At 35.5% G+C, this 122,878-nt stretch overlaps 5 protein-coding genes across 11 annotated transcripts; 2 read left to right on the forward strand and 3 right to left on the reverse strand.

Moving 5' to 3' along the window:
- Positions 1-14,406: 14,406 nt before the first annotated feature.
- On the reverse strand, positions 14,407-45,435 carry LOC123544106 (uncharacterized). The gene is made up of 15 exons (XM_045330171.2): positions 45,306-45,435; positions 43,146-43,253; positions 39,809-40,936; positions 39,239-39,384; positions 37,174-37,304; positions 32,087-32,213; positions 27,675-27,923; positions 26,961-27,222; positions 25,596-25,703; positions 23,519-23,597; positions 22,769-22,879; positions 19,553-19,684; positions 19,141-19,230; positions 15,195-15,367; positions 14,407-14,550 (listed from the first exon to the last, which is right to left on the reverse strand). Exons 1-15 carry the CDS (start codon positions 45,387-45,389, stop codon positions 14,407-14,409), a joined length of 3,072 nt encoding a protein of 1,023 aa, XP_045186106.2. The 5' UTR covers positions 45,390-45,435.
- Positions 45,436-45,590: 155 nt separating this feature from the next.
- On the forward strand, positions 45,591-67,436 carry LOC123524081 (dihydroxyacetone phosphate acyltransferase-like). Of its 2 annotated transcripts, XR_008370751.1 has the most exons (15): positions 45,591-45,825; positions 48,985-49,181; positions 52,983-53,159; positions 53,658-53,787; positions 55,509-55,712; positions 56,048-56,199; positions 57,033-57,163; positions 57,677-57,897; positions 58,356-58,613; positions 60,252-60,331; positions 60,981-61,121; positions 62,509-62,720; positions 63,772-63,833; positions 64,328-65,820; positions 67,383-67,436. XR_008370751.1 is itself a non-coding variant. In XM_053541979.1 (14 exons), the coding sequence occupies exons 1-14, from the start codon at positions 45,591-45,593 to the stop codon at positions 64,408-64,410; spliced, it is 2,283 nt and encodes a 760-aa protein (XP_053397954.1). In that variant the 3' UTR covers positions 64,411-67,436. The 2 variants fall into 2 exon arrangements, 1 of the variants encoding a protein (XP_053397954.1); XM_053541979.1 differs by having other exon boundaries at positions 64,328-67,436.
- Positions 67,437-69,307: 1,871 nt separating this feature from the next.
- Positions 69,308-105,117, reverse strand: LOC123524074 (uncharacterized). Its single transcript, XM_053532897.1, has 15 exons — positions 104,719-105,117; positions 104,418-104,451; positions 102,963-103,106; positions 102,211-102,353; positions 101,786-101,885; positions 96,168-96,184; positions 94,849-94,879; positions 93,961-94,104; positions 91,382-91,624; positions 76,883-76,908; positions 73,897-73,963; positions 72,074-72,217; positions 71,448-71,545; positions 70,511-70,658; positions 69,308-69,705 (listed from the first exon to the last, which is right to left on the reverse strand). Exons 1-15 carry the CDS (start codon positions 104,719-104,721, stop codon positions 69,683-69,685), a joined length of 1,365 nt encoding a protein of 454 aa, XP_053388872.1. The 5' UTR covers positions 104,722-105,117; the 3' UTR covers positions 69,308-69,682.
- LOC123544056 (uncharacterized) lies at positions 79,557-89,070 on the forward strand. 5 transcript variants are annotated; one of them, XM_045330135.2, is made up of 7 exons: positions 79,557-79,804; positions 80,336-80,356; positions 85,014-85,044; positions 85,623-85,766; positions 87,327-87,443; positions 87,898-88,023; positions 88,489-89,070. In XM_045330135.2, exons 1-7 carry the CDS (start codon positions 79,802-79,804, stop codon positions 88,515-88,517), a joined length of 471 nt encoding a protein of 156 aa, XP_045186070.1. In that variant the 5' UTR covers positions 79,557-79,801; the 3' UTR covers positions 88,518-89,070. The 5 variants fall into 5 exon arrangements, with proteins under 5 accessions (XP_045186070.1, XP_045186074.1, XP_045186050.1 ...); XM_045330115.2 differs by lacking the exon at positions 79,557-79,804 and adding an exon at positions 79,859-80,091; XM_045330139.2 differs by lacking the exon at positions 80,336-80,356 and having other exon boundaries at positions 79,567-79,804.
- Positions 105,118-109,374: 4,257 nt separating the features above from the next.
- On the reverse strand, positions 109,375-115,838 carry LOC123544083 (calmodulin-A-like). Of its 2 annotated transcripts, none has more exons than XM_045330146.2 (5): positions 115,470-115,838; positions 113,890-114,033; positions 112,955-113,049; positions 111,840-111,991; positions 109,375-111,510 (listed from the first exon to the last, which is right to left on the reverse strand). In XM_045330146.2, the coding sequence occupies exons 1-5, from the start codon at positions 115,510-115,512 to the stop codon at positions 111,459-111,461; spliced, it is 486 nt and encodes a 161-aa protein (XP_045186081.2). In that variant the 5' UTR covers positions 115,513-115,838; the 3' UTR covers positions 109,375-111,458. The 2 variants fall into 2 exon arrangements, with proteins under 2 accessions (XP_045186081.2, XP_045186088.2); XM_045330153.2 differs by having other exon boundaries at positions 111,850-111,991; positions 115,470-115,824.
- Positions 115,839-122,878: the final 7,040 nt, after the last annotated feature.

Below are 122,878 nucleotides of genomic sequence, written 5' to 3' on the forward strand. Positions count from 1 at the left end.
TTCAACACACTTGAATCAATATACCTGACACATTCATCTTCAATCAAAATATCTCTGAGCCTGTCTCCTATTTCTTTTTTTTTTTAATTTTCAATGAAACATTACAATCATAAGACAGTAGAATAAGCAATATATCACTAAAAAAAAAACAAAAACAACATAATATTGTCACATAATTCACTTGCTTTCAATTTTAGATGAGACACCCGTTTCTCACTTATCGGACAGAAAAATCTCTATTTTTAGAAATGCTGGAAAAATCTTATCTCACATGGGTTATCCCACACTCCTGTGACGGACTACTTCATGCACTGAATATACATATTATTTATGTAAAATAATTAAAAATCAGGTACCTTTATATTTTCTCTCCGTTCCCTATAGTGTATTTCTCGATTCAAAATTCATTACTTTATGATAAGAACGTACCGTTACGCTACAAACGATAAAACTAAAGCGGAACTTTGTTATTGTGCGTCACTGAAATGTCACGACGTCACTTCTGCTTACGGACGTCAATTTCCCGCGTTTTAAATAGTTTCATATTTTCATGCTTGTTTTTATTGTTTCTGTTTTGGTAAGTGAGAAATAGAATCCATCATTGGTGTTCGGTAAAGATCCGAAAATCCCAACCCTCGGGCGCACCGCTCAAGTCTTAAACTCGGCACAGCCTCGTTTAAGACTTGAGCTGTACGCCCTCGGGTTGGAATTTTCTGATCTTAACCGAAGACCAAAGATAGATTCTCTATTTCACAATGCTGTTACCTTTCTTTATGAAAGACATGGTCACATTTTCAGACTTTCATATCCTTTTGTGCAATTACCTTCTTCCTTAATGCTTAAGCCTTCTCCTTTTCACAAATCTTAAGTAATCCTTTCTAATCTGGGAGAAAAGTACTGTAATAAAGTTTCCCAATTGCTTCATATAACTTCCAGTATATGTCTGCATACTTTTACTGAAGAACATTACTGTCGTTTTATGCCCCTGGCATCTACTGATGCGGGAGGCATATATAGTGATCATCCTGTCCATCCGTTCGTACGAGGTTTAAACCAAATGGGACCGTTCTGTCTAGCATCAATACCCCTTACTTAGAATGACTTGATACTAATGCAGATGTAACCTGTGACCATTCCTCATCTTCAGACATCACCTGACCTCAGTTCGACCTTGACCTCATTTTGGACTTAGGTTGCTTTATATGGGCCATCTCTTGGTTAACCAAATGGGACCATTTCGTCTAGCATCAATACCCCTTACTAGAATGACTTTATACTAATGGAGACATAACCTGTGACCATTCCTCATCTTCAGACATCACCTGACCTCAGTTCGACCTTGACCTCATTTTGGACTTAGGTTGCTTTATATGGGCCATCTCTTGGTTAACCAAATGGGACCATTTCGTCTAGCATCAATACCCCTTACTAGAATTACTTTATACTAATGCAGATGTAACCTCTGACCATTCCTCATCTTCAGACATCACCTGACCTCAGTTTGACCTTGAACTTGACCTCATTTTGGACTTAGGTTGCTTTGTATTGACAAGGATGCCACCGGGGGCATCAAGCGTTTATTGAACGCAGCTTCTAGTTAATTTTTGAAACTGATAGAGAAATTTTTTAATGAAGCATTCCAGTAACTCCGAATTGCCAATAAGATCCTTCAATACATATCTATATAAATACTTACTTTCTTTGATCAGCGTCTCATGTCGTAAACTTTACAGCAGTATCTTGTAATATACAAAAATAATTTCCAAAGCTTCATTCATAATATTTGTTAATCCTTCATGCATATTCTGCTTTCTTTCTGTTTCTTTAAATTTGGCTTTATACTTTGACTGGTTTATTGTTTCTACTGAAGAAATAATAAAACCATCCGGGAAGAGAAAAATTGCAAATAAAAGTATAGTCTGTGCATATTCAAGGAACATGTCTTAAAATCATGATTTATATATATATATATACTCAATCTATTAATACTTTAATTCAAATTGTAAACTACATTACAAATAAATACAACACGGAATTTTAATACCCATACGTAATCCACACGTGGAGCTCTACATTAGTAGTGTAACATGCACACTTAAAAATTAAACGTACTTTGATGAACGCACTTAATATGTGTATATTACAAATTTTTGTCAACTGCTTCATTCGGACTCCACCGATTCACTCGGATAATACAATCCTGTATACTCCACATGTATTTGGGGTATCCAGTGTCATTTGATAGGTGAATGCCTTCACTACAAAACATAAAATCCTGGCAATTCCACATGCCTCTATGTACTCCTTGTAAGTTACACAGTTTCTGTGTACCACTTGTAAAATAACTACTTTCTTGACATTTAAACCAATGACCAAACAAGATGCATAGATCATAATGTCTAAACCGAGTTGTTCTGGTGAATAAAACAGTCTAGTTACATACTAGACCCAATATCAATCAAAACCATGTTGGAGCCTGAGATAAATCACTGTCTTTGGAATAGAGTTGCCTACACTGATAAGGGTAAATCAGCCCAATCTGCAATTACATTGCTGTAGCCTGCCTATGTTTTTAGCAATTGATTAACAAGTTTGAATGGTAAATAATGCTGTTATTGCTAATCTAGCCTATTATGTAGAATTATAATTGTCCTTTTTAGCTCACCTGTCACATAGTGACAAGGTGAGCTTTTGTGATCACCCTTCGTCCGTCGTCCGTCGTCAGTCCGTGCGTCTCGTGCGTCCGTGCGTCCGTCAACAATTTCTTGTCTGCACGATAGTGGTTTCATTTATGATTTTATTTTAACCAAACTTGCACACAACTTGTATCACCATAAGATCACGGTTCCTTTCTTGAACTGGCCAGATCCCATTATGGGTTCCAGAGTTATGGCCCCTGAAAGGGCCAAAATTAGCTATTTTGACCTTGTCTGCACAATAGCAGCTTTATTTATGATTTGAATTTTACCAAACTGGCACACAACTTGTATCACCATAAGATCTTGGTTCCTTTCTTGAACTGGCCAGATTCCATTATGGGTTCCAGAGTTATGGCCCCTGAAAGGGCCAGAATTAGCTATTTTGACCTTGTCTGCACAATAGCAGCTTCATTTATGATTTGATTTTAACCAAACTTGCACACAACTTGTATCACCATAAGATCTCGGCTCCTTTCTTGAACTGGCGAGATTCCTTTGTGGGTTCCAGAGTTATGGCCCCTGAAAGGGCCAGAATTAGCTATTTTGACCTTGTCTGCACAATAGCAGCTTCATTTATGATTTGAATTTAATCAAACTTGCACAAAACTTGTGTCACCATAAGATCTCGGTTTCCTTTCTTGAACCGGCCAGAGCCCATAATGGGTCCTAGAGTTATGGCCCCTGAAAGGGCCAAAATTAGCTATTTTGACCTTGTCTGCACAATAGCAGCTTCATTTATGATTTGATTTTAACCAAACTTGCACACAACTTGTATCACCACTAGATCTTGCTCCCTTTCTTCAACTGGCCAGATTCCATCTTTGGTTCCAGAGTTATGGCCCCTTAAATGTCCAAAATTGGCTATTTTGGCTTTTGCAGCCATGTAGAGACTTCATTTATGGTTTTATTTGATACAAACTTCCAAAATATCTTCAGCAACAATAAATCTTGGATTCCATGACAAATCAGATCCAATCATATGTTCCAGAGTTATTTTATATCTGATTACCTCCCCTGATTGTAATCGAAATGGATTTATATCAGTAAGTACTTACAGGACTTATTTGAAATTTCATTATTGTAATTAGTTGGACTGAGACAATCAGGGTAGATAACTATGGACTGATTTTATGTCAAATTACCTCCCTTTATTTCAAATTTAAATTGTTATATCTCCATAACTTATGAAGATACTGATCTGAAATTTCATTTATGTCAACAGATATATTTGGCAGATCCTTCTTTTGTCCACTTACAATATTTTTTTTTTTGATTACTTCCCTTTTACGTTACTATAAATAGCTTATTTTTAGTAACTTTTTTATTATTGGCCGTAGGGAAAACACTAGACCAGTTTTCTGTGGTACAACATGGATGGTACCTCCAATTTTTAGGTGTATTTTAACATATCTATACCTTGTAAGATTTTTTTTTCTTTTTGGTTAAATTCCTTCCCTTTGTTGCTCCTGTCCTTTGGACTTAGATATTGTTTCTGAGGACCTTCTTGTCCTCAAGTGCAATGATAACAGGTGAGCGATATAGGGCCATCATGGCCCTCTTGTTAGCTCACCTGAGCACGAAGTGCTCAAAGGTGAGCTTTTGTGATCGCCCTGTGCCTGCCGTCCGTCGTCGTCCGTCCGTCCGTTGTCAACAGTTTGACTGTTAACACTCTAGAGGTCACATTTTTGGCCCAATCTTAATGAAACTTGGTCAGAATGTTACCCTCAATAAAATCTTGGAGGAGATCAATATTAGGTCATCTGGAGTCACAAACTAGGTCACCAGGTCAAATCAAAGGAAAAGCTTGTTAACACTCTAGAGGTCACAAGTTTGGCCCAATCTTAATGAAACTTGATCAGAGTGTTATCTTCAATAAAGTCTTGGACAAGTTCGATATTGGGTCATCTGGGGTCAAAAACTAGGTCACCAGGTCAGATCAAAGGAAAAGCATGTTAACACTGTAGAGGCCGCATTTATGAATGTATCTTCATGAATCTTGGTCAGAATGTTAATATTGATGATCTCAAGGTCCAGTTTTAATCTGGGTCATGTAGGATAAAAAACTAGGTCACCTGGTAAAATCAAAGGAAAAGTTAGTTTACACTGTAGAGGCCACGTTTATGACCATATCTTAATGAAACTTGGTCAGAATGTTAATCTTGATAATCTGTAGATCAAGTGCAAATCTGGGTTATGTGGGGTCAAAATCTAGATCATCATGTCAAATCAAAGGAAAAGCTTGTCTGGGTCAGTTGGAGTCAAAAACTAGGTCACTAGGTCATATCAAAGGAAAAACTAGTTAACACTGTAGAGGCCGCATTCATGACTGTATCTTCATAAAACTTGGTCAGAATGTTAATATTGATGATCTTAAGGTCCAGTTCAAATCTGGGTCATGTTGGATCAAAAACTAGGTCACCAGGTTAAATCACAGGAGGAGCTAGTTAACACTTTACATGCCACATTTATGACCATATCTTAATGAAACTTGGTCAGTGTTAATCTTGATGATCTTTAGGTCAAGTTTAAATCTGGGTCAAGTGGGGTCAAAAACTAGGGAACTAGGTCATATCAAAGGAAAAGCTTGATCACACTCTAGAGGCCACATTTATTACTGTATCTTCATGAAACTTTGTCAGAATATTAATCTTGATGATCTTTAGGTCAGGTTCGAATCTGGGTCATGTCGGGGCAAAAACTAGGTCATCGGGTGAAATCAAAGGAAAAGCTAGTTAACACTTGAGGCCACATTTATAACCATATCTTAATGAAGCTTGTTCAGAATGTTGATCTTGATGATCTATAGGTCAAGTTCAGATCTGGATCAGGTGGGGTCCAAAACTAGGTCAGTAAGTCAAATCAAAGGAAAAGCTTGTTAAGACTCTAGAGGCCACATTTATTACTGTATCTAATGAAACTTAGTCAGAGTGTTAATCTTGATGATCTTTAGTTCAAGTTCGAATCTGGGTCACGTCGGGTCAAAAACTAGGCCAAGGGGTCAAATTAAAGGAAAAGCTAGTTAACATTTTAGAGGCCACATTTATGATCATATTTAATGAAACTTGGTCAGAATGTTAATCTTGATGATCTTTAGGTCAATAGGTCAGGTGAGCGATACAGGGCCTTCATGTCCCTCTTGTTTAAGATACAGCCTTGAAATTTTGATGACATAAACAGTTTTGCACATAAAGCGTAAAACTGAATTTCATTGGCCATGAATGTGACCTACTGACTTTCTTAATATTTTATCATCAGTTTGACATTTGAAACATGTGGCTCATATTACTAGGGTCATCATGACCCTCTTGTTACAGAATATCATGTTTAAAACTTAGTAGACACCGAGTAGAGTGGCCCTGTCGAGGTCCACTTAGCTTAGTAGGGTAGAGTGTTGGTCTACGGATTACAGGGTAGCGAGTTCGATCCCCAGGTGGGGGTGTATATTTTCCGTGACTATTTGATAAAAAGACGTTATGTCTGAAATCATTCGTCCTCCACTTATAATAATTTATGTGATGACGTTGACAGTTACTTGCGGAGAACAGGTTTGTATTGGTACAGAATCCAGGAACACTGGTTAGGTTAACTGCCTGCCGTTATATTACTGAAATACTGTTGAAAAATGGCGTTAAACCAAAAACAAACAAACTGTCGAATAAAAAAATCCAATAAGTGAGACAAATATTGAAAATCTCAAGATGGTGATTGAGCAGTAAAACTGTAAAATAGAGTATTTTTACATCAAAAGCTTTTCTTTTCATGTTAGGCTCTGTCTCTCTTCTCCATATAATAATTCATATTTCTTTACCTATTATTAATATATATATATATATATATATATATATATATATATATATATATATATATATATATATATATAAAAGGGCATTACAGTAGTCAGATATCAGGTTTAAAAGCTCTCAATTTTATACCAATATATTATTTCCGTTTTCAGCTTTTTGTTAAGTGCTAATTGTATAACATGTACATTTTTTTATAGAATAATTGTACTGCTATATTTGTCACACTTGCTAGTTTTGAATTACTTTGATTTTATAATATTTACATTTTAATATAAATTTTAATAAATCACAATTATTAAAAATCCCTATTTTGAACTATAATGAAAATAGAATGATTGGAGTTTGCACAAATGAACTTTATACTTGGGCTTGCATATCAATGTAAATTTACTTGTAGTTTCAATATATTGGACAACAATTGTTCAATTATTTTATTCGGTGACATAAAATTTTGTGGTTTCCACTAAAAATAACATCTTCAGTTCTTACATTTGTTATTTATATAGGAATTTTACTTGTTCGTTGGAATTAAAGTTTTTAGAAAGAATGCAACCAATAAATTCAAGAATAATAGTTCACCATAAATCTTCATGATTTTACTGTAAAGAAATTTTTAATACATATGAAATCTCTAACTCCTATATGTTGATGAAATCTAGTTGAAATATGTGCTTGACAATATAATGTATTTCTTATTAAAATACAGTTCAAAATTGATATTTCAAATTCCAAGCGTTTTACTTCAAGATAACTGAAATTAAACTTTAAATATGTTGTGCACTTGTTCTCGGGATGTGACATTTAAATGTTTTATAGATAGCTAGAATTTTGAGATTAAAGTGAGAGATACTGAGTTTCAATGGTATATGAATTTGATTGATGTACATTTGTATTTATTTGTAAGAAGGACACCAATAAAAATGTGATACTGAAAATATACGTTTGTAATTTTATTGAACCAGTATTTTTACTTAAATGCAACAGACTAGCCCTAAAATAACACCAGAGTTACATTACAACATGAGAGCCATGTTACAGTTAGAGCATCTGGACAGTTGTTGCAGTGTTTCTTCATCTGACCTCGTGACCCTCTGTTAAGTTTACGTCATACTGACAATTATAGGTCATATGGCAACTTTTCCAGTTTGACAGACCCCAGTCATTTATTTCACCATGTGTGGGCACCCAGGTGGAAACCACCAAGCTTCTGTACCATCACCCTGGTGGCCATGTTTTTTAACAAATCAAAATTAATTGAACAATCTTGGTAGAGGGTCACACAAGGACCATTTGACAAATGTGTAAAATTATTCTAAAATCGGGCCTGCAGGTTCTTACGAGAAAATTTTAACTCTTGCAGCCATATTTTATGACAAATCAATTTAAATAATCTTGGTAGTGGGTCACACAAGGACCAGCTGTGTGATATTATTTTAAAATCGGGCCAGCATTTTGATACAAGTAAATTTTTAAAGTTTCCACAATATCCTTTCAGGCAAAATGACCCCACCCCCAGGTGGCCATGTATTTTGACGAATCGGAATGATTTGAACAACCTTGTGAAATTATTTTAAAGGCAGTGGCTACGATTACGGTACCGTTATCCTAGCCTCCGGTTCTAGGATTACCGGAGTTCCGTATTCCTAGACAACCCTATGAGGATAGGCTAGGATTATGGGAGTATTTTAAGAGGCATAAAGTATATGTTAGGACATGCATAAATGATGTTGTAAACTAACTTATTTCACGCACCATTTCGTGCCTGCCTTATTATTTCATGTTTTGTTTCCGCCGTTTTGGGTTAGTATAATCTTAATGGCAGTGCACGGAAATATATTAGAAATATGAGTGTCAAAGTTAGATTTTAAAAAAAATCTATACTTTGAATTTTATGATTTATAACCATATTGTATGTTATTAAAGACCATTTGTGATGGCTTGATGAAAAAAAAAAATGCAGGTATATTATATACGAAACATAGATAATTCTATATTTCCGCCCACCGCCATTAAGATCATTATACTAACCCAAAACAGTCGATCGATAGCATGAAACATTTAGTGAAATGAGTAATTTTACAATGTCATTTATGCATTTTCTAACATAAATTTGATGCCTCTTAAATACTTCTGTAATCCTAGCCTATTGTCATAGGGTTGTCTAGGAATACGGAACTTCCGTAATCCTAAACCGGATGCTAGGATTATGGTACCGTAATCGTAGCCACTGCCTATTTTAGAATCAGGCTATTAGTTTCATACAAGACGATATTTATAAGCCTGTCTTTGCAAGAGCGGGGGTATTACGAGAACACACGTGGTGGCAGCGGCAGGAGGGCACCCGGAGCCCAAGACATTGTCCGCTCTGAAATCGAACTGTTTTTATACGATCATCACAAAACTTGCTGACAATGTTTGTGGGCATAATATCTCGGCCAAGTTCTATAATCAGCCAAATGGTCCCAGGCACTCTTAGATTATGGCCCTTACATTAGGCAAAGTTAAATGACGGGCGTATTTGTGGCAGTCTGGCACTCTTTGTTTCAAGTTTTCACAATATACATATAGGGAAAAGTGACAATGCTCCCTGGCAGCCATGTTTTTTTGAATCAGAATAATTTGCAGTCTTGGTAGAGAGTGACATAAGGATCATTTGTGTGAAATCATTTCTAAATTGGATTAGCAGTTTAGATGTTGTTTGAAGATTTTTTGCTGAGGCGGCCCCTATGTGCAAGTGGATGAAATTGTTTGGAACTTTGGAGGAGGACCATTTAAGAAATATCCAAGCTAAGTCTCATTAACTTTCATTATATGGTTTCAGAGAAGATTTGTTTGAAGAAATGTGCGGACAGCTGGATGGACAGTGAGCGATCACAATAGCTCATCCTCAGCACTTTGTGCTCAGGCAAGTATAAATGTTCCTTAGGTCACCTACATTCAAGATTATCAAATTATTTCAATTTACATGGAATGGGGTGTTGTGACATTTCCTTAAATGGTAACCTTTCCCTTCACATATAAATAAAGACTTTCCACCAAGGGTATTCAAATTTTTCATAAAACATTGGCGAAAAATAGAAAAATCTTCAAACAACATGTCCTCTACACTCAGTCTTGAAGTTTCACATACATGTAGTTTCTTTGGAGACCCTCGTGGATTGACCAAATTCTTTAGATACACTGAAAAATATGGCTGCCAAAGCTAAAAATAAGTTTCCATATGTCAGTGTCTTGTAAACTGCCAATTCTATTCCGAGATAATTTTACAGAAATGTTCCTTTTATTTACTTTAAATCATCTTGGTTCATCAAAACCATGGCTACCAGAGGGCATAGTCACTATTACCTACATATATTGTTTATGTATAGTTGTTCCTGATTTATGTATATAATGGAAAAAATATTCTTATCAGAAATCATTTGCCAAATTTCAAGATGATTTCACTAGTATTTCCTTGCATGATCCTCCATAAAAACAAGAGGACCATGATGGTCCTGAATCGCTCACCTCTTCCCACATGACCCAGTTTTGAGTATGACGTCATTATTTGACATAGTGACCTAGTTTTTGAGCTCATGTGACCCAGTTTTGAACTTGACCTAGATATTATCAAGATAAAAATTCTGACCAATTTTCATAAAGATCCATTGAAAAATATGGTCTCTACAGAGGTCACAAGGTTTTTCTATTATTTGACCTATTGACCTAGTTTTCGAAGGTACGTGACCCTGTTTTGAACTTTACCTAGACATCATCAAGGTGAACATTCTCACTAATTTTCATGAAGATCTCATGAAAAATATGGCCTCTAGAGAGGTCACAAGGTTTTTCTATTTTTATACCTACTGGCCTAGTTTTTGACCGCATGTGACCCAGTTTCGAAACTGACCTAGATATCATCAAGGTGAATATTCGGATCAATTTTCATGAAGATCCATTGAAAAATATGGCCTCTAGAGAGGTCAAAAGATTTTAATAATTTTAGACCTACTGACCTAGTTTTTGACCGCAGTTGACCCAGTTTCAAACCTGACCTAGATATCATCAAGATGAACATTCAGACCAACTTTCATACAGATCCCATGAAAAGTATGGCCTCTAGAGAGGTCACAAGGTTTTTTTATTATTTAACCTACTGACCTAGTTTTTTAAGGCACGTGACCCAGTTTCAAACTTGACCTAGATATCATCAAGGTGAACATTCTGACCAATTTTAATGGAAATCCATTCACAAGTATGGCCTCTAGAGAGGTCACAAGGTTTTTCTATTTTTAGACCTGCTGACCTAGTTTTTGTCCGCACATGACCCTGTTTCGAACTTGATCTAGATATCATCAAGGTGAACATTCTGACCAATTGTCATGAAGATCTTTGAAATATATGGCCTCTAGAGAGGTCACAAGGTTTTTCTATTTTTAGACCTACTGACCTAGTTTTTGAAGGCACGTGACCCAGTTTCGAACTTGACCTAGATATCATCAAGATGAACATTCTGACCAATTTTCATAAAGATCCAATGAAAAATGTGACCTCTAGAGTGGTCACAAGCAAAAGTTTACGGACGCACGCACGGACGACGGACACCGCGCGATCACAAAAGCTCACCTTGTCACTTTGTGACAGGTGAGCTAAAAAAGCCAGCTGTGAAATTCTGGAGAATAATCCTTAAGGTCTCTATGGCCGTTTTGTTTGGTTTAGAGTCATACTGGGAAATGGTGGTGTAAAAATATATTGATCATACAACCCTCCATGAGATTTGTATATAGGAAATATGGTTAACTAGACCCTCATTTCTTTTTAAACCATTTTTTTGTGGAAGGTGATTTCATCTGTGAATAAAAAAAGTAAACTTCAATTCAATAAATAAATTTATTAATAAACAAGAGGACCATGATGGTCCTGAATCGCTCACCTCTTCCCACATGACCCAGTTTTGAGTATGACGTCGTTTTTTCTATTATTTGATATAGTGACCTAGTTTTTGAGCTCATGTGACCCAGTTTTGAACTTGATATTATCAAGATAAAAATTCTGACCAATTTTCATGAAGATCCATTGAAAAATATGGTCTCTAGAGAGGCACAAGGTTTTTCTATTATTTGACCTATTGACCTAGTTTTCGAAGGTACATGATCCTATTATGAACTTTACCTAGATATCATCAAGGTGAACATTCTCACTAATTTTCATGAAGATCTCATGAAAAATATGGCCTCTAGAGAGGTCACAAGGTTTTTCTATTTTTATACCTACTGGCCTAGTTTTTGACCGCACGTGACCCAGTTTTGAAACTGGCCTAGATATCATCAAGGTGAACATTCAGATCAATTTTCATGAAGATCCATTGAAAAATATGGCCTCTAGAGAGGTCAAAAGATTTTAATAATTTTAGACCTACTGACCTAGTTTTTGACTGCAATTGACCCAGTTTCAAACTTGACCTAGATATCATCAAGATGAACATTCAGACCAACTTTCATACAGATCCCATGAAAAGTATGGCCTCTAGAGAGGTCACAAGGTTTTTTTTATTATTTGACCCAGTTTCAAACTTGACCTAGATATGATCAAGGTGAACATTCTGACCAATTTTTATGGAGATCCATTCACAAGTATGGCCTCTAGAGAGGTCACAAGGTTTTTCTATTTTTAGACCTACTGACCTAGTTTTTGACCGCACATGACCCTGTTTCGAACTTGACCTAGATATCATCAAGATGAACATTCAGACCAATTTTCATACAGATCCCATGAAAAATATGGCCTTAAGAGAGGTCACAAGGTTTTTCTATTATTTGACCTACTGACCTAGTTTTGAGGGCACGTGACCCACTTTCGAACTTGACCTAGATATCATCAAGATGAACATTCAGACCAACTTTCATACAGATCCCATGAAAAATATGGCCTCTAGAGAGGTCACAAGGTTTTTCTATTATTTGACCTACTGACCTAGTTTTTGATGGCATGTGACCCACTTTCAAACTTGACCTAGATATCATTAAGGTGAACATTCTGACCAATTTTCATGAAGGTCTCGTGAAATATATGGCCTCTAGAGAGGTCACAAGGTTTTTCTATTTTTAGACCTACTGACCTAGTTTTTGACCGCACGTGACCCACTTTCGAACTTGACCTAGATATCATCAAGATGAACATTCAGACCAACTTTCATACAGATCCCATGAAAAATATGGCCTCTAGAGAGGTCACAAGGTTTTTCTATTATTTGACCTACTGACCTAGTTTTTGAAGGCACGTGACCCAGTTTCAAACTTGACCTAGATATCATCAAGGTGAATGTTCTGACCAATTTTCATGAAGATCTTGTGAAATATATGGCCTCTAGAGAGGTCACAAGGTTTTTCTATTTTTATACCTACTGACCTAGTTTTTGACGGCACGTGACCCAGTTTCGAACTTGACCTAGATATCATCAAGGTGAACATTCTGACCAATTTTCATGAAGATCTTGTGAAATATATGGCCTCTAGAGAGGTCACAAGGTTTTTCTATTTTTAGACCTACTGACCTAGTTTTTGACGGCACATGACCCAGTTTCGAACTTGACCTAGATATCATCTAAATGAACATTCTGACCAACTTTCATAAAGATCCCATGAAAAATGTGACCTCTAGAGTGGTCACAAGCAAAAGTTTACGGACGGACGCACGCACGCACGCACGGACGGACGGACGGACGACGGACACCGCACGATCACAAAAGCTCACCTTGTCACTTTGTGACAGGTGAGCTAAAAAATAATCACTTTAAAAATCCTGATACCAGATAAAAACACAAATGGTCTTCACAATCAAAAACACTTGCTGTAACACAGGATGAAATTACTACTCAATTTAAATTCAAAAACAATATACATTGTAAGACACAAAACACAAGCAAAAACAACATCTTACAATAGCTAAAACGTGTACCGGTACTCCCTATAATGATCTGTCTGCTGTAACTCGGTATGCACTTTTGTATACTATGACGAAAGACCTTTGACCAACTGAACTCTAAAAGAACTTGTTATCTCCTGGCTACAGGCAGCATCCTAAGAAGACTGACATCCATAGGTTCAAGCTTTCTGCAGTAATTTGTCAACTATTTTCAACCTCATGGTTACTGTGACCTTAACACTTGAGGTACTGATGCCAAAACACTAGGAATCATCTTCTGATGTCAACCATTCTATGAAATCTAGAAGCCAAAATGTGCATTAGATATTGATCGGAAACCATTCTGAGTTTCACTGTCACTCTAGCTTTGACCTATCGACCCCTAAACATTGCAGTGATCTGCTGACCACAGGCAATACATGTACCTCCATCACATTTAAAAGAATTGGGCACAAGACTTAGCTCAAATTGTTTTCATTCTCAAGGTCACTGTGACCTTGACCACAGCTGACCTATTGACCCTTCTATTAATGGTCATCTACTGATCACTGGCCATCATCCTATCAATTTCCACTAATGTAAGCAAGAGTTTTATTTGTTACTGAGTAGAACCTGTTTTCAGTATCAGTCACTGTGCCCTGACTTAACCTACTGACCTCCAGACAATAGGGGTCAGCTTCTGACAACAGACGATCATCCTATGAAATTTGATGACTAGGCCAGTGCTCTTTAGTTATTTCAGTCTCAAGGTCACTGTTCTTGACCTTTGCCCTACTGACCCACGAAACAATAATGGTCACCTACTGACAAAAGGCAATCATCGTATGTAGTGTGAAACCAAGGGCTCTCCAGTTATTGATCCAAAACTAAATGTGCTACTCACGGACAGACAGACCAACCAACCGACAATGAGCAACACAGTATACACTCTTCTTTGCAGGAGAGAATACAATGATACATTTTGATCAACACAGAGAATTAGAAATATCACAGTTTCACATTCAACAAACACATGTTACACAAGATGATATATCAGTTCTATATTCCCAATTGTTGCCATAGAAACCGGCACAAAGATATCCTCCTGGACCCTTTCTACCAAAATCTGGACCCGTGATCACATAGTCTGGAACTAAATTTGAAAACTGAAAAGTAAAAAGAAAGTGTTGAAAAACTCCACCAACAGAAAACAGAATTATGATTATATAGTTGGAATCCTTAAAACATCATCTCGTTTATTTACAATGCTGAAAAAACATCATCTCCAGAATATACAGAAAAAGAGATGAAAACAGAACTTTTTGGTTTAGTTTTAGGTCAAAGCATCACAATTTGTGTCATACAGCAACTTTTCACCAGGTGAAAGAAGAATTGGGCTTTATTTCAGGCACAACAGGTACACTAACAGGCATCAGGATAGAAGCCAGCTGGTGAAAGACCTAGTATGCATTATTTCAAGCACAGATAGACAAAAAGGAAACCTAGGAATTCTGTATGGCACATCTGACACTCTGTAGGGTACCTGGGTAGAACCACTGACCTTATGCAATCCAATTGGTGAAAGAAGGCTTAAGCATTATTTTATGCATAGGTAGACACCTGGATAGAATCAATGAACCATGCCAGCCAGCTTGTTTGCATCTTCATTTGAAAGTATTCTATACACCATAAGGCTGCAGTAAGAGCTACCAAGACTTGTAAGTTTTAGTAACAGTATGTTTCAGCAATGGGCTATTGTGACAAATTTAACAACCTACAGAAGTAACCTTCACTTCAAGAAAATACTTACTGGAGATCTTGTCATTGGAGGCATAGTTGGGGCTGCAAGGGAAATAACATCTTCCAACCCGGCCCTGTCCAAGCCAAATATCACAAGTGCTAAGTGAGTAGCTCCATTTGGGGTCAAAGTAAGAACACCCGTACGAGAGTAAGAATATTTACATCCAGCAAGTGAAACTTCACCTAAAGAAAAGTAATGCTTGATTAATGTTCATGTTAAACGGCTTTTACCCTGGAAATAGCAAACAGACTTATATTGTCCAAAATTAAGTACAGCTCAACTTTACTCAAACTCATTGTAATGTCCTTGCATAAAGGTTTGTTCTATCTCTGATGGCTTGAACATAGATGACAGGAACTTTTAAACTGTACCTCAAGCCCTGAGGACTATACTGTAGTATAGATAACTTCTCCCTGAAACAACTAAATTTGCAAGGCAAAACTCAATAAATGACAACTTAACACAATGTGTTTTTAGAATGGTGTGCGCTACTGACTTGGATCTAACAAAAATCTTGCTCTACCAGTGTGTTATAGCATGGCTGTTTATATATATATTAATAAGATAAAACCTAAAATCAATACAGTGTTTTCCTACATTCCTTAATTAATATAAAATAAAATGCAATACATGTAAAATGTAATATTTGTTTGTTTGTATGTTGGGTTTAACGCCATTTTTTCAACAGTATTTCAGTCATGTAACTGCGGGCAGTTAACCTAACCAGTGTTCCTGGATTCTGTACCAGTACAAACCTGTTCTCCGCAAGTAACTGCCAACTTCCCCACATGAACCAGAGGTGGAGGACTAATGATTTCAGACACAATGTCATTTATCAAATAGTCAGGGAGAACATACGCCCCACCCGCGGATCAAACTTGCGACCCCGCGATCCATAGACCGACGCTCTACCTACTGAGCTAAGCGGGCGGGTTAAAATGTAATATATTTACATGTTTCTCTAGTAAGTCTGACCTATATATATATATATATATATATAGAATACATTTGGTTGGCTGGAACTACCCATGATCAAATTTCAACATGCCCAATGAGTCTTATTGAACAAAGCTGGGCTGTAAATTTATTATGATATTAAAATTGGTTTTTAAGCTCCTATGTCTCCTATAATAATAGAAGTTTGGATTATATTTTTTTTTATTAAGTCCAGAAAAACAAGAGGGCCATGATGGCTCTATATATCGCTCACCAGAGTTGATCTGGCCTACTGACCTAGTTTTTTTACCCCACATGAGCCAGTTTGCGAATTTAACCTAGAGATCATCAAGACAAACATTCTGACCAAGTTTCATAAAGACTGAGTCACAACTGTAGCCTTTAGAGTGTTCACAAACTTTTCCTTTGATTTGACCATGTGCCCTACATGATCTCTAGGTCAAATTCGAAACTGGGTCATGTGGGGTCAAAAACTAGGTCAGTAGACCAGATCAAAGGAAAATCTTGTGAACACTCGGGAGGCCACATTTGTGACCCAATCTTTATGAAACTTGGTCAGAATGTTAGTCTTGATGATCTCTAGGTCAAGTTCAAAACTAGGTCAATTGGGGTCAAAAACTCGGTCAGTAGGCCAGATCAAAGGAAAAGCTTGTAAACACTCTATAGAGGCCACATTTTTGACCTAATCTTTATGAAACTTGATCAGAATTAGTCTTGATGATCTCTAGGTCAAGTCTGAAACTGGCCCAGATTAAAGCTTGACCTAGAGATCATCAAGACAAACATTCTGACCAAGTTTCATAAAGATTGAGTCACAACTGTGGCCTAAAGAGTGTTCACAAACTTTTCCTTTGATCTGGCCTATTGACCTACTTTTTGACCCTGCATGACCCAGTTTCAAAATTGATCTAGAGATCATCAAGGCAAACATTCTGACAAAGTTTCATAAAGATTGGGTCTCAACTGTGACCTCTAGAGTGTTCACAAGCTTTTCCTTTGATCTGGCCTACAGACCTAGTTTTTGATCTTACATGACCCAAATTCAAACTTGACCTAAAGGTCATCAAGACTAACATTCTGACCAAATTTCAAAAAGATTGAGTCAAAACATTGGCCTCTAGAGTGTTCACAAGCTTTTCCTTTGATCTGGCCTACTGACCTTGTTTTTGACCCTAAATGACCCTGATTGAAACTTGGCCTAGAGATCATCAAGACTAACATTCTGACCAAATTCATAAGGATTGGGTCACAACTGTGGCCTTTAGAGTGTTCACAAGCTTTTCCTTTGATTTGACCAGGTGACCTAGTTTTTGACTTTTGATTCAACATGACCCAGATTCAAACTTGACCTAGAGATCATCAAGACTATCATTCTGACCAAGTTTCATAAAGATGTGGTCACAAATGTGGCCTCTTGAGTGTTCACAAGCTTTTCCTTTGATCTGGCCTACTGACCTAGTTTTTGACCCCACATGATCCTGTTTCAAACCTGGCCTAGAGATCATAAAGACAAACATTCTGACCAAGTTTCATAAAGATTGGGTCACAAATGTGGCCTCTAGAGTGTTCACAAGCTTTTCCTTTGATCTGGCCTACTGACCTAGTTTTTGATCCCACATGATCCAGTTTCAAACTTATCCTACAGGTCATCAAGACAAACATTCTGACCAAGTTGCATAAAGATTGGGACACAAATGTGGCCTTTAGAGTGTTCACAAGCTTTTCCTTTGATCTGGCCTACTGACCTAGTTTCTGACCCCACATGACCTAGTTTCGAAACTGACCTAGAGATCATCAAGACATGGATTCTGACCAAGTTTCATAAAGATTGGGTCACAAATGTGGCCTCTTGAGTGTTCACAAGCTTTTCCTTTGATCTGGCCTACTGACCTAGTTTTGGGTCCAACATGACCCAGTTTCAAACCTGACCTAGAGATCATCAAGACTTACATTCTAATCAAGTTTCATAAAGATTGGGTCAAAAATGTGGTCTCTAAGAGTGTTCACAAACTTTTCCTTTGATCTGGCCTACTGACCTAGTTTTTGATCCCAAATGACCCAAGTTTTGAACTTGACCTAGAGATCATCAAGACAAACATTCTAACCAAGTTTCATAAAGATTGGGTCACAAATGTGGCCTCTAGAGTGTTCACAAGGCAAATGTTGACGGACGACGCACGCTGGACAACGACTAGTCACAATAGCTCTCCTTGAGCACTTTGTGCTCTGGTAAGCTAAAAAGAGCAAGTCTGCATGACTATTTTACCTTTATTGCATTTGAATGATCTTAAAAGTAGGATTTCAACAGAATAGACAACAAACTCTTCTTCTTTTCCTGTGTTTGATCATGAAATCAGTTTTAACAAGTGAACACCTGCAGTGGCAAAATAGAAGTCCCCTACCGGTGGAAATCTTTCTTGTGGTTGTTGGTAATAGTGTTAGGACTAAAAATGACCTTGACCTACAATCATAGATCATGTACGCGACATAATCATGGGGAACATGTGTGTGCAGAACTTGTATAATTCATCAATGCACATAAAAGTTATGCAGCAGAAACAATTTTACTTGACCATCAATTGTGACCTTGACCTTCCACCAACAACCATGGGTCATGTGTGTCTAATCTTGGGGAACATTTCTTGATAGTAATAAAAAAATACTTTTATGCAATAAAGTTACGGAGCTGAAATAAATTTTTACTTGACCTTAAACAGTGACCTTGACCTTTAACCGATAAGCATAGATCATGTATTGACACAATGTCTCATCATGGCAAATGTTTGTGTGTAGCACTAAGATAATCCACCAATGAATATAAAAGTTATGGAGCGAAAACTATTTTTACTTGACCTACAATAGTAACCTTGACCTATGACCTACAAGCATAAGTCATGTACAAGTATAATCTACATATTGCCCTCTATTCACATATTAAGTTTAAGGAATCTAGCTTCTATACTTTTGAGTAATTGCAAGATCTAACTCAAAAACATACCTTCATTCACATGTAATGGAGTATGCTCCAGCAGAGTACCAGTGTGAAGATTTTCAGCCACACTCCCAAGGATAATCAAGTTAGATAACCCTAAAATACAAAATTAAATTTATAATCATTCAAGGTTAAAAGGAGCAAACTGTCAAGATTCTTTTTTCATTTTGTATTTTTGTTTTCATTTTGTAAATGTTTGGAGATAAAAAGTAACAACTGTTTGATCAAACAAAACGTATCAGGTTTTGTTCGTGAACCACAGCTTAGAAACATTTTGCAATATCCAGATGTAAATTACACTTTATCTAAAGGTCTCCTGGAAAGGTAGGAGATCCATTTTAATTTGCAAGATAATGATATCTTTAATAATGTTAATGTTATGATGAAAAAAATGTATTTTTTCGGTGTCATTTTTTACCTAGTTCAGCTGGTTGAATATCTACATCTTTCACTATGTCAGTCCTTGTATCAGAGGTAAGAAAGAAAAGGTTACTGATATATACAGCTGCCTGTAGTAAGTACAACTGGGAGTCTTCAGAGCCTTGTGTACCTACACAACATACATAAAGTTTGTTTTATTACATATCCTCTAAGCCCTGTGCACCTGCATAACATACTGTAGTGCCCCCGCCCTGGGTCACTTTTACTTTAATTGGGTTAGGGTAAAAAATAATGTTAAATGTAAACAGGCCAAGGGCAAGGAGACTACAGTCAGGGGACTGAGTCCACCAATTTAAATACTACAAGGTTATTCATTGTTCAGGGATAAGCAATATGTTGACTAAACTAGGGTCTGGTCGCAACCCTATAGGCTGGTAGCGCCCAAGACAAGGCTGGTAGCGCCCAAGTTAAAAGGCTGGTAGCGCCCGAGTTCAAATTTGTTTCAAAGTTTAAAATAAACTAATGACAACGTTCCTTTCGGCTTCAAACAACTTTTATTTATGGGAAGCCTTAACAATAACTATTAATTATAACTGAATAAAATAATCAGTAATGAAAATATCAGGCAAAAGTCGTGTAGCAGGCGGACCGAGAACCAACTCTAAAATTACAGAGTTTTCTAAGAGAAAAACAGCCAAATACTGCTAATAAATATATCTGTATAATTTAATGATAATAAGTACCGTGCAGTTTCAAAGTTTGAATAATTCATATAGGTTTTAGAAGCGTAAATAAAAAAATGTCTAAGAACAAACTGACAAACAGCCTTTCTATACGAGAGACGGAGGCAAAGTGATGATTTTAGCGTTCTACTAATTAACCTTTGTGGTATGCATGGTATGCAAATGAGGATGAATACCAGAATCTAAATTAGTCTGAATAAGGTCAAAGTCGGAAATACCCGGACAGATCCGTAACCGAGTTGATGCTACGAACTTACTTCGGCCGACCATGACGTCATTCGGGATACGAACGTTTCCTTATATGCAAATAAGGCGGAGCTTAACCTCTAAACTAGTGTAAACAAACAAAGTCGGACAGAAATAAATAATAAAACAATATAGAACGCTACGAATCAACACTACATGCCAAGTATTAAATATCAAATACTTGACAATAAAAGTTAACTATTTCTGCAGAATATGAAGCGATTTCAGTCCGCTTGTACGAGATTTTAGTCACCCGGTGCATACGTACAAAAATCCAAGATGGTTGACAACTGTCAAAATTTCAACTGACATAAACTTTTATGAAGTTTTACAAAGGCAACAATGGACATTACATGAAAACCTCGATTTAATTTAATACAGCAGGTGATTGTTGATTGAACTGTTGAATAACTCAGGCTGACATTGCGTACTTTTATAGAAAATCCCTGTGAAAGCTAGAATTACAGTTTCACTAACTGACACAAGCATGACATCAGTAGAGTTCTAACATTTTGAAATGTAATTTAGTAAACAACAATTTAACAATGTGACTGGTTATCAGTCAATGTCTGGAAATGTTACAGAACAATGAACTGTGATTAAAAAGTAGCTGAAAGATAGCCTAACAATTTTAACATCAAAAATAAAAACTACTGATAGGCCGTAAAACAATGCAAAACAACTGCATAAAAACAAGGTCGTGAGGCATCCTGCCTCACAATACATAAAGTTTGTTTTATTACATATCCTCAGAGCCCTGTGTACCTGCACAACATACATAAAGTTTGTTTTATTACATGTCCTCTAAGCCCTGTGCACCTGCATAACATACATAAAGTTTGTTTTATTACATGTCCTCAGAGCCCTGTGTACCTGCACAACATACATAGTTTGTTTTATTACATGTCCTCAGAGCCCTGTGTACCTGCACAACATATATAAAGTTTGTTTTATTACATGTCCTAAGCACCCTATGTACCTGCACAACATATATGAAGTTTGTTTTATTACATGTCCTCAGAGCCCTGTGTTCCTGCACAACATACATAAAGTTAGTTTTATTACATGTCCTCAGAGCCCTGTGTACCTGCACAACATACATAAAGGTTGTTTTATTACATGTCCTCAGAGCCCTGTGTACCTGCACAACATACATAAAGTTAGTTTTATTACATGTCCTCTAAGCCCTTTGCACCTGCATAACATACATAAAGTTTGTTTCATTACATGTCCTCAGAGCCCTGTGTACCTGCACAACATACATAATGTTTGTTTTATTAAATGTCCTCAGAGCCCTGTATACCTGCACAACATATATAAAGTTGTTTTATTACATGTCCTAAGCACCCTATGTACCTGCACAACATATATGAAGTTTGTTTTATTACATGTCCTCAGAGCCCTGTGCACCTGCACAACATATATAAAGTTTGTTTTATTACATGTCGTCAGAGCCCTGTGTACCTGCACAACATACATAAAGTTTGTTTCATTACATGTCCTCTGAGCCCTGTGCACCAGCACAACATACATAAAGTTTGTTTTATTACATATCCTCAGAGCCCTGTGTATCTGCACAACATACATAAAGTTTGTTTCATTACATGTCCTCTGAGCCCTGTGCACCAGCGCAACATATATAAAGTTTGTTTTATTACATATCCTCTGAGCCCTGTGTACCTGCACAACATACATAAAGTTTGTTTCATTACATGTCCTCAGAGCCCTGTGCACCTGCACATCAAATATAAAGTTTGTTTCATTACATATCCTCTGAGCCCAATTTACCTGCACAACATACATAAAGTTTGTTTCATTACATGTCCTCTGAGCCCTGTGCACCAGCATAACATATATAAAGTTTGTTTTATTACATATCCTCTGAGCCCAATTTACCTGCACAACATACATAAAGTTTGTTTTATTACATGTCCTCTGAGCCCTTTGTACCTGCACAACACATATAAAGTTTGTTTTATTCCATGTCCTAAGAGTCTTGTGTTCCTGAACAACATCTATAAAGTTTGTTTTATTACATGCACATTGTAGATTTCCATGTACTTCCAACAGGGCTTGAACATTAATAGTTTGTCATAATGATTTGTAGATTTGATATCCTTATCTATAACAATTTTGATGTGGTTTTCAGAGATTCGCCTAGCTGGACCTACAGTAAAAGTAGATGAGTACCCTTACCTATAACGATTTTGAAACAATTCTCAACCATTCTCATAGGTGGTCCAAGAGTATGAGAGTATCCTTACCTATGACGATTTTGAAGTGATTCTCAGCGATTCTCCTAGCTGGTCCTTGCGTAAGAGGTCCTCTATTTGTTGTGCTGTGTACTTCTTTGTTTTCACAAACACTCCAAATTCCTAAAATTATTTTTTTATGAATACATGTATGTGTTTATATTTGGTTTTGTTGGGTTTTAAGCCATTCCATCAACTAAGACTTTAAATTGCAAAGGAGTACCAAAAATGCACTTTTGGGCATTATTTCAGGCTTCAGATGGCACCAGGATAAACCACTGACAGTCTGTAAGCCAGCTGGATGACTTCAAAGAATTCAAATGCAGTGAGGCATAAATCCAAAATGGTGACAGGGAATGCAGTTTGATCTCTGACAGCAGACTTGATGGCTTCCTATGACAAAAATTTATTGGCACATAATTCCTGCTTCAATGTGAAGAAGGCTCATGCCTTATTGAACCACTACAGTTTCAGGTTTGCTTCTTGGAGAAAATACCAAATCTTGTAAGGTGTGTTCATAGCCTTTGCATGGTTTATGTCCATCTTCAAAGGTTGGCCTTACTAGACCTTGATATCTTATGGACTTTTTTTTCTTATCTTGAATTCTCTGTAGCATTATTTTTAAAGAGAGAAAATTTAATATGTTTTTAGGCTTATGTAATATTTTAATCCTTAAAAAGTAATCTTTAATTTTGTATATAAATCTCAGGTGCTAACCTGTTGCATTCTATCCCAAAATGTGAGGCAGGAGAAACATAATACCTGACTTAGAGCAAAGGTCTACACGTTCACCATCTTTAACTGGTAACATATCTTTTGAAGAAATCTGTGTCCCATCAACCTTAAAAAATTGTAGAAAAAACATCCTGACCAAAGAATGATTTTAAAGTATCAAGAAGTGGTTTCTAACATTTATTCACAAAAAGTATAGCATAATTGTTCATTTTTTTTTCTCTCTTGTTAAGTAAATAGTATTTTCGAAGTTTTCATCAAGAGTTAATGGAGGCCACAGCTAATGCTGGTGTAAACTAGAAAATGCTTTTGTAAAAAAGCGCATGTCTCCCCCAATGCAAAGTCCTATAGGCAAGAAGTCAATAGGGGTCAGGAGCGAAAGTCAAAGAGACACTGATGGTTGGCTGCAATAGGGATCATCTACTTGGCATGTCCAGTCATCCCGCTAAATTTCAACACTCGTGGCCTAGTGGTTCTCAAGTCACTGTTCAGGCTCCTGTGACCTTGACCTTTGATCAAGTGACCTCAAAATAAATAGCGGTCATCTACTCTGCATGTCCAATCATCCTATTAAGTTTCAACATTGTAGGTCAAGTGGTTCTCAAGTTATTTCCAAAAAATGATTTTACATGAACAGGCCACTGTGACCTTGACCTTTAATAGACTGAATCAAAAATCAATAGGGGTCATCTACTCTGCATGTTCAATCATCCTATGAAGTTTCAACATTCTGGGTCAAGTGGTTCTCAAGTTATTAATCTGAACTGGTTATCAATGTTCAGGCCCCTGTGACCTTGACCTTTAATGGAGTGACCCCAAAAACAATAAGGGTCATTTACTCTGCACGAACAATCATCCTATGAAGTTTCAACATTCTGGGTCAAGAGGTTCTCAAGTTATTGATTGGAAATGGTTTTCCATGTTCAGGCCCCTGTGGCCTTGACCTTTAACAGAGTGACCCTAAAATCGTTAGGGTTCATCTACTCTGCATGACCAATCATCCTACGAAGTTTCATCATTCTGAGTCAAGTGGTTCTCAAGTTACTGACCGGAAATGGTTTTCAATGTTCGGGCCCCTGTGACCTTGACCTTTCACAGAGTGACCCCAAAATCGTTAGGGGTCATCTACTCAGCATGACCAATCATCCTATTAAGTTTCAACATTCTGGGTCAAGTGGTTCTCAAGTTACTGACCGGAAATGGTTTTCCATGTTCAGGCCCCTGTGACCTTGACCTTTAATGGAGTGACCCCAAAATCGATAGGGGTCATCTACTTTGCATGTACAATCATCCTATGAAGTTTCAACATTCTGGGTCAAGTGGTTCTCTAGTTATTGATCAGAAATGGTTTTCAATATTCAGGCCCCTGTGACCTTGACCTTTGACGGAGTGATCCCATAATCAATAAGGGTCATCTACTCTTTATGACCAATCATCCTATCAAGTTTCAACATTCTGGGTCAGGTGGTTCTCTAGTTATTGATTGGAAATGGTTTTCAATGTTCAGGCCCCTGTGACCTTGACCTTTGACGGAGTGACCCCAAAATCAATAGGGGTCATCTACTCTTCATGACCAATCATCCTATGAAGTTTCAACATTCGGGGTCAAGTGGTTCTCTAGTTATTGATCGGAAATGGTTTTCAATGTTCAGGCCCCTGTGACCTTGACCTTTGACGGAGTGACCCCCAAAATCAATAGGGGTCATCTACTCTTCATGACCAATCATCCTATGAAGTTTCAACATTCTGGGTCAAGTGGTTCTCTAGTTATTGATCGGAAATGGTTTTCAATGTTCAGGCCCCTGTGACCTTGACCTTTGACGGAGTGACCCCAAAAACAAAAGGGGTCGTGTACTCCAGCAGCCCTACAACCCTATGAAGTTTGAAGGTTCTAGGTCAAATGGTTCTCCAGTTATTGCTCGGAAATGAAGTGTGACGTACGGACGGACGGATGGACGGAAGGACGGACGGACGGACGGACAGGGCAAAAACAATATGTCTCCTGGGGGAGACATAATAACATACACAAAATAAAGGTTGCTTTAAGAAATGTTTCAGTTAGGAAGAAATAAGTACTTTAATCAAGTAATATAAACTTTGGACTTACCCTAACATCGGACTCAAACCATGGAACGTTTCTGTTAGGAGACAGGGAGACACTCAGCTTTAAAACATTCCTTGTGACCATAAGTACTTCAATGTCCGAGACTGTCACCTGAAATAAGCAGAAAGAGAAACAAGTTTCTTATGAGCATTACAACTTCATTTTTTTTTTTTGGTTTAACCTCACATGGACACAGTTATAGGTCATGTGGCAACTTTCCAGCTTTTAATAGTGGAGGAAGACTCCAGGTGCCCCTCCAAGCATTAATCTATCATGGGTGGGCACCTGGGTAGAACCGCCAACATTCTGTATGCCAACTACATGACTTCCTCACCTGAAGAATTCAATGCCCAAAACGAGGCTTCACCCAAATTGATGAGGGATGATTTAAAGTCAGCAATCTTAACCACTCGGCCCCAGCGGCCCCACTTACTGTCCGAGACTGTCACCTGAATTAAGAAGAAGCCTTAAAAACTCCTCGTGACAGTAAGGTTTCACATCCTGAGATTGTCACCTGAAATAAGGAGATAGGAAGCCACTATGCCTTACAATATTCTTGGTGACTATCAGTACTTCACTAAGACAATTACATGTAAGAAATGACACTAAAGTCTACTCTAAGCTACATGATGCAGATATACCAAGGTGTACTAAACTTTTTCTTTAGAAGGAATAATGATTAATCCTCACTTCATTACAGAACATTCTAATATGACTAGCAATGCTTAAATCATCACAACGATATTATGTTGATATCATGTCAACAGGATATTTAGCAACATGTATGCATATAGAAATAGCGCTTTCAAATTTGATCAAACATTCTACTTAATAGCACGTTTAAAACAAAATGCCACATAGCACAACTGTCTTGATTAATTTACACACACATGGAGTTATTCACTTTGCAGAATAATTCGCCTTCATTTGTGCCCTAATGAAACTCTTCCGCAAAACGTATTACCATTTCCAGTGCCGGTGTGTACAAGCAAAGGAGCATGACAACCTACCACTTGGCGCAATACATGCATGAAGAAACAGTTCTGTCATATTTGCCCTCGTAAAACTATTATGCCAAATGTATAACCACCCATTGTGTATAAGAAGTGCTAAAACACGGCTTTGCTATAAATTATTTCTTAATTAAACCACATTCAAAATGAATGGGTAAGACAATTTACAGCTGATTATACCTAATAAAATTATCATTACTCAGATCTTCTTCATGCCACACACAGTCATTCTGGATGATCTCTGATGTGGTAATTGCAGTCACTGGCAAACTTTCAAAGTTTTTACCTCTAAAATGGTATTTAAAGCTCAACACTTGAAAATCTTTTCTGCATAGTAAATACAGAAACAACAAACCTGTATTTCTGACCTTCTGTATGGAGTTATCTGCTGAATGACCCTCAGTCCATACATGCCCTCTCCCAGGGCTGGATTATAACAGACCAGTTTGAATGACAGAGATTTGTCACTGTATCTGTCACTTGGTGATGACGTACCACTGCATGTCTCTGATGTACATGACCCAGACTCCTCAATGTGGCGTAAGTACTGGTCTATGTGAGTGTTGGTGAAATCTCTCAGGTATTTGTCATTTACAGCACCCCCATCATTGGTATCTCTGGAAGGTTTCAAATCAATATAGTGAACATTACTTTATATGGAGCATCAGTTTCTTACATTGTGAAGTTAGGCTTGAAACTTAATTGAATCCATCTCAAATCCACTTCCTGTCAATACCAAGTTCTTGTATGGTGAAGTGCAATCACAACCCAAAAAGAACACTGAATACCTTATCCACTTGATAAATACTTCTATTTAATTGAAAATTAAGATAATTTATGCAAGTCTATTTGTAATCTATTTAATCCAGATTCACTAAAAAGTAATAAATTATTATTTTAGTCTAAATATACTATACAGGTACATTGTATATAAAATTTGAACATGTACACCAAATCCCGATGACCAAGCCTTAGTACTTAACCATAATAGACATGATTGCATTTCTTTAAATTCAAATCAGACTATAGATTAGAGCATGACATCAGGATATATAACAGGAAAACTTACACAGTGTCCCACCACCAGTGTTCTTTGTCTTTCACCTCTGTGTAGTTCACCATCATCCCCTCCTCGCTCAGTAGCCGGTACATCCTCCGAATAAACCAGGGATGGACTGTGCGATCAGCTGCCCCAATGCGGAGAACAACGGGGACTCCATGTAGGTTTGTACTGTGCTGATCGGCATCGTTTTCAACTATACATGACTCCAGTACTGACTTCACTACTGGCTCTACATGACTGGTAGCTATATCATGTCTGTAAAAATGTTATAAAATTGTATTACTTTAATTAATCCTTACCCTGCTAAATTTCTATAACGAACTTGTCTATCTTTAAATTTGGACAATACCATCAACTGTTAAAAGGGGTGCTTACCAAAAAGATACTGACTGAATGGCGAACAGTGCAGATCTTGATCAGACTACAAGGACGTGCAGGCTGATTATGATCTACACTGGTTACAAAGGCAGAATCAATCGTGTCTAGCATAATAAGGGTTCATCTTTCTTTTACTGGGTTTAGAGTTGCACTGACATCTTAGATAATTGGCGACTTTTTCAGCTTTTGATGGTGCTGATGGCCAGTTGGAAGACTTCTCACATGAAGAATTCTACACCCTTAGTAAGGTTTCCAATCCACAATGGTCAAGGGGAAGTGACAAAACAACTGAAATTGTATTACTGTGCATGTATTACTCTATACTGGATGTCATTTTTTGCACACTGTGAAATCATTATCAATCATAGGAAACTAGAGAAACATAGAGACCTAATCCCATGATTATCAAAAGATTGAAAGAGTTTCGATTAATTCAATACAGAGGGACTCGAGGTGGGAAAAACCAGATTAGACGAGCATGGGACACTAACAATGGGGTAAATAATAACAACTTGATACGGATAAAACCTGAAAACTGTACATTAGTTCAGGGGCAGAAAAACATCAAAATTTGCTCCGTCAATACACGATCAGTGAAAAATAAAACACTCTCCATATGTGACTTCATCCTTACAAATGAATTCGACATTTGTGCCATAACTGAAACATGGCTCGGTAGCTCTGTTGACAAAGCGTGCATCGGCGAACTCGTGCCCGACTGTTTCAAAATGAAACATGTCCCTCGTAGTGGTAGGCGCGGCGGGGGCGTAGCAATTATTCACAAGAGAGCCATACAAGTGAACATTGTCACATCAAGCAAAGACAACGAATTTTCCCAATTTGAGTATATGGATTGCAATGTAGTTACAGGCGGACACTCCATAGGCCTACGGCTTGCCATTATATACCGGCCACCCCTTCCAAAGAAAACGGTTTAAACACAATATATTTTCCTGGAGCAAGAATGGCCCAATTTTTTAAAACTAAATATGCTACAATTGACAAGACCACCATCATTGTAGGGGACCTTAACTTCATCTTGATTTACCGGAAAATAGTGACACAAAAAAGTTTACAAGCAGTCTAGATGCATGTGTCATGCGTCAACATGTACAAGAACCAACACATGTAGCTGGGCATACGTTGGATGTAGTAACAACCAGAGATAATGATGTCACAGTTTCAAATATCGAGGTCATAGATCCTGGACTTTCTGATTCAAATGGAAAGATGTCACGTGATCACTTTTCTGTGATATTTGACGCTAAAGCATCCAAACCATCCCCAGTACGAAAATCTGTGTCGTACAGGAACTCGCGTTCCATCGACAATGACTCATTGGGAGAAGATATACGAAGAATAGATTTCTTTAACACACAATGCACTCCATCTGATACTGATATCGATGAATTTGTGGAGGAATATTCAAATCAGTTAATTTCTATAGTAGAAAAACACGCCCCTTTGACTACCAAGACTATTGTGTTAAGACCTCATGTCCTTGGTATCCCGAGCAACTCCACAAAGCAAAACATCAGAAACGAAAATTAGAACGGAAATGGCGTGAAGTAAGCTCACAATCGATCACCAAATTACCGAACACAGTGTGCTAAAGTGAATAAGATGCTAAAACAAGCTCGTGTTGAATACTATACAGGCAAAATTGACTCATGTGGCAGTGATCATAAGAGTTTATCAAAGATTACCAAAAATCTTCTTGGCGATACAAATCAGGTGATTTTACCATCACAATCATCTCCACATCATCTCGCACAAGATTTCAGTGACTTCTTTATTGGAAAGATCGAAACAATCAGAAACGATATAGCATCGCAAACACAATCTGTATCTGATTTAGATGACATAGAAACTGAATACACTGGTGTAAATTTTAGTAGAGTTTACTCAAGCCTCAGAAGACGAAGTGAAACCAATTATCAAAAAGTCAGCGAACAAATCATGCGAACTAGATCCATCCCAACATGGTTATTAAAAGAATGTCTTGACGAACTAACACCAGTGATAACAACAATTATGAATGATCTCTAGATGCTGCGTATGTGCCCAAAGCGTTCAAACATTCACGAATAAGACCTCTTCTGAAAAAGCCATGCATAGATTCTAATGTCCTAAAAAACTATAGACCTGTGTCAAACTTGCCGTTTCTGTCAAAAATCTTAGAAAAAAGTGGTAGATGTTCGAATTGAAAATCATCTGAGGAACAACGAACTTCATGAAGTTAATCAATCTGCTTATAAAAATTCCACTCAACCGAAACCGCCCTATTAAAAGTTCAAAATGACATTCTTCAATCGTTGGAGAAGAACAATGTGACTATTCTTGTGATGCTTGATCTCTCTGCAGCATTTGACACTACTGCCCACGGGACGTTGATTCATCGCTTGAACGTCACTTTGGTGTTACAGGCAAGCCACTCGCATGGATGATGGTCATACCTTAGTGACCGCTACCAGACCATATGCATAGATGGCGAGCTATCACAACCAGTGCTAATGAAGTACAGTGTACCCCAAGGGTCTGTCCTGGGGCCAAAGAACTACACAATGTACACAAAACCAGTCGGAGCTATCTGCAGAAAGCACGGATGAACAATCATTTCTATGCGGACGATTCGCAGTTATATCAATCCTTCAAACCAATAAATAAAATGTCTATTGAAGAGACCATTCATCGCGTTGAAAGTTGTTTAAAGGATATAGTAAGTTGGATGAATACTAACATGTTGAAACTCAATGCTGAAAAAACAGAATTAATCATATTTTCATCTGAACACAACACACCAATCTGTTTCAAAACATATCTGTGAAAGGGGAAACGGCTCTGAAATCAAACAATCAGGCAGTGTCAGGACCTCGGTGCTTTCCTGGATTCGAAACATGAGGATGGAGCAACATGTGAATAGTGTGTGTAGAAATTCCTATGCACAGTTGTGGCAAATTAGTCAATCAGACAATATATAACCGCAAACGCAACCAAATCTCTAATCAACTCTCTTGTTACATCACGTTTGGATTATTGCAACTCTCTTCTATATGGAATTCCAAAACGGTCAATGAACAAACTGCAATATGTCCAAAACACGGCAGCTAGAATCGTAACTAGAACATCCAGATACGACCATATAACGCCTGTTCTGCGTAAAACTCCATTGGCTTCCTGTGCAATGTAGGGTAGAATACAAAATTATAACACATACATATAAGGCACTCAAAGATCAATCACAGCTTATGTAGCGAACATGCTAGAAATATATACACATCCAGAAATCTGAGATCGCAGATAATGCATTAAAACTAGTGGTGCCCAAATGTCGAACAATACGATTTGGTGACAGGAGCTTTCAGACGCTGCTGCGAGGTTATGGAATGCCCTCCATCTGGCATAAGAGAGTGCAAGACCGTGCAAAGTTTCAAAAAAACGCTAAAGACGCATTATTTATACAATTCTTTGGCAACTAACATCTCACTGATTACCTGATTTATAATGTAGGTACTTGCCGGCCAATTAATTACTTTAATTAGAACTCCAGTGTGACAGAATAATATTGGCGGTGTTTTTTTCTGTGGGATGTATCGTGGATGTTTCTCCGGACGTTTAGGTGGGGATTGGCCCACTCATCCGGGACGGTTTGCATGCTGTGATGCATTTCGCAGACATCATACGGTTTAATTCTGTCTGTTCAAAATGTAAGATATCTTCTGTTCTATTCTGCTCTGACCTGTGTCTTTGATAGGTCAGTTAATGTTTTATGATATTGTATTTTGTTTTATGTTTTGATCTGCCTACCTTCCAATTTAAAATGCTTGGTATCTTATTACCGTAATGTAATTTTAATTTCTTCTATAATAGTTCAATTCCCATTTTTTATTGAACATTATATAAATGTTTTTATGTAAAGCACTTTTGAACGTATTTTTATATGAAAAGAGTGCTATATAAATGTGGTATATAATAATAATAATAATAATAACTCACGTATTTTGTTCCATGGACTTTCATATTTTAGCTAAACAACAAACCTAAAGAAGAGATTACTGTCTCCATATTCTTCCTTTTTGATCCATCCAGCTAGAGAAACCAGTGCTAGGGCTCTGTCGGGATAATGTGTTGCTATGTGCCATGCTCCATGACCTCCCATAGAGTGACCTTTATACAGTAGTAAGAATAAAACGAAAACTTTTAATTATTCTCTTACACTGCCTGCATTCATCTAATTCTAACCATAGTTTAAATAAGAATTACATGTACAGTGGCCAGATATATTATGTTATTAGGTTAATGTAAGAAAAACTTTGAGATGCAAGCTTTAGCAAGCCTTCTAATTTATTCATCACAACCCTACTTACCTAATATTGCCATGTTGGCAATATATACCATTCTGTGATGATTCACCGTAAAACCAAACTCACTCACTAATACTGCCAGGTACTATACAGGTGGTTCTTTTACAATTTCTTTCATATGCAAAACACCTTTTCTTCTGCCAATTTTATCAAATTAAAACAAGGTGAGGGAAATTGAGATCCATAAACAGGCATGATGACATGGCGCTTTAAAGACAAATAACAACATAGTGTTTCGGTTAGTTCCATTAATGTAATGTACTGTTTTGTATTTTTCTTAGAACATCTTTTTTAACAAGAGCTGTCTCCATAGGATGACACATGCCCCCGATGGCACTTTGAATGAATAGTTATGCCGATGTTAGAGTTTAGGACCTTTGACCTACGACCTGGTGCTTGCGCGCGACACGTCGTCTTACTTGTGGTACACATTCATGGCCCAATAATTTAAAATCCATGCATGAATGACAAAGAATGGACCGGACACGCCCATCAATGGGACTATCATGAAATATGACTTTACCGTCTAAGTGTGACCTTGACCTTTGAGCTACGGACCTGGTCTTGCTTTTGAGACAGTCGTCTTACTGTGGTACACATTCATGCCAAGTTATTTGAAAATCCTATCCATGGATACAAAGATATGGACCGGACACGAATGCACTATCATGAAAATGACCTTTAAGTCTAAGTGTAACCTTGACCTTTGAGCTACGGACTGGGTCTTGCGCGCGGACAAATCGTCTTACTTGGTACACATTCATTCCAAGTTATTTGAAAAAAACCAATCATCAATGACAAGATATTGACCGGACACGAATGAAGTATCATGAAAAATGACCTTTACGTCTAAGTGTGACCTTGACCTTTGAGCTACAGACCTTTGGTTTGCGCAGACATGTCGTCTTTCTGTGGTACACATTTTATGCCAAGTATTTGAAATCATCCATCGATGACAAAGAAAATGGACCGCACGAATGCAGTATCATGAAAAATTGACCTTTAACGTCTAAGTGTGACTTGACCTTTGAGCTACGGACCTGGGTCTTGCCAACGCGACACGTCTTCTTACTGTGGTACACATTTATGCCAAGGGTTTTTTGAAAATCCATCTATCGATGACAAAGATATGGACCGGACACGAAAACTGTGGACCGACAGACTGACAGACGGTTGAAAAACTATATGCCTCCCTTTGGGGGCATAATAAAAAGATATACTACCAAGAACAGAGAATGGTTATAATAAAGATATTTTTATACCTTTCATTTAAAAAATGAAAAATTACTGTGTAAATTTACTAGCTTGACACAACTTGAAATTTGCTGGGCTAACAGACAGAGACTGTATCAAGCTTATAGATATGAAAACTGCATAATGGATAGTCAGATACATGTACAAATATCTTTGTAGTGTAGGTAAGAACAGTATTCCTGCAGAATGTTGTTTCTGATAGACCACTGATCCTCATACTAAGTTTGTAAACATATTTTTTAAGATATTTATTAATTACTGCCTATCAATAATACATTAAAACAGTGTGCAAAATACTCAAGTTATCAATACTTTTGACTGATTCAAACTTGTAAAATATGAGAGAAAATGTCCGTGGATCACCTGATTTATTCAAGTGTTCCCTGGTGCTCTAGCCATGTATCCTCCGGAGATGTTCCACTATACAAACAACTTGTTTCTATTGGGTTTAACACTGTTTTTCAACAGTATTTCTGTTATATAATGGTGGGCAGTTAACCTTTCCAGTGTTCCTGGATTCTTTACTAGTACAAACCTTTTCTCAGCAAGTTACTGCCAACTTCACCAGAGGAATCAGAGGTGAAAGACAAATGATTTCAGACACAATGTCTTTTATCAAATCATTATGGAGAACATACACCTCGTGCTGGGATTAAACTCACGACCAAGCGATCCTTAGATCTGCACTTTCTCTATTGAGCTAAGCAGGCAGGCTCAGAAACAATATGGATAATAAATTACAATGAAAACTATTATTTAAACAAGAGGGCCATGATGGCCCTATACATCGCTCACCAGAGTTGATCTGGCCTACTGACCTAATTTTTTGACCCCACATGACCAAGGGTTGAACTTGACCTAAAGATCATCAATACAAACATTCTGACTAAATTTCATAAAGATTTGGTTACAACTGTGGCCTCTAGAGTGTTCACAAGCTTTTCCTTTGATTTGACTGGTGACCTAGTTTTTGACCCCACATGACCCAGATTCGAATTTGACCTATACATTATCAAAACAAACATTCTGACTAATTCCCATGAGTTTCAAACTTAAATTGTGGTCTCTAGAGTGTTGAAAAGAATTTCCTTTGATATGGCCTAGTGACCTAGTTTTTGACCCCCCATGACCCAGATTCATACTTGACCTAGAAATGATTAAGACAAACATTCTGACCAAGTTTCATAAAGATTGAGTCACAAATGTGGCCTCTAAAGTGTTCACAAGCTTTTCCTTTGATTTGACCAGGTGACCTAGTTTTTGACCCCACATGGCCCAGATTGAAACTTGACCTAGAAATCATCAAGCCAAACTTTCTAAGATTCATAAATGTTGGGTCACAACTGTGGCCTCTAGAGTGTTAACAAGCTTTTCCACTGATCTGACCTAATGACCTAGTTTTTGATCCAACATGACCCAGATTCAAATATGACCTAGAGATTATCAATACTAACATACTGATCAAGTGTCATAAAGATTGGGTCACAAATGTGGTCTCTAGAGTGTTCACAAGCTATTACTTTGATCTGATGTACTGACCTAGTTTTTGATCCCACATAATCCAGTTTCAAACTTGACCTAGAGATCATCAAGACAAACGTTCTGACAAAGTTTCATAAAGATTGGGTCAAAAATGTGGTCTCTAGAGTGTTCACAAGCTTTTCCTTTGATCTGACCTACTGACCTAGTTTTTGACCTTACATGACCCAGTTTTGAATCTGACCTAGAAAACATCAAGACTAACATTCTGACCAAGTTTCATAAAGATTAGGTCATAAATGTGGTCTCTAGAGTGTTCACAAGCTTTTTCATTGATCTGACCTACTGACCTAGTTTTTGACCCCACATGACCCAGTTTCGAATTTAACCTAGAGATCATCAAGACAAACATTCTGACCAGGTTTCATAAAGATTGGGTCAAAAATGTGGTCTCTAGAGTGTTCACAAGCTTTTCCTTTGATCTGACCCACTGACCTAGTTTTTGACCCCATATGACCCAGTTTCGAACTTGACCTAGAGATCATCATGACTAACATACTGACTAAGTTTCATAAAGGTTCACAAGCTTTTCCTTTGATCTGACCTACTGACCTAGTTTTTGACCCCACATGACCCAGTTTCAAATTTGACCTAGAAATCATCAAGACAAACATTCTGACCAAGTTTCATAAAGATTGGGTCAAAAATGTGGTCTCTAGAGTGTTCACAAGGCAAACGTTGACGGACGATGGACGCCAGACACTGGACAATGTCTGGTCACAATAGCTCACCTTGAGCACTTTGTGCTCTGGTGAGCTAAAAAAAAAAACTCTGTGTGTGTGTGTTCAGGTTTAACGTCTTTTTCAACAATTTTTCAGTCATATAAACGATGGTGTAAAAAAACAAAAAAAAACAAAAACAACAAGAGCACCGCCTTGCGGGTGCTGACGCTCATCTGATTTTTTTTGTATAATAGAAATATTGTCCTACCCATGATTTTCTAAGTCTAAAAAGGGCCATCACTCTTGCAAAAAGCAGGAAAGAGTTATGTTTCTTGATGTACAGTGTCCACTTATGATGGTGAAAAACTGTTGCAAGTTTTAAAGCAATAGCTTTGATAGTTTATGAGAAAAGTTGACTTAAACATAATATTCAACCAAGAAAATGATTTTTCTAAGTCCAAAAGGGGCAATAATTATTGCAAAAAGCAGGATGGAGTTATGTTGCTTGCTGTACAGGGTCAGCTTATGATGGTGAACAAGAGTTGCAAGTTTTAAAGCAATAGCTTTGATAGTTTAAGAGAAAAAGTTGACCTAAACATAAAACTTAACCAAGAAATCTGATATTTTCTAAGTCCAAAAGGGGCCATAAATCTTGCAAAAAGCAGGTTGGAGTTATGTTTCTTGCTGTACAGGGTCAACTTATGATGGTGAACAAGTGTTGCAAGTTTTAAAAGCAATAGCTTTGATAGTTTAGGATAAAAGCTGACCTAAACATAAAACTTAACCAAGAAAACTGATTTTCTAAGTCCAAAAGGGGCAATAATTCTTGCAAAAAGCAAGATGGAGTTATGTTTCTTGATGTACAGGGTCTGCTTATGATGGTGAACAAGTATTCCAAGTTTCAAAGCAAAAGCTTTGATAGTTTAGGAGAAAAGTTGACCTAAACATAAAACTTAACCAAGAAATCTGATATTTTCTAAGTACAAAAGGGTCCATAAATCTTGCAAAAAGCAAGATGGAGTTATGTTTCTTGCTATACAGGGTCAGCTTATGATGGTGAACAAGTATTCCAAGTTTCAAAGCAATAGCTTTGATAGTTTAGGAGAAAAGCTGACCTAAACATAAAACTTAACCAGGCAACGCCGACGCAGACGCCGACGCCGACGCCGACAACCGCTCAAGTGATGACAATAACTCATTTTTTTTTAAAAAATCAGATGAGCTAAAAATGATCCCATGGTCCTGTTTACAAGCTGACAAACATACAGTTACTGTGCAATAAAGTAACAAAAAGCCTTTTCTCAATACCTGCAAATACAACATGTTTGCTGTCTGCTTTATTGACAATCCAACTGTAGGCTGCTGTCATCTCTTCTAGCCTTTCCAAAGCTGTAATAGCCGTCAGCAATCCTGGACCTTCCCAGTTGTGAGCACCATGCCTTAAATATATAGGGAATGTTTTGTTTGGTAGAACAATTCACTTCACATGAAGTGACATAAAGGTAATACAAGGTAATTTCCAGTGAACAAATTGCTTTGTTTAATACAATCTTCAGATATCCATGAGTATTCCGTATTAGTACATACAATGTGTTTATGTGTTCTACCATCCTCTTTATGTATGAAGCTATGGGCATGTCAAAAGACATACAATGGAACACCACTCTGGATTTCTGTATTTCATTTTTCACTGAATTTGGAAAAACAGTTGCATTGTTTATTATACTGAAACACAAATAATGACAGCAAATTAATTTAGAAATTTGCAATGTGGCTAACTACTGATCTAACGGAACACCATTTAAGTTCAAAACCACTCAAATTTATACCTGCACTGGCTGGCGACCACCAAATTCAGACAACCACCAAACTGGACAGCCTGTAAACGCTTTATTTTGGTCTTTAACCTTGCTTATCTCATTACGATCAAAATTTAATGGACGCTTGATTTTCAATAACACAGCAAAGTTACAACAATTGAATTTAAGTATTTTACTAGAAATGCTACATTTCATTTTGACTGCACTTACGAAGCATGTTAACATGTCGGGGGAAGTCGGAAATGGTGCAATGCGCATGCGCAGTATTTCCGTGAGGTTCTGCCATTAAATCTAAAGGCCCCATGCAAATTTGAGGTAAGTAGATGAGACGTTTAGTAAATACTTAAACCAGGGAAATACAGCTTTGATAATTTAGTGCATGATTTTAATACATCCATAAACACATTTTCATATCAAAATATCCACTTCGAAAAGTGAGATTTTAAAAGATTTAATCGGGAGAGATACGATCAAATTATCAATTCAAGAGAGGTAACACTGTATGACTACTTTCCCTTGGTTGAAAATAAAGTTTAATTCAATGTTGAAGGTAAACTGAAAATCAATAAAATGACAACTTGCTGTCTGGAAACATGGCACTGTTTGACCTTAAAACAGTGTGATTCGGTGGCCCTTCGTTCGGGCCTCGAAAAAGTACTTGACCTAATTTTAAAAGTAAACAAATTAGATCTTAAGTTGGGAGAAGAACCTAGCTTTGTTCACGTGAAATTTCAACCACTACATATATCTATTTCCCAAGTTAACGTGAAAAATATTCTAGAAGTGTCCAGTTGAAGGACGCTAGCCAGTACAAGAAAATTATAAATGCAACATCAACAAAAAATATTCAAAAGATGTATAATATCATAGGTTAACTAATACATCTAAAATGATTGGTCAATTAGTGACAACACTTTGGTGGCTTAAACATAACTACTGTTAAAGTTACTGATTAAATCAAAATGGTATATAAAACCTAAAATATTTCAGACGAATGACTATCCTGATGCCTGTTGAGAAATGATTATGGCTTGGGTAGCATAAAACTAAATCTGAAAGAGCCTGTGAGGTTATTAAGAACCTTCTGGCTAACGGAAAAGTCAGTCATGATAGGGCTTCAGATATATGATATATGCCATGCCATGGGAAAACCAACATAACGGTTTCTCTAATTGCAATAGGCTTTGAAAGCGAACAGCATGGATCCTGACCAGACTGTGCGGATGCGCAGGCTGGTCTGGATCCATGCTGGTCGCAAAGCCACTATGTTGGTTTTCTAATGGCACGGCTCAAATTATCTCAAGAGAACATTACCATATTCATTCTGTCGGGATCAAACTCATGAGCTCTTGACAATGCTTCTACCTATTCAGCTAACCTGGCACATAATGTATGAAATACCAGTACTGATAGGAAACTTCCAAACTATTGAACTATTTGGATTTTTTGCATCTAGTTAGTCACAGATTATATCACTATTAGCAGCAGATTAGATATAAACCTGAATTAAATCATTTAGTATCAAGACACCCATTCTTTTCAAATGTTCCCACCTGGTAGGAGCCAGTGTCCAAGCATGTGGAAAGCCAAACAAGAATTCTCCATCTACCATATGTTTATAGCTGTCTGCCTGGTTCTGGGGTGGTATTGTTGTTCCATGCAGTGATAACATTGTGGGACAAACACCTCCAGTACAGTCCTGTAAAGTTTGTGAATCAAGTGAGATATTTATCATATTTAATTATTTCACATTAAAAGGAACTTATTCTTAAAACATTTTTTTTTTTTTGAATTTCAAAATTCCAAATATATATATACTGTGGCATATTATCATACTTGGAGAAAATATATAAGAAATGAAAAATGGTATTAAATATATTTATACAACCCACACAAATGCAAAATGCAGATTTTATGGAGTTATCCTCTTTGTAAGTTTGTAAAAAGCCTAAAACAAAATGTGAAATTAGGCAATTTTCTGTGTAGCCTGATTTTATTTATAATTTAAATAAATTATGATTTTACATTGCGGTACAAATACTTTTCTATCACTTCATTATTACTTTGATATATGTACAACTCGGCTAATATACTGTATTACTTAAAAAAAGTTATAAACATGCCTGTATAGGTTGAATGGCCGCCGCATGTTGGACAGATCCATCATGATCGATAAAAGTAAACAAAAATGACTGCCTCCCTGTTCGACATCTCAGCTGTACTGGCAATCCAACAGTGCCAGCGCCTGTTGTAAACTTTAAGTTGAATTCTATGTCCCAGGGCAATTCAGGTGAAGAGCACTTGGAAATGACCTTGGAGCTACTGTCCTTGATATTTAACTTTAAAATGATTGGATAAATCTGACCTGGTGCTATGGTTACACTAGAATCTTTCAGTCGGATTTCCAGCTTATTTTGGACTGCTTCTTGTTTGGAATTCAAATCAGTGAGGGTAACCTTGGAGATCTTAAGAAATTTAGAACTATGGTAATTTACAACAGGGAATGTAATATAGGAACTAAACAGTTTTCCTTCATGTAAATCTGGAAGAAAATTTGGTGCTAACACTTCAAAACTGTTTTTGGGGACTTTCAGTTTACACAAAAACTGGGCATTTACTTTAGTTCGAAGTCTGATATAAATTGTATGGAGTCCTTGGCCAAGTCTGACTCCATACCAGTACTTTTCTCTATGGTACACATCGCCAGTGACCGGAATATTATCAATATATACAGTATGAACTCCGGCACATTGTACGAGAATGTTAAGATCATTGTCATTCACAGCAAACTCACCGACCACCCATCCCTGCCATTCTGTAATCCCCATAGACCCTAGCGAATTAACTAAATCATTCCAATTAACACCAGGACGTATCTGAACCACTTTGTCAGGAGATGCCTGTTTCACATGTGACCACTGAATTTCACCTTCAGGCAGCAGTTCAGAATATAGTTTTACATTTTTCTTGAATCGGGTTTTAGAGACATTTCTAATGCCTCCAAATGCTTCAGTAGGGTCCCCATCAACTTCTGTTTTCCCAATGACAAATGGTCCTATAAAAGACCATTCCTTTACAAAGGGAGTAATCTTTCCAGAGAGTTTGGCTGCTTGTTTGAAACAGACTGTAGCCTTTGACTTCTGACCAAGATCCTGGAACAATGTTCCAAGTATGTTCCACAATATTCCCGAGCTCTGAAGTTCCTTTTCTTTCATGCCTTCTAATACACATATCAAGGTGTTTGTTGGACTCTGCAGTATAGAATTTATTTTCATATCAAACAAAAGCTAAAACTCAGCAAAAGGCTAGAAAATGGCAGGTATAAAGATACAGCTGTAGGTAATCTTTTCAAATAGAGATCGCAGGTTTCAGAGCAACAGATAAGCTTTCAAAATGAAATGGGTATTACCCATCATTTTGGTTTGAATTGGGCATTGGATAAACTGAATTCATTACCCCATGATGCAATTAAACTGATTATCAATACATTTCAGTGGGAGCCAATTAATTTTTCATGCATGCAACAAGGATGAAACTGTAGCACAAGGAAATAAACAAAACAAAGGTTACTTGATATGTATTTAGTTGAACTAATCACATGTCTTGTACACAGTTTTTGTGCCGCCACAGATATCTACTTGTCCATTCCATTAAAAGTGTTTTATTGACACCATTGCCGGAATGCGCTAATTTCTTGTCAAAAATTCTTATTTACTGCAAATAATACATTGGACAACTCAATATAATGTCATTCAAAATACTTTTTACATCCTGTTTTCCAACTGAAGCTGACTACAATGAAATTAGTAAGTAATGACAGTGTTAACTTCTTGTTCTTTTTCTTTTCTTTAAATCTTCAAGAATGTGCCTTCTTCCCTCCTCATATCGAAACCATACTGCATGAAGACACTTTATTTTAAATGCATTATTGACACAGATCAATCAGTTTGGATATTGGACTGCATCATGGTTAGTGAGGTGTGTCCAAGACTAGGAGTGACAACTTAAAATCTGCAGGACATGTAGGCCTATGATGATACACATGCATCGGGATGAGAACCGAGTATTTTGATTCTACATATGAGTTTTGAAATGCATTAATTTAAAAAAAGATAATTCTATTGCATATTTTAGAAATTTTATTTGCTATTTACACTTTTGCTATGACTGGTTTAGATGACATGTAAGGAATGAAATCTTATTCTATTTCATATACATGTATTACATGTCAATAATTACCAGTCATTATATATAAGTTAACCACAAGTTATACATTTTGTAACTAATATTCTAAAACCTGTAAAAAATAAACTAATCTATATAATGAAAGATTGCACAAAAGGTCAAGATGCAGGTAGCAATATCGCTAAGCTGGAAGCAAATATAAGTTTATATAAAAATACTATATATGTATAAGTTAGATAATACATAAAAGTGTGTTACCGGCTGGTATCATCATGCGCGGGGGAATCTCAGGGAACGTAATTTGGGTAGCAAACGAGCCTCATAGAGGCGAGTTTGCTATCAAATTACGTTCCCCGAGATTCTCCCAAGCATGATGATACTCGCTGGTAACACACGCGTATGTATTGTCTAACTGATTTATTGCATGATTAAAAACAGTAAACTGAACACATTTTTCAAATATCTTAAATTTAAAATATTTAAAAATATTTCCCCTCTTGAGCCTCCCTTAGAAACATTTCATGGTAAACCCCCAACTACCATATAAAAGCCAGAAGATGGCGCTGGGTAGGTTTTATATAAATTATGCATGCTTCACATCAGATCCCTTTTTCAAAATTTTAAATAAACTACTGAAAAAAAGTTATAAAAAAGTGCATAAATACGCATTGAAACATTCTTTATCAGTTGGTGTAATTGTTTTTCAAAACAAAAAGTTGTGAAATAGAGTTTCAAAGATAATTTAAACTAACTGCTCAAAATTTGAATTTGCTGTGGGGGGGGGGGGGAGGCGCTAATGAGGTCATGAACCCTGGAGAAATAGGGAATGTAAACAAACCCCACGTGGCTAATTTTATCAACAAATGTTTCATATATGGATGAAATGAACACCTAAAGCTTTGCCAGAAACGTAATTTGAATTTTTAAACTGAATAGAATATCATAATCATTTTTGCAGTTATATTTTTATGTTATTTAAAATGTCAAGTTTTAAATCAAGATGTAGGGAACTAAACTACAGAAATACAGTAATAAATTATTTCAAATAGCTTATCATTTTCAATACCTTATCACAGCAACACTTGCTAATTTGTGTGTATTGTTCTACATCCCAGACAGAGAAAACTGTGAGCGATACCTGTGTGCAACGGAATTTAGAGCACGGCTAACCGTGGCGATACCAGAATTTAGAAAACACAAAACTTCAAAGGAAAATGCCGCAGTCATGCAATAATTTGAAATAAATGATTTATGTATACAGGTATTTTTTATTACCTTTGCTGTAAGCCTTAGATGATCAAGATTTCTCTGAGTGATTTTCTTCATTGTACATTGTGCACCTTTATCTTGTAAGGTCTTCCTTTGTTTTTCTAAAAAGTTTATCTGAAATTGAAAATACATTTTATCCTTTAGCCGAGTTAGCCTTTGCAACCAGGGCAGACCAAGATAAGCCTGCACATCCATGCAGACTGATCATGGTCTGCACTGTTCGCTATTCAGTCAATAAATTTGACTGAACACCCCTTAGTTTCGTGATCCTAGGCTCAAATGTTCTCAATAAAATCCATAAGAAGAATCTTTGAAATCAAAGAATGCGACCAAGCAAAATAATAGCGACTCGGTTTGATTGAGTCTGTTCATGAGAGGTAATGGAAAGTGCAACACCCCTCACACACCCTAGCAAGCTGCACCAGCTTAAGCGGAATTCTATTACAAAAGTGGAACTCTATTACAAAGATATTGAATGGACTCCATGATCGCCAAAGGACCAGAAAATATAACAACACTAAATCCATGTAAAAGGAGACTTTTTATAGCCGCCACATGGCAATTAAAATTGCTGTTGTGATAGTTAATAAAATCTGTAAGAAGCCTTTGGAAGCACAGAATGCAACCAAGCAAAATAATAGCAGACTTGGTCTGACTGAATCTGTTCATGTTATAATCCAACAAGAGCTGTCTCCATAGGATGACACATGCCCCCGATAGCACTTCGAATGAATAGTTATGGCCTATGTTAGAGTTTAGGACCTTTGACCTATGGAGCTGGGTCTTGCGCGCAACACGTCGTCTTACTGTGTCACACATTCATGCGTAGTTATTTTAAAATCCATGCATGAATGACAATGATATGGACCGGACACCCCATCAATGCACTACCATGAAAAATGACCTTTAATGTCTAAGTGTGACCTTGACCTTTGAGCTACGGATCGGGGTCTTGCGCACTGCACGTCGTCTTACTGTGGTACACATTCATGCCAAGTTATTTGAAAATCCATCCATCGATGACAAAGATATGGACCGGACATGCCCATCAATGCACTATCCTTTGACGTCTAAGTGTGACCTTGACCTTTGAGCTACGGACCTTGGTCTTGCGCGCGACACCTTGTCTTATTGTGGTACACATCCATGCCAAGTTATTTGAAAATCCATCCAGCGATGACAAAGATATGGACCGGACACGCCCATCAATGCACTATCCTTTAACGTCTAAGTGTGACCTTGACCTCTGAGCTACGGACCTGGGTCTTGCGCGCGACATGTCGTCTTACTGTGGTACACATTCATGCCAAGTTATTTGAAAATCCATCCATCGATGACAAAGATATGGACCGGACACGCCCATCAATGCACTATCCTTTAATGTCTAAGTGTGACCTTGACCTTTGAGCTATGGGCCTGGGTCTTGCGCGCGACACGTCGTCTTACTGTGGTACACATTCATGCCAAGTTATTTGAAAATCCATTCATCGATGACAAAGATATGGACCGGACACGAAAATTGCGGACAGACTGACAGACCGACAGACGGTTCAAAAACTATATGCCTCCCTTCGGGGGCATAAAAACTTGATCTTTGAAAATCAATAGGGGGTCATCTGCTGGTCATGATCAACCTCTCTATTAAACTTAGTAATTTGGGGTCGGTCTCATTTTGTAGCTAAATGTATACAGGGAAAAATGATAGGTAGTTTGTTTAATTGTCTAAAGAATTTATTTCACAACAGCTCGGGAAGTGAACCCATTGCTCGCAGGCTCGATTCTCGAGATTCTGGCCTTCAGTAGACATATGTATCATTTGTAGGGGGGTCATATTTCATTACATATTTTTCATTTTGAACTCATTTAGGATGAAAACAAGGCTATATTCTTTGTCCCAGGTCCGATACTGGTGCCTGTGGTCATGACCATCCCCACTATTACCTTTCATCAGCCTAAGCTTAAGCATTCTCGAGATATAATCTGAAAACTGTTTAACTGTTCAGGGTCACTGTAACCTTGACCTTTGACCTATATAAATGAATATAAAATCATTGATGCATTGACAAATAATTCTGTTTCGTGGTCTACATCGCGAAAATATATGACAGCCAGTAAATTCGAAGCACTTACAAAATGTGCTACAAAAAATTGAAATAAGATGCTTACATCTATGTCAGAAGTTTTCATTTCAATAAGAATTAAATGACTGCATGCTACAATGAAAGCTGTCAGCAGCTGATTCTTCCGCATTTTTGAAAAATCATACGTGTCAAATTTTCCGCGAAAGGTGCCTTCCTCAACAGTGAAGAGCAGCTTGACCTTGAAATATAAAAATTGATTAATTTCCGTGGTCAAGGACGCCAAATGATATTCGCCTGTTAGACATTTTCCTTTTTTTTGTACATAAAAGATATAATTCAAACAAAATGTGAGGGAAAATGTTAAATTGGAATGTCGTATTTCCGATTTACGGCAGCGGTCTTGCGACTTTGTCCAGCCAATCAGCGTCCACTATTGTGTTGTCTCAAAACAAATGCACATGTATACAGAACTGGGTCTTGTACTTTGGAATGTGACAATCTAATTACTCGGTTGATCTTGATACCATTCTGTCGGCAGGTCCATTTGTCGCATATACCTTTGAACAGAATGACGGATCAGTCAAGAAACTCCTGGATTTTAAAAGGTTAGTTGCTTGACAAGTCTCATGAAAAAGTTGAAGTGACATGCAGGCTGCAGCCACACCTCACTTACTGACTTAGTTCCAGACAGATTTGAAACGCTACTGATAAATTTTTTATTGGCATCAGTTTCAAAAATGATAGAGCAAGGTGTCTGCCTGGTACTTGGTAGGTGGACAAGTCTAAATTTAAGCCTACTGGCTGGCGACCACCAAATCCGGACAACCACCAAACTGGACAGTCCCGTAAATGCTTTTTTTCGGTCTTTAACCTTATCTATTTACCATCAAATGGACGCTTGATTTTCAACAACACAGCAGAGTTACAACGGTTAAATTTAAGTACAGTGCTTTAGGGTATAGCGGATAGCTAACTAAGTTTTCCTGCATTCCAATTCAGAGAAATGACAATAATAGTTTTTTTTTAGTATATCAGACAGAAAACATCTATTCTTCTTAAAACAGTCAGCTTTTCATAGAAATTCATGTGTTTTTTCTCTCCACGCCATTGTTTACATATGAGCTGATTTAGGGTGTACAGGATAGCTTTGGTCATTTTTTACATTATTAGTTTAAAATCCACATCTTAACAAACTTTCCAAGACTGCAGCTCAGTGTGGAGTCCACATACACAGCTCAACATAAATAAAATCGAGATGGTCCAACGCAGGGCCGCTCGATGGGTCACCAGTGACTATTCAAATTACAGCAGTGTCACACACATGTTAAAGCAATTGGGGTGGCGCTCCCTTGCAAACAGAAGAAATGATGCCAGGCTACTGATGTTTTACAAGATTGTCCATGGACTGGTTGCAGTGCAAATGCCATCTTATATTTTACCTCCTACCCGGCTCACTAGACACATGCATTCCCAATCTTTCCGGCAAATTCAAACACCCTGTAATTATTACAAGTTCTCTTTCTACCCGGCTACCATCATTCTCTGGAATTCTTTGCCGGCTGACATTGCTCAAGCACCTACCCTGGACCAGTTTAGGCAAGGGGTAACCAAACTGGGCCAGGACTTCTGAGTGACCAGGCTGTTTTTAATCCTTTTACTGTACATTTCGCCTTTTTATTAGCACTATCAGCTTTTTCTCAAATTCTCACAAATACTTTATGTATTACTTTAATTCTCCTGTACATTCCTGCTTTTAAACTCTTATGCACTGACGCGCACCTGCATAAAATACTCGCAAGGGTGTCATGCAGTATTTATAGGTAGATAGATAGACTTCTTTACTATAAATCAGAATAATAATGTATTCTCTTTTCAAAAACATTCAGCTTTTTAAATTTCTATCAAATACTTTTCATTCACTGACGTGTTTTACATATGCACTGATTTAGTCTATAGGGGATAGCTTTATTTTACATTTGATGACATATGAAAAATAACACAACGAGCAAATATTTAAAATGTATGTCAGAATGTCTGTTTGCATGCCAGTAAAAGAATGATATGAAAATTTATACAATAATTCAAGTCTAAATATAAAATTTATCAACCTATCCTCTATACCCTAAAATCCGCTATACCCTAAAGCACTGTATTTTACAAGAAATGCTACATTTCATTTCATCTGCACTCAAGAAGCGTGTTTAAATGTTGGGGAAAGTCGGAAATGGCGCGGTGCGCATGCGCAGTATTTCCATAGGGTCCCGTCATTAAATCTAAATGCCCCATGCAAATTTGAGGTAAGCAGACGAGACGTTTAGTAAACACTTAAACCGGTGAAATACAGCTTTGATAGTTTAGTGCATGATTTTAATACACCCTAAAACGCATGCATTTACATATCAACTATCCACTTTTTAAAAGATTTTGTCGGGAGAGATACGATCAAATTATTGATTCAAGAGAAGTAATTCTATGACTCAGACACTACGACTACTTTCCCTTGGTTGAAAATAAAGTTTATTTCAATGTTGAACGTAAATTGAAAAGCAGTAAAGTGACAACTCGCTGTCTGTAAATATGGTACTGTTTGACCTTAAAACAACCTGATTTGGTGGCCCTTCGTTCGGGCCTCAAAAAAGTACTTGACCTAATTTTAGAAGTTAACACATTAGCTCTTTAGTTGGGAGGAGAACCTAGCTTTGTTCACGTAAAATTTCAACCACTAGATATATCTATCTCCCAATTTATAGTGAAAATTATGCCAAAAGTTTCTGATTGTAGGACGCTAGCCAGTACATTTATTGATACTGTAGACATGGTAGATTTACAGATCCAAATAAATTTGCCGACGCTATCTGTATCGATATAATATGCCATACAACGATCATGCCAATTAACAGGCATGCTGATTATTTTTCATTATCTGCTTTAAGTCGATCAAGCTGGTTTTATTCCGTATTTGCACATCAGCTGAGTTGTCCAACTAATTAATAAAAAAGTAATTTGAAGCGATGTTAGGAAATATTGAGATAATTTTTTCATATGTGCAATATCCCCACTTGCGTCAAACACTTGAAAGACCAAAATAGTGGAAGCAATTTCTGATGAAATTTTCATCGCTGCCGACGCTTTACATGCTATAGGTTAGTCTGTGTTCAGATCGTATGTTTTGTTCATAGGAGGTAACTCCTGAGGCTATTCAAATTTTGTATAATTATGTCCCTTCTCTTCTCAAAACATACGATAATCAGAGCCAAGACTGATGAAGTCAGAATATATAACAGAATTATTTTTTTCTAAAAAAAGGATTATCTAGTCGGTAGCCAGACTAGCTATAGGTTTTAATGCTGATTTTTTCACGAATTGGCCATAAATTCAAATAAAACTTACATGAATCGAAAGGAGATTCAATTCCTCATTGATTAGTATAAAAATTATCAAATAGGCCTAATATCCAAAATTACGAATTTTCTGGTGATTTAAACCTATATATATACTGTACACGATTAACCTGTACAGATGCAGGGCATCTGTGTCTTATGGACACAATTCTAGTTAGAAACTGGGTTTGACCCATACAACAGAGCTTCTGATACAGTTGCAAAAAGGATACACATAGAAGGCAGACTTTAAAAGTCCAGTATTTGGAACACTGATTAGTTGTTTCTCACATCTTGCTACAGGTTTATAATGTTTGTTCACCAGCTTGAACTGTAGGTAAAATTTATCATTTTTCATAATTAGTTTATTTTGTTTTTATTTAGATGATCCCCGATTGGTTTCGGCACGGCAGAAGGATTTTTTTGTTGACATCCTTGATGAAAGGCGACATACAAGTGACATAAACTGGGCACTTCGACAGAGAGAAGTTCCTGAATACAAGTATAATAAACCCAGATCCCCAGCACAGGTCAAACAAGATGTCTTAAACAGTGACAGAGTCAAATATGCTGTAGAAAAGGTGAAACATCTGCTTGTCAAGTTTTTAGCTCACCTGAGCAATGCTCAGGTGAGTTTTTCTGATTACTGGATGTCCGGCGTCTGTCTGTCTGTCTGTCTGTCGTCTGTCAACATTTAGCTTGTGTATGCGATAGAGGCTGTATTTTTCAACTGATCTTCATGAAATTTGGTCAGAATTATTACCTTGATGAAATCTAGGCCGAGTTTGAAAATGGGTCATCTGGGATCAAAAACTAGGTCACTAGGTCAAATCAAAGAAAAACTTTGTGTATGTAATAGAGGCTGTAGTTTTCAATTAATCTTCATGAATTTTGGTCAGAATGAATACCTTCATGAAATATAGGCTGAGTTTGAGAATGGGTCATCTGGGGTCAAAAACTAGGTCACTTGGTCAATTCAAAGAAAAACCTTGTGTATGCGATAGAGGCTGTATTTTTCAATTGATCTTCAGGAATTTTGGTCAGAATAAATACCTTGATGAAATCTAGGCCGAGTTCGAAAATGGGTCATCTGGGATCAAAAAACTAGGTCATAGGTCAAATCAAAGAAAAACCTTGTGTGTGCGATAGAGGCTGTATTTTTCAATTAATCTTCATGAATTTTGGTCAGAATGATTACCTTGATGAAATCAAGGCCAAGTTTGAAAAAGGGTCATCTGAGGTCAAAAACTAGGTCATTAGGTCAAATCAAAGAAAAACCTTGTGTATGCGACAGAGGCTGTATTTTTAGCTCGACTATTCAAAGAATAGTCTAGCTATTCTACTCACCCTGGCGTCGGTGTCGGCGTCACACCTTGGTTAAGTTTTTGCATGCAAGTACATACAGCTATCATTTATAGGCATATAGCTTTGAAACTTATTTATTCTTTTTCTAGGTCAATTACCAACCTCACTGGGTCAAGTTCCATAACTCTAACATGTATTTTGAGCAAATTATGCCCCCTTTTGTACTTAGAAAATTCTGGTTAAAGTTTTACATGCAAGTTACTATCTCCAAAACTAATGCAGATATTGAATTGAAACTTCACATGTGTCTTTGGGGTTATAAAACTAGTTGATAGCACCAAGTCCCATAACTCTGACCTTTATTTTGGCCAAATTATGCCCCCTTTTGTACTAAGAAAATTTTTGTTAAAGTTTTGCGTGCAAGTACATACAGCTATTACTAAAAGGCATATTGATTTGAAACTTATTTTTTCTTTTTCAAGATCAATTACCTACCTCACTGGGTCAAGTCCCATAACTCTGACATGTATTTTGGCCAAATTATGCCCCCTTTTGGACTTAGAAAATTCTGGTTAAAGTTTTGCGTGCAAGTACATACAGCTATTACTAAAAGGCATATTGATTTGAAACTTATTTTTTCTTTTTCTAGATCAATTACCTACCTCACTGGGCCAAGTCCCATAACTCTGACATGTATTTTGAGCAAATTATGCCCCCTTTTGGACTTAGAAAATCCTGGTTAAAGTTTTACATGCAAGTTACTATCTCCAAAACTAATGCAGATATTAAATTGAAACTTCACATGTGTCTACGGGGTTATAAAACTAGTTGATAGAATCAAGTCCCATAACTCTGACATGTATTTTGGGCAAATTATGCCCCCTTTTGGACTTAGAAAATCCTAGTTAAAGTTTTGCGTGCAAGTACATACAGCTATTACCAAAAGGCATATAGCTTTGAAACTTATTTATTCTTTTTCTAGGTCAGTTACCAACCTCACTGGGTCAAGTTCCATAACTCTTAACATGTATTTTGAGCAAATTATGCCCCCTTTTGGACTTAGAAAATTCTGGTTAAAGTTTTACATGCAAGTTACTATCTCCAAAACTAATGCAGATATGGAATTTAAACTTAACATGTTTCTTCGGGGTTATTAACCTAGTTGATAGCATCAAGTCCCATAACTCTGATATGCATTTTGGTCAAATTATGTCCCGTTTCGAACTTAAAACTCTTTTGATATTTAACATTTTGGGTAATAATTTCCTGCTTCTGTGACAATATTTCGAATAGTCGAGCTTGGCTGTCTTACGGACAGCTCTTGTTCAATTAATCTTCATGAATTTTGGTCAGAATGATTGCATTGATGAAATCTAGGTCAAGTTCGAAAAGGGGTCATCTGGGGTCAAAAAGTAGGTCACTAGATCAGATCATAGGAAAAGCTTGTATATGCCATAGAGGCTGTATTTTTCCATTGATCTTCATGAAATTTGGTCAGAATGATTGCATTGATGAAATCGAGGTCAAATTTGAATATGGATGATCTGGGGTCAGAAACTAGGTCACTAGGTCAAATCAAAGAAAAACCTTGTGTGTGCAATAGAGGCTGTATTTTTCAATTAATCTTCATAAATTTTGGTCAGAATGATTACCTTCATGAAATCTAGGCTGAGTTTGAAAAGGGGTCATCTGAGGTCAAAAACTAGGTCATTAGGTCAAATCAAAGAAAAACCTTGTGTATGCAATAGAGGCTGTATTTTTCAATTGATCTTCATGAAATTTGGTCAGAATGATAGCCTTGATGAAATCTAGGTCAAGTTTGAATATGGGTCATCTGGGATCAAAAACTAGGTCACTAGGTCAAATCAAAGAAAATACTTATTTATACTCAAGATATTTTGCTCCAATTTTAATAATAACAGGTCAGAATATTTTTTTCCATGAAATCACTAGGTCAAACATGTTAACGCTGTTATGGTGTGTTATGGTGCGTTTCTCAGGTGAGCGACCTAGGGCCATCTTGGCCCTCTTGTTTTTTTATTGTAAACCATTTTAAATTATTGATTATAAAATTAATTAAAATTTGTGTTATCATACATATATTTAAATAAAATTAATGATTCAGTTATATCCGTGATTCTTTTTTTAAACAAATAGGTATTTAGGTCACTAGACTAACTGGACCAGTATTGATTATCAGCAAATTATGTATTCTGTGTATGCAGTTTTAGTATTCACTCATTTCAATGGAAAGCCATGTGCACTTTGAGCAACATTTATTTCTGAAGAATGCAAAATTGCTACATTTATTTTCAACAAAATTAATGTCTAATTGCTACATTTTATATCCAAAGAATGCCCACTAATAATTGCTACATTTGTTTCCAAAGAATGCCCAATAATAATTGCAACATTTATTTCCAAAGAATGCCCTATAATAATTGCAACATTTATTTCCAAAGAATGCCGAATTGCTATATTTATTTCCAACGAATGCAGAATTGCTACATTTATTTCCAAAGAATGCCAAATTGCTACTAAATTTATTTCCAAAGTATGCCAAATTGCTACATTTATTTCCAAAGAATGTCAGATTGCTACATTTATTTCCAACAAATGATGAATTACCTAACAAAAATACAAACTCCAGTGAAAATCGCAGTGTTGTTACAGTTTGACTACGCTATTAAAGACAGCAGTCATTTTAAGGTGGATCGGACAAGATACAAAACTTTATTACTGTATTAGATGTCTAATGATGGTCTAGGCTGGCTTGAAAATATACAGTAAATAAAGTGATGGTAAATTTTGCATGTAGTATTATTTCCTGATACACTATAATCCATTCACTTTTCTTGGGAGGCAGTGATATGCTTTATTTTTTTATCCACAATAATGCAGTTATATACAGAGGTCAGTTTACCTAGATACAGTGTTCCTGGATTTTGCTGCAGTACTAACCAAATCTCCACAAGTAATATCAACTTTACATGATATACTAGAAGAGAAGGACAGGTGACTTCTGACACCTATTCTAGAATATTGACTAATAGGAATGTTATAATTGGTTCTTACAGGTATGTGAAGAAACGGGAACACCAATTGATGATGTAATGAAAGAGGCAGAGGCAGTTGTCGATGAAATGTCCCACAACTTGCGCGTAGGCGTTATAAGAGGATTTGCAATCTTTCTCGTAAAAGTCATGAAGAGTCTTTTTGAGAGAATTTATGTTAATGAAGAAGCAATCCAAAAGGTAAGGAAAGTGATTAATGTTGTTGCAATATGTAACTAGATGTTTGGTCAGTTTAATGGATTTTTAAATCTGAAATACATTTCTATGATTATCAGCTTTTTAATCTTTGCCCACTCTTTCATATTTTTACATTAAGAGGTATAACTAATATTGCTGATTAATACTTCTTTTGAAAATTTGTACAGATTTTTATCTTAGAACTTTCAGCCACATTTATCATTTTAGACACTATTATTACAGACTGGTGTAGTACCTCATTTTTGCAGAAATATGTCATGTCTATTCATTTCATGTAGCACATACAGGTACAATCTTTCGAGGATTTGCAATTTCAGTCAGAACTCAGTCTTTCTGGTTGGTCCGGTAATTGTAATATGCAAACCTTGACATTTAAATCGTTGACAAGAAGACCTGTATAGAGCTGTATTCTTTATTCTATTACAAACTTTATCAGAAAAGATTTCAAACTGTTTAAAATATTTATATCTTGAATTTCAGGTTAGAGCAATGATGAAGGAGTATCCAATATTATTGATGCCTAGTCATCGTAGTTACCTGGACTTTTTACTCATGTCCTATGTATTCTTCCACTATGATCTACCCCTGCCTGTTATTGCTGCAGCAATGGGTATGTTGTATTGATTTTGAACTATTTGTTCTCAGTTTGTCTGACCATTTACTGGTCATTCATGATACTATATCCTTGTGCAGGAGGAGTAACAGTTAAACTTACTGTAGTGTTTTCCTTACATCCAGCTCAAGTAAATACCCCAGCTCTTCTTTGCCAGGACAGTCATTAATGATCAGGAACTACTGGTCAACATTTTCATGAAAAAATAGTCATGATGTGTTAAAGATGTATCTAAATAGTATAAGGTTAAGGAGCAGTAAACATTGGAGATTACTTCCCTTACTGATTTCAGTGTGGAAATCCAGTAGTGATTTTTCATATATTCACTGAATAATTATGTAGGGCTTGCATGTAAAACCTGGCCAGATCACACAAGGTGCACAACCTCCATCTTTTTGTTTGTTGTTTCGTTATCAAAAAATGTTCAATGTTTATTGATGTTAAAATAGAACTGAGTATATGGATAGTTTTTGTGTGCAATATTTATAGAACTATGTCAGGTCAGTGATTTTTTTCAGTTTTGGGGGAAGGGGGTCGGTGCCCTTTGGAGGGGGAAAAATTCGATGTAAAACTAAGAAAAGGGGAATTTTCATTTGTGTTGAAATAAACTACAGTTTCAAGTTTATTGATAAATTCAGGGCCCATAAGAGCATAGATCTGACATGACATATAACACAATGAAGCATATCAATACCAGATAACCAAATAAATTTTTCAAATGTGGAGGATAAGACATCCATTAGACTACCAAAATTTACAACAGACATTAGGTCCCTTCTTAAACAAATCGGTGAGTGGCTGTTTTTTTTTTATTTCTGTCAAAGTCTGACATTTGCAGTCACTGTTACATTTGACCTGTCACAATAAAAACAAACTGTAAAAACCAACGTATGCATTGGACTAGTCCCTTCCCAAAGCATAAAATCAAACCCGACTGACTAGAAGATGGAAAACTCAACACTACCCGGCCAAACAAATAGAATGCAAATCATTTACAGACTAACATTCAACAGCTTTGTTGCGCAGAATAGTAAAGCGCTTCGATGATTCTGATTTATCAAGGGAAGTTACTCCAACCGGTGTCGATGTAAACAAAACGCGAGATACCGCGGTGAACTGTTTTCTATATGAAAATAAATAAAATAAACTAGTGAATTGTGATTTAATTGATTGGATTTTTTTTTATTTTCAGAGGGGAATTTTAGGCATCGGAAAGGGGAAAAAAATATACTATTTTGAGGGGGGAATGGGGCCGAATTTCGCCGAATATTTTGGTGAAAAAAACGCTGCAGGTCATGCATATTAAATGAAATAGTCCAGCCACATACAATGCGTCATGCTTCTGTCAATGAAAGGAAATAGCAAAAACAGTTGTTGTGCTCTGTCATGGATAGTTGCTGGACTGTGTGGCGGGGTGTCATTTGCACTGCAATGCATCAAGACACTCTGCCAGTGTTATTATTGTATAGTTACAGTGTGATATGATATATGTATAATCTCTAATAATTCATCCATATGAATGGTCATTTACATGTAGTTTTATTGTCTTTTATATGTATATTTATGTATATATGTAAATGGAAGAGACTTAAATAAACTAATAAATATACAATGCAAAGGGTACAGTATGGATTTTTTTTTTAAATTTACTTGTGAAATACAAGATGTATGTTTCACAGAGTTTATATAGGTATATAATAAAATGAATTTGATTTCAGATTTCATGGGTATGAAATTTTTTGGTTGGTTATTGCGTAACTCTGGAGCATTCTACATCCGTCGTAGTTTTGGTGATGACCAGTTGTACTGGGCTGTGTTCACAGAATATGTACAAACACACATATGTAATGGTGATTCACCTGTGGAATTCTATGTGGAAGGAACGAGGAGTAGAACACAAAAATCTCTGAGTCCAAAATTTGGTAATTAAATTAAGCATTTTGTGAATTGCTTTTTGTGTCTTTGTTTGTTGTAACATTGAACCAATAGGGCAAGGACATTTGGGGACTATCTGGGTGAAGCAGTAGCAAAAAGACTTGCCAGTGTCACTATAAAAAGTACAATATGGCATTTAGTTGTGAATGCAGCACTACATGTACAGTTAATATAGGTAGCCAAGTAATATACGTTTTGTGAGCATTGTCTACATTTAAAATTATCTTTTGATGAAATATTTTAGTGAATTCTCCTTCAGTAAAATTACTTGCTATTTGGTATGGTTAACTGATTTTATTGTTTTGTTTATTTATTTGGTTAGGTATGCTGTCAGCATCTTTAGAACCCTATTTCAAGGCACAGATCCCTGATATCATGGTTGTGCCAGTAAGTGTGTCCTACGACAGAGTTCTTGAGGAGAAGTTGTATGCTTATGAACTGCTTGGTGTTCCCAAACCTAAAGAATCAGCATCAGTAAGTAATTCCCTTTAAAGCTTGTCATGTTGAAGAGTTGTGTGATTTCAGTTTTCTTCAGATTTTATGTTAATAAGAAATTTTACCTTTTGTATTTTTGTAGATGTGTTTCTTTGCAAAGTGGCTCAGATTTAGAGAGTTTAGGTCTAGAGTTTAGTATAGATGTGATAATTTACCAAAGACATTTTACATTGTACCTTTTGACAGTGATTATCCGCTGTTTTACATAAAGATGCCATTTTAGTAAGTGTTTTTCGGTGAGATGTTGATATATTTTAGTGAAATACGAGGGTTGGTCCTGAAGGTCACTTCGTTCATTGCAAATTTATTCATTATTATATTATTAAGGAAAAGTTCTTTTTATAAACAGAAAAATAACTCATCCAACAAAGACAAACACCAGTTGACATCAAAATAGCACACCTAATCATATGAAATTATAATGATGTGAAGTTACATCTTTCAGCAATGAATAAATCCCTGGCATCAGTGATGTGCAGTGATCATCATTACCATGCTTTCTGTAAATGTCAATTTCTTAGTAGAATTTCTGCTTAAGCCGGTGTTTAGGAGCATGAGGGGTACATTTCATTACCTCTCATGAAGAACTAAGCTGCTTGGTTGTGTTCTATGTTTCCAAAGGATCTTTTCACAGATTTTATGAGCCAGACTGTGACATTTTATTGATTTTTCAGGCAATTATAGCAACTTATTACTGTATAGGGATAGTCTTTATGCATATTTGGCAAACATATTAACATCCCTTCTGTTAACAAACTTTAATATTAAATGAAATGAATAGCTTATTTGTTAATTGTTTTTCTTATCTACAGGGTGTGTTCAGAGCTAGAAGTATATTATCAGAAGATTATGGGAATGTTCATATATTTATTGGTGAGCCAGTATCAATAAGAAACTACTCTGTTAAGTCTGTGGACAGAACATCACACAGTTTATCTCCAAGGTATATAATTATGTTTATTTTCCTATAGCACAGTTTATCACCAATGTACATATGTTTATTTTCTTATCACACAGTTTATCACCAAGGTATATATGTTTATTTTCCTGTCACATAGTTTGTCACCAAGGTATATATGTTTATTTTCCTGTCACATAGTTTGTCACCAAGGTATATATGTTTATTTTCCTGTCACATAGTTTGTCACCAAGGTATATATGAGCCGTGCCATGAGAAAATCAACATAGTGGGTTTGCGACCAGCATGGACCCAGACCAGCCTGCGCATCCGCGCAGTCTGGTCAGGCTCCATGCTGTTCGCTTTTAAAGCCTATTGGAATTGAAGAAACTGTTAGCGAACAGCATGGATCCTGACCAGACTGCGCGGATGCGCAGGCTGGTCTGGATCCATGCTGGTCGCACACCCACTATGTTGGTTTTAATACTCATGGCACGGCTCATATGTTTATTTTCCTGTCACATAGTTTGTTCTGAATAACATGTTACTTTGTTTCAGGTATATAGCTAGTCTCTCATTTCAAGAACAAGCATTGATACAGAAGCTAAGCTATGACATAACATTACAACAACTGAGAAATATGGCCATAGCTCCATGGTCCATGATAGCAGCAGTATTGTTACAAAATATGGAAGGCATTCCCATGAAACAGTTAATCAAGGAAGTAGAGTGGTTAAAACGGCAAGCATCGAATCTTGGTGCTTACATAGACTGGCCTGGTATGTTCCATTTTATAACATAACTATTTTATACAATGTAGCTAACATAGTTGAGCCTATGAAACCTTTGATAGATATGTTAATATATGTTACATTTTCATAATCTGTTTCATATCATTCTTATAATTCATCATCTCAGTTTACTTAAATGAATAATATGTTTATCGCGATAAACCGATAAAAAGTGTACCCAGCTATAATTCCGCAGAGCCTGGCTATAACAGAACCCTGGGGAGAACCCTGAGTATATCAACAATTTTACAAAGAAAGTCAAATTTTAAGTTAAAACTTTTTTTAGTTTCCAACATGACTGAAATTATCTATTTCTGCTATCATGTTTATGTTATGTTTATTATTTATTTCTTTTGCTTTTGTAAATCGTTATACCTTTAACTGTACCAAACACTCCAGTATTTAAATATTATCATCTGCAGTGGATGTTTCGTATTTTATTTCAGTAAATGAAACACCAGAAGCTGTCATTATACATAATATATTCATTCATAAGAACATTGCGCATGTAACAGCAGACGATATTGTTGAACTTGTGGCAATAGATGATACATTAGCCAATCAGAATGGAGATAATTTGATGACGTCTGCTGCACAGGAGATGATGGTCTGTCTCTATAGGAACCAGCTTCTAAATGTGTTCGTCCGAGTTGCACTGATAGCCATTCCAATAAATACATGTGTTCAGGATACTATGTCAATATGTAAGTTATTTTAGTACAAACCGTGACATTATGACATTATTCAAACTGATTTTCCCATTGAAGGCTTCTTAGACAATGGTACTATCATCCTGTTTTCAGGCAGTTAATTAGATGCAAGATGGGAAGTCTGTGCTTTGCTGTTTAAAGATTTTTAGCTCGACTTTACGAAGAAAAAGTAGAGCTATTGCACTCACCCCTGCGTCGCCGTTGCCATTGGTTAAAGTTTTTGATAAAGTCAAATATCTCTGTTACTATCAAAGCTATTGACTTGAAACTTAAAATAATTATTTACTATCAAAGCCTACACCAGGAGAAACAATCCCCATAACTCTGATTTGAATTTTGATGGAGTTATGCCCCTTTTTGACTTAAAATTTTTGGTTAGTTTTTGATAAAGTCAAATATCTCTGTTACTATCAAAGCTTTTGACTTGAAACTTAAACTGGTTATTTACTATCAAAGTCTACAACAGGAGTAACAATCCCCATAACTCTGATTGAAATTTGACAGAGTTATGCCCCTTTTTAACTTAGAATTTTGTGGTTAAAGTTTTATAAAGTTTTTACTGGCAGTGCTCTAATTCAGAGTCAAGCACTGAGAAAAGTCAAGCGCGCTGTCTTACGAACAGCTTTTTTTTTAAGGTAAATTCTTCCATTTTTAGGAAGCAGTTTAAGAGTCTGCAGATGATTGATTATATTCACAAGGTGCTTGCAGATAATTCTCTGTGATGCACCTATTGTTTGAGCCACCTATACCATAACAGTGTTGTCCTAAATTGCTGCTTTATGTTACGAGATTCTTATATAAGCTATACATTTTTATGAAGATCTGCAGAGGCTGTATTGTCTAAAAAGTTAAGATATCTTTTATAATGCTAATTTTATCACCAAAAATAATTTCAGTGCTTACCAAGATACTCTGAAAGTTTTATCAAAGATCCATAAAATATAAGTAGTATTGTAACTATATTTAAAGGGAAATCAAAAGAAATTTCCATGTTGTAAAAAAGGTGGATCAAACAGTAGGATTTACCTCCAGTGTGAAATCTTGAGATTTATCATATGTTCTCAGCTGTCACACTTGCATTTAATATGTATAAAGTGTATAAAAATGCCTTACATAAGTCTAGATTTTCCTCTCTCAGGCCTGGATCCAGGGCTGGGCAAAGGGGGCTCATGCCCCGCATCCCCCACCCCAAGTTGGCTGAGAAGTGACCTATACTCATCAAAGATGCACCCTACTATTTTGGCAAAGGAATAAAATTTTATCAAAATTTAGAAATTTAGACACCATTTCATGCCTGTATTTCAAAATTTGTCAGGAAACATCCCCTGATCCCCTCCACATCAAGAGATGAGTAACCACTCCATTACCTCAAAATTTAGACCTAAAAATGCACCAAAGGCCACCATTTCATGCCTGTTTTTAAAATATTTCCATGGGGAGAGCCCCCTTACTGCCCTAAAAGGAGGGAGTACCCCCACCAGTAAATGCATCAGAGGCCACCATTTCATACCTGTGTTTCAAAAACTCCCACTCCTAGTCAAATATTTCTGGATCCAGGCCTGCTACTGTTTGATTTAGAATATATAAATTGTCAAGATAACCCATTGACATGCATGAAAATGTCATTTTCAGCGGAACTGAAATCCAAGTACAATTTGTTAGAGAAGCTGTTAAACAGAGAATTCATATTTATGCCAGGACAAACTGACCAGGTAACATGTTATAATTTACTTGTGCTGAAAAAATTTAAAATATATTATTGTAAAATAATTTTCACTCTGAGCTGCTTTTTCAAGAAGAGTTTTAAATTTCTTCCCTGTAGTCTGTATAGTGTTCGTGTGTTCAAAGTCTGCTTAGCATTCATGTGCTCAAAATTGTCAGTAAGTTATACTTTTATATGGCATCTGCCTTAGGTAGACAAGTTAAGATGGCAACATAGTTATTTTTAGCTCACCAGTCACAAAGTGACAAGGTGAGCTTTTGTGATCGCGCAGGGCCTTCGTCCATCCGTTCGTGCGTCCGTAAACTTTTGCTTGTGACCACTCTAGAGGTCACATTTTTCATGGGATCTTTATGAAAGTTGGTCAGAATGTTCATCTTGGTGATATCTAGGTCAGGTTCAAAACTGGGTCACATATATTCATTGTTAGACATAAAATGAGAAATACAGAGTAGTGAAGACTTCTTTTCAACATCAGTAACACCCATGCATAATATTTATTTTGCTCATAGTTTTAAAGATTTATTTATATTTGTTGTACCAGGATAATACCAAAGCTTGTTTCTTTCCTGCTGTGCCATAACACAATTTTTTGAGAGAAAAAAAACTTTCAAAACTTACAGATATATTTTGTATTGCAGGATTTTGAGTTAGCACTAGCAACATTGACACACGGATGTGGTGTTGTTGTAGAAGATGGACATGTTCAGATCAAGAAATCCACTAACAAATATACAACATTTTTCAGTCAGATGTTTGAGCCATTCCTCCTTGGATACTGGGTACTTGAACATTTATTATACTTGGATACAAAGTTTAACCAGGGTACAGTTGGAGACATCATTGGTTCCAGAGTTATGGCCCCTTAAAGGGTCAAAATTTGCTATTTTGGCTTTTGCAGCCATATAGAGACTTCATTTATGGTTTGATTTGATACAAACTTGCAAAATATCCTCACAGCAATAAATCTTGGATTCCATGATGTATCTGCCAGATCCAGTAATAGGTTCCAAAGTTACGGTCCCTGATTGACCAAAGAATTTGTTAATTTTTACCTTGTGAACACGATAGAAGTGATGTTTTATATTTGATTTTATCTACACTTACACACAACTTAAGTCACAATAAGATCTCAGTTCTTTTCGAAAACTGGCTAGATTCCATGATGGGTTCTAGAGTTACTGCCCCTGAAAGGGGCAAAATTTTCTATTTTGGCCCTTTCAGCCATATAGAGGTTTCATTTATGCTTTGATTTGATACAAACTTGCACAGAATGATGATCTCTAGGCCTGGATCAAAACTGGGTCATGTCAGGTCAAAAACTAGGTCATCAGGTCAAATCAAATGAAAAGCTTGTTAACAATATAGAGGCCACATTTATAACCCTATCTTAATGAAAATTGGTCAGAATGTTTATCTTGATGATTTCTAGGCCAAGTTCGAAACAGGGTCATATGGGGTCAAAAACTCGGTCACTTGGTCAAATCAAAGGAAAAGCTTGTGAACACTCTTGAGGCCACATTTATGACCCTATCTTCATGAAACTTGGTCAGAATGTTTAATTTGATGATTCCTAGGCTAATTTCAAACTGGGTCATACAATGTCAAAAACTAGGTCACATGGTCAAATCAAAGGAAAAGCTTGTTAACACTCTTGTTCTTTTGATGTGCATGAAACTTGGTCAGAATGTTTGTGTGCATGAAATATTATATGAATTTTTATATGGGTTATGTAGGGTCAAAAACTAGGTCACCAGGTCAAATCAAAGAATAAGCTTGTTTACACTAAAGAGGCCACATTTTTTGGTCCAGTCTTAATGAAATTGTTCAGAATATATGTCTTATGAAATCAGTATGTAAAACATGTTTGCGCTGTTATTGTGTGTTACTCAGGTGAGCGACTTAGGGCCATCTTGGCCCTCTTGTTATATTTAGAAATTGGAATTTCTTAGTTATTTTTTTGTCTTATGAAACAGTTTTTTGCTGCCAATAGGCAAGTAAGAAAGTGAGAACCATAACTCTTTTCTAGCATATTGCCTAAATTCAAGCACTTGGCACCAGCTCTTGTTATTTCTAACAACTGACGATATTTGAATTAGCTTTTTAACAATATTTTGAAACTGCTTGAATATGTCTTTAATGTATTGAACCAGAACTGTTTATTTCTAGATGATGTGCCGGTACCTCCTGTCTATGCAAGCTGGTTCCCATGGGAAACCATTGGTGAAGTTGCCTAAAGCCATTTCAAAAGAAGCACAGATGCTGAGTTCGCAGTTGATACGGGACGGACATGTGAAACACAAGGAAATCCTGTCACTGGATATGATGAGCAACTCATTACACGCCCTGTATCACCTTGGGGCAGTGCATAAAGAAAAAAGGTAGGTCAGGTCATGCTGGCAGGCTGCTGTCCTGGGAAACCACATGATTGCCAATCTAAATGTTTCTCTGTAGTAAATTGATGAAAAGCAGAGAGCTATTGTTGTAGCTGTGAATAGACATTGATCATTTCCTTTGTACCTACGCAGAGCTGCTAGTTTGCAAATGTTTTGAAAATTAAATCAGAATGACTATGAATATTGCACTTTAATTAGGCAGTGGAATTGAAAATACAAACTTTAAGTACGTACTAAATATATGTAAATTCATGAAAATGCACAATCTGAAAAAAAAAAGGGTCAGTTTCTGAAAAAAGAGTAATTTTAGCCGGAAAAAATGATCCTGGATAACAGTATTTGGAAAAACAAGAGAATTCCACTAAAACGTTATTGAAGGCTTAGGTGACTGTGAACTTTATCTCCTGCAGACTCTGCCCATTTTACCTCTAGGTATGAAAAAGCATGCATAATTACTACAGATAGGTTTGAGCAAAGGAGTTATTTGGTCTGCGGGCATGCAATAAACTTATATGATAGTTGTGTATTTTCAGTAGCCATCTTTAGCATTTTATGTCGTAAGATCAACATCACAGTGACTTTGAAACTGAAACATTTTTGATTAATAGGGAATGTTTATGCCCAAGACCATTACATTTCATAGCCTACTTGAAGAGGGGGGTCATTTTGTCAAAGGTCAAGGTCACAGCATACTTTAGATTGAAAATTACACACCTAGTTACCTCCAATAGGTTGTCATGGAGTTGGGGCAATGGGGGCACATCAGTAGATATAAAAGTGAAAGAAAATCACTAATACATAATATTTAGTGGTTCTTTCTGATTCTGCCAAAATCTGCAATTCATACTCGGAAATAAATAAATACAGTTTAATTAAGAAGACATTTGATATATTCACAAAAAGTGCAAATATTGCAAAGTTGGTTCTTCTGAATGTGACAACTTGCTTTATAATCTTACTTATAAACAGTTAGTCATTAGTGACAGTATGATATACAGATTGTATTATTGTCGTTCCTTTGTTTCTGTTTATACAGGGATGGTGCAACCTATATGTATCCAAATCTGGTGATCTTGTCAAAAGTTACAGAGGATCTTAGTAAGTATAAGTTGATCATTTGTAAATAAATATGAGGAATCCCAGAGTTTTAGTTGTTTCTAGCTTGAAGTGATTTTAAACTTTCTAGTTGAAGCATTTAAACGATCTTTTTCTAGGTGACATAAAGATTCTTTTTAAGAAATCATTTGACAGTATCTAAGTTATCTTGCTTCTCAAATATTAAGAAACATATTTTACGGTAGTTTATTCTTACATGATTTCACCCACAAAATGATATGAGCCGCGCCTTGAGAAAACCAACATAGTGGCTTTCAAAGCCTATTGCAATTAGAGAAATCGTTAGCGAACAACATGGATCCTGACCAGACTGCGTGGATGCGCAGGCTGGTCTGGATCCATGCTGGTCGCAAAGCCACTATGTTGGTTTTCTCATGGCACAGCTCATATCATTTTCAGACTGACAAAATACTTGTTCAGTAATCTGGTGTTGTTTTTTTTTAGATTACAAACTGTCAACATGTTTATATTTTCAGGCAAATTCATAGAAGTTCCCCCACTGCCACAGACAATAATTAATGTAGACACTAAAACAGTGGTCGTTGATGCAAAACTGTGATTGATGATAGGAACTTTTGGGGGGAATTTGTACACAGACACATGATAACCATTGCGAAACATTGGGAAACTGTTTGGACGTTGGAAGGAAATCTCTTGGTCAGTGTTGATAAGGCAATATAAACAACAGAATATAATTGAAATTTTGGGCAGAAATTCTGATGTTATGAAATGATGAGGCACACAATGTGTACACCACTTATGGATCAGAGTGCTCTAAAATATGTTGCAGTTGAGTAAGGTGAAACAGTGCTCAGAAAAACTGGAACATGTGCTAAATGGAACATCTACAATCGTCTCTTCAGACAGTCGTTTATACATCATGGTGACTGAAGAAAGTCGCATCATTGTTCCAGCCTAGTACAGACTCATAACAGGACTGAAAATCATATGAGAATTTTGTTCTGTTTTCTTCTATGGACATCACTATGATCAGTTTTGAAACAACATTCTGGAATCTAGGAATCATGGGAATAAACCCATGGACTTTCCATGCGGTTCACTTCATGAGTTAGGCATGACATGGTACCCATTAAAGATGGTAAATTATGACAGACAGATATTATATGACAAAGTCTATGTAATGTCATAAAATCAGCTTAAGAAGTTTGGATCTTGCTGTTCATGAGAAAATATCTATAAAGTAGGCATTTGTAGTTGTACTTGTACCTAACTTTTGGATAGAATTTAATATCTGTTAAAACTTCCACTAAATTCTTCATTGTGGACTTTTTAATGTAGATAGATTATTTTCTATAAGCAAACAGTTCATCAAAATTGCAATTGTCTGAAAGACTCACAATATGAAAACTTGCTTATAGTTCAGATTTTTCTGATCAGTCTAGCAAAAATTCAAGCACATGATCCTATCTTTCTGATTTGCCAAATATTCTTAGTATTCCTAATTTACCAGGGATTAATCAAATTCTACATTGTAGAAACATTCTATGCAGAACTACCTTAAAGTTCTATAATGCTTTTAACTTTATGCTAAAACAGATTAAGAAGCTGTCTGAGTAGAGAATATGCATAATTACATGGTTGGAGAAGCACTACTTTCAATGTTTAAAGTGATATAATACTTCCATAAAGGGAGGTAATAAAAAGGAATTGAGTCAATTAGACTTTCAACCTTATTAATCAGACCTTATTATAAATTAACACGTAACGAAAATAGGAAATAACAATAAATTAAATATACTGTTTGTTTAAAAGAATGTTTTTTATTTTCACTATTACATGACAGTGTATTATATATTATTCATTCTGTTTTATATGAATAATATCACAGTAGGTTAAGTATTGTTAAATATATTATATTATATCAAATATGTCCATTGAATGTCATAATATTTATTTCATTTTCTCTGCATACTATGTTTTTATCTTCTGTTATTTATACATTAATTATGTCTCCCCAGGAGACATATTGTTTTTGCCCTGTCCGTCATTCCGTCCGTCCGTCCGTCCGTACGTCACACTTCATTTCCGAGCAATAACTGGAGAACCATTTGACCTAGAACCTTCAAACTTCATAGGGTTGTAGGGCTGCTGGAGTAGACGACCCCTATTGTTTTTGGGGTCACTCTGTCAAAGGTCAAGGTCACAGGGGCCTGAACATTGAAAACCATTTCCGATCTATAACTAGAGAACCACTTGACCCAGAATGTTGAAACTTCATAGGATGATTGGTCATAAAGAGTAGATGACCCCTATTGATTTTGGGGTCACTCCGTCAAAGGTCAAGGTCACAGGGGCCTGAACATTGAAAACCATTTCTGATCAATAACTAGAGAACCACCTGACCCAGAATGTTGAAACTTCATAGGATGATTGGTCATGAAGAGTAGATGACCCCTATTGATTTTGGGATCACTCCGTCAAAGGTCAAGGTCACAGGGGCCTGAACATTGAAAACCATTTCCGATCAATAACTAGAGAACCACTTGACCCAGAATGTTGAAACTTCATAGGATGATTGTACATGCAAAGTAGATGACCCCTATCGATTTTGGGGTCACTCCATTAAAGGTCAAGGTCACAGGGGCCTGAACATTGAAAACCATTTCCGGTCAATAACTTGAGAATCACTTGATCCAGAATGTTGAAACTTAATAGGATGATTGGTCATGCAGAGTAGATGACCCCTAACGATTATGGGGTCACTCTGTGAAAGGTCAAGGTCACAGGGGCCTGAACATTGAAAACCATTTCCGGTCAGTAACTTGAGAACCACTTGACCCAGAATGATGAAACTTCATAGGATGATTGGTCATGCAGAATAGATGACCCCTAACGATTTTAGGGTCACTCTTTTAAAGGTCAAGGCCACAGGGGCCTGAACATGGAAAACCATTTCCAATCAATAACTTGAGAACCTCTCGACCCAGAATGTTGAAACTTCATAGGATGATTGTTCATGCAGAGTAAATGACCCCTATTGTTTTTGGGGCCACTCCGTTAAAGGTCAAGGTCACAGGGATCTGAACATTGATAACCAGTTCTGATCAATAACTTGAGAACCACTTGACCGAGAATGTTGAAACTTCATAGGATGATTGAACATGCAGAGTAGATGACCCCTATTGATTTTGGGATCAGTCTGTTAAAGGTCAAGGTCACAGTGGCCTGTTCATGTAAAATCATTTTTTGGAAATAACTTGAGAACCACTTGACCTACAATGTTGAAACTTAATAGGATGATTGGACATGCAGAGTAGATGACCCCTATTTATTTTGAGGTCACTTGATCAAAGGTCAAGGTCACAGGAGCCTGAACAGTGACTGGAGAACCACTAGGCCAAGAGTGTTGAAATTTAGCGGGATGACTGGACATGCCAAGTAGATGATCCCTATTGCAGCCAACCATCAGTGTCTCTTTGATTTTTGCTCCTGACCCCTATTGACTTCTTGCCTATAGGACTTTGCATTGAGGGAGACATGTGCTTTTTTACAAAAGCATTTTCTAGTTAGTGCTTTATTAACTCTAATTTTATATGATATATTAAAATATGAGAAAAAATCCTATTCCATTGTTTTATTTTTAGCTTGACTATACGAAGTCCTACTCGACTAGGCGTTGGCGTAAGCATCGGCGTCCTTCCTTATCTGCACTTTGGGTAAAGTTTTGATGCACTTTTACTTTATCACTTTAATTAATTAATGGATTGGCTTCATACTTAAAATAGTTATTCCTCATCATCACCCACATCATATAGCACTAAGGCTGTAACTCCACACCAATATTTCATTAATTATCGTCCCTTTTTACTTAGAATTTCAGGTGCACTTTTCTAATGCACTTTCACTCTATCTCAGTTATTACTTAATGGATTTGATTCAATAGTTGTTCCACCTTATCACCCACATCATGTGACACATGGTCCATAACTTGGGTACCAATATTTCATGAATTATACCCCCTTTTTACTTAGAATTTCAGGTTAATTTTGATGCATTTTCACTACATCTCAGTTATTACTAAATGGATTTGATTCAAACTTGAAGTTGTTATTCCACATCATCACCCACATCATATGACACTAGGTGCAAAAATCACTCTTACACCAATATTTCATGAATTATCCCCTTTTTGCTTAGAATTATACTTATTCAATGTTCTTTATCTCTCTTATTACTTAATATTTTTGACACAGACTCAAGCTATTGTCCAATATCTTCATTCTTATTAGAGTCATTAAACACTATTGACAGCTCCAGCTTCCTCAGATGTGCCCAGTTTCACTATCCAGCATCGAAATAGTCGAGCGCACTGTCTCCTTTAACATGCTCTTGTTCAGATTCTCATTGCAGTAAACATTGGGCTGCATGTCATTTTATCTGTTGGGAGTGGACCCAAAATGACAGTAGGAAATTTCTGTTAGTTTAAGTACCTGGAGCCGTTCGCTGGAATGAGCTGCATTATTGTTTGATGGAAGAATGTTGTAATGCCATACAAGAAAAACAGTCACATGGAAATTACTAATTATTGATTCATTATCTTAATTTGGACTAGAATTTGCTTTTGGTGAAAGCTCGTGCCTCCACATATAGCTTCATTTAGTAGGAACTAGGAAGGATGAACTGACATGCTGTATATGGCAATAGGGGAAAAACATATGTTGAGATATAGACAAGCAATACAATGTTTGTGATACAAGTTCATTTGGAGAGGGATAGAAGGGGAATCATTAAAATGTATGCGATAATAACTTGTCAACAAAAACAAAACCAGAGTGTCATGTGATCTGGTTTTAGCTCGATTTTCGTAGAAAAGGTAGAGCTGTTGCAGTCGCCCAGGCCTCACTATTGGTTAAAGTTTTTGATAAAGTCAAATATCTCTGTTACTATCAAAGTTATTGACTTGAAACTTATAGCAGTTATTTACCATCAAAGTCTACACTAGGAGAAACAATCCCCATAACTCTGATTGAATTTTGGCAGAGTTATGCCCCTTTTTAACTTTATTTTTTTTTGTTCCATGTTTTTGATATATTTCAAGTATCTCTGTTACTATCAAAGCTTTTGACTTTAAACTTGAAATAGTTATTTACTATCAAAGTCTACACCATGAAAAACAATCCCCTTAACTCTGATTTGAATTTTGTCAGAGTTATACTCCTTTTAACTCAGATTTTTTTTTCTGAAAGCTTTTGACTTGAAACTTAAAGTAGCTATTTACTATCAAAGTCTACACAAGGAGAAACATTACCTATAGCTTTGATTTGAATTTTGACAGAGTTGTGCCCCTTTTAAACTTCGAATTTTTTGGTTAAAGATTTTACTGGCAAAGCTCTAATTCAGAGTCAAGCACTGACTGAGAAAAGTTGAGCATGCTGTCTTACGGACAGCTCTTGTTACTTATATCATTGCTCTTAATGAGAATTTCAAAGTCAAGGTTACAGAACAGAACATACATTTATTAATTTTACGCACATTACAGCTTATTGACACATACAATCATGAATAATTATATACTAAATGGCATACGTAATGCATAGTAATTGAGACCCAGTTGTAAGACACTACACTCAGTTTGCAGTAAGATAGTTTCCATAAAAGTAATGTGAAATAATAACGCTTTGGAAATTAAGATGTTTGTGAGGTCAAAGTAAAAGTTAAAATCTCTAACATATCATGTATATAATACTTTCAAAAGCTAAAGTCATAAAATGCAGTAATAATTGAAATTAACTGTAACTTATTTTCACCAAATTTGTTCATTGTTTATATGTCAGCAGTGTTCCAATGTTCAGCTTCAAACTCAGGAACTATTAGTTCATCATCTGGACAAATTCTGAAAGAAAAAAAGACAAAAAATCTAAAAATTTGGTAATGACAGCAAAAACATTTATAGATGTATACCCCTAGATACAAAGTATACCTAGACTATGTTGGAGCTCCCCATGTCTGTCCTTCCATCATGTCTGCTCCATATCTTTATAACTGCTGGGAAGATTTTCATATAACTCTCACCACTTGTTAAACTCATCAAGATGATGTGCAAAGCATACAATCCAAGTCTCTAGATCGAAGGTCAAGGCCACACTTGGAGGTCAAATGGCTTACTTTTGTATCTGCACTTTATTGTTTAAACTTCTGGGAAGATTTTCATAATACTATTAGGAATTGTTTACCAAGACAATGTCCAAAGCTCGTAGCCAAGGTCACAAGGTCAAGGTCACACTTGGAAGTCAAAGTCTAATAACTTAACTAATAAAGTTATGAACAAAATTTGCCCGGCATATTCATTTTTGACCTAAGATGTCCACGATTAAAACTAAGATGGCCAGGATTAAAACTAGACCTATACAGATTTTATAAAGACAAATATACTGTAAATTAGGCAGAAATTGTAGCTTCTGTGGTGTTACTCCATGACCTTATCTTATGACATAATTCTTGACCCAAGATGAGCCAGTATAGGACTTGTCAGAGAATGTACGGAAGCAAACATTCTGACAAAGTTCCATTTAGACATGGCAGAATTGTGACCCATACTGGGTTAATGGTAAAATTGTTGACAGCAAAGCACAACAGGTAGATGAACACAAGGCGAGCTTGATTAAAACAAATTTTCATAAACATTGCGAAACTAGTACCGTCATAGTCTATTTTTCCATCGCCATTAATATCAGCCTCCCTGAGCATTTCATCGACTTCTTTCTTTGTGAGTTTTTCTCCCAAGTTAGTCATCACCACTCGGAGCTCTTCTGCACTTATAAAGCCATCCCCGTCTTTGTCAAATACCTTTTTCAAAATATATTATTTTACGAAAACATCCAGTTATTATTTCAATATAACTTTAAAATAGCTAGAAGTTCACAGTTTTCGTGCTTAATTATGTACATAATGCAGCATGACATCGGTCTTTTAAAACATGTTTAAGTGGTAGTCTAGTGCAAAACTGATTTCAAACTTCAGATTGCCACATGGACAAAACTATATGAGCCGCGCAATGAGAAATCCAACATAGTGCATTTGCGACCAGCAAGAATCCAGACCAGCCTCTGCATCCGCACAGCTGTTTGCATTCAAAGCATATTGGAATTAGAGAAAAAGCAAACAGCATGGATCCTGACCAGACTGTCCGGATCGCAGACTTGTCTGGATCCAGGCTGGTCGCAAACGCACTATGTTGGTTTTCTCATGGCGTGGCTCATATGAGCTTTTCACTCACGATATGCATAACGAAGGATCTCATCATGTCTTTCATATGCCAGTTTTGAAACCAAGCCACATCCATTTAGCCATTGGTTTCAATAGAATGAGCATTATTGCTTAAGAGTTGCAGCATTTGATGGAAATCATATATCAAGCATCTAACTTTCAAGAATCATCTTTTATGGAGTCAAACCATTAATGTAAACCAGATTATATATATACTGTCAGACTTGTGTTTGTGAACAAAAACAAGCTGGCTCTATAAAGATCACTATTTTCTTCGTTTCCAAATAAAAAATTCTTTATATTTTAACAAGCTGGTAAAACATGGTCCTTATAACAGGTTTGACTGTATAAATGAACGTTTTGCACTACATTAAAAGCTTCTCTGAGTTCCCTTTGCGGGTCAGGATGATCATGACATCTTTTAGCCATCATTTCTAAAAACTCGCCAAAGTCTATTTCACCATTTCCTGTAAATTTAAAGAAATAGCCGTCTTAAACGATACATTTTGTGATACAGGATGTGATACAAGATGTTAAGACTTAATTGGATCAGTATGCCAGTAAAAGAAAATTTCATATACCTGCTCAAGATATAATTTTCTATGTTGCGAAGACAAACAGACATGGGTCAAAGCCTATGTGTATAAGTAGAGTACCTGTCTAAATATAGGGCCTACCAGATGTTAAAGTGCCTGTCTAGATAAAGGGTCTGTTGGATGTTAAATTCGTCACTAAATATTTCTGAATTTATTACCATAAGGCCACGTGCCCAGAATAAATGTTGCTGAATTTGTTGGTATTAATTTTCATTCAGTTAAACAGATATTCTCGTGTCATTTTTTTTTCAATTTTTGGTTATTATTATTTAACTATTTTCATTTTCCGAGGGGACAATTTAAAATGCGACCCTAGGCACGGAAATATCTCGTCTACTTCTGTCGCTGTTGTGCGAGGAAGACTTGAAATGTACCATTCTAAGTAAAAGAATTGCTTACCATCGATATCCACTTCGTTTATCATGTCTCTGAGTTCAGTGTCTGTTGGGTTCTGTCCCAGTGACCGCATTACCGTACCCAGTTCTTCCGTTGATATTGTACCACTTGCATCTTTGTCAAACAGTGCAAATGCCTCTTTAAACTCTGTCAAATATCATACAAAAAATCGGTATATTTTTGTATAAAGTCGTGTTAATTCAGCTCAGTTATAAATAGAACTTGAAGCTTTTTCGAGAAAAAAATACTGGCTTATAATATGGTGGCTGTTTTCTGCCATATCGTGCCTTAATGCGGACAGCATACATTTCCATAGAAATATTCGCACAGTGAGACAGTTTTACAGCTGTAACTTTTAACTGTAAATATTTACAGCTGTATATTTGAGACCTAAATATTTTTACACCTGTAAATTGCAACAGTACTTTTTGTCATTTTCAATTTAGAAGTCTTTTACAGCTATGATTTTAAAACAAAGGTCTTTTACATACATTTTACAGATGTAAAACCGGTGCTATTTTCGTACAGGTATCATATGTATTTACAAATCAAAAACAGTTTTCCTAGATTTCGAAGACAAGAGACTTTAAACTTTCTTCATTGTTGACCAGTGACAAAAATATGGTTTAAAGAATTTATTTCGTAGATCTCGTAGATCACGGAGTTTTGAGCAAACTAATAAAAAGTATGTGTGAATAGGTCCTACATCTTGACAGGACGAATCTGTATATGCATATATTTGATTTTTCATTCCACACTTATGAAAGTCCATATGTTGCTGTAAAATGCATGCTACTAGAAAAGCCGAGTTCTTTACATTATATGAACAATTTTGATCAGCATCGTACTCAGATCTGTTAATTTAACAAGGGATGAATCACATTGACATAATATTTTAAAACAATATTATATCAAATTTATTTCATGCCGGATTACAAATGGTACCTTACCAATTCTCTGTAAAGTACTGATGAATTGGTACAATGTAGGCTTTTTTTTACCACGCCAAGGGTCCGTTTTAAGAAATTTTGTATGAAATCATTTCAATATGAGCCACGCCATGAGAAAACCAATATAGTGGCTTTGCGACCAGCACGGATCCAGACCAGCCTGCGCATCCGCGCAGTCTGGTCAGGATCCATGCTGTTCGCTAACAGTTTCTCTAATTGTAATAGGCTTGAAAGCGAACAGCATGGATCCTGACCAGACTGCGCGGATGCGCAAGCTGGTTTGGAACCGTGCTGGTCGCAAAGCCACTATGTTGGTTTTCTCATGGCATGGCTCATATAAGTAGTTTCACGAGTTCCCCATACTTCTGACCCAAAGTTCATTATGGAAGCAACAAGTGAATTATAGATAACAATTTTGGGAGACTGGTAATTCTTTGTGTCCAAAAAAGAGATTATATAATGCAAATGATGCATGTTGAACACCGTTATTCCAATCACCTCATTATAAATCAAGATATATTTCCGAGAATGTCTCCCATTTTTAAGACTTCGTAGATGACAGTAATGTTCTGTATCTGTTACCATACATCATGTAGTTTCTTATGATTTTGCAAAAATAATTTGATCAGCACCAATGCAAGACGGGGAATGATTTTCAGTTACCGTGAAAATGTCATCAAGATCAGAGTTTATATTGTCCAGCAAATGTAATCCATTATCGATGTTTGTATGCCTATATTACTTTTTCGTATGTGATTATATGTAATCAATTTCGAAACGAATGTCATTATATGAAATCAGTTGATAAAATAATGAACGTCTTATGTTATCATACGTAATCAGTTACACAATATATGTCGTAATGAAATCAGTTACCTTGCACTTCCTTGTCTTTAAGTCCATGATTATTCGGACTGCAGTCTTTAACAGCAGTCTGTTCTGTCTGCTCAATGAAATAATAAAAACATTTTTATTTTATAGTTACTACATGGTCACGCATTTCGTATTAATCAAACTCATTAAATTGCCAAAGTAAAGAAAGCGGTTATGGTAAAAGACCGTCCGTCTCTAATCTGCTTAGCTGAATCCAGAATTTGTTCAGGATTAATTTAAAGAATATAACATGTATAATCAATAAAAAAGACATACCATGATTTTTTCCGTTTTTGTCTATGTCATATGCACATGCATTTACTGTAGGTAAATCTGAAGTTAACTAAATGTTGATTACCGATAGTCAATATGTACAAGAATGTTTTTTTAACTGTAGAACCAGCAGAGCATATTGTGCGATTGAAATTAAGAAATGAACTAGAAACAAAAGAATAAGATCAGGTTTTATAAAGAGAAAACAATATCCGTAACATTGGTCGAATTGTTTGTTAAGAAATATTCAGGCTTTCATTAGTGACGCTAACTTCTTTATTTACATAATTTGATACCACCGACGCCTCTAAAATCTTCTGCTAAACTTAATCTTCTATAGGCTTAATTAGAACTTAATCTTCTATAGGCTTAATTAAGGGATTAATTAATACTGTATGGATTAAGGATCACACTTATGTACTTTTTGCTCAGAAAATGTTCCATATAAAAAATAGATAGCCGATGATCCTTTCACATTTTCAAAATGGTCTGCTAGTAGTAGCGCGAAGACGCGTGCGTATATAAATTCATACTACATGCGAACGAAGAAATTATTATTATTATTATTATACCAGATTTATATAGCGCCCTTTTCATGATCAATTTCACGTTCAAAGGCGCTTTACATAGTTCAAATGCAGCCACACAGGGCGCATAATCCATCCTCTACTAGTACAGACACAGAGCGATCTGACCAGAGGGACAGTGTGAGACAAAGTCCCCACGACAGAGAGATCAGAAATCAGATACAAGCTCGTTGCGAATAGACAGCCTGGTTCTTTAACGTGCCCAGTGTATAGCACTGATACACGCAAGGATTGCCTGGGTTCCTGACCAGTACACCTCTGGTTGGGTGGGAAACACTGAAAAGCGTTTCTGAAAATTTCCGAGTTGCTGCCTGGGATCGAACCCCCGACCTCAGGATTGGAAGGCCAGTGTGCAAACCACTGAGCTATCCGTCCACCCAATGGTGGAAATATGAAATATGAATAAACAATTTGACTTGACCAGCATGATATTTGTAGAGCCAAATCCACCGGGACAAAATTGTACAGGATTAGTCTTGGATGCGCTGTAAAAAAATTATGTTTATTGCTCTTGAAAGGGAGATAATTACACCGTTATATTTCTATTTTCTCTGCAGCAGTATTGGGACTCAACTGATAACAGACTCGGTTTGATTCCTCTGTGCTTGTTAGCGTTATATAGTCTTATAAAATTATTTTACTATCATAACTGTCTTTGAGTAGTGACCGTAAAAAAGTCACCAAGTTGGGCTAGTGTTGTCATCATTCCCGTTCCTTTGGGATCAATTCAATATAAATTTATCCAAAGAATTTCGCTGTCGCTGTCGCTGTCACTAGAGGACCGCTGTCACTAGAGGACATGAGATGTGTTGCATCGTTCATTACCTCTCATAAACAGCTGTGTAGTCCAACCTCCTATTTCAGTGCATGCTCACAAAGAATCTTTGGCTTGCCTTTTCTTATCTATGTCAGAGACATCTTAAAAAAACAACATGTTATATTCAAGTAAAAGAGGAGTTTCTGAAGAATAAGACAGAAGTCTTAAACAGCTTATAAACGGCGGTGCGAATTTAGTGTTCCAAGAAGGTGACAAAGTTTGTAAATTATATCACCGTGGCCTAGTGGTTAAGGCGTCCGCCTCGGGATCGGGAGGTCGAAGGTTCGAGCCCCATGGGGAGCGTTCGTCCGGGGGATGATTGTCATGGGACTCTTTCTGAAAAGGCTGGTTCGTGAACCGTGAGCTAGTTAAATGAATGGTTACCGACTTCTATCCGCCTGGCGCCTGGCATAGTGGAAGGAGTTGGGAGGTAATTGGTACGCACAATAAAAGTGTCTCATAGGCCAAATTGGCTGGCCCTTTCAATAGGAGTGACACTATAGTAAACAAGACCTTCACCTTTTACCTTTTATATAATAGTAAATACACTTAATAGTTAATACATTAAGCTTTCTATAAGAAAAAGAGAGAAAAGTTTCTTACAGCAGTACTTGCGGTTAGTCTGTTAGTTAAGCTAATTAGAGATGACTGCTGCTGGGGTTTGGCCAACATTGATAACAAAGGTTGTAAATGGGCATCTTGAATTTCACCAACGAAATTGTAGCCCGCCGTTAATTCAATCCATCTCGTTGACATTAGGTCATCAAAAATGCAAACCGTCAGGCTCTGAAATGTAACGGTAGCTAAGAAGTGATGACAGCGAAGATATCTTAAAGAGAAGAAGATGGAGCAGTATGAATGAAATTTATAAAGTAGTTATTAGTCATGCCTTTTCAGTAGAAGTCGTGGATAAGAAAAACACATATTTACCATTATGTTTTAGGAATCACGCTTAAGTTCTTATTCATTTAATATTTTTTTCAGACGGACGTGTCAATATCAGGCAATGTGTCGATTTACAGGTGTTGCAAAAATGCACTGGTCAAATAGAACAGTTTGTTCTAAACCTTTTTTATTTTCTATTCTAACACGACCCAATTTATTTTCCTATCGAAAGAAAAATGACTGGCGCTTGGGTTCAATAGGTTCACCATTATAACACTATTTTCTCTCGCTTTGACGGGACTCCTTTTACGAAATACAGCTACTTATTTTTTACGTATTTTTGTAGTAACTTCAAAACCCAAAATATTACAATATACACTGTATTTAAAGCGTGTTACAAATTTTCCTTGCATCTGCCAACAATTACCATACACATCAGCCGATAGTATAATTCTGAAAGAGTAAGACAACAGTTTAATCTAGTTTGTAAAAACAATTCAAGATCTTCTAAAATGAGACGAATAGTGCTGGCGAATTATTTTACCCTTCTCTCAAACTAACTGATATATTAAAAAAGGTCGGAGTAAGAGTTACAACTAAACACATATAGCTTTAAATAAGTGTCTTTCCACCAAGGCCCTACATAATTTGAACCAGAAGACGTTTCTACAAAGTGTCAATTCCTATTTAAGGTCAATGACAGTGCCCGGGGACGGGGATATATGCTTCTCTGTTAATATTTCAACAAATAAATTGAATAAGAAAAAATGCATCCATTGTGATGCATCCCTCTTGAAAATCAGACTGTGAATCGAACAAAAATAGGCAAATATTTAGTGAATATCTTCAAAGACGTAGATGATAATCCTTGATTACGTATTACAATCAAAATGATATGAGCCGTGCCATGAGAAAATCAACATAGTGGGTTTGCGACCAGCATGGATCCAGACCAGCCTGCGCATCCGCGCAGTCTGGTCAGGATCCATGCTGTTCGCTAATGGCTTCTCTAATTGCAGTAGGCTTTAAAAGCGAACAGCATGGATCCTAACCAGACTGCGCGGATGCGCAGGCTGGTCTGGATCCATGCTGGTCGCACACCCATTATGTTGGTTTTCTCATGGCGCGGCTCATATATCTCAAACCGTGATTTGGTCTTGAATAAAATGATTTTTATCGTTCAGGTATTTATAATATTATCACATTGGCTAAGCCCTTGTGATATAATTACTCAAAACAATCAGTTTATTCAACGATAAATTGCTGTTTGGGATATATCAATTTTTTAGATGGAAGCAGAAATTTCATTCGTTTGATGACATTGATCTGAAGATGGTTGAAAGGGCTGGCGATGGTTTTCTCTATATTTACTCCAGTTGTCAGCTCTATATAATTTCACAAGATGACTGACGACACATGCAAACTCCAGATGATTGTGGAACAATAACATCCTGAACCTTTTTGATGCTGATATTTAATAAAAGACTTTTATGCCACAAACAAATTACTCAAATTACTTAAAAGGTTATGACGCGTGTGACATAAGATCAATATTTATTAACGATATTTCGGATGGGCAAATACAAAGATATAATCATATATTGTTTTAAAGTAGATGGTCTCTTTAAGCTTGCTGTACTGTCATTGTATATCTGGTATTTTTCTGTCAGTCTGAAAGTTAGGTAGAATATGCGGTTTTCTTTCTTAAAAGTAATCAGTAAGCAAAGTCAGAAAAGTGAAATATGACGTTAATCAACAGGGAATAAAGCTTGAATAAAATATGAACTGACATCAAATCAAAAAGATGTATCAGAAAGTCACACACGCCTAAATAGTATTCCTTATATAATGTATATAGAATTGAAATTTTCTAAAAACCTGCCGATCATAGCTAGACCTATTGTAGAAAACAAATCCTTGTCTGTTTAAAACAATTATTATAAAACTGACATAAAATGAAGGGAAAAGTAGGACTCAAGTATTTTCTAAGAGATATTTCTCGTCACATTTGCTTGACTTTTACTTCACCAGATACGACCTTTTCTCCCATAATTTCTACCAAAATGCCAAAAATACAGCCGCAATGAAATTGAAGCAAAAAAGCATATGTAGCCATGCCAAGTGAAAAAGTCTGTGTTCAAAACGGCTCCCACGCCGGTTCCTTTCGGCTAGACAGGCGAGAAACGAAAATGATATACGATAGACTCTTCTGACCTCTGTGACATTTATACACACTTCAACTGTAAATATCTTACAGGATTAAAATCTTGTTCAAATATATATACACAATAACATATTCTACATTTAATAACTTTGTTTTGCAAGTATGTGTCGACAAACGAGAACTTTAAACTTTCGTGCCTTTAAGCACTCTGAAAGGGTACGTGTTACGCATCACCAGAGCAATGGCTTTTTAATATGAACATTTTTAGTTTGTTATTTTGAATCCAATATAAATGTTGTCCCTTTCCTCAACCCCTGTCGTTTATTACTTCATTTCCGACTGTCACAATAGAAACACATACATATAAAACATTATGTAAATAATAATGACTGGCGATTTCCCCCCAAAATCACAGCCATTCCCCGCTAAACAGTCGCCCCTGATTATATGTGTCACATTTGAACTTTTCTCTTCATTTGCATATTCGTCAGTGTTAATTTAACAAAGGCGAAAAAACAACAACAACAAAGTAGCCCAACCTTCATTTAACATCATGGGATAAAGATCAGTAATGAAAAAATAATTTAATTACAATAGGGATTAGTTCAAATCAGGGGGATCATTTTGCCTTTCATTTGTGCATTAACGTAAAAGTCCGAGGTGTGGGTGGATCTGTCAGGGCATTTAGTAGAATGACGTCAGTAGCTCTGCATAATGTATTAGGCTTACGCACACATCTTTGGTGCTTTTGTTATAATCTGTTACTCGAGCGAAAGACAAAAGGTTCGAACATAACTATAGACCTTTATCTAACATGGCCAGGTTTGAAATCGATATACTTTGTGTTTATAGAACGTTAGATCTACCTGACAGTGATCATAAAAGAAGCTTGTAGTCTGTGTTTACCAAACAATTGTTTTGTAAGAAACCAATTAACATTTTATATTATCCTTTATTGATTAAAGTTAAGAACGAAGGGCCTTATTTATTTAGACATTTAGCAATTGATACTGTGTCACAATGGGAATTTATACCAGCGTTTGATTCCAAATACCTAAATAAATGTAAAAGGAATCATGTGAATAAATATAAATAAATTGTAAAATGTTTCAATTACATTTTTGAGACTAAGACTTACTGAATATCAATTCCTACGTTTGAAGGATTTTGAATAAGTGCACAATGGTGGGTATATATAACATTTAACCTTTTAATCCGCTTCAAATCCTTTTACTTTCCATTTTGTATGTATATTTAAGTCAATAATTTTTTAAGTCAGTGTGAAAATAAGGCAAAATTTAATCCATGAATAGAGGCTAGAATTTGTCAGTTTTGTTTTCCAAGACTTTAATTATGAAATTAACGCATATTTTAATGCCATAATTGATAACTAATTTGTGATTCTAATGGCGCGGAATAGGGCACATCAGCCTCATCGGCGAAACACGCATTGCATGACAGCTATTCCAGAGGTAAAAAGTTTTAATTCATAAGTTCAACAGCTTTACTGTACAGCAGACTAGCAGTTGCATATAGAAACGGATTTTGATATAAAATCTGATAGACATTTGAAAGATGAAGAAGTGTTTTAGAAAATCGTTAAATATTTCAAAATTTGATATGTGTAAAATATGATACATTTCATTTTTCTTTGTTTAAGTCGCTTCATACAGTTCAAAATTTAACTTTGAAAAAAAATCTTTATTTTTTATTAAGCACAAAGGTAGGATTATAAACGTGAGTACACAGTGTTAAGATAAAAAAGTTTGTTGTTTACAGGCAATGTGTTTTCTACAAATGTTGTTGTTTGTTTTGTTTTAATTATGGAAATGGGAGTTGCACACGTATTTGTTTTTTTTTATTTTGAATCCGATTTTACGATGTTGCTTCGGAATTGCATTTATAACCCAGTAAGATTAATGAACAGATATCCACGATGTATGTCCGCCTTGTAAACTTTTAAAGAAATTGCAAAAAAGAGAGATTTTTTTCGTTCCTCCTTTCGAGTTTAGATACTTTTGTTTGTGTATGTTTGCTAGTTTCTCATTGTATAGAGCTGCGTGAAAGTAGCAATGAACTCGACAATCGTAGATCGACAATGTTCAGAAAGAGTCACGTTAAAGGATAAACATTCGAAAGTAACCAAATTGCAGATCATTCAATATTACAAAATCTTTTAATCGCAGCTTGGATTTAGGGAAAAAACTGATAAACCCGGAATTTGGATATCAGCCTAGGCCTGCAATTGGTCAATTGAGATTTAAACTGCAGCCGCACAAAACCTTTCCAGCTGATATTTTGCTGAAGTGGACAAAACTCCTCCCATACCGTCTTTATTATGTTATAGATTGTGTACGTATATACTATTATTACATACTCGTTTCTATTTCCCGTTAAGTTACACTGGTACCGGAAACGTCAATATTTTTCCATACACTGACGCCTGAATTTCATATCGGGTGCGTGACGTAGTTCAGTGTGTGTTATTGCACTATCTTTTTCTATTTAGTTCAGTATTGTCAGTCCTATTCAGGCTGTTGAACAAATTTATGATATTTGGATTATATTTTTACGTGTAGATGCGTATGTAATAAAAAAGTTATTATCTTTGCATCGGGAAATATGCACTCGTTCTTCAGCGGAGGAATATTGCGCGCTAATAACCTATAATTATAGCATCGATTACACATCAATATTTTGCCAATGTTTAAAATGTGTAAGTATTTTTTGATATAGACCTTGAATTTGACCGTACCATGTTGTATGGATGAGGAGCATAATGCTCAAAAATAAAATTTCACTTCTGTTTCTTTTTCTTTTTTAAAATGTTTTCTTAAAATTACAAGATGGACAAAATATTTTTCTTTTTCTGCTACAGTATTGTAACCATTTTAATATGAATGGGATTTCGTCTTGTTGGGGTTTGAAATATTAGGTTGAGGGGTTTTGTCGGCCTTGACATTTTAATGGGAGGGACTTTGTCTTACCTGTGAGATTTTTGAGATTAGTGGGAGGTATTTTTTTATACGCCCGAGTTTATGTAGAAAGAGTGCAATGATGGATCAACATTGAAAATTGTTAATATCGCAGAATGTCAAACTCTCAGGTCAGCGGTAAAAACGGGGAAAATGTTCCTGCCGCAAATCAACATTTAACTGGCAAAAAAATTGATATGACAAGATTTCAATGTCTATCTAGGTCTGAATCGTACATCAACACTAAACAAAATACCAAGGTTATAGATCGACATTCAATGTTAAGCTAGATCTGCTCGACATCTAATGTTAAGCCAGATCTGCAATCGTAGATCAACTTTTCAAAAGCAGATCTTTGCTCAACATTCCAAACTGCCAAGATCCCTGTTCAACAGTCAAATATATTCAAGTTGTAGATAAACATTCAGAAAATAGAAAAAGTGTAAAACCAGTCGCTCAGCATGACATATTTGAAAATGTTGCAGACTCGGTTTTGTCTGAGCCTGATCATTGACGGAAGTGGAAATGCATGCTACCGTCCACGTATAAATTAGAATGTCGATCCAGGTCTGCAAGTGAAAATTGGATTCATGATACTATTGCCCGCTTCATAGGATACTTCACACCACTGTTTTTTTAGGGAAAATATTTCTAAACATTTAGACAGTGTCGTTGGTAGATAACTCATAGATGTAGTTGGAAATGCCCTGTGATAAAAAGGAAATTTCATGACATTGCTTTAATTACTTTTCTTTGAAGCTATTAATGCGGTATTGTGTATGTGCTTCTTGATTTTATTTGATTTTGTTTGCTGTGATGTTCGAAGGTTAACTGAGCCTCGCCATGAGAAAACCAACATAGTGGCTTTGCAACCAGCATGGATCCAGACTGTTCGCTAATGGTTTCTCTAATTGCATTAGACTTTGAAAGCGAACAGCATGGATCCTGACCAGACTGCGCGGATGCGCAGGCTGGTCTGGATCCATGCTGGTCGCAAAGCCACTTTGTTGGTTTTCTCATGGTGCGGCTCAACTGTATTTTTTTTAGGCTTTACACATGAAATAAATACACTTAGCGAAACAACGCGATATCTTTGACACTAATTATACATTTGGAAAATTTCCACATATTTAGAAAAATGTTGTAAATAACATGTTAAAACTTTCAACAAAGTCGAATGCTGTTATGGTATCATTTTATTTATTCTACTGTCTCAATCCAATTTAATAAAGTCACAATATACACATAAATGACGCAAATTTAGAAACGAGCAATTTTCGATATAAGACTGGAAATTCGTGACAAAAGAATTACGGTGTAATGTAAGTACGGTGTACCGTAAGAGCCATCGCCGCATAACGTGAGCTCGAAACTAGTAGTGTGAAAAATCGAAACAACGAACTTGAGTCGAAGTTATTTCGTACTTTCATCATCGTTCGTTCGACTTTTCCCCATCGTGGTTTCGTTGTTTCGAGCTCACCACCATAGTTTCAACATTTCACCATCGTACTTTCGACAATGCTATAGACAAACTGCTGTCCAAAATCATTCAACATAAGTTTTTCTTTCAGTCATACTCCATCACAGTAATTGGTTTGACATGGGTCTTTGTTTTTTGCTTGTTCAATATCACTCACATTAAAAGCTGTCAAAGGTATTGTAGTTTATGTTTACATAACGATGATGTTCCATATTAGAAATTCAAATAAAAATGTTTATCTACCCATTTTTAATCATAAAGCAAATTAAGAGCGTTTGTTTGGTTAAATGCTTGCAATAATAGTCGATTACTTGAACAAAACGGTATTCTGCTAGGCTTACATGGAACTTTACAATATTAAAAACGTCCCACAGGCAGATCTGTTCTCAGCAATCAATAAAATTTCCGATCGCTATTACCTTCTGATAGAACGGTTTATGAGTATTTGATGAGGCAGGTGATATATGGTGATCTTACATTTCGACAGGCAAAATGCTTTGATGCTTATAACCATTGTCTGAAAGAAGTGTTTTACAAAGTTGCGTAAAAGCAGTTGTTTGTGCGTTGTTTTAACTTTAATAACATTCAGGGTGGATTTTATGTATGACAAAATGTTTTGAAAGTTCTGTGGATTATTTTCTGTTCTCTAGACTTCGGATATTTGGAACCTTAAAACCTTTTTTTATTAAAACAAGTAATAGATTTTCACTTAGAATATAATGCTTATCATCTATTTGCTGGACTTGGAACACTGTCATTTTTAACGTCATTCAAAGGAATATATGTACTGAATACAGCTAAAACACGACATGCAAAAGGAAGAAGAGTCAAAATCCGTTAGTATAAAATGTTTTTCATTTTCCATACAATTGATTTTGTCTCAGTCCAAGATGACGTCAAAGAAGAACATTAGGTCTACAAATTTATGCCATTTGGTGTCTCATTGTTTTGTAGAATTAATTTATTGATACAATGTGCAGTGCATTATTCCTATCCAAAGGGGATGTATTTGTCTGCTTTTGTTTACTTGACTTTAGATACCGCCATGCCTCAAACATTTCAAGGCTTAAAATGTTCCATTTGAATCCTCGCCGTATTCTAGTCTCTATGGGTATTTAAAAAAAAGTACATTAAATCATTCATCATTCATTTCATACTACATTTGTATTGTCTGTGAAAATCTGTGATTTTTAACACTTTATATGTATTGTTTCTGTTTAGTTTAGTCCACGTGAGGCCGTCGCTACGTTCATCTCGTGAGATATATTTCGACTTTTTTTTCAAAGTAATTATACATGCAAGCTTTTTCATTTCTCCTGGCACAAGCGCTTAGTTTGGTTGGTATGAAAATGAAATGGTTTTAGAACAGAAAAACCCAATTACAGATGTATCAGAATTTTTTGCAGTTTTCAATAACTGGTATGTTGTGTATGAAAATTGATACACAAAGCTCAACATACTTGTTTATCTAAAATAAGCAACACCTATTCGGGTTTTATGCCATATTACACCAAATTAATTTATATACCATTTTATGTTACCTATTTTATTTTTAGACATCACTCTCATAGGCATTCGGCGCATTTGTTTGGTCAGTAATGATACTAAACATCGGCAGACAGTCCAGGACCCCAAAATAAATCCAGCACCCATTTACTATATATAGCTTGATTATATATAGTAAACGGGTGCTGGATTTTTTTGGGGGGTCCTGGCCTGTCTATTGATGTTTATTTTTTAATTTTTTTTATCCCATATAGCATCATTATTGACCAAACAATTGCGTCGAATGTCTATGATCACTATATGTTACCGGCAAAATACATACGTCATTGGTCTTCAAGTTTTGCAGTTTATTATATAAAAAGAGGTTAGGAATTTCAGTCTTACTTTCTTTTAAAGTTTATGTTTTCGCTTAGTTACCTTTTATATCTTTCAGGGAACAAACCTGACAGAGGAAGAAATACAAGGTGGGTAACGAGATCCAGCTAATTTCAAAATATCTATTCAAACCGATTTATGAATTCTTAATAAACGATTCACTTTACTTTATCCAGTAATCGATACCTGTACTGTAATATCGTGATGAATTGAGCCGTTATATTAATTGCCAAGCCGATACTTTATGACTAGGACCCGGTTACTGATAACTATATTTATATTACGCATGTATACATTTAATGGAAACTCTTGAAAGTGTGCAGATTATGATGTGATACCCATTAACAAGCGGACATTGATCAAAGTCACGAACTCAAATATAAATTTTGATTGAATGGTTTAATATTTTGCACAAAGAACATCTCTTTCGGACATCGCAAGCTATATCTCCGTGTCAAAATACACTTGAAACTCGATTACGACTACGATAGCCGAAGTCATTCGGGCTATAATGACCGTTAAAATGCCAATGTATTACTGAAAATTCTGATATCTTAACCAGTTAAGTTTATCGAGTGTATTTAAGAGATTATTAGGAATTTTTAAACATAAATAATGTTTAAAATCGAAGACTGGGACTCATTTTTTAAAAAATGATTTATTTCAGAATTCCGCGAAGCATTCAACATATTTGATCGCGATGGAAGCGGTTCGATAACGGCGAAAGAGTTAGCCATAGCAATGAGGTCACTTGGCAAGAACCCGACAGATGAGGAGCTGGAACGCATGATGACGGAGGTGGATGTTGATGGTATCGTATCAATAAAACTCGATTACTCGAGATTACTCGAACCAATTGAAGTAATCATGCCAATGGCTTACTTGAAGTTAAAATCGCTACCTTATCGCTTCATTTGAAGCTGTTTATGTTAGTTTAAACTGTTAATTTATAATTTGTCTACAGGAATTTTCGTTATCTTTAACCGTTTTTTTAGAAGTTATTGAATCGGTTAATCTAGTACTTGTTAGAATGTATTATCTTTGCAGCGTTGCTTATGTTATGTGTTATTTTTGCTTTTTGTTGTGTGTCTAATTTGCTTGTTGTCATTGGAAAATACCAGAAACTTTTTTTTAAACATTTCGAGGTGTAAAGAGGTCATAAATATCAAATTGATTGCAGTTTGAAATCCACCCGCTACCGGCTCCGTGAAGTCATTTTGGTACGAAATAGGAAAATAATGTATCTGCCTTTAAAAGACTGTCTGTCTAATGGAGATCCCATCCAACGTAATTGTTCACTTCTTATGGCGGCTATCTTTCTGCAGTCTGTGTTAGATAAAACGTTACAAAAATGTTCATCAATCTTTATGTTTTGGCCAAAAGGCCCAAAATATTTCTCTCAAATGTCATTGTATGGAACACATTCTGAAATAAAGTGTTTTTCGTTCTCAGCCTGACCACTATAGCATGCGCGGCAGAAACGTCGTTCTATTGGTACTACATATGCATATGATCCTTGCTTGATTCACCCTATTAAAGGCGTTAAATGGAAAGTTTGCATTATTCAAAACCTTTAAAATAAACATTTTTGACTAGCCTACATGCCATAATAACTTTAATTTTATTTTACAAAGCGGTGATGAACAACTTTGTCTTGTATGACGTTTGAAGACGTAATTCAGTAATTCTTTTAAATCATTTACTTTTTTCCTTGTGTTATCTTTCACGAAGAAAATGACTGTGGTGTGCATCTTAAAACAGAAAAAGTGGAAACTCCACAGGCCGCTCAGCACGACAAAACCGAAAATGTTGCATGCTCGGTTTGATTGTGCCTATTCATGGACGGTAGTGGAAATACATGCTACTGTCCATGCCCTCTAGCCCGTGGATGTGCAGAACTCAACATTTACACATACTACAAGTACTAAAAGCAATTTAGAGACATCCGCAGACGGCGGTGCACATGGAACCTTCAATACAGCGTATGGTCCCCAATTAAAATAATGTGGTTGCCTTAAACGAGAAAACAATGGGCAGAACTACACAAACTGGAATTTAGAAAGGAGATCTGAGGTTATGGAGCCTGCATATCATAGGAACTGCCAAAAGACAAAATTAAAAAGCAGGCACCATATCCAACGGGTGATTATACAACACTCAAAGCTATGAAAGCGGGAGAATTGGAACCACCCAGGCCGAAATGTAACCTACTTATTATGAGGTTATATGGATAAAATAACACAGCTTTATATGTTTATGGCAAGACAAAGTCTAACCAGTTTTGCACAAAACTGTCTTCCTTTTCAGTGTTTGTTTAGAAAACATTTTTTGCTGATCGTATTAAATGTGATAAAGTTTTTTCTTATTTAAGGAAACGGTGAACTAGATTTTGACGAGTTCTGTGATTTAATGTCCCGCAACAAGAAGGACGTAACCAGTCACAAGGCAATAGAAGAAGCCTTCAAAGTTTTTGACAAAGAAGGAAAAGGTTTATATAACCACTCTAAAATGCCGAGCATGTCTGTTCTTTTCTCCATTAAATGTTATCAACCCCTTAAACCAGAAATGTTTTTCTTGAAATTTAAATTCCCTTTATTATTTTCTTTTATCTAGCGTTTCGTCTGGTGATTTCAAATATACCCTACATACTCAGGGTGCTTTAAATGACATTAAATGACATTTCTATTTTTCTAAAATGTGTGTTATTTAAGTAGTATATTTCGTATAAGTTTATTGAAATATTTATTTTACGAATTATCCCTTATGATATATACAAAACTATGTATACAAAGCCAATTTTCATTGTAAATTACATGTATATCAATATTTTTGTATGGATATTCATTTATATCCCTTTTTTATGGTATAAAAATCTTGAGAATATTGAAAATGTTAACTATTTCTGTAAAAATGTCAATTTGGTAAATATGCATTACCTGCAGGAAGCATACCCAGAGAATATTTCCGGCACATAATGACGACTATGGGAGAACGACTAACAGACGAAGAGGTGGATGAAATGCTGGACGAAGCTGATGCTGATGGGGACGGCGAAATTGACATTCTTGGTAATCTATTTTAACACCTATAAGATTTCCCTTCCGGATAATTGTTTTGACCGGAATCAATATATTTCAAATTGAATTGATACGTAGGACGAGTATAATGATAAAATGATTGGGTTCAGTTTCACAAAAGTTTGATTTTTAATATCCTATACAGACAGTAGACTCAATTTTTGGTTAATGAAATGCTTTAAAACGGCGTAAATCCAATACCAAGGATTTACCTTATTATCATTATAATTACGCGATGCTAACTACATAAAAGAAATGTTAGTATTTACTTTACAATAGCTCTTTCACTTCCCACTATTCCATATGTGTTGTTGTGCGCTACCTACCTTTCAAAAAGCTAGATTCCGAGGACATGGTTTCCCTTGAGATCAATTGCAGATAAAATAAGGGAAAGCCTATTTCTACAGTTGTCTTAGCCTGAGGAGTCATACTTTCTAATTGTGGTTTATATTTCAGAATTCACCTCAATGATATCACAATCATAGCTGCTTGCCAGCGTGCCACCCATCACTGAAAACCATCGTGAAATTAAAACTGTTCTGCAATAAAGTTAGATGCCATGATGACCTGAAGCAAGCATCTTGCACTTTTGAATGAAAACACTTATCAGGAGCTATTTGGAAAAATGAACATGGGACCAAACAGTCTTTTAAGTTTTATGCACCTCGGAGCATCTAAGTGTTCAATGATTCGGAGATTTTATTAATTATTTGGATGTATTACATGAACTTAAAAAGATATTGTTATCAACCCATAACTGTTGTTTTAGACATACAATCAATTCTTGAATAGGTACTCGCGAAACTACCCTCAGTAAGTGTATAGCCTCATTTCAATAAATGCTAGTCGTGTATGTTGTTACTGTCCCTGTCAAAGGGTACAAATAACCGTTTACTTTCACATTAAGATGGCGCATATTTTATTTTAAAGATGGCGCATTTTCATTTTCATTGCATTGACTTTCACCTATATCCATTATCTACAAGTTATGTATGATTGAACTTGTGGTTGTTTTTGAGTAAATTTATATTAATCTAATCAATTTCTTTAAATCATTTTGTGACTACATTCTTATGAAGTTCCATCTAAGTGTTCTTTTATTACAGTTTCAATCCAAAATGGCCAGCCATTTGAGTCGTAAGACACGAATTCAGCTAAGAATATCACACTCTCCAAATTCAACACTTAGTGTCAGGCACATAGAGGGTAATGAACTCTATAAATAGTTTTCAGTTTTTAGTTCTAACATGGTCCAGTATTTAAATTGTTAAGACACACGTTGTGTACTATAGAGGTTCGTGTCACAATAATGATTACATGAGCCGTGCCATGAGAAAACCAACATAATGGGTTTGCGACCAGCATGGATCCAGACCAGCCTGCGCATCCGCGCAGTCTGGTCAGGATCCATGCTGTTCGCTTTCAAAGTCTATTGCAATTAGAGAAACTGTTAGCGAACAGCATGGATCCTGACCAGACTGCGCGGATGCGCAGGCTGGTCTGGATCCATGCTGGTCGCATACCCACTATGTTGGTTTTCTCATGGCGTGGCTCAGTCATATTCTTTAATTGGATACAAATCGTCTTAGTATATCTCTAGAAATGGCAGAAATTGAGAAGCAAGTATCAATTGGCAAATGAGCATTTGTCAAATGACATTTACCAAATGGAAATCGGCAAATAGCAAAAGTAAGCAACTTGAAAAAAGCATTTAGCAACTGAGAATTTGGCAAATAGCTGTTGGAAAATGAGCAGTTAGGAAATTAGCAACTGACAGATGGCATTTCTGAACTCGCAGTCGGCAAATAGTTTTTAGCTAATGGCAAACGGCAATAAGCAAATGGAAAATAGCATTTAACAAATAGCAACCCGCATTCCGTACTGCAGTGTACAGTTCACAAATGAATTTTCTAAAACAATGAAATGGTCATGTCTTATTAAATCTTCGCTCAAATATATTGTTTTGAATGAATTTTAAGAAATCGTGTTACCACGGGCAATTTTGCGGAAGCTACTGAGTCACGGCGTCTCACGCAAAGGGAGAGAACCTTATCAACTACATATATGAAATGCAAAACGGAGTTGTTCACCCCGAATAAAATAATTATACTCTATTTCAATACATGCATTTTAATAGCAAATACAAATAACAATAATTTTTAGATACATAAAACTTAATATACGTAAATGTTCAAATGATTGAACACAAAATAAGAAAGACCAGAATATGGTATCGCCTCGTCTTCATTGACTTCCGTTATTGTCTTCCGGTCAACGTTCTCACAAGATTGCAAAATTCTGAAACATACATAAACAGTGTGATACAAATTTAGAAATATATATAAAACAGTATGACGGTGTTCTTCAAAAATCCATGACACGATAATAATGGTTTGAATTCAAAGATTAAGAAGGATAGCAGCGGCCCTTGCCAGGACTTAGATAACATTGTGATTTTAACAATATAGTCTAATACTTTCGGCCTTTTTCTCTTGTATCTTTTCAATAACGTTTAGAAAGTATTCAAACCTATACATTTTTAATATAACAACTAAATCAATCCGATCATAATGCCAATGACAACAAAGTGATATAGATTTCTAAATAAATGAAATGTTTTATACAGCGTCAATTTTTATACAAGGCTTACAGTCAGGAGCTACTCGCCCCCTTCCCCATCCCTCACCTCTGCCATCCCCACACAAACTATTGAATGCTTGGCAAAATCTTGACAAAGCATCTTGATATCTCTGTACGCTCTTATATGTGCTGCGGAAGAGTTGTAGTATTCCCTCACAATAATAAGGTTAAAAATGGAAACAAGCAGGGGTAACCTATATCCTTTTATTGAACTTACCGGCCTATATCTTTATATGAGCATCATTAACATGGTTAGTTTTGTTTTATCTAATCAGACATTTAAAACTTTTTACAAACATGTAGAGATTTACATTTCCATAGAGTCACGATAATATGAATAAATAAACATTAATAAGATTTCACCGGACCTGAATTTATGTATAATATGAAATGGTTTTGTTATCAACTTTTGATCTCCACAAATGGAGGATCAATTCACATACAGTGGTTTAACTCCAGGATGTAATTGCGATAGTGGTTACAAAGACAACGCTTAGGTCGTTAAAGGTGATAATGATAAAATTGACGAATTAAATAATGATATAGAGGGCATAACAGATTCAATTCAATTCATTTCAATTAAACGTTTCATCATAACAGAGAGAGAAGGAACAATATTTTTTTTTCCTTTTTCGGTCATTTGTCATTTTTTTTTACTTTTTACATTTTTAAGCACTGAAAATACAAATATATAAATCAAATAACTAACCATCATAATTGATTTTTCCGGGTTCTTCGGTGACAGTACCATTGACTAGTTCTTCTGCCTCATCCATCGTAAATGTTTCTCCTAGCCTTACAGTAACTGAATGCAAGTCTTTTGCAGTAAAATAACCATGTTTGCGAATGTCTAAACATTGAAAAATATCTCTGATATCGTCCGTATCTTCTGTGTTCTTCATCTTTTTGTACATTAAAACCTTAAACTCGTCAAAGTCTATTACACCATCCCCTGCGAAGTAGAAAATACATTTATTATATACTAGACCTACATATAATTTCCAATCAGTGTTAATTGTAGTTGCAGCGTCACACTGATATTGAGACGTAACATAAGTAAGTATACGTAACACATTTTGTAATCGGCTACTTCTGTTTTTTAATTGGGCAATGCTCAGGTGAGTTTTTCTGATCACTCGATGTCCGGCGTCTGTCTGTCTGTCGTCTGTCCGTCAACATTTCGCTTGTGTATGCGATAGAGGCTGTATTTTTCAATTGATCTTCATGAAGTTTGGTCAGAATGATTACCTTGATGAAATCTAGGCCGAATTCGAAAATGGGTCATCTGGGGTCAAAAACTAGGTCACTAGGTCAAATCAAAGAAAAACATTGTGTATGCGATAGAGGCTGCATTTTTCAATTGATCTTCATGAAATTTTGTCAGAATGATTACCTTGATAAAATCTAGGCCGAGTTTGAAAATGGGTCATCCGGGGTCAAAAACTAGGTCACTAGGTCAAATCAAGGAAAAACCTTGTGTATGCGATAGAGGCTGTATTTTTCATTTTATCTTCATGAATTTTAGTCAGAATAATTACCTTGATGAAATCTAGGTAGAGTTTGAAAATGGGTCATCTGGGGTCAAAAACTAGGTCACTAGGTCAAATCAAGGAAAAACCTTGTGTATGCGATAGAGGCTGTATTTTTCAATTGATCTTCATGAAATTTTGTCAGAATGATTTCATTGATGAAATCTAGGCCGAGTTTGAAAATGGGTCACCCGGGGTCAAGAACTAGGTCACTAGGTCAAATCAAGGAAAAACCTTGTGTATGCGATAGAGGCTGTATTTTTCATTTTATCTTCATGAATTTTGGTCAGAATGATTACCTTGATGAAATCTAGGCCGAGTTTGAAAATGGGTTATCTGGGTTTAAAAAGTAGGTCACTAGGTCAAATCAAAGAAAACCATTGTGTATGCGATAGAGGCTGTATTTTTCAACTGATCTTCATGAAATTTTGTCAGAATGATAACCTTGATGAAATCTAAACCAGTTTTGAAAATGGGTCATCTGGAGTCGAAAACTAGGTCACTAGGTCAAATCAAAGAAAAACGTTTTGTATGCGATAGAGGCTGTATTTTTTAATCGAGGTTGATGAAATTTAGTCAGAATGATTGCCTTGATCAAATCTAGGTCAAATTCGAATATAGGTCATCTTAGCTCAAAAACTATGTCACTAGGTCAAATTGAAGAAAATGCTTGTTTACACTTAAGAGACCACATTTTTGATCCAATCTTAATGAAAATTGGTCAGAATATTTGTTTCCATGAAATCACTATGTCAAACATGTTTACACTGTTATGGTGTGTTTATCAGGTGAGCGACCTAGGGCCATCTTGGCCCTCTTGTTTGGTTTTGTTTTATGATTTGGTCTGCAAAATGATCACTGGTAGAACGCAATAGTTTTACCTTTAACATTATTGCCCATTGTATATAAAATCTGAAATAGTCCGTAAAACCACCAGTCTATGGTAAAATTATACTCTTTCCTTTGAAAAACGTAGACAGTCAGTCATTATGCTGGAAGCGCATAACATTTGCTGGAAAATTTTCCTGGAGATTTTGAACTTGGAAAATTTAAAATTACCTCCCTTCTGTATCAAATAAGTTTGAAATTTAAGTTGCTGTACAGCGAATATTGACTATATATTTATATGGCCGAAAGTACACGGGACTTTATCACAATTTTTCTGCTACAAAGATCAATGATTTACTGCTAAGTTAAGAATTATTTTAATCTCGGTTAAGCATTTTGTTACATGTCTTGGTTCATAACAGGTGCAAAACAACAAATTTCCCATTTTAGACAGTAAAACAAAAATAACGGGATCTAATTAAGAAATGATAAGTATCAAAATTAGGTTTATTGTAGAATAACTCTAGTTTGGAGTTCTTATGCGTATGAATATATCACAAAGGCCGAATGCCTGAGTGATATATTTCTACGCATAAGAACGACAAGTGAGGGTTATTCTACGATAAACCTTATATAGATACTTACTATTTCGATTCTAACGCGACTTATTTCAAATAACGTTAGACGAGAATCAGAGGAGTATTTTCATCAACTGCGTGCTAGGCCAAAACACGGTGCGTGCACAGCATAGTTCAAGGTCGGTTTATAGCAGAATAACCTGAGATAGGTATGTAGGTTAATAGCTGGTAGAGTTAGAATATGCTACAAAAGATTTATGAAAGCCTTTATATCGGGTAATATTGATGTTCACCATAATGGTTCTATAACATTGCTTACGAATCTAAATGCGACCATTAGATAAATTACTAACCATTTGCATCAAACTCTCGGACAAGTTCATCGATTTCCCTCTGTGAAGGGTTTTGACCCAAGCTCTTCAATGTTTCCACTAGCTGGCCGATATCAATTTCACCATCCCCATCTTTGTCAAACAGCGTAAAGGCCTCGCGAAACTCTAGAAAAATAAAGAATGCGTTGTATTAGAGAATCATATTAACTTAACAAAGACCAAAAACATTGGCATATTAACGTTCAATTGACCAACGGTCTAGCATAAGGTGTTTTGCACTTCATCTGCCACTAAAATAATCGATTGTTAGATATTGATTTAAATTTAGAATTGCCTCATAAGACATATATAAACTGGCTGAATATTTAAATTTACTACAGAGTTGTAATCACAATAAAATGTCATATCTAGTAAACTATTTGTTAAATATCTTCCAGATTTTATGTTGCATAGCATTTACATTTATTATTGTGTAGTATTATAAACCTACTACACAGTACTATAGATACCAACAAACATGAGTTTTATGTTTTACAGACTCTTTGCAGTACTTGTTCACATTTTCAGATATTAAATTTGGATATAATACATCTTTAAAATGGAACCTTTTGAATTAATTAAATCACGTAATGTATAGGGAAACCAAATTTATCAAAGCTGAAATATGAATACAGCTTAATGAGTTCGACTCTTCACTTTAGTAAAAATCTGTACAGGTGTCTCCTTGAAGAGATGCGGTCGTTTCAACAGCAGACCTCCAACACTCGGATTAAGCAATCGACGCCCTAGCCGTAAGCTCTCTTGCGAATTTTTCAATCCCCAGTTCTATAGTGCCGGTGGGTTCTTAGAATGATATAAAGATTTTACCACACCACGAAAAACAATTTATCGTACTACGTATAAACATACCTTCAATCATTTCCTCCGAAATATGCTCTTCCTAAAATAGATATAATAAAATCTTATTACAAATTTACAGAATTATTATAAAAATGGTATACACGAGTTTGAAAATAAAGACATCAATAGTTCAAACAGTCCTCACCTCGAAACCATATAACAGTGCAGGTATGGATATGTACACCTTAAAATATACATATAAAACAATGATAAAGTAAATATGTAGACATCAAAGTAAAACAAACAATAAAGGAACACAATGGACAGTCGCCAAAAGTATTAACATCACTGGGGAGTTTAATGTAGTTAATGGTGCACCATACGTCATCAAACTTATTTTGAGAAAAAAAAAGAGTTGATAAATTTCAAAAGAAAATGGATGTACAGTGTTTGAAGGAATATTAACTCGTGTTATCTTGCAAAGTGAAAAATACTTTTGTATTCATTCAGTAAATGTCATGCTATCTGCTAGGCTTAAAACATGCTTTAAGAGATTACTAATAACAAAAGAAAGTAAATACTGAACTTTTCACTAACAATGTGATAAAAAAAAGGCAATAAAGCATTTTGATGATATAAAATAGATAAGAATACATCCAGTTATAATATTAAATGAATCAATAAAAAATGTACAAATACTTACCACACCAAAACTTGCCATCCCTGCATATCCGTTGCGTATTTCACAAGATTAAAACTGTGTCTATATACCTTATGTTTATAAATGTTGTAATATAGTTTACATTTTTCTCTTAACAAACATATTTTACATACATTTACAGTTTATACACTTGCAAAGGGTCATGTACATTTTATTTCCATTTCAATAAATATTTCAATACGCGCTATTATATAGTCCATATAAGACAATAAATTTGACTACCGTGAAAATACCTCCTGCTTTATAAAGAAGGTAGGATTTCAATTAATACACTTGTCTTATTTATAACTCTTGTAAGACTTTTGACTTTTATTTCTTTTATGTTCAAAGATAACGCATATATCTTTACATAGATCTCGATAATCCGCGTTTGTTTTCATTCAATCAGTAGCATATAAACAAGGTACAATAGCACATATTTATGATATCCCCGAAGGGATGATCTTTGAATACGAAGTCAACGTTACATAAAGCACTATTTCTCCATAGGGACGAAATTGAATTATATTTCCTCTGTCTGATCAAGCACTCTGAGTCTATTTACAAGCTGCTGATGTGATCTTTATTGAACATACAGCTGAACGTCTGGTCAAGAAATGGTGTATATCGATGACAGTAAAGATAATTAAGCGATCGCTGATAAGCAAATATGAACTTTTCCTATTACCACAGTCACACTTTTAGCTGTAAATTAACAGTACGAATGTAAATCCATTTACAAATTGAATGTAACTATCAAAGAATCTCAAGAAAAAATGACCTGTGTACATGCAAAATGAAACATAAATCCATGCAAGAATAACAAATATTCACATACATGTTAAAATACAGCTTACAGCGCAATTTGTATAATCTGACGTAAAGTTATGCATTATTTACGCACAGTGCTTTTAGTTCGACCGTTCACCTTACACCTTTCTTAATCTATGAACTTATCCTCTTCGGGGATTTTAAATACCAAGCGGTAAAACACTTTTGTTTTCTTATGAAAATTAAATTGTATTTATATCAATATGGTGTGTTATCTATAACTACGTACATTGATTAAGATCTGTTTTCTTAATTATGTCTCCCCAAAACACGTCCAGAACGACAAAATTTATTTCTGTAACTAGGGAAAATAAGGAGCCGTGTACTGCACCTCGTTTCATATAAAGTTAACTTCTGATGTGACTAATACGTCGATTACAGTGGTGGGTAAGTTAACCAAAAACTGTTGTTTTTTTTTTTGCAAAGATAGACTGTTACAAGCTGTTTACTGCCATTTTATCACTGAAATATAATCACTAAGGACTCGAGATATAGACACCCGTGTTTTTAAAATTATCTTTTTTACAGACTTAAATACGATGTAGTGTATTATTACTTATGCAATGGTTGCTGACACAAAAGGGCGAAGTGTTGATTGTCATACTTTCGTGTGCTCGGGACGAAAACACGAAGTCACGATATATAAAGGGCGGTGACACGACGTTTTATGCCTGCCGACACGACATTTTGCAAGTATCACATTTTGTGTCTTCGCCGGTAACGTTTTGTTATTTCGCCTTCAATGTTTCGCGTCCACGCATCTTCGCTCCGACCATACGATAAAACAACAAATCAAGTTTTTCGTCGTTTCGTGTCCTCGGGCAGAGGACACGAAAACACAACAAATCAGCACTTTTCTCCTTCCGTACCCTGGTGTTTCCCGAAGATACGAAGGCCTGAAATGGCAAAAATCATCCATCATAGATTGAAATGAATAAAAAAAGCATTTATTACCTTTATGAAAATATGCACAGTCGCCATTCTTATATCAGTTCTTTTTTGTTTTGGGATTAACGCCATTTTTCAATAGTAACGGCGGGCAGTTAACCTGACCGGTGCAAACCCGTTTTCAACAAGAATATGCCAACTTCCACACATGAATCAGAGGTGGAGGACAGATGATTTCAGACACAATGTATTTTATCAATCCCTCAACCTTCGTCGACTAGATCTCCGAAGTTATGATAACAGACTTTCTCTTATATACCAAATTCACCATGAACTAGTTACCATCCCCAAAGAAGGCTACTTAGTTCCCCTTACCCAACCAACGCGTCACGTCCATTCCCTTAGTAACAAGATATTCACAGCAACTACAGATTCTTTCCAAGTTCCTCAGAACAGTATATCACTGGACATATATCCCTCCTGCTGTTGCCAACCTCCCAACCCCTGAGCGCTTCAATGCAGTCATCTGCTGCATTGCTCATGCTTCAACATAAATTGCCCGATAGCTGCTCTATACTTCTACTTTTAACCAAGCTATTTTTCCTTGCTTTTAACTATCATTTTACACTCAGTCTATTAATATTCTTTGTGGTTTGACACGCCAAATGTTTACGTTCCCGTAAGGGGTTTGACATTATCGGAAGATAAATCGATAGATATCCAATCGTCACGGACAATAAACGCCCTGTCTGAGAATCAAACTAACGACCCCGCGGCCCGTAGATCTGCGCTCACCCTATTGAACTAAGCGGACGGGCTTCTTATTTCATTATCAAATATAATATGTTACGCGAGTTGTCTCTCTTTAAGCATTCAGGCGATGTGTTGTTTGTCTATAATAACGTTTCTTGGTAGAGAAATCGCGTTTCTTTTTCATCCTAAAACGTTGTTTTATTATTGGTTTGTCACGATCTTAATTTCTAGAGGAGATCATTTATCGCATATTCTTAAGACGCCGGGCATATTTTTATGCAATCTCGCAAGGCATACGTATATTTTTGACAACACAAAAGGACGATTTGAAAAAGAAAGTACACAGACTTGATTTGAAATGTTTTGGTCTATACAGTCATGGTTCACGTGCATTGTCACCGTGTCTAAAAGTATGCACTTGGATTATTTACTAATGGGGAGTAAGTTTTCATTTTTTCTTGCTTCGTAACTGAACAAGGGTATATGGAGATGTTTTCGAACTTCGTCAAATCGTTTTTTTTTTGTCAGCATAGGCCTCAGGTGCAAGATATTCTACTGACCTAGACATGTCAGCCATTATATTCAAGATAAATGTTGATCCTATAGAAACTTGAAATTTAAGTGCGATCATACGCTTATGCGTTTTATTAGTTACAGGTGTGGAAAGGATATTTATAAATATATTTCTGTACACGTTCGATTGAAATGGCATATATCAAATAGGCTTGCTCATTACTAGTAACCCTATATAGTTTGTAATAAGATAAAATAAAATAAAAATACAAGAATTTGAACAACACGTTGTTTATTGTAGCACCAAAGGTAACATTTCATATGTGAAATAAAATGTATATATGACATTTAAATATAATAATTTTTTATTGAACAAGGAAGCTATTGTCATGTGTAATGCTTAGCAATGTGTCTCTAAAGACATATATGTCAGTACGTGCAGTGTAAATAAAATTCATATGTTTCACATACATAACACCAAGAGGTTAACTGGATATAATAACGAAACAAAGTTAATAGCACAATACAGATATTTTACAATCTCAAGAAATATTGGCATCAAATAATATTGTTCACGACAATTGTATAATTATGTTATCGGTGGTACAGATTCAAGTACAATCGAATAGGATGACGAAAAGATTCATGCATCAAAAAGAGATCTCGGGCACCGTCGAATTACTGTATAGTAGACGAAAACGAGATGGAAAATTATATAACGACTAGTTTCCTTTAGAAATAACAATGTTAGGTGAAACAAACAACATAAAAATGAATACACCGGCAGTTTAACACTCTCTGTCAGTCGAATTGAATATCCGTCAAACATCCTTCATCATAATAGCATAAAACTCTGAAAAATACAATTTATATATATAAGGCATTGTGTGTACACCGATCTGGAATACTTCTTTTCTTTTTTTTGTTTATGTACAAGTCCATTTCTTACTCTTTCTTTTGTTTTTAGAGATTTTAGAGTCATTCGTTCTAGAATTGTCAGTATTGTCATAGAAATATAACTAAAATGATTGAAAATAGTTTAAATGCACTATTGCTTACTAGTACTTGTTTTTCTATAGATAATAACTGTTTCGTAATAAGACGCTTTTGGTATACAATGTTTTGTTGTTTACATAGCTTAATCAATTCATATTTAGATATTTTAAATTGCATCCACTATGCCTTTTCAATAAAGACACACCAATGTTACATTTAACAGGATTAATAGCTAAACTAAACTGGAATTTATATTCAGCGATATACTATGTAACATACGCAAAAACAAGAACTTGCAACAAAAGTTGCATTTAAACATGTCTTTATTTGAAATGTTGTTATGTTTAGCCACTGTCTAAGCTGTATCATCTTTTCCAGTTTAAATATTAAAACAAGAGCTACCAGTTAAACTGATGTGGACACAGAGAGTGAATCTATATTTGCCTACATAACCACAGATACTTGGGATTTGGACCAGCTACGACCCTGCCTTGGTCTAAAATTTGGCCAAATGCAACAAAGACCATCAAACAACATCATAACAGCCCCTGTTTTTAAAATCATAGAAATACCAACTGATCTCTTGTCTTCTACCCCCAGGTATCTGTGTACATGACATGGAGCACGGCATAATACATTTGAAAGAGAGTTATGTTTCTTCTAATATTAAACATAATATAAGGACAATACACATTTCTTTGTGTATTGATGTATATAGAAGCCGGCGGGAATGTTTGTGACCGAGACCGATGGTCGAGGTTACACACACATCCCAAAGGCTTCTGTGGACGTTAATACACAAAATCAACGTGTATTGATAAAAACATGACATGAAGATTAAATTCATTGTTTTCATATGTAATGACTAAGATTCATAAACAATTTTAACTACCATTCTGTTGTTCTTGGAAACGGTGACATGTGTTAAGGTGGTATCACGTTTTGAATTTCCGGTGAATGACAATACCGATTGTGTATTGCAAAAAAAGCCTTGATGTCGTTATCAGAGAGGGAGGGGTGTGTGTTTTACACTGGGGTTAACGGTAGCGCATGCATACATTGATAATATGAAAAGACAATTTATAGGAGTGTTTATAATGGAGTAAACGATTGCATACGTGTACTCCACAATATATACTGCAGTATGCGGTAGTAATGGTTTAGTATAACGTGATTTTTTATGTTATTTCTTTTTTGCAAACAGGAAGGTATGTGTTTACTGGGGCAAGGGGAGCGTTTAGCCTGGGGAATACAGTATTACACGTACATTTAAGTAATGCATATACTGACAATATAAAAAGGTACTATTGTTTGTGCCGGCAAAGGTGGGAGGGGTGTATTTATCAGGGGTAAATGGCAGAAAATGAATATGCTAACAGTATGTACAGGTATATAAGCAATTTTACTTTGCTAGTAGGATCGGGTACGCTAATTAGGGAAGAGGTCGACTGTGAATGCTGGGATATATGGCAGTACGTGGATATACTGACAATATGCATAGGTTCACTTAATAGCAATGCAGTTCTATTGTTTTGTCTTGGTCCCTTGAAAATTGTTAAAAGAGTTATCTTTATAGCAAAATACAACTCTTTGTAAACTTTCAAATGGCAATAAGTCCAAAACCAGAAAAGCTACATTCTAAAATATGCACTAGTTTACTTCGGCCTACTGTACTCTAAATTTCAGCAGTTCCATCGAAAACTGCACGATATGCTTACATTTGTATTGAGCAATGAATAGCATTCTGTAAACCACTACACCTGGTTTGGTACATTCACGTCCTGACGATATGCCTAGGTTTTCGTCATATCTAGGATGTATTTGTAGAAGACTTACATTAGTACTGCACAATAAGCAGCATTCTATAAATTTTTAAAGGTTCAAAAGTCTTAAATCAGGCATGCAGCATGTATGTCCTATTAACATGTGCAAGTTCATTTTTGAAAGACAACTGTAGGCAAAGATTTCGAGATTGACAGACAAGGCGGCAACAATATGCCCCCTCCGAGCTCCCGAAAGTTTTCGGGGAGCATAGAAAGAAAACTTATAGCTTTGTACAAATCTGAATTATTCTAAATATACAAAAAGGCTATCTGAAGCAAACAACTCTGCTGTGTACGATTTGAAATACCCAAACAGTTACCTGAGTTCTTTTAATCGGAGGAGCAAGACTCGCAATCCTTAATTTCGTAGTTTGCCATACATGCACTTATATACTTTTAAGTAATGGTACAAATAGTTTTGAAATATATTTAACATTTACTGGCAACGATATTTTACATATAAACTTAAAGCTCTATTACTGCTTGTAAACTACAAATTTACCATCCCATGTCATTTTCCCTGGCTTCTCCGTTTCAGCTTCTTTCAGCATTTCACTAACTTCTTCATCTGTCAGCTTTTCACCCAGTTGATACATAGCATGCTGTAATATAAAGATATGATAAGCTTACTGTGCAAACCTTATACCATATTGCGTTGTATATATATAGCTTAAAAATATACGAGTAGCAGATATTATAACTCTTGGTAGCATTCTTTGCAATCTGTCGACGAGAAAAGTAAATCTTAAAAAATGATTATAATAGATAGTGACAGCAAAACACTTGTTTCTTATAAAATGGTCTAACTATAAAATCTTTTCAGTTGATACACGTTATGTTTGTCATCCGTTCAAATATTTAGTCTTTATTTCATTTATATAAAAAGATTACGAATAAAATTTTCCAGCACTGAATTGGGATACAAACCTTAAGATCAGCATGAGTAACAAAGCCGGAATTTTCTCTGTCAAAGATTTCAAATGCTTCTTTAATTTCAGCTTCATGATCAACGTCATTCATCTTTTTAGCCATCATCATTAGAAACTCTTCGAAATCTATTTCACCATTCCCTGCAGAAACAGATGACAAATGTCTGATTTGCTATATTCAAGTTCCGTAATAATACAAAAGACAAACGAGAAACGTTATATCTTTAACTTTCATTTAAATTGGTTCTGTTTAGTAAATTTTAGACAGATATTTGTTAAAAAATGACAGTATGTCAACGTAAGTACCATTTTGCATTACTGCTTATTTTTTGGTGTTTTTAATTTTGTTAAAATGATGCGTCGATGGGTATATTTGGACATTCGCTCTTTCTCTGAAATGTAAGTTGTAAATATAACTGTATATTTTTAGCATTTCCTATAACAAGTTATTCTTTATGGTTTACGAACTGATTTGCAGAAAGTTTTGACGTGGAAAATTGCAAATGAAAAATCTCTGATAAGAAAACAGAAATTATCACTTGACTATATAATTAAACACACGTTGATAAACGCTAAGTAGCAAAAGTCACGTCATTAGTCATTAAGTAAAGGGTTGCCCAACTTTCAAATAAGTTACACAAATTCAAACTAATCCATATATTCACGGTTCTTAAATATCCATAACAATTCGCTACAAAAATACAGCAACGTTATAGAAAATACATAGATGAAATAAAATATAAAGTTTACCGTCGACATCGACTTCAGCAACCATTTCAATAAGTTCTTTTTGTGAAGGATCTAAGCCAAAGGATCTCATTACTGTCCCTAGTTCTTTAGTTGTCATCGTGCCGTCACCATCCTTGTCAAACAGACTGAATGCTTCTCTGAATTCTAGGGGAAATATCAAAACATCTTTGATAAGAAGGGCAAAAGAGCACGTACGATTTGTTAGCATCTTTGACAAACAGGGCAAAAGGAGATATTTAGATACCTTTGACAAACGAGGTAAATTCATATTGGAATTATATGGAAGGTATCAATTCATTGTATTTTTTGTTGTGCAGAATGATGAAAGAATTTCCAGAAAAAGGAACTTTCTTTATGAATTTGTGAATGGGAATGAAACCTCGGGAACCAGATATGATCTTTCCCGATGCATTCGTTTCAACTTATCAGCTTTAAACACAAAATAACAATGCAGGGGTAAGAGGTGTTGCACATTTCATTAACACAAGTAAGACAAGTAATTGAAGGAGATTACAACCATAAGCTGATATAGCTTTCTGTCAAATTCCTTAATTAATGTTTTGTAAATGTTTCATGTATTACTGAAATAAAATATGTTTAAAGTAAACTAAGTAAGACTCAGACAACCAGAACCTGCTGTTGTTTGGCTTGGTTACATTCTATACATAGTGTATTAGCCTGCTAACAGCCATTTTGAGTAACAATGTACATTTGTTCCGCTTTTATCAAATTTATTTAAAAGAAATATGAATACTTTGAAGTTTTGATTTAATCATTATAAAACGAAAATCAAGTTTAACAACTTCATAAATTACTATGAACAATCAATAGCTGCCCGGTAAAACTTTGATATGAATCTTATCTAAATAACATGATCTTTTAAACATGACTTTTAGGTGTAATTTGTTATCTGAAAACGTTTGAATATTAAGATACTTAAATGAAAATAACTGCACATTAAATTAATGCGTAGGATATATGAAAGGTTTAAGTTTGACCGAAGACTGTAATGGGATGTTTTGATTTATTTGAATCCAAAACCTTTTACGTTATAGATTGATTGAATGTCCATTTAAACTGATCCCTTGAGTAAATCTTTAAATAAATCAGCACACTTATGTCAAATAGATTCATTCAATGAAGGTGTTGCCATATGTTTTCACTATATAAATATTGTAACAGTATAGACCATTAACACACTACCTCGAAAGTATGTAAGAATACGAATGCGATACTTTTGAATAAATTTATACCAAAGCAGCCTGATTTTACCCCGTAAGAGAGTTTTTTTTATGTAAAAAGTCTAAAAAAACACCCACAGGTACCAGTCTAAGACCGAGTCAGTATCCAGTTTGAATTTTATTGGCATAAACAAAAGAGAGCAGACAAGAGGAAGGCTTTCATATCACTTTTCTTTTATAGAAATAAAATTTCATAACCTCTTTCTATACTTACCTTCAATCTGCTCTTCTGTCAGACCCAAAGACTCCTGTAATAGTAAAAAAGTGTAAGTTCCACCAATGAATATTTGAAAATCAAAAGCTTACTTCAGCTTTGTACCTGTCTTTATATAATTCATAACTGGTAGCTTTATTAATTATATGCAATTTAAACACAAGATAATTATATTGAAAATAATTCTTCCTAATTAATGCCGTGCTTAACATTCTTCGACTTTTTTTTAAAAAAATGAACTCTTAGTTTAATAAATTAATTCGAAGTGTAGAAATTCCTTAAAATAGTTATAATTACTTACCATATTTATTGTACTTTATTTTTTCAAAACAACAAAATAAACAAAAAACTTAAATCCGTATTGTTTGTTTTCCAGAATAGAACTGAATGATCAATCACGTAGCCGATTCAAATTTGTTCCTTCCATAAATTTGACATAGGTCACTGATTATTTTAAATTATTTATTTAAATAAATTAAAAAGAACTAAGCGGTGATTTTTGTGCCCTTAACCTTTAAGCGTTTATTTGTGTGTCCCGTTCAAAAGGTTGCTATTAATCTCTGTATCAAATCTATTGCACCCTTATTAAATACATCTACCGTGTCAGTTATGACCATATAGTCCTTGATCGTTGACAGGATAAATTGATTAAAAGATTAATCCGATTTTTAATATAACATGTATTATAAGATTATTTAAAGTATTTAAATTTACAAACATCGATACAGATTTCTTTAACCACTTTTATATAAGGACGATTAATACGTTAGAGGTAAAATTATCTGACGCTTTTTCAATCTGTGACGAATTTTATATCAAAATGTTAATCGATGCTATTACACGTATAAAAGCTGACATGAAAAAGCTATTATGGAATCAGTTCAGTGTCATGAAAGAGATACTTAACCGAGACCGGGGGGATTACTAAAGGAAACAAAAAGTGGTTTTCAAGTATTTGCATTTTATTATTCTTTTTCAATAACATACAAGTGCTCAAATACGTAAGCAAATACGGACATCAACAGCTGTAAATAAAATTAAGTTTATCAAATAAAAAAAGATACACAAATATCAAAAACCATATTGGAATTATATGGAAGGTATCAATTCATTGTATTTTTTGTTGTGCAGAATGATGAAAGAATTTCCAGAAAAAGGAACTTTCTTTATGAATTTGTGAATGGGAATGAAACCTCGGGAACCAGATATGATCTTTCCCGATGCATTCGTTTCAACTTATCAGCTTTAAACACAAAATAACAATGCAGGGGTAAGAGGTGTTGCACATTTCATTAACACAAGTAAGACAAGTAATTGAAGGAGATTACAACCATAAGCTGATATAGCTTTCTGTCAAATTTCTTAATTAATGTTTTGTAAATGTTTCATGTATTACTGAAATAAAATATGTTTAAAGTAAACTAAGTAAGACTCAGACAACCAGAACCTGCTGTTGTTTGGCTTGGTTACATTCTATACATAGTGTATTAGCCTGCTAACAGCCATTTTGAGTAACAATGTACATTTGTTCCGCTTTTATCAAATTTATTTAAAAGAAATATGAATACTTTGAAGTTTTGATTTAATCATTATAAAACGAAAATCAAGTTTAACAACTTCATAAATTACTATGAACAATCAATAGCTGCCCGGTAAAACTTTGATATGAATCTTATCTAAATAACATGATCTTTTAAACATGACTTTTAGGTGTAATTTGTTATCTGAAAACGTTTGAATATTAAGATACTTAAATGAAAATAACTGCACATTAAATTAATGCGTAGGATATATGAAAGGTTTAAGTTTGACCGAAGACTGTAATGGGATGTTTTGATTTATTTGAATCCAAAACCTTTTACGTTATAGATTGATTGAATGTCCATTTAAACTGATCCCTTGAGTAAATCTTTAAATAAATCAGCACACTTATGTCAAATAGATTCATTCAATGAAGGTGTTGCCATATGTTTTCACTATATAAATATTGTAACAGTATAGACCATTAACACACTACCTCGAAAGTATGTAAGAATACGAATGCGATACTTTTGAATAAATTTATACCAAAGCAGCCTGATTTTACCCCGTAAGAGAGTTTTTTTTATGTAAAAAGTCTAAAAAAACACCCCACAGGTACCCAGTCTAAGACCGAGTCAGTATCCAGTTTGAATTTTATTGGCATAAACAAAAGAGAGCAGACAAGAGGAAGGCTTTCATATTCACTTTTCTTTTATAGAAATAAAATTTCATAACCTCTTTCTATACTTACCTTCAATCTGCTCTTCTGTCAGACCCAAAGACTCCTGTAATAGTAAAAAAGTGTAAGTTCCACCAATGAATATTTGAAAATCAAAAGCTTACTTCAGCTGTGTACCTGGTTTTATATTATTCATAACTGGTAGCTTTATTAATTATATGCAATTTAAACACAAGATAATTATATTGAAAATAATTCTTCCTAATTAATGCCGTGCTTAACATTCTTCGACTTTTTTTTTTAAAAAAATGAACTCTTAGTTTAATAAATTAATTCGAAGTGTAGAAATTCCTTAAAATAGTTATAATTACTTACCATATTTATTGTACTTTATTTTTTCAAAACAACAAAATAAACAAAAAACTTAAATCCGTATTGTTTGTTTTCCAGAATAGAACTGAATGATCAATCACGTAGCCGATTCAAATTTGTTCCTTCCATAAATTTGACATAGGTCACTGATTATTTTAAATTATTTATTTAAATAAATTAAAAAGAACTAAGCGGTGATTTTTGTGCCCTTAACCTTTAAGCGTTTATTTGTGTGTCCCGTTCAAAAGGTTGCTATTAATCTCTGTATCAAATCTATTGCACCCTTATTAAATACATCTACCGTGTCAGTTATGACCATATAGTCCTTGATCGTTGACAGGATAAATTGATTAAAAGATTAATCCGATTTTTAATATAACATGTATTATAAGATTATTTAAAGTATTTAAATTTACAAACATCGATACAGATTTCTTTAACCACTTTTATATAAGGACGATTAATACGTTAGAGGTAAAATGATCTGACGCTTTTTCAATCTGTGACGAATTTTATATCAAAATGTTAATCGATGCTATTACACGTATAAAAGCTGACATGAAAAAGCTATTATGGAATCAGTTCAGTGTCATGAAAGAGATACTTAACCGAGACCGGGGGGATTACTAAAGGAAACAAAAAGTGGTTTTCAAGTATTTGCATTTTATTATTCTTTTTCAATAACATACAAGTGCTCAAATACGTAAGCAAATACGGACATCAACAGCTGTAAATAAAATTAAGTTTATCAAATAAAAAAAGATACACAAATATCAAAAACCATTAAAACACATAAAAGGCAACTTTGATAAGCAATACGTAAACATTCATATTATCGGTTTTTAACAATGTAGCCAAGATGAGAGTTTCGATTTAAAATTTCAAGATTTTCTTCATAAATGAGCTCAGTTTAATGTTGAAAATTTAGTATCAACTAAACTAAATGTATTTGCAAATACGACATCAACACCTTCTGTGCATACTAATCATACAATCAGCAATGATCTGTGTAAAATTTACAAGACAAAGGATTTGGTGAACTTAAGGATGTATTAAAACTAGGCAAATACTGTTTGATCAACATTCAAGTCATATTTATGGTAGCAAATATTGTCATTTGTACAATATTTTTCATTTGTTTTTTGTTAAAATTACATACATATATTTTAGATAGTTTAAAGCAAACGAGTAAGACTAAACTATAGTGTTTTTGCGTATTTAAAATATTGTGACGGGTGTGTACGTATGTCCATAGCATCACTGACTATGAGTGAAACGAGTACCTGAATGCTAAATCTTAAGAAAAGAAAAAGAAACACGAAGTTACCCGACTTTTTCCAAATTTGAATGGAAAGCATCCTTGGTGTTATTGCCTTTGAGCCTTTTATATCCTTTCATCACAAGAAGATTATAAATAATATTTTTAACTGAAGTGCTTTGGTCAGGACATCTTTCTAAAACCACAACAACAAGAACTCCAAAAAAGGTCTTTTTCAGAAAACAGCAAGGAAACTACAATCACGGGAGGGGATCCAACATATGTATTCCCAAATGGACACTACTTAAAATCATATGTTGTGCTTCCGGTAGTACATATGTGGTAAACATTTCGCAGAACAATACGTGAGATTTTTATTTGTGATTGAATATTTTGAAAATGACATTGTTTTGCAAAAAAATCGCGATGCAGTGCAACCGAGTATACATTACCTAGCATGTAAGTGCATTTACCTTACCTGTATTTGTAGAAATGACAGAGAAAAACGTATCCTCCGTGAAGCGGTATAACTGAAAAATAGCATCATTTTTATCAACAGGTGGAAATATGTTGTTTAGTTGCCCTGTGCCTGCTTAATTTTGCCCTCGCAACCTTCCGTATGCTAAACCCCATCCAGAAGAAAAAATATTTGGCGATCACTTTGCTAGAAAAATATTTTTGGGCGAAAAACCGAATGGGATACATATGTTGTGCATGGGCTACATATGTGATGCATTAGATTTTCTAGAACTCCACAGATCTTGAGCTTAAATTGTACCAGGATAAAGAAACGAACAGGAAATACGTGCCAAGTATATGTCACATCAGTCCAAAAATTATATACATTTGTATGAAAGGGATAACTTATAAACGAGCACAGCTTTAAGCTTATATTAGATGTTGTAGAACATTTCCACTTAGAAATCAACGCATCTCTCCTAAATACGAAGGCGTTAATGTGTTGCTTATGTGTGTTGACCTGTGACTGTCGGAAATAATCATGTATAGTTTTGTGTGTAGTATATTAGTTGCCGTTACGGTCTATGTAATTATATGTTCTTGAATCTAGTGTTCTTTTCATGTTTGCTTTACCTGTTCATGTGCGCCTCTATAGATATCTTCGGCGGTATTTTGCATCGTTAACTGTGGAAATTGTCTGTCCGTGAACTGAGTTATAGAGCAAAATATCTGTCTCGAGCAACGGACTCAAAAATAAAATATAATAAATACTTTACCATCAGGGTGTTTCAGAAGGTATTTTGGTTTGCCCGATACAGAACTACTGGCCCAGCCAGTGATTTGTGGACCTGGCACTTACTAGTGTAAAACTACGTTGTTACATGTATACCGCAACTCCACATTCTAGGCCTATCATAATTTGTGGAAATATAGGAGGGAGGATATACTGCAAGGTACTCGGTCATATAATCAGAACATAGCTGCATGCGTCTGGTAGGTAACTTAATGGCCCAGGACATATTTCATAATTTAATGACAATGCTCAGTTATAATCACACAATTTTTGACCGAGTGCCTTGCAATATATCCTCCCTCCTATATTGCCACCAACTATATAGGTCTAGCTTGCGAAGTTACTGCGTAGTTCAACACAAGTAAGTGCCAGGTCCACAATATCTTATGTACTGGAGCGAGCGGGCCAATAGTTCTGTATCGGGCAAACCAAAAATTACCTCCTGAATTGAAATCCCAGACCCAAAAGTATTTATTACATTTTATTTTTGAGTCCGTTGCCCGAAACACAGATATTTGGCTCTATAACTCAGTTCACGTACATGATTCAAAGACAGACAATTTCCACAGTTAACGATGCAAAATACTGCCGAAGATATATATAGAGGCGCTCACGAACGAGTAAAACAAACACGAAAAGATCACTAGGTTCAATAACATATTATTACGAAGACCATATCGGCAGCTAATATGCTATACACCAAACTATATATGCACATTTCCGACATTCACAGGTCAACACACATAAGCAACACATAAACCCCTTCGGATTTAGGAGATGCGTTGACTCCTTAGTGGAAATGTTCTACAACATCATATGTAAGCTTAAAGCTGTGCTCGTTTCTAATATGTTATCCCTTTAATATACATGTATATGATTTTTGGATAATGTGACATATACTTGGCACGTATTTCCAGTTCGTTTCTTTATCCAGGTACCATTTAAGTCTAATGCACCACATATGTAGCCCATGCACAACATATGTATCCCATTCGGTTTTTCGCCCAAAAGCATTTTTCTAGCAAAGTGATCACCATAATTTTCTTTTTCTGGGTGGGGTTTTGCATATGGAAGGTTTCGAGAGCAAAATTTAAGCAAGCGCAGGGCAATTACAACATATCTCCATCTGTTGATAAAAATGTTGCTAATTTTCAGTCATACCGCATCACGGAGGATAAGTTTTTCTCTGTCATGTCTACAAATACAGGTAAGGTAAATGCACTTACGTGCTGGTTAATGTATACTCGGTTGCACTGCATCGCGATTTTTTTGCAAAACAATGTCATTTCCGCAAAATTCAATCACAAATAAAAATCTCACCTGTTTTTCTGCAAAATTTTTAACACATATGTACTACCGGAAGCACAACATATGAATTTAAGCGGTGCCCATTTGGGAATACATATGTTGGATCCCCTCCCGTGAAAATACTTTTATCAAACGAAAATAATTTTAATGTAGCGAGGCTCAGTGTCCTTTATCTGGTCCCGACAGAAGCAGCTGATGCAAAAGGTAAGCTGCATGATTGTTCACACTTGACACTGCCCTATCGTAGTTCGCATTGTAATTTACTACCTGCACAGAGACTGATTTTGCGTACAAACGATTCGTGTCATATAAAGTTTATATAGCAAAAACATGTTCTCATTGTAATTTACTAGAATCTACCTTCATAGAGAATGAATCTGCAAACATACCATTCTTGTCACATAACGTTTATATTGCGATAGCATGTTTTCATTGTAATTTACTAACTGCACAGAGAATGAATCTGCAAACATAACATTTGTGTCACATAACGTTTATATAGCGATAACATGTCTTCATTGTAATTTACTAATTGCAGAGAGAATGAATCTGCAAACATAACATTCGTGTCTATAGCGATAACATGTTAGCCTTCAATACACGAAACAACTGCGTGTACAACGTTAACAAGTCGATGATGCATGGAAGTAATTAATATTGCGTCTTTTCATTTTCTGTTACCGACACAAAACTGTTATGAAATCTGGAAAGTATGAATAAAACAAATCAATAGAAAATTGTCTGACAAACTTGCACTATGCAATTTTAGTTGGAAGGCCTGTAGTATTAAGTTACCGTATGCAAAGACTATTTTAGGAGTTGCAGTATCTCTTTAGACTTTAACAATGTCAGGTAATTAATCTCGTAACTTATTTCAAAACAGATATGATAAAAAGAATTATCTTTAATTAATCAGTCTCGAATTAAGAAGTAAGTTATACAATGGATTTGAAACGTTTTTATGTATTTAAAATATAAATGGATTCAACTGGAATGAACTGAACGCCTAAATAATAGTAATAATCCACATACATATATTTACCAGATATTTTAATATTCCCGTCTTTAACAGTGGCCTCTTGTATCATTTCATCCACTTCCTCGTCTGTCAGACGCTCTCCCATGCTGAGCATGATGGTCCTAAGGTCTCGTACACTTATATAACCTTTACCATTGTCGAAAACCTAAACGTATAATAATAACAACAAGAATAATAATAATAATAAAATACTATAGACCTTACTTAACGAGGGAACACATTTTGAACAAGTAAATCTTCCATGAGGCACACAGCATTATAAGATGAGAAACTTTAACAAAATTGATCAGTTATCCGTTTTTTGTGTTTTGTTTTTGTTTTGTTTTTTGATTTTGAAAAACCCTACGGTTAAAACAGAATGCGTTCCTCCATTTAATTTTACGTATGAGTTTATGTTAATGTTTGTCAAATTTCTAGGCAAAAGTTCTATGACGTTGACATATATTTGCTACTTATGAAAATATAATACCAAAAAATGTAAAAAGCAATGACAACACTTGTCTTATTTGTTTCTCTAACACTTTAGGAAAGAGTGTACATGTTTTTCTTTTGTATTTAAGTTGATACCGGTAATTCATCAGTCCAGAAGATTGGCAGAAGGTTTAGACGGAGGACGGTGCAAGAAACAAGAAGAGCACCAATTCCAGAATCGTCACTGGTTCTTTAACGTATCAAGTATTAATCACCCGTAAACGGGATTCATAATTTCATTTTATTTCATTTTATTTATTGTCGGCTTTAACGTCACACCGACACAATTATATGTCATGTGACTAGCTTTTAATGGTGGAGGAAGGATCATTTTAATTGCTGGGTTGGAGGAACGGGGCTTGAACTCACGACACGCAGTTTCATAGACATACACTGTTACCACAGGAGCACTACGTCCGCCCCTAACAAACAAATGAATCTGAAAGGTTTATTTACTTCATTTACCTTATCTATGTTATCTCAGATTTGTCTATGTCATCCTGAAAAATGATTACTATTGCAACAAAGAAAAGGTAACTTCCTATATTGTTATCCATGTCATGTAAATACCATAGCTGTGTATTTATTTTGTTTGGGAATACTACGCAATTCAAACTGAAACAGCTTTAAGTGTCACCTTGAAAGCTTCTTTCACTTCTTGTACATTCTCTTCACATGCCTCTTTGTTTGCTACCATCATCAGAAACTCGTCGAAATGTATATCATGTTTACCTTAAATTGTATAAAACATTACTTACTTGAAAATTTGAGCATTTGCCTTTCAAACAAATTTTATCATTTGAGTTAAGCAACAAATTCACTGATATCAAATCACTTTTATCGCATTTATATTAATGTTACAAAATACAGTTACCTTGCTGAGCATCACATGAAATTAAAAATTTAAGATTTCATGCTGTTGGAGAGTTGCTTTTAAAAGCTTAGTGAATTTCTACGTCTCCAATATTGTTTGTTTCATTTAATATTCGCAATGAAAATAGTAAATGTGAATTCACAAAACAGAGAAAATTAAGGTTATATAGCGACCTTTTCGAAGAAAGGCCCAAGGTGCCCCTCCAGGTATCATTTCATCACAGGCGGACACTTGTGTAATGTCGTCAACCTTCCATAAATTAACTGGATGGCTTTTGCACGTGAAAAACTTTACACCCCAATCAGGGTTTTAATATGAAACTCTTACTTTATGTCAATTTGATTCTTACATTAAGTTATACTAAATTTGCACATTATAAGTTCACAACGATTGAATGAATAAGATGGAATGCACCATAAAGCCATAATCATAGTGAAAGGCCAATGCGCTTTAATTTACAGAACTGAAACTGATTTTGGCTGACTGTCACGCATGCCTACTTTTGATTTCATAATGTTTATGCGTAGCAACAATATCGTATTTCTGAACATATGTTCATCCCTGGAAAATACAAATCGCAAGATACTAAATCTTGTCAAATATTTTCATTCTATTCCTTAATAAACACCTGCCGATCCTGTATATTACGCGTAACACACTTTATAGATACTCTTCGTTAACGAACGTATAAAACATACTGCCCAGTTCCACAGCTCGCATCATTTCTTTAAGGTCAGCTTTGGTCACATTTTGTCCCATCTCCCTCAGAACTGTTAGAAGTTCATTAACAGTTATAATACCATCGTCATCTTGATCGTATACGTTAAATCGAAGTCGAAATTCTGGAAAAATAAGCTAATATAACTTACCCATGGAACAAAACTTATTTACTGCTTTCATCTGTTGGTGTCGAGTTGGCCAAATTTTCAATTAAGGGGCAATTTACGGACTGAAGTTTATATTTTTACTTAAAAATAGTAATAATTGCTAGTGGCAAGAATTGAGGTTAAGTTACTGAGTGAAAATTAGTTGAGTAACCTTGATCTTGAAATTATGACGTTGTGACTTTCAGATGCGAATACATGCCTTAGTTCAGCTACTTTAAAGCGGACCTGTCATTTTAGCAGATGCCTATAGTGGAAAAACGGTATGGATGGCACATATATTTGAATTTATTTTTAGATTTTACAGTGTAACCGGAGTAAGAAACCATGTATCAGTTGGTGCTATCATTTGCAGGAAGTTTTCTACAGCTATTTGAAAATTGCACATTTAGCATTTTTCGTCATCAGATTTAGCGACCGGGAGAGCACAAAATTCATGTCACTAGATATTTGACATGTACTGCAGATGGTTTGTAATGATACACATACAGTCCTGTTAATTTACAATATTTTTATTTCAGATGTGTAGTTACAGATTTTTGTGTGAGGTTTTCAAAGTCAAGTAGGCGACTGTATCCCGAGAACCTTTGTAAACCGCTTACTGTCTCTTAAACACTTATTGAAGAAGAGAAAGAAATTGTCAAACTTTGCCTCCATAAAATGACATTTAAAGACGTTTAGGAGGGAATACTTTAATTTGGATTGTTTGTGGTTTATGAAGGATTATAAGTTATAGGTATTTAATTGTAATTCTAAAATTATTTGTAATTTTCTCACATTAATTACACTTTGTAGAAATATTTATACAAAAGGATTTTCAAATGTTCAACATGGTTTTAGATAGTAGTAAGTTCCTTAAACCTTACTGTTCGGTGTATCCTAAATATTTGTTTATTGTATTATTTAAAGTTTCGTGTTTATCTTAACTTTTCACGCAAAATACAAATGATCTACATAAAGTAGGCCAATCTAAAGAATTATACGGTACCGGCGACATTGTAATCAATGAAAACGGTCTTTGATCCATGGCCCTCGTAATGCTGACTGAAGTGATATTATGAGGTGCAAAATGAATTTGAGACAAGTGACAATTCGAGTTTTCATAAATCACTTTAAAGATATGACTTTGTTGTATTTTATCCTGTATACCAGTGATACATTTTGAAGAATAGTAGACTTTTACTGAACTAGAGTGAAACAAAATATTTAAGATTAGATAATACGGACAGAGATCTAACTTGCATATATTTTTATTGACCGAGCTTTAAATGCCTATGTTGTAAACGAGTAGAATAAAAAAGAAAAATGTATAAATACAAGTCATTCCATTCCATATTATTGTCGTAAAGTATTGTCAAAACAAAGCTAACGTTAACTTATAATACAGCACTTACCTTTTAGCTTCTTAGGAACTGTAATCCAGAAATAGTCCTCCATTATTTGACACCAGAAATAACTCAGGATTTGTAATGTTTTCACAGGTATCTTTTGGTTGGTCTAATCTATTGAATACACCTTGGTATGCGTCAATTATACCTTAATGATTGTATATTGTGTATCAATTTGTAAAGACGTTGTTTCAATCTTATCAGACCTTCAAATAATGTATCAATATTCCGTCAACATGAATATCTAATTTGTCAAGCTTATAAATATCTTAAACATATAAGGTAGTCCCAATTTCTATATTTATAGAATAAGATAAAAAGAGAGATTTTTATCTTTGGGAGAGAAATCATGTCTCTATTGTATTTCATTAATCATGGTCGTTAAAACGCACAAGTGCATTAGAACCTTTAGTCCTCGTTTTTGACGTAAAATATGCTATATCAAATAACTCTACTAAATCATCATTAATAACTGTTGTGCCAATATTTGAAAGAAAAAAACAAAGCATCGAAGACAATGGACAAAGAAAGGTATTAATTAAAATGTTTTGCTTTGACCAAATGATATATCAAATATCAAACATAACAATGCCTTCAAAAGATAAATGAATGACATGAAGGCAATAAGGTCAACATTGACACATAATTAATTAGTGCAATTAAGTTAATCACTTGGTACAATAAGAATAGTTTCACTAAAGACACACTCTCTCAATCATCGAATGCTGTATTAAGTTTTCGTACGTTCATTCTTTGAATGCATGATTGAAAGATAAAATAATTATGTCCTATTTAGATAGAAGGTTGTACTGCGAGTACTGTCTTAAGCCCGATTAAAAAATCACTTGTTGTTATGTATTTCTATGGAACGTCACAGCTGTCTTATGTCGAAACAGTTCCTGTTATCTTCTCCAAATATGATGTAACCTTGTGAAAACAGTGTCCTATTATGTTAAAAGATCTATGTTATCATGTCAAGATACCGTGTGATCTGGCCCCCAGAGCTTGGAATTTTGTTAAAAAAGGCTAGACAAGATAACATACATTTTTTATGTAATGAGACAGACACTTTTGACAAGTTAATGTCACACTTTGACATGATAACATGCTTTGCTAAGAAAATAGAACACTGTCTGGACAAGTTAACATCACACTCTGAAACGACAACATAACTTTTTTTAGTATAGAATCAAGCTCGTTAGACAGGATCACTCAATACTTTGATACGAGAACATACCTTCTTAACATAATAAGACACTGATTTGATAAGTTAACACCACATGAATCGATAACATCCCTAGTTAACATAATAAGACACTGTTAGTACAAATTACCGTCACACTTTCACATGATGACGTAACATTTTAACACAGTAAGACACTGTTTTTACAAATCAATTTGACAAAATAATATAGTTGTAGAACATAACAGCACGCTCTGTAGACAAGGTAAAACAAAACCTTAACCAGATAATATAGCGTTTTAACAAAACAGCACGCTCAGTAGACAAAATCACAAGGTACCTTAACAAGATAACACGGCTTTTTAACATAATAACACACTCTGCAGACAAGATCACACTTTGACATGATAACAGTATACACTATATTGGCAAGGTAACATACATTGACATGATAACATAGCTTTTTAACATATTAAGAGACTGTTTCGACAAATTTACACCAAACTTCGAAAAGATATTATGGCTGGTAACATAAAAAGACACTGTTCTGACAAGTAGACATCACGCTTTGGCGTGATTATATTAAATATCCCACATAAGACACCTGCAGCTGTCTTATGTCGGGACATTTCATGTTAGCGTGTCAGAACGTGATGTTAACTTGTCAAACCAATGTCTTATTATGCTAAAAAAACCATGGTATTACGTCCTGTGCCGTTTTAACTTGTCGGAACAATGTCCCATTACGTTAACTAGCCATGTTACTTGTAAAAGTGTGGTGTTAACTAAGTCTTGTCGAAACAGAACCTTATTATGTTAAAGAGCTATGTTATCACGTCAAAGAACCATGAGATCTTGTGTATACTCAAAGGATTTTTCAAACTACACACCTGTTTATTTGTTTTTGTCTCTGTTAAATTTAATTCCCCACGGGAAAAAATACCACATTTTTTTTCCAATTGGAAAGTGGATTTTCCATCAGAAAAGACCACATTCCTATGGGAAAATGGCATTTTCCATGGGAAAGTTAAGTTTTCAATCTTGATTTCTGCTTTGTTAGTCGCATAAATTGAAATTGAAAAGTATGGCTTGCATGAGGACTTAAAGTACTATACTTTCGTAAAAGATGTTTTAAGATAGCATGTACAGAAGTACTTGCTGTTTTTGCTACATATTGGCGTGGCATATTAAAATTGGCGGCCATTTAATGTTGTATAACATTCTTAAAACTATTAAAGTTTTCTACCAAAACATACTGACGTTTACATTAAGTATATAAAATATGTAAAATTTAATTCAAATATCAAATAATCATTCACTTTTTAACATAACATACTTAGACCTTAAAAGGAAAATATCTGTGTTGTATTCAACTTAATACAAACAGGCTTCTTTAGGGACTGTAGTCTGCATACTGGTTTACGATCAATTGATGCGGTTAAAACCAACATCCAGTCTGTGTCACCGACCACGTGCTTCACTAACTTTCAGCAGCTTTTGGTACCATTAACAATTAACACAAACACTGTTTTGAATAGTATATCGACCTCACAAATAAATCTTATATATGGCGTTATAATTATGTACATGACCGCTATCAAACAGTGTGCGGTGATGATGAGTTATCGACACCTTTGCTGAAGAAATATCGTATGTCATCTGAAATCATTATCAGCTTGTGTGAAAGTAAAATAATGTACCATGAACGCACGGGAAGTAACGGACTACATTCCCATTCATACATCGACGACTTACAGTTTTACCTGTATTTAAGCCAAAAGGAATCTGTGCGGTGTTGCTTGGTGTTTAGTGTTGTCTCACGGTTATCACCTTCACCTTCTGGACGCATCCAATAAAATAAATGAGGTTATGCCGTTCGTAACTCTAGACAAATTGCTGTCGTAACGGTGAAGGTCATAACTCTGTGGCAAAATCAACAATCTATGTGAGGAATATTTGGGCCGTTTTAGACTCCAGTCTTGTTAGAAACATGTCAGCTCTATCTGCCAGTTTCATTAGGTACACATTTGCAGAATCGGTCATGTACATATACCAGTCATGGCACAAAGATCCCTTGTGAATTATTCGATTTGCTGAGCGTTATTCCTCATACGTTATTGGACAAACTGTACCTTGTTTAGAACACAGTACCTCGCACTTTAACTAGGACGTCCCACCAAAGTAGTACTACTCCAGTATCGAAGGAGCTCCATTGATTATCCGTGAGTACACTGTACTGAGTATAACAAGGTAAGATTCACACCTACAATGCTATACATAATCATTCCCTATCATATTAAAGAATTTGCTCATTCTTAGATAAGACGTCGAGATGTTCAAATGTCAAATTTGTGCGAAAATATTCACTACACGAGAGTACATTGTCAGGATACGAGTTATATGACCCAGGGAAGTGCCTACGCCTTTAGTATCTTGAACAATGAATTGGGTCCAACCGCTAATGTGACTATGTCTTAGACTGGCTGACAAACGATATTGAATGACCTTTGTTAAAACGAAAAGCTAGCGAGACCAACTATCTCATACATGTATATAGAATTTTCCTGTGGCTACCTTGCCTAAATGATTCGTGTACCAATGAGTCGTAAATGATTTCTATTAGGAGCTAGACAATTTCAGGGATCAGGCAAATCACTAAATGTTTCAAACTAACAATCTTCACTTAATAATGATAAGCTCAAACTCCTATAGGCTGGAGAGTCTATACTTGACTGGTCTTTTTGTTGAAGTTCCCGTCAGACAATGTCTTTGAATCAACAACATACGAGTCCTAACGCATAGATGCTCGGTCTCTGTCCTCTTAATTGAAGTTGCAACTCTATATAATTGTCCTGACTCCTGGATGCTCAGCGCCTATCTGCTATCACATGTAGCATTCAACTAACATATAGGTATATCCCCGATGCTTTGGCTGTACTTCGCCAATAACGCTGAACAGTCTATAAGCTGGAACTCTCCTACTGTCTCAGTAGATTACAAAACTCTGGGTCTCTGTCTCAGCTTTCCGATGCTCAGGCTATATTTGCTATCGTCTATAGCATTCAACTACCATTAAGGTAAATCTCCTGTGCACTGGCCCTATAGCTCGAAACCTTGTTGAAATTCTGCAACTCTTCTTTAGTCTATCAACTTCAAACTTTCTGTTTTTTAATTATTTATCCGCCCTGACAGTGTAGCTGCAATAATCTCCTTATCAAGGTACTGGGATAAATTATTAGTTGAATCCTCGATGTGTCTTCTTCTATCGCTGGATACCGAATGAATCTCTTGTCATCCATCTACGTATTTATACCTTAGCAGACATGTGCTTTGATTGGTGCTATCTATAGAACGTGTTCTGATTGGTCCAAATTTATACATGGTATTTTACAACGAGTACTTGCTCTATCAAATATCTGGTTCCCTTTAACTATTGTATATGATATAATGTGTTATGTTAGTATCCAGCTATCACTGTAATTAACCCAAATCGTCCATAAATGACCCAGATCCTATTATTTACAGCAATTAAAATATAATTATAGCGATGGTAGCATGAAAAGGGAGTCAAACACTATTTGTGCTTATGTGTTACGTTATCAATACATCAAATATACAAATTATTCTGACAAACATGTTGCGACATATATGAAAACCATGCACACGGATGAAAGTGAATCGGACAACATAAGTTCAACGGACGACGAAGGCGGTATTTCGGCGGAGGAACGCAGTAATAAGGAGAATAAATCAGTCTCCACGGATGAGGAATATGGGGACTCGTGTGAAAAAGTTATCGACATAACTTTTAGACAACGACAGTAGGAATACAAAGACACAATACACAGTTACACGGAGACGGAGAGTGTGACGGTAGAAATTACCAGGAAAAGTATTTTCCGCGAAATGAAAGGAACATACAGGAACAATGGCAAGATTTTTTAGTGACACCATACTGTGGATCAATGCTCTTCTGGGTGATCTTTTATGTAGATCAATTAAGAAAACGGCATCCAATCTTAAGGTGACCGATGACTTAGGTCCCTAGACATTTGCACTTCTCTGCGAAATTTTCAGGAACCCTCGCAGACTTACAGAAGATGGTGTTAAACAGTTCTTTCACTATAGACCTATCTTACAGGTCCCAATTCATTTGCACTGGTCTGCGACACTTTTAAGAACCCTAGCATACTTTCAGGAGGCAGTGCCAAACAAGTATTCCTCCGAAAGATATCCCCAATAGGTTCAAATCCATTTGGACTAGTATGCGACACTTCCAGGAACACTCGCAGACTTTTAGCTAGTTCTTCCTCCAATGGACGTCCCTTACGGATTCCAATTTATCTGCACTAATCTGTGACATTCTCAGGAATAACCGCAGACTTTCAGGAGGTGGTGCCAAGAGTGTTCTTCCTCCTGTAGACATGCACAACAGGTTCAAATTCTGCGCCTTTTGACAATAATGTTAAATTACTAACCGTAGCCTACCAGTACTTGCTAGAAATCTTGAAATATCTTTTACTCTGATATTCAAAACAAATATTCATGCTATAGTATGCCATTAGTAGAACAGTTCATCATATGGTACACAGTAATGGCTACAATACATGTCAGACGTTACTTCAGATTTCCAAATGCAATACATTATATTTTTGAGGACTTTCTGTCTCTTGAACAGCCTATCACACTGTAGGACTTTGTTGGAAGAACACTGACGCTTGAACGTAACGGATCTTTGGTACAAAAATAACTCAGATATATATTTGCATTCTGAACATGGAGTGACGTTATGAAATGCATGTAAGTTAGTTCCAAAGTGTTAATCTAAATTCAGGTTTTATTTCTATACTTGCAGAAATGTCAAAATACTCGTAAATACATACACAATCGGTAATAAATATTGACAGTAAAATAACAAATCCAGTAGTTTACTGATAATGTAGTCCGAACAATAAATTCAAGTACATATCACTTAGGAAAACGTGGCAGTTGGGCATATCAGTGTCAGTATTTGACGTTTAATGTTTTATATGAGTGGACCATGTATTGTACAAGAAAATTTATGCAATCTATTTAAGACGTGTTCATCCATATCAATTGTAAATGGAAAACATATCTATATTTGTCTGCTCAAATACCACGTTTTCAGGATTCATACTTTGCTTCTCACAGGTGATGCATGCCAAATTAATGGTGGATAAACAGCAAAAGGAATAGCAGAGCAATACATATTTTCTTGCGGACAATAGTTTCAATATATATAATATGAAAATATTTTGACTGACACAATTGAACAAAATGATCAGAGCGTAAATGAACACTCATTTGCAGTTAAGGGTAACCAATAGTGCCACAGAGTCTCTAAGAACGTACTGTATATATGTATATATAACATGTGGTTAGCTCAATAAGGAGATCGAAGGTCGTGAGTTCGATCCTTAGGCGAAGTATGCTCTTTGTAACAATTTGATAAAAGATTTTGTGTTCCATTTTTGATTCATGTGGAGAAGAGTAAGTACTGCAGCGGAATCCTAGAATACTGGAGTAGAATACAAGAACACTAGTTAGGTTAACTGTCCGCCTTTACATACCTGAAATACTGCACCGGCTCTTAACCCAAAACAAACTAACAGAATATTACACACGAAACAAAATTAAAACGTTCACACAGATGAATGCAACAAAAGAGGAATGACTAAATAATGTTTTGCACTTTTACGATACCATACATTTATATGGTTGTATCAAAAACTTCGGTTTGGATGGCAAAACGACTTTGATTTTGATATTGGTTATACATAATAAATTGATATATTAACATGATATTTGGAAATGTAAAATCGGATGATCCGTCGATGTGTTTCACGTTAATACTACTGTCTTACTAGTTCCCAATACTTAAGCAAAACAAGAGGGCCAAGATGGCCCTAGGTCGCTCACCTGAGAAATACATCATAACAGTGTAAACATGTTTCCCAGATAACCCATATTTGAACTTAGCCTAGATTTCATCAAGGCAATCATTCTGACTAAATTTTATAAATATCCAGTGTAAAATGTAGCCCCTATTTTCTTTAATTTGACCGGGTGACCCAGTTTTTGACCCTAGATGATCCATATTCACTCTCAACCTTGATTTCATCCAAACAAATACTCTGGTCGAATCTGACCAAAATTCATGAAGATCAATTGAAAAATACAGCCTCTATCGCATACACAAGGTTTTTCTTTA

The sequence above is a fragment of the Mercenaria mercenaria genome, chromosome 1 (assembly GCF_021730395.1).
Source record: "Mercenaria mercenaria strain notata chromosome 1, MADL_Memer_1, whole genome shotgun sequence".
NCBI lineage: Eukaryota > Metazoa > Mollusca > Bivalvia > Venerida > Veneridae > Mercenaria > Mercenaria mercenaria.

Coding starts and splice junctions, on each gene's coding strand:
- LOC123544106 (XM_045330171.2), bottom strand. CDS start 45,389: ATGCGGAAGAATCAGCTGCTGACAGCTTTCATTGTAGCATGCAGTCAT. Junction 40,937..43,145: donor ATCTAAGGCTTACAGCAAAG/GTAATAAAAAAT, acceptor TCTATACTGCAG/AGTCCAACAAACACCTTGAT. Junction 15,368..19,140: donor TCCATTACATGTGAATGAAG/GTATGTTTTTGA, acceptor ACTTTTCTTTAG/GTGAAGTTTCACTTGCTGGA.
- LOC123524081 (XM_053541979.1), top strand. CDS start 45,591: ATGTCGTATTTCCGATTTACGGCAGCGGTCTTGCGACTTTGTCCAGCC. Junction 55,713..56,047: donor ATCTCTGAGTCCAAAATTTG/GTAATTAAATTA, acceptor TTATTTGGTTAG/GTATGCTGTCAGCATCTTTA. Junction 57,898..58,355: donor TGCTTACATAGACTGGCCTG/GTATGTTCCATT, acceptor ATTTTATTTCAG/TAAATGAAACACCAGAAGCT.
- LOC123544056 (XM_045330115.2), top strand. CDS start 80,026: ATGGCGCGGAATAGGGCACATCAGCCTCATCGGCGAAACACGCATTGC. Junction 85,045..85,622: donor GACAGAGGAAGAAATACAAG/GTGGGTAACGAG, acceptor GATTTATTTCAG/AATTCCGCGAAGCATTCAAC. Junction 87,444..87,897: donor TTTTGACAAAGAAGGAAAAG/GTTTATATAACC, acceptor CATTACCTGCAG/GAAGCATACCCAGAGAATAT.
- LOC123524074 (XM_053532897.1), bottom strand. Junction 94,105..94,848: donor TTCGGAGGAAATGATTGAAG/GTATGTTTATAC, acceptor TTATTTTTCTAG/AGTTTCGCGAGGCCTTTACG. Junction 91,625..93,960: donor CCGAGAGTTTGATGCAAATG/GTTAGTAATTTA, acceptor TCTACTTCGCAG/GGGATGGTGTAATAGACTTT.
- LOC123544083 (XM_045330146.2), bottom strand. CDS start 115,512: ATGGAGGACTATTTCTGGATTACAGTTCCTAAGAAGCTAAAAG. Junction 114,034..115,469: donor AGTTCCTAAGAAGCTAAAAG/GTAAGTGCTGTA, acceptor TTATTTTTCCAG/AATTTCGACTTCGATTTAAC. Junction 113,050..113,889: donor GCGAGCTGTGGAACTGGGCA/GTATGTTTTATA, acceptor ATACAATTTAAG/GTAAACATGATATACATTTC.